This window comes from Sphaerodactylus townsendi, linkage group LG12 (genome assembly GCF_021028975.2).
Source record: "Sphaerodactylus townsendi isolate TG3544 linkage group LG12, MPM_Stown_v2.3, whole genome shotgun sequence".
In the NCBI taxonomy this organism is placed as follows: domain Eukaryota; kingdom Metazoa; phylum Chordata; class Lepidosauria; order Squamata; family Sphaerodactylidae; genus Sphaerodactylus; species Sphaerodactylus townsendi.
In genome coordinates this window covers 41,742,403-41,886,581 of record NC_059436.1, presented here as the reverse complement: position 1 = coordinate 41,886,581, position 144,179 = coordinate 41,742,403, and the positions used below count along the sequence as shown (strand labels likewise).

Genomic DNA, 144,179 nt, shown 5'->3' with positions numbered 1-144,179 from the left:
ACAATGATGTCCAATTTTTATTTTTTTTTCAGGGAAGGTAAATCTACAAGTGCTAGTAAATCACTAGAACTTGCAGACTCGAAAATATGAAGCAAAATGGGCAGGTAGCCTCCCGCCCAATCAATTTTAAGAAACAAGCTTGCTCCTGCCTTCCACTGCTATAGCCAATGAGGGAAGCCACAACTATAATTGATACATTTCTACATTTCTCCCCAACATGCATTGCTATGGTTTGAGAAGAAAATGTGAGCCAATCGTGGTATGAGCCAGGTCAAAAGATCCTTCCTCTTATTCTTCCCACATCTTTGGTTGTAGTTACCAGTAGTGGTCAAGAGCAGACACAAAGTGACTGGGAGACAATGCGACAATCAGTGAATTTCATTTACATAATCAGCTCACGATTTGTATAATATTCAAATTAGCCTGTCTGGTTTTGGCGAATTAGAATATATTAGCACACCATGAAGTCTATGCCTTGGCATCTCCATGGTACATTTTAACTGCATCATAAAGTGGACAATTTCATCGCTGTCATGCTCAAGATAATACACACAGATGGAAGTCTGTTAACACACTTCATAAATGTGCGTCAAAGGGAAATGCGCAACAGTGAGGAATGATTGGGGCCCACACACAACTGGCCAACTTTCAGGCTATACAGGCAAAAGTTTTACCTCTCTCTGGGGACCAATTTTGCCTCCTGAACTGGGACAGGTCTTTTTTCTAGCAGAAAATGCTGTAATGAAAGAAAATGTCTTGGAAGGATTAGGTGTGTTTCCTTGCAAAGCAAACAAATTTCCATGATGTGGGCAGAGGAATGGTTCAGTATAATTAGACCAGAAATCTTGTTTTATAACACAGATCCAGTTAAAAAACATGTCCCAGTTACCACTTAAAAACCATCTTCTAACCTAATTTAACCAGCGTCCCTGTTTAGCCTCCAATTTTCTTTTGGGGACGACCTGGTACTTTAGTTAGAAGAAGAAGAAATAGTTTTTATACCGTTTTTCTCTATGTTTAAGGAGTCTCAAAGTGTTTTACAATCACTGTCCCTTTCCCTCAAAAGACATCTTGCGTATGGTGACCAGACGTCCCGCTTTTGGCAGGACAGTCCCATCTTAAAACAATTTGTCCCGCGTCCCGCGGGTTTTTTGAACAGTCCCGATTTTTGCACTGCCTTCTGGGGCGCGCCCCAGAAGACAGTGTGGAAGCCTCCTGGTTCCGCAGGGAAGTGTCACTGCCGGCTTGGGCCCGCTTTCCTGCCCTGTCACAGGGTGGGAAACGGGAAGCGCTGGTAGAAGGCAGTGCACTCCTCTATGACTTCAGCTGCATGCGCCTCTCCTTGCTTGACCAGCTGGGTCCCGGTTTACAAAGGTGACAATCTGGTCACCTTAATCTTGTGAGGTCAGTGGGGCTGAGAAAGTTCAGAGAGAACTGTGACTGACCCAAGGCCATCCATCAGACTTCACGTGGAAGAGCAGAGAAACACACCAGGGGAGGAAAGGAAGTTTTTATTTATTGAAAACGTTTAAAGGCTACAATCTCAATATCAGACTATCTAAACCTGTATCTCAGAAGGATCAAGTTGAGTAAAATAAAAGCAGAGGGATGAAAAAACAATTTCGGTGCTGAATGACTTTAAAAAATTCGACGTTTATCAACAGGACAAAACCAAACAGGAGTGCAGCAAAAAGATTTTGGCCCTTGAGTTTTGCAGCCTGGGTTTCTCTTGCGGACTCTTGGTCTCATTGGGCTATTGGCCTTCTTAGCATTGACATATGGCTGCGGATCGCGCTGTTTGACTGGAAGAAGGTCAGGGGTCAAACCTGGAAACAGTTGAGGTTCCTAATGAATCACTTGTACTTGAGATCCAAGAACAGAACCAGTGTGGTGTAGTGGTAAAGAGCAGGTGGACTCTAATCTGGAGAACCGGTTTGATTTCCCACTCCTCCACATGAGAAACAGACTCTTATCTGATGAACTGGATTTGTCTTCCTTCTCATACACATGAAGCCTGCTGGGTGACCTTGGGCTAGTCACAGTTCTTCAGAACACTCTCAGCAGCACTTACCTCACAAGGTGTTTGTTGTGAGGGGGAAAGGGAAGGGTGTTTGCAAGCCACCTTAAGACTCCTTACAGGAGAGAAAGGCAGGTATAAATCCAAACTCTTCTGCTTATTAACAGCAAGGGAAAGACAGGAAGGAATACCTTTTGCCAGCTTTAATGTGATCATCGTCACCGAGAGTCTGTTTTTCCTCTCCCTGTGGTAGAGATGAAGCTTGGGCCCAGCCCTCAGTGACAAACAAAGGACACTCAGCCCTTTGGTTCTTTGCCTTTGGCTCTTTGCCAGTTTCTTTGTATGAGCCAGCCACCAAATCCGGAATAGTCTGAAGATGTACTTTATCATTTTGTTTGTCAAACTGCAGAAGCTAAGCAGGGTCACTCCTGGTTAGTACTTCAATGGAGACCACCAAGAAATACTGAAGTCTGTATGCAGAGGAAGGCAAAGATATACACACAAGCCACTTGAGGAGGAAAAGCAGAGCACAAACATTTAAACCAGAAAACAAAACAGATAATGGGGACCTCCAAAATCCAGGGAGAAATTTGAATGCGGAGAATTTTGAAAATGTACTTATTTGGCGTCACATCAGGTCTGTAAGTTCTGTAGCCTTCATCAACTTCCTACCAATCAGAATGTTAGAATGGCTTCAAGGGCAGGTGACCCAGGTGCCCCCTGAAATGTTCGCAGGGCCACAGGGCCCACTCACCTCAGTCCAGGGTTGAAAGAATGATGGGGATGCAAGCAGACTTGCCTTGCAAGATTGCACCCCTTGTCATTTTGTCCTTCCTTGTGTCTGAGCCACGAGACCCCTGAAGATCTACCAGAACCACAGGGACCGCCTTGCTCTGTTTGCTGTGGTCTGCTGGAAGTCCTCTAGGTGGGATTGCCAGACCTAGTGATTGACCCAGGGCAGTGGTGGGATCCAAAAAATTTAGTAACAGGTTCCCATGGTGGTGGTATTCAAACTGTGCCGTAGCGCCAATGGGGCTGGGCTGGGCATGATGGGGGTGTGGCCGGGCATTCCAGGGGCAGGGCATTCTGGGCGGGGCTGTGGCAAGGACGCAGCCACGGCGCCGGTTCTTGGGTGCAGGCTGCCACGCACGCCGGTGTACCTCCTGCTAGACTGCTTCAAGTTCTGTGCGCTACTGCTGAGAGGAGGGGCGTAAATCAAAGGCAAAAATCACGTGGCAAAATCACCAATTAGTAACCCCCTCTCGGCACACACAAATAATTAGTAACCTACTCTCGGGAACCTTTGAGAACCTGCTGGATCCCACCTCTGACCCAAGGGCAGGAACATAGAGTAGGAATCAGCTCCATTTCATCACTTTGGGAAGAAATGTTGAAGTGACATCATGCCTCTGTAGGGTCCTTTCCGCACAGCAAATTTAAAGTGGTTGCAGGCAGGATAAATGAACCCTGTAGATAGCCAGTACGTCAGCCAGGCCACCAATTCAGAGCTTTGCAAGCAGGCACGAATGAACCCGCACAGCCATATTACACCCCCTTGTGCCTGCATGACTCCGCAGATGTGAGCTATCCGTGCGAAGTCCCCCCCCCCCCACCCGGGTTTTGTCCCATCCTTAATCCGTGTTTATTGGCCCATGTGAGCCAATAAATAAAGGGCTTAGGAATCACTAGAAAATCTATTTCTTAGTGGTTTCCTACAGCCGACTGGTGTCACTTCCATGGTTTCCCTGGAAGTGAAGTCAGTCCTCTCTAGGAATTGTTGGAAACTCTAGAGAGGTATGATTTCATTTCTGTTTTCTCTCCCCAGATCCCCGATCAATCTGGTAACAATTCTTTTAAAAACATTTTTTGGCAACTCTACCTCAAGAGTAATGGATCCTCTGGAACTTTCCCATTAAGTCCTAGGATCAGTCTGCTTCCGTTTACTCAGACCAGTAGTCCTCTCCCAGCTCCATTTGCACACAACAGTAGCCTTACCATGTTCCTGGTCTTGGTAGGCAAACCCCACCAGCCTTCCATTTCCCTACACTTGCTCAGTGGAGCAGCAGGAGTATAATGGGAGGAAACAACATCACAAGATGCTGTGATTGCTGGGCAGTGATGTCACTGTGTCAAGCCACTTTCAAGGAATTCCACCAACCTCTCTTAGCAGGGGTGTTGAACTCATTTGTTATGAGGGCCAAATAGGACATAAATGTAACTTGTTTGGGCTGGGCCCAGGGGGAGATGAGGCTGCCTTGGCTAGTGAGCTCCCAGTAGGCTCAATTACATAGATTAGCTAGGGTGGGGGAAGTTTGCTGCCTCAGGGGGCGGGGGGGGGGCAGCAGGCTCACCCACCCAGTTCAGCACTGGAGGCCAGGTGGTGGCTGGCTCAGCTGGCAAGCCTGCAGTGGGCTCGTCAGCCTGGGACAGTATTTCGGGAGGTGGTTGGCACTGCTGGGGGTGATGGCTGTTGTAGTTGGTGAGTCTGCAGCAACCTCACCAGCTCAGATCAGTCAGATGGGAGGTGTTGGCTGCCTAAACAGTGAACCTGCAGCAGCCTCACCAGGCCAGATAGGGAGCAAAAGGGTGTGGATGTTGCAGGGCTACCTCCTTTGGCTCACAGACCTGATCAGCCCTCTCAAGAGGCCTGATCTGGCCCCTGGGCTGCATATTTGACACCCCTGTTCTCTAGTGCTGCTTGACTTGGTGATGTCATCTCTAGGTCTTCAAGCAGAAGTGATATCATCACACTGAGCATCGTTTCCCCTCCCTGTTCCCCACTCCCAAAGATCCCAGGATTTCCAGGCAGATAATAATGTGGATAAAAACTAATAATGTGGATAAAATGTCAAATAATAACGTGGACAAAACTTACAAGCCGCACACTCAGTTTCGTAGTTTCTTCCAGCAAATTTCAGATTTTTGCAACTTTTTTTCCTTTAATTTGAAGCAAAACAATAACCGAACACACTGGATGACACGGAGTTCACAGACTTGACCAATAGCTGTGATGGGATAACCACACACCGCTGAGGCATGGATGTTATTAGCAGCTGCTGAGATTGTGTGGCAATCCCCCTATTCCTTCTTCTCACTGCTGCTTGGGCAAACATCTTCCTATATAAGGGTGTATTTAATAGCGGGGATAAAGCAAAACATGTTTGCTAGAATCCAGAGTTGACTTCATTTGCAGTTTACACAATGGCTTTAGTGCCTTTGTGTTTCATCAGTCATTTTGGCTCAGTTCTCTTGGACAGCCCTCCCAAATCATCACAATGCATTACGCCACTTAATATTTTGAAGATGATTGGCATACAACCCAACCCAGGGAGACCAATCCACACAGTGATATTTTCATTTTTTTCCAAATTATGTTGCCTTGTTTCTGAAACTGAGCCAGTGATATCAACAATTCTCCAATTATTTAGTTAAAGTTTCAAGATTTTATATAGGGCAGGACAAGTGTGTTGTTTGCAGCCACCTTTAATTATAAATGACATGCACTAGCCCTCTTTGCAAATAGTACTATCCCAATCAAGCCATTCATAACTAACAAGCTACAGCAGGGGCGGAGCAAGGGGGAACTGCATCCAGGGCACGCACACGCCCTGCGCCCCTGCCACGGTGCCCCACCCCACCCTGCCCCGGAATGCCCCCAGAACACCCCAGAATGTCTCTGCCCTGCTCCCTCCACACACCAGGCACACCCCCACTCTGGGAGGCACACGGGGCATCACACCCACCCCTATCCCATGGGTGCTACGCCACTAGGCTAAAGCATTACTGGCAAACAGTTCCATGGACTGGGGAGTGCTTCAGTCTTCCGTTTAAGTTGTTTTGTTTTAAAAATGATAAATTTCAGGTCAGTCATGGGGCTCCATGGGAAACTGAAATACTTCTCTCCTATTGTCTCCTGATGATATGTTTTTTTAATGTCAGAATTGTGTCCATTTCTTCTTTGGTTTGGATGTTTCCATTTTTTGCTCTATGCATATGTGTGTCTGTTTGCTAGCTGAGAATAGAGTTCGTGTATTTGGTGAAGTGGACACAATCCCACAAGAACCTCTGACGATGATCCTTGGAGGGTAGAAAGGTGGGATATAAATGTTGTAAACAACAACAACAAGCTATTAGTCTTTATGGTGCCATAGACACTTTGTTTGTTCTGCTACAAGAGATCAACAAGAGATTCGAAATCTCTACCGTGCTAATATGAAAGGGCCTGCTCATGTGATAAGTACCTTTGGGCACAAAGGAAATGTGAAACAGCAGTGGATTCCAGCCTATATATAACGTCTTAAGGTCATTATGAAAAAACACTTTGGGGGAGAACTTCATGCAGGTCTCTTCCCCAAAATAATTTCAGCCTGTTTTATTCCTTTCAATCCAGGTTTATCAAAAAATCTCAAAACTGGCGATCTTCCCCCCTCACAACCCGGGTTGAGGACAATTCCGGCCTGCTGAAGGAACAGGAGCAAGAAGGAAATAGTTTTATTTCTCCCACCTAAACCTTCTACTAAAGTCTACTTTGCCTAGTGATCCCATGCACGTGTTGTTTTTCCTTTTTTGTTGTTTTGAGGGGGGTGTCTGTAAAACTACGGTGACACAAATATGGGCATACTTCAGCTTCTCTAATCATGTCACCATAGCTTTGCAGATATCCTCCTCAAAACAAAACAAAAAAGGAAAAAAATGACACATGTGCAGGATCACTAGGCTGAACAAACTCTGTTCATCTATTTTTTGCAACAAAATCACACACTGATGAGCTGCGAGCAGAAGAAACTTCTGTGGGGAATCGTCATGGAGAATCTCCTACTGCACACAAAATGGGGGAGCACAACTGTGAAATTGACAAGATCTCCATGCAACAGGCAGGAAAAAGCTCTGGCCGTTTCCACACGGCCTCCCTGTCGCCTCCACGCCGGCGAGAATTCCGCCGGCGTGGAGGCGAAGGCCGTTCACATGCACGCATGCGGACGGCCTCAGCAGAGGCCGGCAAACGGCAGGCGGCCCCGCACGGAGCCGCCTCTTCCCCCTGCCCCGTCCCACTCACCTTGTCCCCGTCGTCGCCTGCTGGCCGTCGAAGCCCCACCCACGCTGCCCTCCGACCTCCAGGGGTCGGAGGACAGCGTGGGCGGGGCTTCGACGGCCAGCAGGCGACGACGGGGACTAGGACGGGGCAGGGAGACAGCGTGTTCCCGGCGGCGCGGTTCGCACCGCGCTGCCGGGAAGATGCTTTCCCCCCAACAACGACCCTTTAAGGGTTGTTGTTTAGGGCGGCCTGACGCCGCCCTGGGGGAGGGGGAGGGCAGTCAGGTCGGCGCTGCTGCGTTGCAGCAGCGCCGCCTGCGTAACAGCCGACCTGGGGAGGCGGTGTTTTACCGCCTCAGGCCGTCGTTTTTGGCCCATGCGGAAAGGGCCTCTGTTTTGGCTGACAACGTTTGTGAACACAAAATGCCAAAATGGATCTTTTCCTGATATCCTAAAGATGTTATGTTGTGTGGAATCCACCAGTGTCAGAGGAGACCAACCAAATGGTGGGGGTGTGTGTGATATATTTTAATGTGCTACATCCAAGAATCTCTGTACCTGAGCTAAAGTGAATTACACTGCTGCTCCTACTGTTAGGCCATAAAAAGGCATGCAGTTCAGTATGAGGATCTTACACAATTTTTATAATCTACTGACTGACATCCCTAAAGCATTAGTCATTTGGGTAGGTGATGAGGAGTGGGGATTACATGCCGTACATGCCGTAGTACCGGAATGATACCGAGTCAGAGGTTTGGATGTTGGCTAAAGAAGCTTTTCCATATGACAACTCTTCAATATAATTCACTGACTAATGCTTTGAGAAACAACAGTAGCCTCAACTGACCTGGCTAACAGACTCATGTGCTCATCTGGCATAATGTAAGATCCCACAATAAAAATGCCTAGTTTGACACTCTGACCATTCTGCCACACAGCCTCTCTGGCCATTCCTTTCCATGCTAGCTTGGAATTTAGTACAGCTAAATTGGTGCATGGCTATGATGCCTTCTAGCCTTCAGTAATGCACTTTATAAGCACATGGTCTTGTAGATGATTTAGAAACCATCTGGTAGAAACTCTCTGCTTGTTATTAATGGGCATACATTTCCACAAACTTAACACTCTTGTCCTAAAACTATCATGTTGGTTAACCCTCTGTTTCTGGACTCAATTCGAGATGATGGTATTGATTTCCAAAGGCTTCTTTGTCTATATCAGGGGTAGGGAACCTGCGGCTCTCCAGATGTTCAGGAACTGCAATTCCCATCAGCCTCTGTCAGCATGGCCAATTGGCCATGCTGGTAGGGGCTGATGGGAATTGTAGTTCCTGAACATCTGGAGAGCCGCAGGTTCCCTACCCCTGGTCTATATGAATGTCCCGGGGAGCATCTTCACCAACAAGAAGGGGAAAGGGGGGGGGGGATCCAGATAACTACCAATGCATCAGCTTGACATCCATATACCTAGAAAGGTTTTAGAACAAAACATCAAACAGTCCTTGAGCATTTAGAAAAGGACCAAAAAAAAGCCTGATGGTAACCCCTCCCCCCCCCACGTTCAGGTTTATTAAGCCCAAAAATGCTTGATATGACATATTGCTGGGGGGGGGGGGGTTGTATCTGAATGTTTTGATGTTATTAAACCCTAAACTGAAAAATAGGCCCGCCTATTTGTCAGGATCCTATCGTATTTTTCAGGATCCAATCTTTTGACTCACGTTTATTGACACCACTTGAAAAAGATGGATGCAATTACTATGAGCCAGTGCAGGTTCTTCTAGAACAGGTCATGTCAGTGGCCTCAGGAAAAAAAACTCCCCAACAACATTTTTCTTCCCTGAGTGGCAGTGACCAGCAGCCCACTGGGGGCAGCGGCCTCATCCCCTCCCCCAATGTGTTGCTAGCTGGTGCTGCTTCGAGGAAGAAAAGGTTTGTGGGGGTTTTGTTGTTGTTGTTGCGGGGGCAGCAAGGGGACTTCAGCAGGGGTAGTTTTGTGGGGGATGGGGAATTCAGCCCAGGCCTGGCAGAGAGAAGGGGAGGAGGGAATCCAAATGCACCCTGCATGGCGTGTCTCTATTTGTTAAAATCTGATTGCTTTGCTGTCTCATTGATTAAATTAATGGCAACTAGAGTCTATCTGGTGGGTTTTACCAGTAGTGATTTGCAGATATTGAAGTAATTACTTGGACTTCACCAACACCAAGAAGAGAATTCATAGGGTATGCTCCCCATTATACTTAGGATTGTCTTATCCAAAGACACCCTCACTGTATTTAAATTTTTAAAAAAACTGTTCCTCAATGCTGAAGAACATTTCTGTTTGCAAGGTGATACTCTCTTGCCTCTCAAGTAGTGCAAGTTTGAATGCAAAGGACTGCACATTCCAACAGACCTTATGACTGTGCCTCTGGGCAAATAGAAACTTTGCTTACTGGGATGCGGTACCTTTTGCAAAGTTAGGGATTTGGGGATTACTCCTCTTTTCGACAGTAATGAGGGGCTGTCAACACTAGATAAGGCTAAGAAACTCTTGGCAGGCATGGATGTGCTAGATACATAGGCTGAAGCTTTTTTTCCCCCCCATTTTTTTTCTTTTTGCTCACATAATCAAATTTAAAGAACCTCAAGTGTGGTAATTGGTTGGCTATTTAAATTATTTGTTTTCATTGTATCTAATGTGACATTGCTCCTCAAGGTTAAAGAAAGAAAGAAAGAAAGAAAGAAAGAAAGAAAGAAAGAAAGAAAGAAAGAAAGAAAGAAAGAAAGAAAGAAAGAAAGAAAGAAAGAAAGAAAGATAGATAGATAGATAGATAGATAGATAGATAGATAGATAGATAGATAGATAGATAGATAGATAGATAGATAGATAGATAGATAGATAGATAGATAGATAGATAGATAGATAGATAGATAGATAGATAGATAGATAGATAGATAGATAGATAGATAGATAGATAGATAGATAGGTAGGTAGGTAGGTAGGTAGGTAGGTAGGTAGGTAGGTAGATTGATTTGATGGTAGAAAGTACTATCAAACCCAGCTGACCTCTGGAGACTCCATAGGCTTTTTAAAGAAAGGGGTATTTACGCAGCTTCAGTTGGTGCAATAATTCTTTTCCTTGGGGTGTGTCCATATTGGTCTATCCAGCCCCGCCCCACCAGCCCCAGCCCACTCTCTGAGGCTGCAGAAGACTGCTGATTGTAGCTTGGCTAGGGCTGTGCTGTCTTCTCCACCCTTTCCTCTGGCACTGCTGAGGCTTGTTCTTGCTACTCAGGCCTTTCTGCCATTACTTTGCATTTTCTTCCAGCTTCTGGCATACTGGAGGTCCCTGCTCCTGCTGATAAGTCTGCTGGCAGGACTTCTGATTAAGGGGTGCTCCAGGATCCCTGGGTGGATTTCTTCAACAAGGAGAGGGGTGGACCAGGTTGTTGGATGCTGAGAGGCAGCCCTGTCCTTCGACAAGTATCCTCTCCATCTGAGTCCAGGTTTTCCACTCATGGTTGTTTCTCTATAGATACAGCAAAGTTGCTGAAACTGGCAATTTCTATCAATTTCATTTTCCCACTGCAGATCCCCCTCAGGTAGTTGCTCAAAGTTCCTAACCCCAGAAACAGGATTTCATTGAGATCAGTGGGGTACAGTGGGAATAGAGAAGGAAGAGAACTCCATTTGGCTGGTAGAAAATTTAGTCTGGATCCAAGATCAGAATGGATAGGACAGTAGGGTATATCAGGGGTGTCTAACTCTGGTTTTCCAGATGTTCATGCATAATTTCCATGCTGGCAGGCATTGATGGGACTCATAATCCATGAACATCTGGAGGACCAGAACATCTAGCGTGACCAAGAAACGGAAGTCTAGGTTGGGCTAGCCAATGACAAGGAGAGACAATGAAGAAAGAGGATGATTCTGTTATCAGATTTCTGCTGGGTTTCATGGAATAAAACACAAGTATTCAAATGTGAGGCACAGAAGCACATGGGAGATCCTGCTTCTTCTATAGAACAACAGGGTTTCCAGCAGGATTTGGTACTCTTTTGTTAGGATGATCCTGGGATAGTGATGGTGAACCTATGGCACGGGTGCCAGAGGTGGTACGCAGAGCCCTCTCTGTGGGCACGCACACACAGAGTTCGTCATGTGGGGGGCGGAAAATCACCCCCCCCACACACACACATCTAGGCTGGCCTAGGCCACAGAGCACGATGCTCGCACATGGTGAGCAGGGAGGATTGGCTTACGGGTCTGGTGCCTGTGCTCCAGGTTCCTGAGGGGGGCACGCAGAGGAGGCAGAGATGCTAGAGAGGCACAGAGTGGTGCGCGCGGGACTTGCTGGAGGCTACAGCAGGCCAGCCCCTGCTCGAGTGGGTGTGGCGGAGGAAGAGGGAACCAACCATTTTTTTTTCTAAACTAAAACCTCAGCATTCAGGTTAAATTGCCGGGTTGGCACTTAGTGATAAATAAGTGGGGTTTGGGTTGCAATTTGGGCACTCGGTCTCAAAAAGGTTCGCCATCACTAGGATGATCCTAACATGTCCAAGTTAAAGAAATGTCTGCTGGTATGAGTTTTAGTTACATCATTGATTAACTAATTAAATCTGCATACATTTGCATATGCTAAAAACCATCCTTTTTTCAAAGAGAGAGCAGAACATCTTTGTTTTTAGATAATACATACATCTATCTTAGGTGCCGTTGTCTAAGGGGCACATCCTTCATCTCTAGCACAGGAGGGAATGCCCCTTCCAATTCCATCACAAAAAAAGCTTTTCCCCTTCTCTTTGCTACAGGAAGGATGAATCCTCCAGTACCAATTTAGGAGAGATATGGCCTCTTCCTTTTGGTACAAGAAGGAATACCTTTGCCCAAGATGATGCTTACCATTTGCAGCCTGTGAGATGCATCTATGAAATACATCTACCAATAAATAAATAAATAAATGAATAAATTCTGGTACTTTTTTAGTTGACGGAAATATTTTTCATCCATTCACCATCTGATTAATTGACTAAGCACTACAGCTCTGGTTACCGTTTCAGATGGCTGGCTTTTGTGTTTGGGATTGGCCAGGGAAGCAAGAAAGGAACAGACCTTTCTCTTCCCCATCTCTACTTATTGATGGATACCAAGCTCAGAACATAGCAAAAAAATAATCTCAGTCTACCTTTCATCAACAATCTACCACAACAACTTGTTGTTTATGCCAGTCAATTTCCAGAACCCCTGAGGGTTATGGGTACGAGATTGGGTCACCTTTTTCATTAAATGGGTGACCATATTCCTCTGAGAGAACAATCACAGGCAACAAGGAAATTTTACCTTTGTAGCTTCTGGCAAGTAAAATATATGTTGCTTTCAGAAGAACTAGACAGACAGAGAGAACTGGAGAAGTGGGTATCTTAAAGCACAAAAATGCTTGAATTTCACACCACACAGCCTTTTGGATATGGGAGTTCTTATGTGGTAGGTTCATCAGTCCAGCCAAGAAGTAAGCGAAGTGAGAGCTGTGTGACATATCGCAGCAGCTATGTGAGACCTGGCCAGAACTACACTGCAACTTTTCTCCCTTGATCGTGTTGCGTTTAATGAAATGTTACCTGACTTTGAAGTTCTCCATATGGCTTCGGCATTTGGTCCTGTTTATATGTCCCGACAAGGAGGGAACAGATTTGTTTAATGTCCCCCATGTTTCTCTTTGGACACTTTGCGAGACTGTGTTGCTTAATATAGCATTTGTTGTTGGGCCGGTGGCTACTGAGTTTGGCCAGCTGGCACAGCTTTGCCTGCAGACAGGGTTGCTTGTGTAGCAAGGAGGTTCACAGATTTCACTACCTCTGAATTTCCTCATCAAATGTTATCTAGCCATAGGTATGACATAGTCAGTGTTTGCACACATTTGGTCTCTTTGGGCCAAGCAGACATTTCTTTTGGGTCAGATTCTCAATTGCACAGGTTTCACCACCACCACCCACACATCTTTTTAGACCTCACCGCAGCACAGATCTGAGAAGCCCCATGGATTCCAGGAACAGGGAAAGTGCAATCTTTTCCATACCTGTGCAGAGAAAGCGGAGCTCAACAGTGTGTGTTTTGCTCTGCTCAGATTCTGTGCTCCAACATGCCATTCCCTGCCCACACAGGAGAACTTTCCCAGGATTTCTGGGGGGTCAGTGATGGGGCCAGACTTTTGATCTGTTTCCAGGGAAAACGGAGGTTCAGCTTGGAAGAAACATTGGAGCACCTTCTCGCATGTAAACAAGGTAACATAAGGAGACCCCACTGTGAAGCAGTGAGCCACCGTGAGCCACACAGCAGACGGTGAGTGAACAAAGGACCACTGATAAGGCCTCCACTATACTTCCCCTGCCTATCATCATTTTTTCCACTTTTGAAATTATTCATTTATATTATGTTAAATAAGCTGTCTTACTGAGTTAGACCATAGATCTATCAAGGTCAATAATATCTACTCTAGTTGGTAGCAACAGGGGTTGGAACTGCTACCTTCTGTAGGCAAAACCAATGTTCTACTACTAAGCCACGGCCTCTCCCCAAAAGGTGTAGCATGCACAGAGGACAGTGGACTGTTTAGCATAGACAACAGCAGTCGATCTCAGTATTTCATTTACTCCCATCTCCTTCACCCCAAACAAGCTGAATTAAAGATCTTATTATTGTTTCCTGATTATTCAAAGTTTTAAGTATATTAAACATATTTAATTCCGAGGGCATCCAAATGGTATTTATTTGCTTTGTTGATACCCTGTCTATCAGAGGCGTAGCTGGGCCAGAGTGCGCCCAGTGTGCACTCTGGCTTTTTCGCACCCCCCCACTCCTACTCCCACTCCCACTCCCGCTTACTTTAGAAAACCGAGCAGGCTGGAGAACCTGGGACATGTAGTTCCCACCAGAACAGGAAGACCTGTTCTCCAGCCTGCTCGGTTTTCTAAAGTAAGTGTAGGGGGGGCTGTGAGGGGGAAAGGGGGAGGGGCCAGGGGGATTTTGCACCCCTCCACGTGACCCAAATTCATGCACCCGGTGCATCACTCACCCCCTGTCCCCTGGGAGCTTTGCCGTTGCTGTCTATCACCCTAATAGGAGCCTAAACTGACTGTCATTCCGCTGTCTTCCATTTTATTTATTTATTTATTTATTTATTATTCAGCTTATATACCGCCCTCCCCAGAAGGGCTCAGGGCGGTTCACAACAGACAAACAACAACATCAAGTAAATAATAAACAAACACCATACATTCAGTACTGGTGTACATTAAAACAGCGTTCCATCCTAATATGAGGATGTCAAACACATGCACGGGGCCTCAAGGAACAGTGTATAAGTGCTGATTTCCCTTGGACAAGAGGGGCATAGGTACGCTCTTCAGACTCAAAGGTGGTATATCCTGGGCTCAGCTAAATAATTTCCTATCCCAGTCAGGACCATATTAACTCATGGCTGGGTCCCTAGGCTTCTAGGTCCTTTGGACCCCCTCTAGCACTTCAGTCTTTCACCTTGCTACAGCTGACAGCCTGACCCTGGTATGGTAGGTACTAGGCTGCAGAACATAGCCCTATATCCATTGGAGGGTCTCCTAAAGAATTCTACTCACAGTTTTACTCATTCACATACCATCCAGATCAAGAGTAGACTGTATTGCTCATGGAGGTGTAATAACTGAGGAGGCGGTATGACTTCACAATGATGATGATGTGGTGCCCCCTCTCTGCACTCTGTGCTGTTTTACATCAGTGTAACCCTCATATTGAGGGGCCCGCCATTCCTCCTTTTTAGGGAAGGTTTTAAATGTGGGTTTTTCTGGACGCCTCTTATTTAATCATTTAATTATATTAACCACTGTTTTATACGGAGTTTTAATAAGTTTTATTATTAACTGGATGGAGCTTATGTTATTTGTTTACTGTGTTTTGTATGATTTGCTCCTTTATTCAATATTGTATGAATTTTATGCTGTACACTGCCTGGAGCCCTTCGGGGATGGGGCGGTATAGAAATCCAATAGATAGATAGATAGATAGATAGATAGATAGATAGATAGATAGATAGATAGAGAGAGAGAGAGAGAGAGAGAGAGAGAGAGAGAGAGAGAGAGAGAGAGAGAAACCCTGATATTAGCACGCTATTGGCCCGTTGTCTCTTCCTCTTCCTTGTCCTCGTTGACTCAAAATAAAACCGCTGACAACAAGTTTGCCTTGCAACTTGCTCTCAACTGCCCCTCATGCTCACTCAGTCAATACTGGTCAGAAAGGCCAAAGCCCTAGGACACAAGAAGAAGAGTCCCTAGTCTCTGTGGAGCCTCTAGGTTTCAGCCTAGTCAGCCTTATAGATGTTACAGCCTCGATTCCAGTGAGATGGAACCAAGCCAGGATCGGCTCTCTGCTTTGGGGAATGAGCAGTTGGATGCCATGAAATACTTCTGTGGACACTGTGGCACCCATCAGCTACATTGACCAATATACCCGATATAAGGCAGCTTTGTATGTTCAAAAGCTGCAGCAGCTGCTTGCCCTGATAGCTGTTCCTTTGTCTCTCTGATGACCATTTTCTTTCTCTGCTCCTGAATACTCAGTCATAATGTTAAGCCAACACTCTTTGTGGTCTGTTCCAGAGTTGCACAGATGGTTGTCTGGAACCCTGGACAAACACCCCCGGAAGCCCCATATATCTTAAGCCTCTTGACTGCCTCCTGATGCAAACTCTGAAGCATTAGCTGGGGGAAAGCAAGCCTTTTCCACTCATCCCATTTGTCTGCTGCCGGCATTCCCCACAGCAAACGTGTGATTCTTGGAAAACCCTCTTCATCCATTATCCTCCACAATGACGGTGAAGGCAGAAGATGAAGCCTCACGTATGGAATTCATCTGCAAGGCTCCTCACAGCTGAGCCCCTTCTACCGGTATGCCTACAGTCCAAAAATACACTTGGAGAATGAACTCAGATTCTTGGAGCATGAGAGCGCCTGTCTTCCAAGGTTGAAACGGTGCTTAGGAAACTTCTCATGCTTCTGGGCATGTTGAGTGAGTCACAGCAGTCGCTCCAGAAGTCAAGGGCACCTCTCCAGTGAGCATCCCCCAAGAGCGACCCTGTGGACGGTGTTGGGTGGAAACCAAATCTGACTCGTTTATCTGAGAATGCAACGTTTGAGGGGTCGAGTTTCACAATGATTCAGCTGTGGTTGCTTCAAAGACTATTTGCAGCACATGTTGACCAGACTGCAGAGATGTAAACCAGACCATGCACTTGAGAATCATGCCAGAATGCCATTACCAAGTCAGCATTACTCACAACTTCAGAGAGTATAGGCAGCCTAGAGCCTTCTCTTATTGATGTGCCATTGAACACAATGGTCTATTTTTCCCTTATCACTTGGAAGCAGCACAGGATTAAATATTATTAAAACAGCAGAAAATTTGGGATATGCAAAATCACCTTTTCTCTTTTGTATCATTTATATGCTTAATATATTTCAATGAGTAGTGGAAGCCAAAAGAAGATAGACTTATTAGGATGAACCCAGTTCAACACACTTCCATCGGCTTTCCTGGAAGGAAGAAACGCCTACATTCCTTATGACCTGAATCACTGGCCATTTCCACACGGCCACGATTGGGGTTGGGTCGGCGTACATGACGCCGATCCAACCCCCCTGGGACTGTTCGCACAAACGATCCCAGAAACAACCGGGAAAACGGCGCTGCAGAGCACCGTCACCTGGTCAACCTACCGTAGCCGCGGCCGTCCGGTGCGTCTCCGAGGCCTGGGGACACGCCCCCTCTGCCCTGCGTGACCGCTCTGGCGTCGCAGGGCAGGGGGGCGTGTCCCCAGGCCTCGGCGATGCGTTGGATGGCCGCAGCGATGGTAGATCGACAGTTAAAAGGGGGAGGGAGGGCGCCTTCGAGCCGCTGCCATTCGCACGGCAGCGGCTTGAAGCCGCCATTTTCCATAAACCTCGCTGGGGAAGCGAGGTCAGAAAACGGCGGCTTCGCGCCACTCAGCAGCAGCTGCACCCCCTGTGCAAACAGCTCCCTGTGGACGGCGTTTTTGCCATCCCCAGGGCGCAGTTAATGGCCAGTGCAGAAAGGGCCACTGTATGCACCAGTCAAGAATGATAGAAACCATTGAACATGTGTTATTATATTGTATTATATCAGGAAATTCAGACTTGGTACATCTCTACAATTTTGTCTAAATAGCCAGAGAGAACAAACCACTTTTACATCTCCTAGCTCCAATGAAACTACCTTAAAGGTAGTAAGATTCTGGACATTAGGATGAGCTGAAATGTTATGGATGAATGTTTTCAGTACAAAAAAAGTTAGGCACTTTCAAATGTTTTCCAAAAGATCCTCCCAAACCTGGCGTGCTGGCGTGGTGCAGTGGGGACAGTGTTAAACGAGGGCTCAGGGCAACCATGTTCAAATACTTTGCTCATTCACGTAACCCCCTCCAGGTGATTTTGGACCCATCACAATCTCTCCACCTAACCTACTCTCACAAGGTTATAGTAGTGGGGATTAAGTGGAGGAAGAGAGAATGGTGTGAAAAGATGCTTTGGGCCTCCTACTGGTAAAAACAGCAGGCTATAAATAAATGATATACTTTTCCAGCAAGTTTCAGTTTTTTCTTTAGTTTGTGCTGCTCACAGCACCAGCCTTACAGTGTGATCTGACCTAGAGAGAGTTGCACACTTTTAAGTTCATTGACTTCAGTGGACTTAAAAGAGTGGAACTCCGCTTAAGAGAGCTCTGTTAGTGTGTTAAAAAGTCAGTTCTTCTAGGCTACGGGTCAGGTGGGAAAACCTTTTATTCTGCTGTTTTCCCCAAGAGAAAAAAACTGTTGTGATAACTTTGAAAGGAAGACTTGAAGTGATTACCAACAGAAGTGAAGGAGGAGTGGTGATCTACTTTTAATTGCTTAGACTTGGAGAATGACTTTTTGCCCACTCCTGAATGCACAGAAGGGAAGACATATATTAACTGAAGGATGCCAGCATGGCGTATGGTTAAAAGCAGCAAATCTGGAGAACTGGGTTTGATTCCCCACTCCTCCACATGAATGGTAAACTCTAACCTGGTGGACTAGTTTAATTTCCCCAGTCCTCCACATGAAACCTTGTGGGATAACTTGGGCTAGTCACAGTTCTCTGTCAAAACTCTCTCAGCCCCACCTACCTTTCAAGGTGCCTGTTGGGATTGGGAGAAGGGAAGGTGATTATAAATCAATTTGAAACTCCTAAAAGGAACTCTTGGTATAAAAGTCAACTCCTCTTCTAAAGAGGCAAACAGTGCATGTGTAACCCCCATGCTCAGAATGGGTTGACCCAGAAAGGGGTGGAGACTCAAAGCAGCAGAAGGCTGTAAAGCTCATGTAGTTTGGAGGAGACAAGGCTATCAGACTCGGACCTTGATTTGCATAAGCCCTTAACACCTTGTTAAGGTAACTGCAATGTTGTTGGGAACTACTGGGAAGGTAGTTGTTTATTTTTGCTATGTTGTAAATGTTGGAGTTTATTGTTTCAGGGTTTTGTATGTTTGTAATGGGTGAGAGTTCTCCTGGAAACCTTCATCATGTTGAATCAAGCCCTTGGAGTCTTCAGAAGCCAACCCACTTGCAAAGAAGAGTTGGATTTGGCAGTATCAGTAGACTGTAAATATAAGGACTTGAAAATGCAACCTGGACAGGACCTTGAAGTGTGATGTTAAATGTTGATGTTATATGTTATATTCAGAAAGTAAACCATTTTGTTTTTTTAATTTGTTGTTGCAAACTCATTCCAAGTTCTGCCCCACAGAACCCACAGATAGAGGTTACACATGCATGCTGTTCTACAATGGCATAGTGCCAAGGGGTTGGAGGTTGGCATGGGCATGGCTGGGGCATTCCAGGAGCATTCCAGGGCATGGCAGGGGTGGGCAGGGGTGTGGCAGGGGCGCAGGACGCATGCGTGCCCCGGGTGCCATTCCCCCTCACTCCAGCCCTGCTGTTCTACCAAATTTGTAGATAAGAAAAAAGAGAGATAGTCGAAGATCCTTAACACACTGGCTTCTCCTTGGAAGCAACAGAACTTCAAAAGCTAGAGAGATATTTGGTTGAGGAGAACATCCCTAGAAAATTGTTGCCCTTTGGAACGTCCCTTTTGGGAAACTGTGAAGCGGCATGATCTCCTAAACCACCCAGGGGCAATAAAGGGAAGCCAAAAAAAATCAGATCCTGAAAAAATACTGTAATTTTTGGCACTTTTTGGCAATGTTCAGCCTGCTGCCTTTAAATAAGAAATCCCTCCCTCTCCCCCTCCCCACCTGCAGCTTCCCTGGGCCCAGCATTCAACTGCAGGTTGCTCCTCTGAAGTCGCAATGTACTTTAGAGGCAGTGCACACAGTTTAACACTGGACTTGGACAGACCAAGCCTGTCATTCTATGCTGGGCTTGGCCTGACAAGGTCCAACTTTGCTGGTTTTGCCTCTGAAGGTCACATGCACTTTGGGGGCAGAGCCAGCAGTATAAAGTTGGATCTGGCCAGGCAGAGCCCATAGTTGAATGCTGAGCCTGTCCCTGAAATTCACCTAAGTCTCTGTGTCTGTCCCTGAAATTCACATGGGTTTCAGAGGCAGTAAGTGGGATGGGTTCAGCTATGCATTGCCTGCTGCCCTCCAGACCCACATGGAGTCTGGAGACAGGCATATTTTTCAAGTCAAGTTTAATTACCTGAATTTTGGAAAACCTAAATACCCCCCCCCCCCCCCCCCGATATATAGTAATGCCTTTTTCCAGGTTTTTCAAACATTTACAGGTCTAATCAACCTGGACTCTAAAAATATTATTTGTTTTCTTGCCTAATCCCTAGTCTTGCAGAAGTGACTTGGGTTTCGTGATCCACGGGGGCATTCCTGCCAAGCCATCCTTCACTGCTACAGTCACCAACAAATGTTCTGCCGTTAGTCTTTCAGGGGCCCTTTCCTCATGGGCCAAAAGTGACGCTGTTGGACCAGTCAAACACCGTTTTGGTGGGGACCCTTCGCACAGGCGCCGCTGCCAAATCGCTGCAGCAGCGCTCGGTTCCCGCCAAAACAGTGTTTTCAAACCTCGCTTGGGGAGTGAGGTTTTTTTTGCAAACGGCGGCTTCCATTCGGTGCCATGCGAACGGCACCGGGTGGAAGCCGGCATTTCTCCCCCGGCCCTCCCAAATACTGCTTACCTCCCGTCTCCTTCCATTGTGTTGTGGAGGCCAGGAGACACGCCTCCTGGCCTCCGACTCCAGGGTCATCACTCTGGTGGGGGGCGTGTCTCCTGACCTCCACAACACGATGGAAGGAGACGGGAGGTAAGCAGCGTTTTGGAGCGGTGCAGCCTGTGTGAGGGCTGCGCCGCAGGAGGCACGCCCAGCGGGACCGTCCGTGCGAACAGTCCCACGGGGGTGCAGCAGCATAAACTATGTCGCTGCATCCTCACAAGCTGGCTGTGCGGAAAGGGCCAGGGATAGCAAAAAGAAACAGTTACTTAGAAGAAAAAGCTACGTTCCAAAGTATTGCACATCTGGCTTCCATCTTGGGACCTCATTCACATTGCCAAGGGATTTGTTCAGCTCTTTACATGAAAGTTTGAAGAAGTCATTTTAGTCATCATGATGACTAACAGATTACCATTTTGGGACGGTCCTTTTTTTTTTTTTTTTGATATGTTTCTTTTTTCCTGCTGTGTTATAGATCTGGGAAACACCAGGGCTTGGAAAGGGACATGCTTTGAAATTTGGGAATTGACACCACTGGCATTCCAAGACGCACGATCATGCCTCTCTAATGAGGCAATCTGCAATGTTTTGTGGTCTCCATCCGAACAAACATATCTGGAACTGCCTCTAACTAGCGCCGGTGGATCTGGTTCAGTGCTGCAAAGGAAAAAAGTAATGAGAGTCCCCACCCCCATTCTATAGCCCAAGGCCCATCTTACGGGAAATTCAAGTCAGTAAAAGCAAAAAGTTACTGGAATCTTGCCTTTTCTGGCCCTGCACTGGGTCGTTTGACTATTCTTATTAAACTTGGAGAACGCAGGTGTGAAGAATTCATCGCTTCTCCTCTGGGGCTTGTTCAGACACTCTGGATTACTTGGCTTGAGTAAGATACGAAAGGGCTTCTGTCTGGCAATGTGGCTTGCATCTGTTTCTAATTAATTGTACGCAATCCTTTCCTGCCCTCTTCCCTCCCAAGCAATGAATTAGTGGCTTATTCAGAAGGTAATCGATGATGAGGAAAGTATCCATTGCAAAGAATGGCCACACTAGGTCACCCACTTTCTAACTAGAATTGTTGCATAGATTTATGAAGAACACCTGGAGCATGGGTGGAAAATTGGAGTTCCAACCCATGAAAGACCTGTTCCAAAAGCACTGGACACAACTCTGAAACCTGCTGTGCTCCCAGAACACCTGCTGCTGAGTTTTAGACAAATGAACAAGCTGCTGCTGCTGCTGCTGCTGCTGCTGCTGCTGCTGCTGCTGCTGCTGCTGCTTCTTCTTCTTCTTCTTCTTCTTCTTCTTCTTCTTCTTCTTCTTCTTCTTCTTCTTCTTCTTCTTCTTCTTCTTCTTCTTCTTCTTCTTCTTGAAATGATTTCAGATCTCTCAGTCCTGCTGCTTTCAGCCCAATTCCCTGTATTGATTTTGTTTCTCCCTCATGTGAATTAAGCCCATGATTCTGTATTTTCCTACCCTTCTGAATATCCACACAGTATACTTTTCAAATGTTGTTTGTGTGTCAATATTTAAACATTACAAATTATATGTATAGTCTCTAGACTACTGCCATATGTTCCATACCTACTATCATGCATACCCCATTTCCCCAAGAGGCAGGAAATTTCAAGGGCTGGTGCATATTCAAATTGGTTCCCTTGGAAGGAGGGAGGGTACTGGAGGCTTAAGAAATTTCTGTTGTATTTCTTTTATTTGCAAATGTGTGACCAAAGTGGAGGCAAATAAACCTTCCTACAAATTCTCCCCCACATCAGATCCCTCTAGCTGGAAAGAAGATATTCCATTCCCTTGACCAGAGCCTTCAAAACTCATTGAGGGTATGTCCACAGTCATTAAGAAATATTACCATTCCTTTTGTCATGTAGGATAGACTGATAGGAACTGAAGTTTGTTACACCACCATATAAACTTCGTCACTGCTACGCACTACAAACAAATTTACAAAACCACCATTAAAAATAGACAACAGAAATGGCTCACAAAAATGAGTAGCTGAAGTTCATTCCTACTGCCTTCTTGTTGACTGTGGATGTAGAGTCTGAAGAACTGAAGAGACTGAAGAACTAAGAAGAAAGTCTGGGAGCAGTGGCATAGCTGCACTGGGGACATCCGGGGTGACTCGCCCCGGGCATCGCCATTGCAGTCACATGGGGTGGGGCTGGGGGCATGTTAGGGGCATATCAGGGGTGTTTCAGGGGTGGGGCATGTCACGGGTGGGCAGTTCATGCCCCAAATGCAGTTTCCCCTCCCTTTGTCACTGGCTGGGAGGCATTAGAGGGCATTGAGACCCAGGGCAAGACAGCATACCAGAATGCCATGGCAAGCCACAGATTTGGAAAGTCCTTTGTGGAGGAAAGGATTACAGGGAAGGATTGAATTCAGTCAAGAGGAGAGTCAAAGATAAGTAATTAGGTTCTATTGAATTTTTATACATCCCGGTTGCCGTTGGTTGCAGTGAACACATCATTTTGTGAATTGCTTGGATGCAATTTGGATTACTCCATTTGCATGATTATGCTACTTTCTTGCATGTCTAGATTACTTTCTCATGGTACCCTTCCTCTCAGTCACTTGTCTGCCACCACTGCCTCCAATTTTAAGAAGTATCGGGTCCTCCACCATTTCTGTTGCATTGCCCATGGTCACAAAAGCTTTCTGTCAAACTTTTACTACTTACTCAAGAAGTAAGTAGTAAAAACAGTTTTTGAGATTTTTGAACCACGATTTACTACTTAAGTGTCCCATGTCTGCCTCAGAACTTGTCACAAACCCAGCTATTCTTGGGGTTAGTTCTTCCAAGTTCTTGGCTCTGGAATAGGCAAATACTTCCACCCATTTTTGCTAGAATCCTCACAAAACATCGAAAGTGCAGTGGCACCTTTCCTTGCTGAGGAAAACATTGAGTTTTCATTTTCCCTTGGCTTAGACCTAGTCTGGATAAGCTATAAAGATATACTATAGACAAAGCTTTGTATTTTTGCTGGTGGAAATAAAATCAGAACCTCTCGCTGTTGGGTTGAAAGTTTGGCAATTTAGCATGGAAAGAGAGGAAATGGTTGCCATCTTATCCCTCTCACCCATCCCATGAAAGCCAACTGTGTCAACAAAATATAATCCACTTAGAAGAAAAGAGCTTTCACGTGTGGCTGGAACTGACCTTAGAGGACATAGGTCAAATACTTAAAGGAACTCAGGGACAAACTGTAATGTATCATCAGAATATTTTTTTAAAAATAAGTAACTGGATGATAGAAACTGTTAGAGGTATTTGAAACCAGAGGCTAGCCACGAGGGGATGGATCTGGAGTTACATGAAATTCAGTGGCTAAAGAGGAAAGCATTCTGTAGTCCACTAAATGATAAATATGTGGATAAGACAGGAATGAAAGTAAGGACAAGGGGACTTCCCCAGTTCCAATCGTTAGTTGCTCAGCAAGTGTATTTGGTTGTGCATTCCACTCCTTAATTCTGGCTTATCTAGAATTTGTAAAAGTAATTCCAGAATTGTGATCGATTGCCATTGTCAGGAAGGTGAGGAATGACGTGGGTGGTTTCCATACGTTTACCTATGCTCTTCTGAATTACATATGCTTTTGAATGCTGGGAATGTAAAGGAAAAAGTTGATTCAGCTAGAGCTGATTTCAGATTTCTCATCCCTGCTGTTTTGATTTGAAGCTCTCTGCTTCAAATGTGCCTCTCCCTTGCACAAACTGTAGCCACACATCTTTGTTTTCATGCCGTTTTCTGTTCCCCTGCACTCTATTCCCATAAAATATATGAATTATTCACTGTAGTTTGTGCATTAATAAATCAGCTTGATACAATTTATATATTATTCATTATAAAGGATGTGCATTGTCCATATCAATACCATATACATGGCCATACAACATGGGCATGTAATAAAATGAACTTTGGAATCCAGCAGTGATAAGCAGATGACCAAAGTCACTGGTGAAAGTATAATTAGGAAATGAAAACAAAAATGAAGGAAATCGGCTTATTCCAACTGTACATTCAGAGGGGTCTACCTACAGAGGGGTCACTTAGAGGACTGGAAATGAGTTCCCTACAAAGAAAAAAATGGGCAGCGAGTCAGGGCTGTACAAGATGCAGTGTATGATTTAGCTCTGCTTCCGGTTTGATCTTTGCAATGGGTCCTTCTATACCTCAAACATCCTCAACAGATTCATGACTGGTGTGTGCTGGAACACCTCAATTGATAAAGACTCCACATCTTCCCTGGGGAATTTAGGGAGAACTGACTAATATTTAATCTACACCCAGTCCCTCTGTAATCTCAATCCATTTCTTCTTGGGCTATACTCATAGCTGAAGGTAGAAGAAGGAGGAGGAGGAGGAGGAGGAGGAGGAAGGAGAAGGAGGAGGAGAAGAAGAAGAAGAAGAAGAAGAAGAAGAAGAAGAAGAAGAAGAAGAAGAAGAAGAAGAAGAAGAAGAAGAAGAAGAAGAAGAAGAAGAAGAAGAAGAAGAAGAAGAAGAAGAAGAAGAAGAAGAAGAAGAAGAAGAAGAGAGAAGAAGAAAGAAAGAGAAGAGAAAGAAGAAGAAGAAGAAGAGAGAGAAGAGTTTGGATTTATATCCCCCCTTTCTCTCCTGCAGGAGACTCAAAGGGGCTTACAATCTCCTTGCTCTTCCCCCCTCACAACAAACACCGTGTGAGGTAGGTGGGGCTCAGAGAGCTCTGAGGAGCTGTGACTAGCCCAAGGTCACCCAGCTGGCGTGTGTGGGAGTGCACAGGCTAATCTGAATTCCCCAGATAAGCCTCTACAGCTCAGGCGGTACAGTGGGGAACAAACCCGGTTCCTCCAGATTAGATACACGAGCTCTTAACCTCCTACGCCACTGCTGCTCCTCAAGGGCTCCTCAAGATAATGCTTGATGTGTGTGGTTAAATGTGTCCGTAGACTATTTCAAGCTCTTTGGGACTTTTGTGAGATGGGGCCATTATCCACTTGAAGGAAATGCACAGGAAAAAGCTAAATTAAGGGGCTTTAGCTGAGAACAGGAAAGATGCTTCCAAAAAGCTGTGTCAGATTTTTCATCCTGCCCTTCAAATACTTGATTCTCTGTCTTTGCTCCATTTTCTGCTGGCTTCCACCACATTTTGCCTGGAAATATATACATTTTCAACATTATTTGGGTACCAAAAATAGCATTAAACATGATGTATATAAAGGACAAGAACTGTAGCTTAGATCTTGCCACAATTTCCATGAGTACAAGGAAGAGTTTTCCAGCTTCACTTTTCTGCAGAACCCCAAAATACACACCTTCAACATGCTGCTTCCAGAAAACAGGGGACCCCTCCCCCCAGACTGGTTTAGGGTGCAGTCAATGGTCTCCCATGAGACTGGGGGATTGGAAAAAATGGCCCCCTCTTGGTGCCCATAGCACCCAAGCCTGTATGTATACCATACGTATTGCATATAAAACAATACAGCATTCACACAACATACAAACAAATCTATAAAATGGACAGTGAAAAGTAAGGATCCAAATTTGTTGACCCATAACTGACAATAAAAATGAATGGAACAAAGTACAGCAAGCTGAAATAACAAATCTCAGGCCCACAAAACGTGAACTATGAATGGGAACCAACTAAGAGAATTCTGGTTGGGCCTGCAGACAGACAGTAGGAATTTTTCCAAAGTTTTTTAATCCAAGAAGAAGAGGAGGAGGAGGAGGGGGAGGAGGAGGAGGAGGAGTTTGGATTCGTACCCTTGCTTTCTCTCCTATAAGGAAACAGAAAGGGCTCTGATGGTCTCTGCGAATAGCAGAGTGCTCTGGTCTGATGCCAACATTGAGTTGAAATGGTTGAAACAACAAAAGAGGGAAACTTGGGCTCATTCCGCACATGCAGAATAATGCACTTTCAAACTGCTTTCAGTCCTCTTTGAAGCTGTGCGGAATAGCAAAATCCACTTGCAAACAGTTGTGAAAGTGGATTGAAAACACATTATTTTGTGTGTGCGGAAGGGGCCTTGGGAGAGAAAAGATGTGGAATCTAATGCCCACAATGAAGGTATTTTTTTTGTTTTTTTTAAAAAAATAATCAGGACATTGGTACTCCCAAGGTTACCCCCTGCAGAATCTTACCAGTTTCTTACCTTGCTTTAATGCACTTTAGACCAGTGGTGGCGAACCTGTGGCACGGGTGCCAGAGGTGGCACTCAGAGTCCTCTCTGTGGGCACACGCAAACAGAGTCACCCTCCCCCTGTACACACACATTTAGGCTGGCCTGGGCTGCTGGGCTCGACTATTAGCATTAAACCTAAGACCTAGTTTGGGGAAGCAGTGTAGGTAACCCTGTTAAGCACTGTTAAACCTCACTGATTTTCATGCGAAGAACTGAAGTGCGATCCTTCACCTGGGAGTAAGCTCAGTTGCTGGCAATGGGGCTTGCTTCTGAGTAAACCCTCCTAGGCTTGTGATTCACCTGTTGGAAGAGTTGCACAGATGCTTCAAAGCAAAGCCACCGACTACCACCAAGCTTACTCCCGAGTAACGCACACCTCTGAGCCAACCGTTTTTTCTAAACTAAAACCTCAGTATTCAGGTTAAATTGCCGTGTTGGCACTTTGTGATAAATAAGTGGATTTTGGGTTGCAATTTGGGCACTCGGCCTCAAAAAGGTTCGCCACCACTGCTTTAGACCATGCTTATAACCGGGGGGGGGGGGGGGGGGGATTCTCAGCGATTCCAAGTTTCCTCAGGATTTCAGTATAATCATATTCATAACCAAAAAAAATGGCAGAGAGTTGTGAGCAAAAAACGAGGGTTTTAATTTTCTGCCTGCATATGCCCCTAACATGATGACAACTCAGTCATTAATAAGAAGTGGCAAACACTCCTCTTTCTCTTCCCTTCTCTCTTTGTGGTCTTGGAGGAGCACGGAAATAAAATCTCTGAGGATGTGCTGGCAAAGGAAAAGCCAAGTCTACTGGAAGGGATTTCGGGTTACAGCTGTCTTTAATAAAAAAACCAAGTTAGCCGCAGAGAATGTTAGTAAGTTAAATCCCATCTGCTTGGAGGTTTCCCTTTGGTCCCTGAAGAAGATGGAGCAGGATATGAGCAGAGGTGTACAGGCCTTTGCCGGAAATGCTGAGAAACCTGAGCCCAGATGCCTCCCTCTGCTCTCTTTGTCTACCTTTCAGGAGTGACTTCATCAGTTCTGACCTCCCACCATGACAGGAACTGGGTAGTGATGCAGAAAAATACAAGGGCCAAGGAGATTACGTGTTCTGTATTCTTGAATCAGTGATTTTTCAGTTGCCTTTTGGCCATGGTTGAAGGATTCCATGTTCAGGCCCGGCCATCCTCAGTTAGGGCCTTTTTGGCATTTGGAAAACCACAACCATATCAAACTATACTGGGCAAAGCACCAGTCTAAAGCAGTTACCCGTATATGCCCCATGCTACTCTCCATTCATGCCTATGGTTGCCATGTCTTCTGATACTCAGATCTATGATGAATGGGCAAAGAGGTGTGGCTAGATCAGGGGTCTGCAACCTGTGACTCTCCAGATGTTCATGGACTCCAGATGTTCATGGACTACAATTCCCATCAGCCCATGCCACCAAGTGGCAGGAGCTGATGGGAATTGTAGTCCATGAACATCTGGAGAGCCGCAGGTTGCAGACCCCTGGGCTAGATGAAAGGGTGGATCTTGATGGAAAGATTGAATCTGATGAGGAAAGTGGCCATTGCAGCTTGATGGAGACTTCTAGTGAGTTTGACAGCTCACATGTTTTGGGTCAACTTGGTTGGTCCCAGTAGGTCCCCTGACAAATGCTGAGATCAGCAAATAGCAATGTACTGGTGGTCCCCGACCTGAAAGATGTCCAGCTGGCCTTGACTATGGCCAGGGCATTGCTGAATCTGGACCCTGCCTGGTGAAATGCTACGTCTAGTGAGACCAGGGCCCTGTGGGACCTGATGAAATTCCTCAGGGCCCATTGGACAGAGCTGTTCCACCAGGCTTATGGCTGAGGCAGCTATAGTTGCATCATCTGAATGGTCTCCCTCTTGTCCTCCCCTCTACTGTTCAGATTGGTGGGGTTATTTAATTGTGTTATTGTAATGGAATCCAATTTTATTCGTCATCTGAGTTTTCGTTATTGTTATTCATGGTTTGTGTTTTAGTTGTATTTTAAATGTGGGAAGCTGCCCCGAGTCCACAATGGGAAGGTGCATAAAATAGATATAGTTAATTAATTAGAAAGTTGTGGGTTTTCCGAGTTGTGTGGCCATGTTCCAACAGTATTTTCTCCTGTCATTTCACCTGCATCTGTGGCTGGCATCTTCATTCTACTGATTCCAGTCATGAAAGCCTTCAACAGTGACTGAATGAATTAAAGGTATGAACAGAGGCTCTGCTCTTGATGGGAGAATAGACTGAGTGATCTGAGCGGACAGTACTGGCTTTGATGGACTGATGATGTAACTCAGTATGAGGAGCTTCCAAGTCAGTCACAGAATTTGGGCAGCCCTATGCACATAAAACCCAAAACTGACTTTTGGTTCCTTTAACAAGAAAATTGGAGGAAGGACACATTCTAGATCAGTGGTTCTCAACTTTCCTAATGCCACAAGCCTTTAATACAGTTCCTCGTGTTGTGGTGACCACCAACCCTAACATTTATCCATTTTACAGATGGAGAACACTGATGCAGAGATTCTTAGATGACCCTTGTGACCCCCAAAGGGGTCGTGACCCACAGGTTGAGAACTGCTGTTCTAGATGGCAGAGAAATGTTCTAGATGTTGACAGAGAGAAATTTTTCTCTCTTTCTCACAATACTAGAACCAGGGAGCATACATTGAAAATGCTGGGGGGAAGAATTAGGACTAATAAAAGGAAACACTTCTTCACGCAACATGTGATTGGTGTTTGGAATATGCTGCCACAGGAGGTGGTGATGGCCACTAACCTGGATAGCTTTAAAAGGGGCTTGGACAGATTTATGGAGGAGAAGTCAATCTCTGGCTACCAATCTTGATCCTCCTTGATCTCAGATTGCAAATGCCTTAGCAGACCAGGTGCTTGGGAACAGCAGCAGTAGAAGGCCATTGCTTTCATCTCCTGCATGTGAGCTCCCAAAGGCACCTGGTGGGCCACTGCGAGTAGCAGAGTGCTGGACTAGATGGACTCTGGTCTGATCCAGCAGGCTCTTTCTTAAGTTCTTATGGTTACCAAGGAAACTCTCCCTTTTGACTCTGAGTCTTATCTAGTATGTTTGAAGGAGAGTCCTTGCATTATTCTGTTTGATCACCTTGCTGTGTTTCTAGCACCAGGACCAAATCTATTGGCTGCAGTAGTGGGAGGAAAAATGGGTACCTATCTTTTTCCTTACTACAGCAAACAGGGGCTGTTATTTAGGAGCCCTGACCTGGATGGCCCAGGTTAGCACAATCTGCTTGGTATTTAAATGGAAGATCATCAAGGAAGTTCAGGGTTGCCACACAGGATTAGGCCATGACAAACCCCTTCTGATCATCTCTTGCCTTAAAAACCTGATGAGGTCACCACAAACCAGCTGTGACTTGACAACACTTTTTACCACCATTATTTAGGAAATTTATTTATCGGAGTTAAACGCCACCTCTCCAGAGATCTGCACAAAAAGAAAGAGATCCTCCCTACTTGTTCCCTCAATCTGAATCCTCATCCAAATCATCCCCAGCTCATGTCTGCTTAGTGATGTAAAAGAAAATATATGATGGTTTAAAATATGTCGAACTTGATTATTATATGCAATCCTTTACAAGGCTTATAATAATCAGTTAAAACAATGCAAAAGCAATTAAACAAAATGTGTGTGTGTGTGTGTGTGTGTGTGTGTGTGTGTGTGTGTGTGTGTGTGACAGAGAGAGAGAGAGAGAGAGAGAGATCTGCAGACTGAAGTCAATTAAAAGCATAGCATTTTTTAAAAAATGGAAGCAAGATCCACAAGTCAAAATCTGACGAGACCATAGGAATAGCATCAAAAGCCAGTAGCAATAAAACTCATGATTTTCATAAATGAGCTAAGAGATAATAGACTGCAGTTAAAATAAATTTAGCACAGTAAAATACTTTAAAGAGGCATGTGAGATGTTGTTGCTGGGTGCCTAAAACCTGTAAGCTGAAACAATATGCCGAATGCAGGGGTGGTCTTAAACACCAGCAGACACAGCAGACATTTGCTTTCACGTCCTGCATGTGAGCTCCCAAAGGCACCTGGTGGGCTACTGCGAGTAGCAGAATGCTGGACAAGATGGACTCTGGTCTGATCCAGCCGGCTCTTCCTTATGTTCTTCTTAGGTTCTTTCTTATGTCATGGGGTCTGCCAGCAATTTTCCTGTTAGCCACCAAATATTTTTAGAAAGTGGGTTGGGCCATGTGGGGCTTTTATCCATCTGTACTTCTGACTGGCCATTGGAGATTTGATTTTTTAAATTGTTTTTAAAAGAACATTGTTTTGGCAGCAGTTCCCACTATAGCCCCAGGGTCTGCACTGTGTGACTGAGAGTAAACTGAGGCAATCATTTTGTGACTGCCTCCTGTGGCAGCCATTTTGTAGCTGCAACTACCACCCTGTATTGGAATTCCAAAGGTGCATGCATGATCAGAAAGGTTGGAGACATCTATATAATATAAAGGATCATTTGCTTGTTCCGTTAGTAATTATCCCAAGCCTGCCAAAGCCCAGTCCAAGGGAGAATATTCTATATATCATGATGCTTAATGTAAATTTGTGTTTGATCTTTGTACTTCTGATATGGGGAGTCGGGTGGGAACTCAGGCTGTTCAAGAGAGGAACCTTAAAGTACCCCCCAAGGTGCTTTCATTCTCCATACAGCAGTCTGGCCAGCATTACTAGAGTGCATGCCACTAACATCTTGGTCTCTGCCCCTTTAAATTCCTAACAGCTCTTTATTGAGAGGTGGTGCTCACATGGAGCAATCCAGCATGACTATTTAAGAGCTCACTTGGGTTCTGACCAGTACTGAAGCAATGTCTCCTCTATGGGAGCTCTCCCAGGTACTGAAAAGTTTTGACACGAGTTGACAGCGTAGGCGCAACTGAGCATATACAGAGTGCGGCAATAACCACTGGAGCCAGGGAGTTCACGCAAAGAAAGAATGTATTGGCATTGATACAATATATACAGTTTAAACGGACAGAGCCTTCGGCTTAGGTCCTGTCCCCAGCAAGGAACATGCTTAACTGAGTTAGCTTACTTATATACACTATGATACATTAATTAGCCTATGGCTAGTACAGTCAAAGGTCACATGACTCTTATATATAGCTGATGCAATCATGCTTAGTCATTCCCTTTGGCTGACTGCTAACAGGTGACTGTAGTTAGTCCTTCAGCAGTCCATTAAGGCAATCAAGGGTTTTGCCATGCAGCTGTTATACCTTCAGCTCCTGACAAGTTTAACTTGCCAGCTACATCAATTCAGCATTATGTGCTTATTTGCTTTATTTACATACCACGTTTCAACCCAATGGAGACCCAAAGTGACTTACATCATTCTCATCTCCTTTGTTTTTTTCCTCACAACAATCCTGAGAGCTAGGTTAGTCTGGTGTGACTGGCCCAAGGTCACCCAGCAAGCTTCCATGGCATCAATGGGGATTTGAATGCAGATTTCCCAGATCCTAGTCTGACTCCTTAACCATTACACCATACTGACTCTCTATTTCCTAGTACCAAATTCCTATGTTCCATCTATTAATGTATTGCAAACAACCTTTACTTTTAGTTTAAAACTGCACCCTTATGGTAGAGCAAATGCTTTACCTGTAGAACATCCCAAGTTCTTCCCTGGCATCTCCACTGAAAGTTCTCTAGTCTGGAGAAAGACCTTTCTCTGCTAGAAAGCTGTTATCAATTTGTACAGGCAGTACTGAGTCCAATGGGGTCAATTGTTTGAGTAAAATAGAAGGCACCTTTATGCTTTGGAACAGTGAAGCTTTGGAAAGCAGAGAGGCAGTTGATTTGGGGCAGAGTTGTACATGCAGGTGGTCTCAGGTTCAATCCCTGGTACCTCTAGGTAAATCACACCAGCTGTGATAACAACTACTGGGCCCTGGAGGGCTGTTACCAGTCAGAATACAATGTACTGACTTAGGGGGACCAATGTGCTGATGGTATGTAAGCAGTGGTGGGATCCAAATTTTTTAGTAACAGGTTCCCAAGTGGTGGGATTCAAACAGTGGCATAGCACCAATGGGGCTGGGCGGGGCATGACGGGGGCATGGCCGGGCATTTGGGGGCTGGGCATTGCTGGGCAGGGCTGTGGCAAAGATGCAGCCGCTGCGCCGGTCCTTGGGTGGAAAACGAATGCATGCAGGTGCAGGCTGTCACCCGCCTCCTGCTAGACTGCTTCAAGTTCTGTGCACTACTGCTGAGGAGCGGAGGAGGGACGTAACTAAGGCAAAAATCATGTGGCAAAATCACCAATTAGTAACCCCCTCTCAGCACACACAAATAATTAGTAACCTACTCTCGGGAACCTGTGAGAACCTGCTGGATCCCACCTCTGTATGTAAGGGAGTTGCATTACAAGAAGGGCTGTAGCTCAGTGATAGAGCCCATGATTTTCAGGCAGAAGGTGACTAGACATATTGAGAACTTCATGATGACCATGTTCACCAGGAGGACATACCTTTCTTGATTGCAACAGCTTGCTTGTGAGCTGAGGCTCAGACTGTTTTATCTTACCTGTATTGTTTTCCACCTGATTCAAGGTCTGGGCTGAACAACTTCAAAGCAGCCACCACATAAAGTCTAGAATGTTTGTTCTTCTGGGGGGGAAGGTGTGATTTGGCAATGAGATCATGAGACATTTATTTTCTTTCCTTGCAGATTTTGTTTTAAGATGGAATGAGACTTCCTGCCATTGGTGTTCAGTAACTAGGACCATGCTGATCTTGTAATTATTGGTGTTCTTGTGTGGTTGGAGAATTTTTGTTGTTCATTCTACCCCACTCTCTTATTACTAAAACAACATGTATTATATGGTCAGTAATACAATGACTGCCCTGACCTGGATGGACCAGGCTAGCCTGCTCTCCTCAGGGTTTGCCCCAGTTAGTAATTAAATGGGAGACCCCCAACGACTCCTAGCTTTGCTATTAAAAGAAAGGCCATGGCCAAACATTTTGGTTAGTCTCTTGCCTTGAAAATCCTTTGGCGTCACCATAAGTCATCTGCGAGTTGACAGTACTTTGCACACACAGTACAATCGTTAAAACAAAGTACGTGTCGGCATGAAGAGCACAATCTTCCAGAAGTCTTTTTGCCTCTGGCAGATGACAGGTTCTTCCTCTTGCCTCTGCAGCCACAGTTCAACCAAACCGTAATTAGAGACATGCACTCAAAAATCTTGATAAATTTAGTAATCAAAATCCAACCCAAATAACACCCGTTCTTAAATGCTATAAATACTTTCAATATGAAAAGAATGGTTTCCAACAATTGGAAGCTTTCTGATCTGACATGAATTTGAGCAACTTGGTAACTGGTTTCATCATTTTCCTCACTCCCATGATGAAAAGCCATCCTTTGCATGTTGCAAAGTTACAAAGACTTTGATGATATATTCTGACAAGTAAGCAGGGAACAGTGGCGGAGGACCGGGCTTTGACTGTGGTTTCAGATAGCCCACCACCAGACATTGTGGTGGGATAGGAGCTTAAGATCTATCTGTCCATCTGTCATTCAGTCTGCCTGTTTCTCTTTCTCTCTCTCTCTTACATACACACACATGTGCACAGAGAGGGAGGGAGGGAGGGAGGGAAGGGGTTGGCAGCTATGTGTTCTTCACAGGGAGCAGTAGAAATCAATATCCAATTGATTTTTTAGCACAGTCAGCCTTATTTCCAGTATTTAAAACAATCCGATTCCATTTCCAATCTGATTTTTAATAATGGTAACGCAAAGCCCAACATCTCTCTACAATGCTGCAGAACTCAAAGGATTTTAGATTAATTCAAGACTGGCTCCTCCATCTGGATTGATTTCACTGGCACACTTGCAGTTCACAAAGAGGAGGGAACAAACTGACAACAGAGATGTCACAAAACCCAGGTTGCTGCCTGTCGTGTCCGTTGCTCCTCACTACATTATCAATCAGCATCCAAGCTTGCCATTGGTTCCATCCCAATGTGCTACTCTCCTGCTATTTACAAGAGCTCCCTTGGTAATAGAGCACATCAAATTCTGGCAGTGAGCTATCTCTGGACAGATGTCTCTGAAGTTGATTGACCTGGCCCTGTGAACAGAGAGCTGGCTTCCTTGCCTTATTTAAAAGGCTGCTTTCAGTTCTGTACAACTTGGTACATGTCAAGCCCTGTGACTGAATCCAGACATAAGGTTACAGGAAAAGAACACATATACACAAACTGAGCACCTGTTAATTATCAGTGGGGCACAAGCAATAAGCTACCTGCAGTTTAATTACAATTTACAGGACTTTATCAGAGAGGCAGAAAAGAGTCAGAGGTGTGCCAGCAAGGTGTGCAGTGCTTTATGGAGGAACCTCACAGGTTGAATTTATACCTGACCTCCCACAGCGTCATGGCAATCAATGTCTTCTGCACTCTCACAATGGTAAGGATGGAAGCTGCAACACTCCATGTTGGAGTGCACAGGATAATCTGAATTTCCCAGAAAAGCCTCCACAGTTCAAGCGACAGAGCGGGGAATCAAACCCGATTCCTCCAGATTAGAATACACCTGCTCTTAACCACTATGCCACTGGGGAGGGGGGCATTCTCAAAACATCGAGCACACAAGGAGTATAGAATGCAGCATGAAGCTGTGAAGCATTGGAGCATCAATTCAACACAGAATGAAAGATAGAGATAGATAGAGATAGAGATAGATTAGACATAGATTAGATATAGATATATAATGCCAGGAATTGTTTCAAGGGGGCGAGGGCTAACAAAAGTGACATGGGGTGGGGGGTGGGGGTGGGGAGGGGGGCTGAAAATGTTTTACCAACATTTTAGGACATTTGTGTGGAAAGGGCCATGGAGGTGATACATGCCCAGAAGCAGAGAGCACATCACTGGAGCATGAAACGCGTCGGGACACAGCTTCTGATAACAAGCCACGTCAAAGCTCTCTCCTCTGTCTGATCCACTCTCAGCTCAGTTTGCACACTATTCGCTCGGCTGCAGGTAAATTGGCCACTCAGGAGAAACATTCAATACCATTAAGAGCCATGAGGTTCTTTTGTAAAACTCCTGGATAGTCATTTTCAGGAATCAAACTGGGCCAGGTAACAGCAATGCATTCAGTACTGATTTTCCACCCAGTTGACACCCAGCATGTTCCTGCCTAATATCCTGAGGACTCTGGTTATAATAGGAAGAAGCATGGTATAGGCACCCACCTGTGGCATCATTTCCTGATCACCAGGTGAACAAACAGGAAACTGTATCGTCGAAGGCTTTCACAGCCGGATTCAACTAGTTCTGGTTGGTTTTCGGGGCTGTGTGGCCGTGATCTGGTAAATCTTGTTCCTAACATTTCGCCTGCATCTGTGGCTGGCATCTTCAGAAATGTATCACAAAGAAACGTTTTCTCTGTGATACACCTCTGAAGATGCCAGCCACATATACAGGCAAAATGTTAGGAACAAGATCTACCAGACCACAGCCACACAGCCCTGAAAACCAACCAGAACCAAATAGGAAACTGAATGGGGACCCTTATGTAAATGAGATTAGCACATTTCAACCTGCATATCCCCAATCTCTCTCTCTCTCTCTCTCTCTCTCTCTGGCCATTTCCGCACGGGCAGAAAATGACGGCCTGGAGACGGTAAAAACACCGTCTCCAGGCCGCCATTCGCACGAGGGGTGCAGCTGCAGCGCAGCCGCGCCGGCCTCGCGCCGCCCGCCCGGCCTGGAGCCGGCGTTTCCCCAGAGCGCTTCCTAGCGCTCTTTTGAAAGCCGCAGTAACGCTGCCTGGCGAGCGGCAGCGGCTTCACCCGACTCCACCGGCACTCACCTTGTCCCTGGGCCTCCCGGCGTCAGCGGAGGCCTGGGGACCCTTACCCTGCGCCGCTCGAGCAGGCGCGCGGGGCCAGGGGGCGTGTCCCCAGGCCTCGGCGACTCGCCGCTAAGGCTGGCAAAATCTTCTGGGCGCCGGCGCTCCGCGGCGCAGGCTGCCCGCCTCTTCCCGGGACCGTCCGTGCAGACCGTCCCAGCGTCTTCGGGTCGGCGCGAGAAGCGCCGACCCAGCCGTTTCCGCTGCCATGCTGAAACGGCCTCTCTCTCTCTCTCAGAGGCTGATTCCGCATGGGCCAAAAACAGCAGTGTGAAAACAGTGTGAAAATGGTGCAAAAGGGTTTAAAACAGTGTAAAAGGGTTTATACTGTTTTCACACTGTTTTCACACCGCTGTTTTTGGCCCGTGCAGAATCAGCCTAATATTTAGTAAATTAATACCCCACCTATATTCCAGATCGCTAGGCAGCACATTACAGCATCTCCATTAAAACACCCTCCATTAAAACATCACAGCATACAAAAGTTGAAGTTATTTTCACATGTTGAGAGGCTTATTAAGGGCACATGGGTTAGTTAAACAAACCTGCTGCAGAGTGTAGAGAGAGGGGTTCATTCAATGGGGTGGGATCACTCTGCGAGGTGTCAGTTTTAAGCACTGAAGATCAACACAGTTCTAGCCAGGTCCAGTCATCAGGGTGCCTTCTTGCACACAGTTGAAATGCAGTTTTAAAAACTCCCTCACCCTGGGAGAGATTGTGGCTCAGTGGTAGAGTGTAGGTTCCCCATGCAGAAAGTCGGTCCAAGCCAGAGCACACCTGACAAGGGAGATGAGAGAGTGGCAGCTATATAAGCTGATATGGCCACTCTAGCCTCCTTTTAGACCTTGCTTAAAAGCTGATTTAAAATGCAGTTACAAGCAAGGAATACCCATTCATCAAGCCTGTTGTCTGGACATTGCAAGAGAGAAGAGGATTTCCACTGTTCCTGTCCTGTTCTGAATTCCAGTTGTACAAGAGAAATCCCAAAACTGAGAAATGCTCAATTCCCCCCACACTTTTGAATCCAAACATTCTTGTATAATCCTTCCTCTGTGTTGCTCATCCCCTTAACCACACAGCTATTTCGTTGCAGTGTTTTTTTCAGTCTTGATGCTATCATCAGTACAATTACATCAAGCTGTTGTAAGGTGGTGTTTTACTGTTGCGTGCATTGGTATAACATCACACACAAAAAAGAGACCTGATTCCACAGCGCATTTGTGCGTTGGTGTTTTGTTTGCTTGTTGCAGTTTATATCACAATTCCTTTTTTTGGTGAGTTGTGTCCCGCTGATCCACAGGAGCAAACTTTGACATTTCACGGATGCGCTCAGCAAAAATGCTACACAAAAAGAATCTGGGCACATTTGCACACATGATCACATTGCAGGTTTCTCAAGGCACATGTGTACATTCGCCATCCGAAGGAAGGCAGTTCAGATAAGGAATGGAAGCAGCAGGATACTGGAAAGCCAATTCGTGAATTAACTTTGGAAAGTTTCCCTTGTTAGCCCGGAATTAAGAAGAAATAAAATGCAGGGTTGTACAAACCCAGAGAACAACAAAGGAAAGGGAAATGGGAAACCTGACTCATTATGTGTGCGTGTTTGTGTGTGTGTATTAAGTAAAAGAGAGGAGGGGTGTTTTTTGGCTCCCGCTAAGGCAAACATGAGCCCTTACAAAAGGAAACAGGCTATCTTTTCTTGCACACATGGCTCCCAGGAATATAATCCCTTCCTATCAGATCTTTGGAAGAAAGAGGAGATCTCCCTTTGTGTCCACCTGTATCTCATCTTTGCAAGAGGTCTGGCCTTCATCTTCTGCTCTCCTCATCCCAGGCGAGCAAACGCAAAGGAGAGGAACGTTTAATTCATATCCCCTTTTGAGATACAGCAACTACCCACTAAGTCTTTAATTCGTGCTGGGAAACCAGTTCTCGCCAAGACGTGACACAGTTTAAGGAATCAAGACAGTTCAGTGGGGTTCTTGGTCTGGAGTACTTTTTAGGGGGGGTTAGGGTTTTTAACGTAACGTAATCCGAATTTACCATCTCCCCCTGGATTACCACTCTGTTGTCAGGAAAATATTCTCCCTTTCTGAGTCATTTGCTGCTTTGAGCTGACTTTCCTTAAACCACCCCCCCCCTTTAGTAGGGAGGGAAAGGGGGGGAGGCTATTTCCTCCTCCAGCCATAAATTACATGCAAATGTCTTTTGTGTCTCTGCCTCCTATATATATGTGCATGGGAGCGCGTGTGCCTTTCACAAGCGCGCACGGGATCCGGAGGGAAGCTGTGCCTTTAATTTGCCAACTGAACGCTGCTGAGCGCTTTGCCCGCAGGCATCCTATTACAGGAGACTGAGCTCTGGAGCCAAGCGCAACTATATAAACCAAGAGAAACAGCCTACTCTGACCGCCCTTTGCCTTACCGGCCAGCATCTCTCATTCTTTCCCCCTGAAGCCCACCTATACCCTAGCAGAGGGAACTTTTCCAAGTTTCTTGCAGGGCAGAGAGGCGCGCGGGCTTTGGAGCATCCCATTTATCTTATGGAAACCTGGCAAAGCAGGACCTAATTCATATCAAAGGTGAGCAGGTAAGGCACAGAGAATGAGCCCCCCTTCCCCAGAAAGGCGATGATTCAAAGAACAGATCCCATCTCTCAAAGCTCTGTCTTTTCCTTCTGGAGATGTTTCAGGGTTTGGGATGTGTTTTCCCCCCTCTTTACACTGTCAGAGGGGATCGAATCTGGATTTCCATGGTGCCGCTGGGATGCATGAGTGAGCCAATGAATGAACGAATGAATGAAAGGAAGGCTGAAAGCTATCATCAAAGATGCAGAGGGCCAAAAATGACAGCAGCTTAAGGAAAAAAACACAGGTGACAATGGTTTTGTGGGAGTCTGTTCCAGGGTCCCAAAGTCTGAGCTATTTTTGGAGATCTCAAGGAACTGAGAAATCTATGGAATTTCTGCCTGGGGGGCGGGGGGGGGGGAAATGCATTAGTTAATGCAAAAAGCCATTTCTGTTCCTTTGGTTAGAGCGGGGTTCCCCCTTCCAAAAAGTACAGTTACGTGTGTATGTGCTGTCCAGGGCAAAAGATTAGAAGCAGAGTTTTGGCACAGATCTTTTCATGTCTAGGACTGGAAGCAGGAAAATGTCTGAGGGTTGAATGAAAAGCATTTCTTTCTATAGTTCAAGGAATGAGCTGCTTTTTCCACATTTGGTTGTGTTCCTTGCTTATTTAATTCCGCTACAACTTTTGTACTTATTGACTGGCTGAATAGAACATCTGTGCTGGTTTGGATCCGAGGAACTGAATAATAATAACAATAAAAGAATAAGGGTTTTGTAGCATTTGGCTTAGTTTAACAGCTGGATCTGACTTGGAAATGTGCAGACTTTTTCCTGTGTTTTTCATGGCAATCTGTAGAATTTATGATATGGAACATTTGTATTGCTCTCTTTTACAGAACATGTTAAGCCTTGCATTACATACAGCAAATATAAGTCTCCAGACTCTATCCTGTACATGTTGACTAAGAAGTAACCATCACTGAATTCAGTATTGCTTGCTCCTATGGAAAAGTGCTTAGATACACAGCTTTAAGTAAGAACTATTATACACCACTTACAAACCACAAGCACAGTTTGGTTAAGAGAGGCTGAATTCTGCCTGAAGCTAAATTTAAACTGGATTTTAAGGTCCTGGCCTGGGTGGAGGCAGTTTGCCTGGTGTAATGGTTTGCATGTTAGGGAAGACCCAGGTTCGAAAACCTGCTCAGACCTGAAGTTCCTTAGAGTGACACCAAAGATCACTCTTCTCAACTTGGGTTATCTCACAGGTTGTCGTGGTGATAAATTAAAGGAGGGATTGCCATCATAATTTATGCTATCCTGAATTCCCTGATAAAAAGGTAAAGGTAGTCTCTTGTCCAATCACTGGGTCATCACATCACAACGTTTATGAGGCAGACTTTGTTTATGGGGTAGTTTGCCATTGCCTTCCCCAGTTGTCTACACTTTACCCCCAGCAAGCTGGGTGCTCATTTTACCAACCTCGGAAGAATGGGAGGCTGAGTCAACCTTGAGCCAGCTACCTGAAACTGACTTCCGTCGGGATCAAACTCAGGTCGTGAACAGAGCTTTGACCTCAGTACTGCAGCTTACCACTCCGAGCTACAGGGCTTGGAGAAAGGACAGAACAAAAAAAAAATCTGAAGTCCCTGCTCCAGAAAACTGTGCAAGGAATCTCAAGGGGAACTTTTGTTGTAAGTTTTAGTAGGTGAAATGGGAAGAACATTGAAAATCCCAATATGCAATCATAGCTAAGCCCTTTCAGTGGGGAAAGTGTGTAGCCTGATCCTACGCACATTTGCTTGGAAGGAAGCCCCCACCCACAATTTGCTCAAAAGGGTTACTCCTGAGTAACTGCGCATAGGGAAACAAGCCTCAATTGGAACTAACACACATCAAATCTTGAAAGTATTGGTGTGTAGGGTACTTTTAACCGCAGGGGATTAGGACTTCCAAATGCTTACATTGTCTGGTTTTTGCCCTATACTTCTGTATGGATATAAACAGACTATATCTGTTTGTTGGAAAACTGCACCCACCCATGTGGAAATCTAAGCAAAACCTATTAGGTATTGCATTAACAGTGCAACCCTGTGCAGAGTTACTTTGATCTAAGCCAGTTGAAATCAATGGGTGTAGACTGGAGTAACTCTGCAAAGGATTGTAGTGTAAATGCCACAAGAGAATGGATCAGTTTGTAACTTTCTTGATACCTGCAGGCTTTTGCTACTTTATTTTACTTCCCCCCCCCAAAAAAAAATACCCAGCATGGAATGAGCATAGCTCTTCCAGAAATAACTTATTTTTGCAATGTTCTTGGATTCGTTGGAAGTGTTGAGAAGAAAATGGGCAGGATTCTAAGCCAGTCATTTTTTGCTGGCAGAAAACGTTGTCTGGATATGCTGCATGGTAGCCAGGGAATCCACAGGAAATCTGCAATAGTTCATTGACAGATTAATGGCTATGGAGATAAGAATGGGGAATTGAAAGAACTAGGAGTGTAATGGGATAATTCTGATCCTTTTTACTGGGGCAAGTGGGAAGAGGTATCCTGTCGGGGATCCCACTGCTCAGAACAAAACCAAGCTTGGATGGAAGAAAATGTTGAAAGTGGTTGTCTTGGATGGGATCCCACAATGTGAAAATGGGGTGGGGGAGTCAGTTTATATATTCAGCAAAATAATGCACTGAAGTTGTTGTTGCACTAAAATCAAACAGGAATCCAGTGGCAACTTAAAGACTAACAACATTCCTTCCAGCATGAGCTTTCATGAGTCATTGCTTACTTCATCAGATGCAATGGACCATCAAGACTCATGTAGAATACATTTTGTTAGCCTTTGAGATGTTACCAGACTACTGTTTAATTTTCCTGTGTCAGACTCGCACAGCCACCCTTCTGGATTTATTAATTTCTGGGCTTCAGCCTGGGGGCGTGTTTGCAAGGAGGGGGTTGCATATTGGCTACATCTCTATAAGAAGAACAGCAGGTCAGAGAAAAGACTGGATGGAGTTCCTGTCTTTGGCATGCTATGTGTCTTAGTGCAAGGAATAATGTTCCCCATTTGCTCCTCTGTAGGTCGGTTGGAATGTTGGATTATGTGTTTCCATAAATCAAGATGCTCCTTTGGGAGATATGTGGGGAAAGGAAATTATTGGGGGTCAGGGGGGGGGGGCAGAAAAAAGGTGAAATGGAATATACTAGTGTACTTATGGGGAGCTTCTCTGCTTGAAATGTATCCCTGTTCAGCAGAAGGCATCTGTTTAAAGGGTGTGGTGGAACAATGGCTTCTTTGAGCTAAAGAACAAAATAATAATGGATTTTCCTGTCTTACCCTCAAGAACTAGATGGTTACCATATTTGGGAAAGATTGACTCTTCTGGGAACATCACAAAAGTCCTGCTGGATCAGACCAAAGATCTATCTAGTCTTGCATCAAAGTGGCTAACTAGCGGGGATGCCAACTCTGGCTTGGGAAATTCCTTGGTGTTTGGGGGTGGAGCCTGGTGTTTGGAGAGGGAAGAGACCACCTCAGGGTATAATGACATACAGCCCACCTTCCAAAACAACCAGATTCTCCAGGAAAACTGATCTCTGTAGCCAGGAGATCACTTGTCATTCTGGGAGATCTCCAGGCCCTACCTGAAGGTTAGTAACCTTACTAACCGGATCCCATTTGGAGGGCTTACAAGCAGGGACACAGATGATAATGCCTCCATCCTGAGCAGCTGACTCTCTCTGAAGATGGAGAAGATGGTTCACAGGCATACTGCCTCTGCACACATACCTATCATGACTAATAGCCATTGATAACCTATATCCCACTAATTTATTGAATATATATTAAAGTCATCTAAATTAATAAATTACTAACGCAGTGACTTCCATAAGTGAGTTCTTTGGGAAGTGAAGACATTTGTCTTTTCTGTGTTGTTGACTAACTCCAGATTCTAACACAATCGGAGATGAAGAAAAAAGTTCTCTATGAACTTCTTCTAAACTGTGTATAGTTTTATGAGAATATATCCAATTCAGGATGTGGTCACTGAGACGCTACTGAACTGGAAATCCAGTAACAGTTGGAATGCCCAAAATCATCGGCTGAAGGGTTCCAGATGCACCTTAAGGGAAAGCAAAACAGCTTTTCAAAGGATAGGAACATTTGGTTTTAGAATTCTGACAGATTGTGAAACTTCCATTATAAAAAACTGATATCTGATTTTACTGTGGGGCTGCTTCTTTTAATCTTTAGCTTCAGCTCTGATGCAGTTTTTTTAAAAAAAATCCACTATACATCCTCAAAAATATTGTAAAACACTAGTTATCTGGAAATTTTCCAAGGAATCCCCAGGTTATTGTAATTTGTTTATTTAAAAGCAGATACCAATTTTCTGCCTTCCAAAGAGGTTCTCAGAGAGTCTCCTAACAATTTGAGTCAGATTTTCAAACAACCTAAAACACAAAGATACACAGCCTGAAAGATAATTATGTTTTAACGGGCCTTTTAATCCCATTATGTAAGTTGCCCTGGGACTTCAGTGTAGGGTGGGGTATAAATGGAATGAATAACTAAAATGCATCAATGAAATCAATGAAATGCCAACATAAGAGTGGAGCAAAGAGCTTCACACAATCCAAGCAGAACCATAAACAGTTGGCTAGCCAAGGTTTTTGACAAATTCTTGATCAATTCATGATCTCAAGGGGGAGAAATTTTGATAGCCCTCTATCAGACTTCTGTGGGAAGGGGCTGTTACCAAAAGGGCCCTGCATCTTATATCTATGGCTCATTCCGTACATGCAGAATAATGCACTTTCAAACTGCTTTCAGTGCTCTTTGAAGCTGTGCAGAATGGCATAATCCACTTGCAAAAAGTTGTGAAAGTGGTTTGAAAACGCATTATTTTGCGTGTGCGGAAGGGGCCTATCAGTCTGCTAAGTCAATCATAATAAAGCTCTTGCAGGTGGTCCCTTAAATAAACAAGCTGACTCATTCAATCCTCTGTCCACTTCAGGCAAAGTTTAATTTTGTTTAAAGTTACATCATGGTAAAGATAAACATAATTTCTATTCTTGCTATGAATTTGACCTCTGGCTTGGGAAATTCCTGAAGATTTGTGAGAAATATGTGGCGAAGGACTTCCAGTTCCACTCTGTGCATACCTGTAATGCTTCCATTTTCTCTCAGTGAACCGAGCTCTATCATCTGGAGATCAATGGTAGTTCTGGGAGAACACCAGCCTCAATCTAGAACAGGGGTAGGGAACCTGTGGCTCTCCAGATGTTCAGGAACTACAATTGGCCATGCTGACAGAGGCTGATGGGAATTGTAGTTCCTGAACATCTGGAGAGCCGCAGGTTCCCTACCCCTGATCTAGAAGTTTGCAACTCTAGCTGTTGTAAATAGAAGAAAAAGAAGCTGGTTTTTATATCCTAGTTTTCTCTACCTTTAAGGAGTCTCAAAGCAGCTTCCAATTCCACACCACAGACATGTGTCCCACTGGAGAAATGGCTGCAATTGGAGGGTGGACACTATGTCATCACATCCCTGCCGAGATCCCTTTTCTCCACAAGATCTACCCTTCTCAAACTCAACCCTCAAATCTACAAAATTTCCCAACCCAGAGTTGTCAACTCTAGTCTGCTGTTAAATTACATTCAGAATGCCCTAGATCCGTGGTGGCGAACCTTTGGCATTCCAGATGTTATGGACTACAATTCCCATCAGCCCCTCCCAGCATGGCCAATTGGCAGGGGCTGATGGGAATTGTAGTCCATAACATCTGGAGTGCCAAAGGTTCACCACCACTGCCCTAGATCATTATACTGAGAGCCAGCATAGTGTAGTGGGAGGGGAAGGGAAGGTTATAATAAACCACTTTGAGGCTCCTTATGGTTCAGAAAAGCAGGATATAAAACCAATTCTTCTCCTCCACCCCCCCCCCATGAGAACCCAAAGAAATACACAGCCCAAACAAGAAAACGAGGGAATAGCTTCTGATTACTGAGCAGTAAGGTTGTCAGACTCCAGGTGCGTCTGGAGATCTCTTGGAATTACAACTGATTTCCTGATGATAGAAATCAGTTTCCCTGGAGACAAAGAGCAGCTGCAATTCAGCGCGGCTTGCCATTGCTGCCCAGGAAAGGGCGCTGGGAAGAGGCTCCGCTGTGCCCACCCTTAGTAGGGCAGAAGGCAGGCGGCAGCCATGCCCACTGTGGGCAATTACATCAGCAAAAGGGGAGGCCAGGAGCCTTTATAAGGCTTTGCCCGGCCCTTTGGCCCCTCCTGCTAGAGAAGAATGGAGGGTCAACTGGATACTAGCATTATATTTTACTGAGATCCTCCTTCTTCCCAAACACATAGGCAGTACCCCAAATCTCTAGTATCCCCCAAGCAAAAATTGGCAACGCTACCAAGCAGGTCTTATCTCTCCACCAGCTGACCTTCTTTCCAGTTCTGGTTGCCAATTCTCAGACTAAGGAATGAAAGTCAAAATGAAGATAGACTGATGACTGTATCCTCATTCTTAAATGCTAAATTGTCTACATTATTTATTTATTTATTTATCCCAACCGAAGGGCTCTGGGCGGGTTACAACAAGCTTATCACATTGAAATATGGCTCTCAGCTCAAACTGGCTGAACACATCATTAACAACCAGAGACCCATGCTGGAAAATGATACTCTTCTCACAGTCAATGGGAAGCAAACCTTTTCTTGCCCAAAGACAGTCTCCAACTGGGGCCTGCAACAAACCAAGATCTGTCCTCATAGCCTCTCATTCACTTGTTCATTTGCCAATGTTATACATGCCCTCCAACGTCAGCAGTGCCCTTCCACACGAACATTGCACTAGATTTTTGTTGTTGTCTGCTGTTTTCTTGTTTGTGTAGCCTGTGTTGCGCAGTTGTGAGAAACCATCTCTATATATATTTTTTTAAAAAATGGGGAAACACGCTATATTAGGGCAGGATTCACTGAACAAGAACACTTGAGGAGGGCAACTCGAAGAGAGCAACCATGCAAATCTGAGCAGATTCCCCCGGCTCCTTGGTACTTTCATTGTTCCAGATATTTGCTGCATTTAACTCTGGTATAACCAACAGAATTTCTAAAATTAATCCCACAATTGGCCACAGGTGCCTGTTCCTTCAGATCATCTGCATCTCTTCACCCTTCTGTTACTAATGTACATCTGTGCTCTGATAACACACTGCAAAGCAAGCAGTTTTGCCTTCATGTGTGATTGCTTTTTTGCACAAGTCTTAACGCCGTGAATCAATTCATGGCTGATGCATGCCGAAACCAAAAGCTGCGGCTTGCGGTGCATGCACAAAATCTCAGCATGACTTTTGGAAAGGAAAAAGGAACCGATGGAAAAATTCCTAGTGTATAAATGTTGCTTTTGAAACAGGACCAGAAAATGTGTAGCTCGTACATCCAAGGAGAAAGTTGGATAAGGAAAATGTAAGAAATTCCCAGTTGTCTGTTTACCAGCGAGCTCTGGAAAATGATGTGTATCTTATTCCACATTCAAGGGTGCTGTCGGTAGAGCTGCCGTATTCTCTGCTTGGACACGTTCCGAGTCAGTGGCATATGTGTCTCACATGTGGGAAAAGTTAAAAACCAGGCACACGTCCAGCAAATCATGAAATCCCCCTCCCCTCACAGTCTTGCAAGTGAGATGTAAATAACCAGCAGAATGGGCCGCTGCTCCACCTGACAAGGGGGTGTCTGTCTGGCCTGCAGGATGTGTGGGGAGGATGCAGGAGGAGGACAGCTTAACGGTTGTTTTGCTAGGTTGTAAAAGAAGACTTGACGTGTTCTGAGTCGTATTGCCTGGGGAAACCCGATCCATGCACACCTACCGGTGAACACATACATTTAATTATGTGGAAACTTGATCTTCCTTTCCTGAGCCAGTTTCTCATTTAATTAGAAAATGTCAGGGAGCTTTCTGAACTTCCAACCAGGAAAGCCTTGAGTGGCTATAGCTGCACATAAGATTTCAAAAGCAATGGATAGGAATTTGAAGAAGAAGAAGAGTTTGGATTCATATCCCCCCTTTCTCTCCTGCAGGAGACTCAAAGGGGCTTACAATCTCCTTGCCCTTCCCCCCTCACAACAAACACCCTGTGAGGTGGGTGGGGCTGAGAGAGCTCCAAGAAGAACTGTGGCTAGCCCAAGGTCACCCAGCTGGTGTATGTGGGAGTGTACAGGCTAATCTGAATTCCCCTGATAAACCTCCACAACTCTGGCGGCAGAGCTGGGAATCAAACCCGGTTCCTCCAGATTAGATACACGAGCTCTTAACCTCCTACGCCACTGCTGCTCCTTATATTAGAACTCTTAACAAAGGCCTGGGACTGGTTATTCCATTTGCAAGTGGTGGCAAATACCAATTTGTTACTGTGTGGTGACTGGAATGCCCTTTGATCATCAATATTCTTGGAAATAAGGGTGAATTACATTCCCTCGTTGGTCATCATGCATCATAACACTGCTTGAGCACCTAAAGGGATCCATGTGTTGCATGGATCTCTTTGGAAGAGAATGAGTATCAGGCCTCTTCCGCGCATGCAGAATAATGCCCTTTCAATCCACTCTCACAATTGTTTGCAAGTGGATTTTGCTATTTCGTACAGTAAAATCCAGCTGCAAAGAGCACTGAAAGTGGATTGAAAGGGCATTATTCTGCATGTGCGGAAGGGACCTCAGAATCAGAATCCTGGTTACCTAGGAAGTGAAAACAAAGGGGGACAATATCAAATAAACCCATATTCTTTCTTTATTCATTACTACAATCGTTGTGGGCACCTCTGTGGCAGAAAGATGGCATATTTGGTGCCTCCTACTTCCTCCAAGCAGAAGGAGGTGGGAGAGGATCAGGGGTACTCAGTTGCTAAATTATGATTGGTCCAGGCATAGACTAGCCCACATGAGGAATCACAAAACCATTCAGCAGCCAAATGCTACCACAACAGAAATCCTGATGCTTCTGCCACTTCCATCTTTTTTTCTAATCTGGATGTTTGGTACATTGCAAGGTTCTCTCAATCAAAGATTGCTGCTGCTGCTGTTGTTGTTGTTGTTGTTGTTGTTGCTGCTGCTGTTGTTTGGTTTGTTTATAGCATATCTTTCCCCCCAAGATGCTTGAGGTAGCATATATAGTTTGTGAGAGTCAGTACTGGGTAGTGATTAAGTGGTTCCTAATCTGGATAATTGGGTTGGATTTCACACTTTTCCACATGATGCCTTCTGGGCAACATTGGGCCAGTCACAGTTCTTCCAGAACTCTCTCAGCTCACCACCTCTGAATATCTCCTGACTTGAAAACCCTATGGCAGGGGTGTCAAACTGATTTGCTTCAAGGAGCAGATATGACATAAATATGACTTGGTCAAACTGGGTCATTGGTCAGGCAGCAGGCTCATCAAGCCAGATTGGGAGTGAGGGGGAGGGTGTTACCTCAGCTTGCTCACAGGCCTGGTAAGCCCTCCCAGACCCCCAGACTGTATGTTTGACACCCCTACCCTATGGGGTTACCATAAGTCAACTGTGAATCAGTGGTGCACACACACACCCACACACACACCCACATCCCCCACACACACACAAACGGTTTTACAACAAACGTGAGAATCAGACTAAGTTGAAAGAAAGAGATACTGTGATGGTCCAATGGTCACTCCATGACAGAGTGGAGGTGTAAACTTAGATCCTCACAATCTGACATTAATATTAAATCCCACAGGTGCTAGAGGATCAGTTAATCCAAATATCACTTTTATTTCTGGGTGCCTGTGTATGTTTCCTCCCCTCCTTTATCTCAATGAAATGGCCAGCCAAGGAACTGAAATCCCATCCACTTCTGTTGCCAGAGAAGGCAAATTCTTGATTTCACAGTATCTGACAGAACTAGGCCAAGCAACCATCAAACTAGAGAGGGAGGGTAGGCATGAGAGTCTTCTAGGAACTACTTTTGTGGGGAGTGCTAGAAAGAAAGATCTTTTTTTTTTGCTCCTGTAAATTTAAATATGCTAGTACCAAGGACAGAGGAGTTCTGCCCGGGAAAGAAATACTAGCAGAGTAATCCATGGATTATTATTTTTTAAGTAAGTGAAATTCCCTCAAGAAGTCAGTACCATAGAGCGGAACCATTTAATGACATTCAAGGTTGCTTTTCCTCCTTGTTCAGGTCATTAGGGAAGGTGATTCTCGAAATGTTTCTTGCAGAGTTAGATTATACATATAGCTAAAGGAAAGCTCCTTTCCCAAAGCTTTTGACAGCTGACTCTTGAAAATCCCACTCTTGAGTATGGCTGAGGCAGCGCTTTTACTTAGGCAAGGACTTTCAGTTCAATGAACAAGTGTGTTAATTGTGTTTTTGAGATATAGTTAAGTCCAGAAGAAGACTTAAGCACAGTGATCCAGCGCTGGAGTGAATTTCAGGACACGTGAAAGTAGAATGTTTCTGGCAGTGCATGGAATCAACCTGCAAAGCAAATGGGTGGGGCCTGCTAAGTGTGTGGCAATGGGATGGATTGATGTGGTTGTGTAGGTTGAGGTGTCTTGAGGAGGAGGAGGAGGAGGAGGAGAAGAAGAGTTGGATTTATATCCCCCCTTTCTCTCCTTTAGGAGACTCAAAGGGGCTTACAAACTCCTTTCCCTCCCCCCCTCACAACAAACACCTTGTGAGGTAGGTGGGGCTGAGAGAGCTCAGAAGAACTGTGACTAGCCCAAGGTCACCCAGCTGGCATGTGTGGGAGTGCACAGGCTAATCTGAATTCCCCAGATAAGCCTCCACAGCTAAAGCAGGCTAATCTGAATTCCCCAGATAAGCCTCCACAGCTAAAGCAGGAAATCAAGCTCGGTTCCTGCAGAGTAGAGTACACCTGCTCTTAACCACTACACTACTGCTGTTCCTAAGGCTTCCCTGTTGAAGTGTAGAAAACTTTAACAGCCATAAGTTCAATAGCTTCACCACACTTTACACACTCATATGCCAGAGAGCCCAACCTTATCAGCTCTTGGAAGCTAGGCAAGGTTGACTATGGCCAGTACTTGAATGGGAGACCACCAAGGAAAACTGCTGGTCTCTTGCCTTGAAAACCATATGGGGTTGCCATAAGTCAGCTGTGATGTGGTGGCACTTTCCACCACACCACAAAAATGGGGGAGGGGGAAGCCATGTTTGTTGCTCTCCATTCGCTGCAAGAAGTTCAGGATGAAAGTGTGAGGAAGGATTGCGACAAGGGAATTTACCTCAGAAGGTTGTCGAGGGGATAAACTAGAGAGTGGAGTGCCGCGTATGCTGCCTTAAACTTACTGGAGGGAGGGTGGGAAGAAGGAGACAGGAATGAACAAATAGTAAAAGAATTAGTGGTTCAACATCAGCTTCTCCAGAAGATTATCTATGGTGGTGTGTTTTTGAAAGGAAATGCTGACAGTCCTGGAAACGAAACAGCAGCCTTATGTTTCAGATTCACATTAGTTGCTGTGATTGATTCCGGGGGTTGGGGGAGAAGAAGAGTTACAAGGCCTGTAAGTATAAGCTGAGCCTGTAAAAGGACTTGGCATAATTCAGCGTGAAGTCATTGAAAGAAAAAAAATGAGCTCCCAACCGAGGGTAACTTGGCAAAGGAACTTTCCAAAGATGAGCTTGGAAAAGCTGAAGATTTTTGCCAGCTGGGCATATTCTTGCCTGAAGGAGAGGAGGGAAAAGGAATGGTGGGAAATGCAAAGATCGTGCAACTTGAGGGATGAGGAGAGCTTCTTTGAAGCTGGAATGCAGGCTGGAAAGCAGTTATTTTCAATGCCCGGGCCATCAAAATGAGAATCACACTTTCTGTTGGCTTGCTGTGATTTATGAGGGGCCGTGAACATATATGAAACTGACTTATAAATAACCTTTGAACATCAGGATTGTCTGCTCAGATTGGTACCAGCTGTCTGGAATCTTAAGGACAGGTCTTTCATGTCACTTACTGCTGGATCCTTTTCATTGAAGAAGAAGAGTTTGAATTTATATCCCAATTGGCTTACAAAGTCCTGCCCTTCCTCTCCCCACAACAGACACTTTGTAAGGTAGGTCGGGCTGAGAGAGTTCTCAGAGAACAGTGACTAGCCCAAGGTCACCCAGCAGGCTTCCTATGTTGGAAATAATTCCAGTTCACCAGGTAAGAGTCCACCACTCATGTGGAGGAGTGGGGAATCAAACCCGGTTCTCCAGATTAGAGTCCACCAGTGTTAACCACTGCACCACACTGGTGTAGATGCTAGGGGCTTACCCTAGGACCTGTTGCATGCAAAGCAGAGTGTGACAAGCCTTTTTCCCCCTCACTAAGGTTGCTATGATTTTGGGGATTGAGGTTCATTTTGAATGATAAATCTTCCCCTCAGTTTCTAGATGTTCTACAGGTAGTGAGTGAATAGGCTTTGGGTTTGCTGATGTGAGGTAAATGTTGTGGTGCACAAGGAGATATATTGAGATCTCTGAGGCTAGATTAATATGTAAACAATTAAGAAGATTTATTCATTTGCAGGTTGGTTTTAAAGGAACAAACCAGAAGCACAGGTCTCCGGGTAGACAAAGTCGAAACCTGGTGGAGGCACAAAAATGTCAACTGGTTATGATTTCAGAGACTAGTTAGACTTTCCTACAAGCTTTCAGGTACAAATAGACTTTTGTTGACTGCTGGGTTGGATCCTCTCTCAAACACAGGATTTCACCCACACAAGCCTGTTCGTTCCCCAGAGTCCAACTGAACTGTACAAGATCTGCTGTTCACCAGAGACAGACCTAACAATCGAGTACTCTCATCTCTCTCGGAGATGGTGTTAAACTGCTCAGCCCCACTACAAAGCAGATCTGCCCTTCACTATCTGCTCTTTTTCCTGAGCTAGACCTAAGCTGTCACTGCTCTCTCCCTGAGGCAGAACTCCCTTCTCCCTTCTCTGGTATTCCCTCCAATTTCTCCTCCCCCTTCTTGAAGGTGATAGCAGCACTCTTATGGACTCATCGGAGTATCTCATTTTCCCTTTGGGGGCAGGACAGCCTCCTGTCCACCACACAGAGGTTCTTGCACTGATCCTGGTGAGCCACAGCCCAAGTGACCTGAGAAAATCTATATTTCCAAGGATCCTGGGTTCTTGGGACACAGTCATTTCATTATCCTGGGTGCCAGAGAGGAAAAGATACCTGGTGGGTCATTTCCCTAGAGGGCTACTGCGGGGGGTAGGGGTGGGGGGGCAGCAATAAGGTGACCAGAGTGGCCCTTTCCAGTGGTTGCTAATGCTGCAGGATCTGTAGGGCTTGCCCCCAGGACTCAGCAATGATGGTAACATACTCCCATTCTATCTTTGTCTACACTTGGATCTAAGCCATACCCTGCAGGGACCACTTTGCTCAGCTTCCTCCAGTCTGCTTCTGGAGTGAAATAAGGTTTTCTGAGAGGAATGGCGGTCTGTCTGGATTACAGCCCAGATGGAGCAAGTTCATATTCCAAATCAGGTTAGAGAGAATTCCAGGGACATCACTAGAATTGCTCCAGTTTGACTTCTCGGTTATAGACCCATCTCTCCACTCAAGTTAAGCATTTTGTTCTGGGTCTCTTAGTTTTAAAAAAAAAACATCGACCCAGACAGCAGAGGCCTGATCTCCCAGTAGCTTTGATCTTGGGCCTTCCAGAACATGACATCACCCCTTGGAGGAGTGCTAGACATTATAATGAAGTGCAAATGACACTTTGGATTTTATTGGGTGGGGGGAGTCTCAAAGAGGAGGAGGGCGGGCCAGTGTTTAGAACCGGTCATGGAGCAATCTTCCCTGGGCCAGCGAAACACTGAGAGAGAATTTCCGATGCGACTGGAAAGAAAAGCCAACTGGGGGGACGGGGGGGGGGGGGAAGAGAGAAAAGCAGTGGCTCTCTTTTGCTTTCCAGGGAGTCATTTCGTGTGGCCTATTTCTGCAGCACAGTTTCCATTTTTAGAACAGAGCAGGCTTCTCCGCCTTCAGCCTGATTGTGGCTGCTCACTGTGACCCACTGTTTTCAATCTATGGCTTCTGTCTAAACTGGATTTGCCTGAGGTGGGATTTTGTTTTGTTTGTTTTTTGGTCAAGCCCTGGAAATGACAGTAAAAGGAAGGGCTGCATTGCCCCTCAGGGTAGAATTTCCCAGGGAGCAATGCATCCTACCTGCTTCTATCATTGGATTGGATTTCCACTCACAAATCACACACATAACTGTTTGGCCAATTGCTTTGCACCCTGCTGGGCTGTTGAATGCAAAACCGAGAGCACCCTGCTGACCCCCTTGGCTTTGTTTATTCGTTTTCTCATCGGCAACTTGCCATAAACTTGATGGCAGGCTGTGGACGAAGCCTCCGGTTTCCAGCCCGAGTGAATTTTCCAGTTTTTGGTGGTCTGATTAGTTGTGCTGGCTTGATTCTACTAAAGTGAGCACCTAACTAGGTCCGGGGTGCTTCTGAATTCTTCCCCAGTAGGAGTTCTCCCCAGAATATGACATCTGACTTGTCCGTATCACACATAGGAGTTCATTTCTATTTCTTTTAATAATGCATTTGGCATTTTTTCCCTTCCTTTTTAGCAGTCAGCGATGATGCTAATTAAAAGGAATATGGCTGAACCGAACTGTTTGCTTCGATGTCAGAGTCTGTCCCCTCTTTTGGTGATCTTTGAAGAGGATATTAGAAGGGGTGGTGATGTCCTTGTTCTGCAACACTGCAACTGCCAGGTTATTTCTGGCATGCATGCTGGATGGACAATTCTCCTCTTGTGAACAAAAGAGGGAAAAGATCACACAACGCAACATGATTGCATCCTTCTGCTTTAAGTGAAGCAAGGCATGGTGGACTGCATTGTGTGAGCTTTCCTCTTTTCTTGTCAAGTGTTTTGCCAAGGAGAGGGGGAGAGATTGTGACGTCATAGTGAAAAGTCAGGATTTTCTCCCCTCAAGAAGTAGATTTCTTTTTATTTAAGGAGCAGCAGTGGCGTAGGAGGTTAAGTGCTCGTGTATTTAATCTGGAGGAACAGGGTTTGATTCCCAGCTGCCGCCTGAGCTGTGGAGGCTTATCTGGGGAATTCAGATTAGCTTGTACACTCCCACACATGCCAGCTGGGTGACCTTGGGCTAGTCACAGCTTTTTGGAGCTCTCTCAGCCCCACCTACCCCACAGGCTATTTGTTGTGATTGGGGAAGGGCAAGGAGATTGTAAGCCCCTTTGAGTCTCCTACAAGGAGAGAAAGGGGGGATATAAATCCAAACTCGTCCTCGTCCTCCTCCTCCTCGTCCTCCTCGTCCTCCTCGTCCTCCTCCTCCTCCTCCTCCTCCTCCTCCTCCTCCTCCTTCTTCTTCTATTTTGTTAATGGGGGGAATTGCATCCTAGGGATGCTTTTGAAATTCTCTTCCAAGTTTCTCCCTGGGTTTTGAAGTACAGAATCACCTGATCTGGTTTCCAAAGTGGAACGAACCACACTAATTCAGTGCAGCCCTAAAATCAAATCTTGGGAGAACTTCACAAATGGAGATTGCCTGAAATGGATTCTCCAATAGGAAATGTAGGATGATGAACTGTGTTTCTTTCTGTCGGCGTGTTTGACGCCAACCCAACTTGGCTAGCATCCCAAGAAGTTACGTGGGGTCTTTGACAGCCGAAGGCCATCAGCCGTGACCATGAATCTTTCTACTGGTCTGGGTTATGTCAGATAAACTCCGAGTTCTTTATAAACACAGTTGCTTTGAGTCTAATGTTTAGGTAAGTAGCACCAAGCACTGCATTAAGTAATGGTTATATTTAGCCTGCCAAATTTTTGGAAAAGCCATGTTTCTAAACATAAGAATCAACGTGCTCCTAATAACTCACCTCTGGCAATGAGACCATCAGTTTAGTTCCACATGAATAAGCGGCTAGCTTCCATAATTCAGAATTAGTCACTCCGTGCTCATGTCTCAATGCTTAATCTCATGTAATTCCTATTAATTGTGTATAATTAGAGCCAGATTCATGATCTTTCTCTGTTGGAGATACCCCATTAACAGGAGATGGCAGATGTAGTTAAGTTCTCTATCCCCCCAGGTTGCTTTTCAGGAATAAAAGTGGCTTTCACAAAGAAAGCATTCATCTTCTTCTAGCAAAAAGAGATGTTGACTTTCTGCCTGCCCCACTTAAGGGTGATTTTGAATTACTTTTCCCTGCTGTTCCAACCACAAAATCTTCTTGACTTTGCTTCTTTCTTGCTTTAGCTAAACTCAGATTCCTTTATTTTCATACTGGTTCCCCTTTCGGCGCACTGATCTTTTTTTTTTCCTGGAAAAGGTACACAACATGAATTGTGCATGAATACATCAACATTTTATATATTACACCAGGAACCACCAATGTGGTACCCTGGAGCACTAGAAAGTCTGCTGATGAATTTCTGGACCGCACCCACTTTCTCCTTCCCCATCGCATAGTCTCATAGCATCTCTTTCCCAAAGTAAAGAGACAATTCTGGCTTTTCTCCACTTCACGAGAGAAGGAGGTGCTTCAAACCTGACCAGGAGACATCATCTTTGGGTCTGCAGAGAACCCCCATTTGTAAAGAGGGGTTCCCTCCATCACAGAAAGAGCCTTGACTTGGAAGCGCTTAACATTTTTGTTGACCCTTCCATTGTTTTATGATTGGATCCAGTCCCCAAGGGCGTGCATTTTGTGATTGGTCCGGTCCTGTCCTGTGCTATGGCACCCCTTAAGTGCAGTGGTTCTCGACCTTCCTAATGCCGCGACCCTTTAATACAGTTCCTCATGTTGTGGTGTCCCCCAACCCTAATATTTATCCATTTTACAAATGGAGAACACTGATAATCCATTTTACAGATGGAGAACACTGATGCAGAGAGTCTTAGGCGACCCCTGTGAAAGGGTCATTCGACCCCCAAAGGGGTCGCGACCCACAGGTTGAGAACCGCTGCCTTAGTGTATGCCAACCTCAAGTTAGTGGCTGGAGATCTCCTGGGGTTACAGCTGATCTCCAGGTGACAGAGATCAGTTCACCTGGAGAAAATGGGCACTTGGGAAGGTGGACTCTATGGGTTTATACCTCACTGAAGTCCCTTTTTCCCCAAATCCCACCCTCTTCAGTCTCTATCACCAAAACTTCCAAGTATTTCCCAATCCAAAGCTGGCAACCCTGCACCCACTGCCTGTTCTCAAAATCCCAGAAGCTGCCACTATTTAAATATGGTTAAGGATTCCTGCTTTGTAAGTGTAAATATTATAAGTGGCATGCATGAAAACCACATAAGATGTGTACCGCAGACACACATTATAAAACCTCTGTGTCCGTAGGAAGCAGAGAACCAACACTGTTGATAATTACAAATCAATTAAAAATAATCAAAATAAGAAATCTGTTGGATCCAGACTAAATTTTCCATCAACGGATGGAAATTTCCTGTTTCCTCCCTCTCGCTGTAACCCTCTGATCTCCACAAAACCCCGAAGGAGAAAATGGTAAAAATGGTCCATTTAAGTCTGCTGACTCCTCCCCACCGAGATCCTTTTATTGGAAAGGAGCCTTGCAGGATTGTGGAGAGGGGCCCAAATTCTCCAAAGATTGCAGGTGACAAGATTGCTTACACAGCTGGAATTCCTCAGTTCCTACTCACAACCAGGATCTTCTGGAGCAGAAGGCTTTTCTATCATGCTGTTGCTACGCAGGGGTGACTCGGTGAGAAATATCGAATGATGCACACATTAATCAGGCCTTAGTTTTCAAACAGTGCATGCGGCTGAGGCGTCAGGATCAAAATGGCTTTGATTTTGCTATGACTGACCCTCATACTTTTGTATTTCGATATGACTATCCCTCATACTTTGGATGAATGATGGCCAAGCAATATATGAGGCTGTGAGAAACCCGTGAAAGATCTTGCCAGTCTTATCCTTCTAATTCTGCTCGTCTTGTTCAAAATGGAAGGACATCCTTTTCCATCTGCCTCTCCCATCTTCTAAAGAGTCACTAATTCCTGACGGATGATAGCAAGAGTTGCCAACCTCCAGGGAGTTGCTGGAGACCTCCTGGGATTACAATAGACCACCAAGCGATAGAGATCAATCCATCTAGAGAAAATGGCTGCTTTGGAATGTCGACTTTATGGCATTAGACCCCAAACCCAGAGCGGTAGTGAGGGGGAACTGCACCCGGGGCACGTGCATGCCCTGCACCCCCGCCACGCCCCCACACCCAGTGCAAGACACCCCCCATCCCCTGGGCGCTACGCCACTGCCCAACCCCCCTCCTCACCCTCCCAATCTTCAGGTATTTGCCCTCCCAGAGCTAGCAACTGCAATGGTTAGGCCTGCCGAGCCAATGGAAAAGTCAGTCTTTCTGTCTTCCCCTCTTTCTCTCTCTCTGCCTTTCCAGTTGATAACCCTGGAAGGGAAAATGGATGCGCAAAGAGAGGGTGCCTGCTTCCTTCCTCTTCTAGGGCTAAGGGGATTGTGGGACAATTGTGGTTCCAATCAACAACATTTAAGCCAGAGGGCCTTCCTTTTAAATTTTATCCCAGTATTACTTTAAAAAGTTTTTTTTTCTTTACCGTTTGCCCCAATTTGAAAATGGTTTAGGGAAAATCAGTGAAATGACCCATTAAAAACAAGCAAGCAAGCTATGAACCAAAGCACAAAATTGGTACAGGATGACTCCTCAAACTTCTTCTTCCAATTAAATGTCAGAAAAAAATTCCATGAGGAAAATGCCAGGAGAAATCGGAACTGGCCTACTATAGGGCTAGATAAGGAGCTGGAAATCTGTTCATGGAGCTCCAGTGTGGTTAAGACCAGTGGCATCTAATTTGGAGAACCTGTTTTGATTCCCCACTCCCCCTTAACCTTTGGCCAGTCACAGATCTCTCAGAACTCTCTCAGCCCACACGGAGACAGGTAATGGTAAACCACCTTCAAACGTCTCTTGCCTTGAAAACCCTAAGGTGTTGCCAGGAGTCATCTGTGACTTGACAAAGTATACACATGCATAGGAAGGGTGTTTTTTTTAAAAAAAATGTGACTGTGGTTCTCCGAAAGGGGATTTCTCCTTTTCTCCCTTGCCCCTATGCTAAAGTGCCAGCAAGGCAATGCCCCTGCTTCCAGAATATCCACATTGTGTATTCCTCAGGGATAGGTGGAGGATGTTACTTTTCTCATTCCAATTCTTTTCCCACTTGTTTAGGGACACTGAGCAGAATCTCATCTCCCCCCCCCCTCCTTTTTTTGTGATGGTTTCATGCCGTGAATGCCTTTTGAAATCTGATCCAAGCCAGGGCATCATTATGCCTTGTAAACAAAATGTCTTGCTTCATTCCCCAGGCAAATTCAGCAAAGCATTTTGCTAGATAGAGTTTTTTTCCCCTCTCTGATGTGATAATCAGAAGCTGTTATTAATCTAAGAAAACACACAGAGGTACAAACCAAGAAGCATGCAGAATAGGTAAAGCTGCCAGGTAGTGATCTCGGGCTCACACTTTAATTGTGTGTGTGTGTGTTTATTTATTTATGATAGTTTCATGCCACCCTTCCCTTTCAAACTCAGGCTTTCATGTTACTGGGTCAGTACAGTTGCTGTGTTTCCACCCAACCTTTAATGTGCCTCCAGCCAGCCCCTCCTACTCCCCTGATAATTGCAATAAGGGGACATTTGTTTTGGCCCATAGCAGTTAAAGTAAGGCCCCTTCCGTACACACAAAATAATGCGTTTTCAAACCACTTTCACAACTGTTTGCAAGTGGATTTTGCTATTCCGCACAGCTTCAAAGAGCACTGAAAGCAGTTTGAAAGTGCATTATTCTGCATGTACGGAATGAGCCTAAGTAAATCGATCCTGGGATGAAATAATGCTCAATTTTAAATCCCCCCACCCAAAGAAATCAGAATTGAATTCATCATGATTCTCACCTCCATTGTACATTTGGTCATTCTTCTTCTTCTTCTTCTTCTTCTTCTTCTTCTTCTTCTTCTTCTTCTTCTTCTTCTTCTTCTTCTTCTTCTTCTTCTTCTTCTTCTTCACCTCCATTGTATATCACAGCCCCAAAAGTGAGGTTATACTGAGAGCACAGCTGACCCAAGAACATTTAAGGTGACTGGGGATTTGAAACAGAACCTCCTTAGTCCTAGTCCAACAATTCCCAGACTGTACCACAATGGCTCCCAAACTGTAATAGCTGGATTGTAAACTTGCCTTCAACAATTTCAGCTTGTTTTTCTCTGGCTCATTCCGCACATGCAGAATAATGCACTTTCAAACTGCTTTCAGTGCTCTTTGAAGCTGTGCGGAATGGCAAAATCCACTTGCAAACAGTTGTGAAAGTGGTTTGAAAATGCATTATTTTGCGTGTGCGGAAGGGGCCTCTGTGTATGTAAAGTGCCATTGTTATAACCTCATAGACGTTTCAAGGTGAGAAACATTCAGAGGTGGTTTGCTATTTCCTGCCTCAACAGAACAATCATAGATTTCCTCGGGTGTCCTATCCAAATACTAACCAGGGCCAACCCTGCTTAGCTTCAGAGATCTGATGAGAGTCCTAGCAAGGTTTTAAAAGGGTAGTTAATGCCTGTCCCACACACAAAGAGGCGCTCAATCTTGTCTCAGTTTCCATTCTAGCGGATTGTTTATTAGTGCTCCGATAACCCTGAAAAACTCATACTGTTTCTGAGAAAGCTCTGTTGCGAGGAAAAAGGAAATGGTGTGACAATAAAGATTTGCAGGTTCAATTTGCACAGGAGAGCCATGAAAATGAAAGGGATTTGAGGGAGGGTGATGAAAACCACAGGAAAAAGCAATTGGAAATCATCCCGGCAAAGCTATTCAAAAGGTGCTAAGTTCCAGCCCAGCAGGTGTGGCAGAAACTTCTACAAAGAGATGGAATCAGCTTCCACTCCTGCTATGTTGGAAGCCCCGGTCCAGTCTGCCCAAACTTTTGCTCTCTCAAACCATTTCAAGATGCTCAGCTTTTTCTAAGTGCCAGAGGATGGCTCAGAGCCCGCAGGCTTTTGGCAGAAAACTGAAGTGTTGGCAGGGTCTCTTTGAGCGGGAGCGAGCCATTTCAAGCTGTTCTTCATTAAAAAAAACCCACTCCGGCCGCCACTGTTCATTTGATTAATCTGCCCTAATGAGGTCCCTTGTATCTTGTGACTGGAAAAAGCACAAGTTAGCTGACCTCACCAGTTCCTTTGGGCTCTTCGACCGTGCCAAAGTTGTCGGCCATTTTAAGCACCTAAAGCAGGGGTCTTCAAACTGTGGCTCCCCCAGATGTTCATGAACTATAATTCCCTTCAACCCTGCCACTTGGCCATGCTGGCAGGGGCTGATGGGAATTGTAGTCCATGAACATTTGGAGGGCCATAGTTTGAAGTCCCCTGACCTAAAGGAAGAGAACCCAATGGAAGCCAGAACTCATCCAGTGAACGCTCTGGCTAGCTGTGTCGGGGCCTTTGGTTCAATTTTTTTCAACTAGAAGAAGAGTTTGGATTTATATCCCCCCTTTCTCTCCTGCAGGAGACTCAAAGGGGCTTACAATCTCCTTGCCCTTCCCCCCTCTCAACAAACACCCTGTGAGGTTGGTGGGGCTGAGAGAGCTCCGAGAAGCTGTGACTAGCCCAAGGTCACCCAGCTGGCATGTGTGGGAATGTACAGGCTAATCTGAATTCCCCAGATAAGCCTCCACAGCTCAGGCGGCAGAGCGGGGAATCAAACCTAGTTCCTCCAGATTAGATACATGAGCTCTTAACTTCCTACGCCACTGCTGCTCCTAGCTGGATGGTGTCAAGAAATCAACAGTTCAATTGGTATTATGCCTACAGGACAGGCCTTTGCACATCCTATGGTGGTGGACGGTACCCTCAAGTCACAGCTGACTGATGGTGATCCCATAGGGTTTTTAAGGCAAGAGATGTTCAGAGGTAGTTGGCCATTGCCTGCCTCCACATGGCAACTCTGGTATTCCTTGGAGGTTTCTCATCCAAATCCTAGCGAGGGCTGACCCACTTGTTATTTTTATTTGTTTATAATTTGATTTATAGGTAACCTTCCACATGACTGGCTCAGTTTGGCTTATAACAAAAAAAATCACAGTTAAAATTCACTATCAGTTCTCACCAAATTTCCCAGTGGTGGATAAATCAATGGAGGAGGAGTAGTTTGGATTGATACCCCACCTTTCTCTCCTGTAAGGAGACTCAAGGTGGCTTACAAGCTCCTTTCCCTTCCTCTCCAGAAGGGATACAGCCTAGCAGCGGCGATGGAGACAGCGCCCCTCCTGGAAAGTCAGGCCCGGCTGGAGGGGGCAGATGTGCCGGCTGCCACATGTTCTGCAGCCCTGTGACCAACCACAAAACCCAGAAGTTCAGGCTGTGGTGGGACTGTGCTAGGATTTTACTCGGACACCAGCGTGGGAGGGGGCAGACAGGGGCATTCCTGGAAGCAAAACCAACATTAATTGGCTTCATTCCAGGATTTAGGGCTGGGTGAATGGTGCATGTACTCTTGGACATATGCCACCCTTTTGGCAGTGTATGTCCCTTAAACCCTATGGAGTTTTTCGGTGGCAGGGGAGTTTCAGAACTTTCCTGAGCTTCCTGTGCCACCAGAAAGCCTTACTGGAGGTGGCAGAATGGCTGCACACTGGCATTGCATCTGGCTGCCTTTGGGTTTGAATGGGGCTGTAAGGTAAATTCTCTGTGATGTCTAAGGTATTCCGGAGTATACAACTCGCATGGCCAGCCATGGATTGAAACTGGGATATTTTGCATGCAAAGCCTGTTCTCTCTCACTTAGTCCCAGCTTCAGCCTTTCTACTTTTAATTATGGGAACTCTCCCACAAATACATCGCAGGTCAAGAACAACTGCTGAATTATGTGATGTTTCAGCATTAGATAATCCTGACAGGTAATACCATCATCTGTGGTGCCCTGCCACTGCAACTTTTAAAAGATGACTGAATAGATATGGCCCGGAGGAGATTTCTGTGTGTGAATGTTTTGTCTGCTGTTTCTCAAGGCTGGTGTGAATGGGCGGGAAGCCTCAAGAAACACAGAGGAGGCCTCAATAGCCGCTGACCGCTTATCTCTCTGTGGGTGGTCTAGATAGTCTGCTGAATGGCTGGAGATGCATTTTGGAAGGAAGAAGATGAGAGTGGAATGCTGAATTTCTTCCATAGTCACAATCTGACTAATTTGTAATGTATTGTGTGTTTCTGAGGCTTGAACTGGGAACCTCTGGCATGCAGTCAAGCAAATGAGCTGGGACAATCTCAGCTTAAGCATCAGTGCTTTTTAAAGACTCAGAATAGGGGTGTGCAACATCAGCATTCCGAGATTTCAGCTGTACCTAGTTATTAAGTAAATCATTGTTCCCAAGTGTCCCTTTTTGTGGGGGTGGGGAAGGAAGCCTGGTAAGCAATCATTCAATTTGCAGCATTTTCATTCTTCAGGGGCTTAGCTCCTCTGCCAACTTGAAGTGAAATCTCTGTGTAGAATTGATCCATTTTGTCTGCTGTGCATGAATGTCAATTCCTATACATGAATGTCAAGGCCCAAACAATGGATAAGCTTGGCAGTGTCATCTCTTGGTGATTCATCTATCTATCTATCGATCTATCGGTCTATCGGTCTATCGGTCTATCGGTCTGTCGGTCTGTCGGTCTGTCGGTCTGTCGGTCTGTCGGTCTGTCGGTCTGTCGGTCTGTCGGTCTGTCGGTCTATCGGTCTATCGGTCTATCGGTCTATCGGTCTATCGGTCTATCGTCTATCGTCTATCGTCTATCGTCTATCGTCTATCGTCTATCGTCTATCGTCTATCATCTATCATCTATCATCTATCGATCTACCATCTACCTTGTCCTGTTTTTGCCCCCATTTTTAGTGGAATGGCATGGCAGAGCAAATGCACAGAGAACTTCTTCTGGCAAGGCATAGGAAGTGTCATAAGATGATATTATTCCTGCATTTCTTTGAAAACTGAAACTGAGTGATTGTGTTCTGGACTGGCTATTCTGCAAAAAGTGAGGCATTCTCCCTCTGAACCTGGCAATCCCATTCTGATACCATGGTTACTATTCAGTTAATGTCCTTGCTTTTTATACCTCTGTCCAACTTCTTTTAAGTCCATCTACAGTAACTGCAAGGTATAACAAGCACTGAAAGATGACACAGGTTCAGCACACCTTGGAAACTGAGTGGTTGTATTCCACCCAGGGGCGTTCTCCCTCTCAACTTGAAGATCCCATCTAGATACCATGGTTACTATCCATTCTAGACCTTGAAAAGTAGACTTTGCTCTTCATACATCTGTCCAACCCTCTTTAAAGTCTATCTATGCTCATTCCCAGCATCACATTTGTGGTCAGTGAATACCACAGATCAAACTGCACACTGTGTGAAGACTTCTTTTTTGACTTCCTTAAATCTATGGCCAACCAGTTTCATAGATGACCCCAAATCCTAGTGTTAAACTGTACGCCGATTATATTTTTTCAAATAGAGCTAAAGCACCATTCTTTGTCAAATAAACCTGTTCAGCAGGTGGCGAGGAAGCATCTTCAGTAATATGTAACAGTGGAAGGGGAGCATCCTTGCAGATACTGTACTAAGTATATGGAAATGCATCACATGGGCTTCAGGTAGGGTGTCCATCTACAGAGGATCCAAGACAAGAGCCCTCAAACAAGATGGAAAAAGAGGGGGAGGGACAAACTTGGCATATGCTAATTTACATTCATAGTCGCTATTTTATTTTGATGAATCCATATGGGAGAGGTGCTTACACAGAACATTATGTACCTACATGCTGTCAGCATTCTCACACCAAGCCATCTGCTGTCTCTGCTGTCTGTGCGGTCATACGCTTCTTATGCTAACATCTGTATTTGTACGATATGTTAACCCTTTCATTTATTCACGAGAGCAAATCACACACATATGAAAAGCCCAGCCTCTGATGTGCTTAATTTTGGTTGAATTTTTTTAAAAAGTGGGCTGAGGCTGCAGTTCTAAACACACTTAATTTAGAATTAATCTGATGGTGTCCAGTGAGACTGGCTGGTAAATTAACCCGTAGCTCCTCCCTTTCTTTTAAGAAAAAGACTTCAAATATTCTTGAAGAAACACATGTGCAGAACAATCATTTTCCAGACATCAAGTGTACCTCCCAATCCTACCCATTTGGTTCTCATTTCTCTTTACAATAAATATTAAAATTCAGTGTCATCTGGTGCTGGTGAAAAAAAATAACCTTGGAATAGAAGAGGCTGGACTTTTATTGCAACTGCTGGAAAATAAATTCTGCGTTTGATCTCAAAGGGGAGAAACCAAGAAAGCAAGAGAAAGAAAGAAAATCCCAAATGACTCTGCTAATACCTTTTAATCCAGCTGCATTAGGAGAGTCTCGCTGATGAACAGTGTTTCAGATAAAAAGTTTTTTTTCCATTTGTTACCCAGTCTTTTTGCAGTGTTGTTGTTTAAGAGCTTCCTCTTGTCTGTTTGCCAAAGTGCTTTCTCGCCTTCCCGTTTTAAGAGTTGCTTTTTAAACAGTGCTCCGCTCTGGAAGGGCATGATGCTTTCTTTCAAGATCAGGAGCTCTGACAGTATGAAGGCAGACATGGGTCTTTCCCATGAGATGGGTGAGATAGGCCAAAGTAACTGTTGGCCCATCTGGTGGTGGTGGAACACACCATCAAATCTCAGCCAGCTTATAGTGACCCCCCTAGAGTTTTTAAGGCAAGAGATACTCAGAGGTGGTTTGCCATTTCCTGCCTCTGCATCATGACCCTGAACTTCCTTGGACATCTCCCATCCCAATAATAACCAGTGCCGACCATGCTTGGCTTTCAAGAACTGACAAGATTGGGCTAGCCTGGGCTAATCAGATCATCTAGTTCAGTTGGTCCATCTAGCTAAGTATTTTCTACTCTCTAAGGTCTCAGGTGCAGGAAAGCACTTCCTACCACCTGTTCCTTGATATCTTTGAACTGGAGATTTTGGGAGTCCAATCCTGAACCTTATGCATGCCAAGTCAAAGCCCTGACCCTCAAACGTTGATGATAGGTGCATAGGGTAAACTCTGTCCTGCCATGTCTAATTCTAATTGAATAAAGGGACAGGATGGAGGCATTATCAGAAGGCAAAGCTAAGGGAAATTCCAAGGAAGATACCAGGATAAAGATACAAGGAAGAGATCGATCAGGATGCAGGATATGACAAGAGGTTGCGTTTGGGGACTGGGTGTTTTTATGATACTTCTAAAAAAAACCCTGGCTATGAAATTTACACAATCCATGAAATGAGAAACACTTTGTACATGTGCATTGTCCTTTCTTGAAACACATCTGTGATCTCGGTCTACAAAATCAGCTTGCATCAAACAGCTGTTTTATCTATACTCTGTACTTAGCAGTCCCAGCTGGTCTTTCTTATCTTTTCAGTAAATCCACCATGTCCAACTTATCTGTTCTATATATCTGGCCAACCTATCTTAAGCAACTCCTTTTATAACTCCTCAGCAATGTCTGGAGTGTAAACAAGATAGAACAGCGATGAAAAGCTGAGTTATCTTTGACAAAATAATGGGGATTTTCAGATTTTGCTTGGCTTGGAGTAAATTGGAAGCACAACATAAATTTCGCCATGTCCATCTGAGCAGATAGGTTGTTGAAAAAGGAGTTGAAAAAGAACAGCTGTTTTTGTCCATTCTGAGGCTGTGTTTAAGAGAAGGCCTTTGTGTAGCTGGTAAAAGATTAGACCTTGGGTAGTAGTAATCCTCCAAAGGGATTCACTTGATTTAAAAATAAATAAATCAGACACTTGGTATTTGTATTGATGCAAAACCTTCCAGCGTGGTGTAGTGGTTAAGAGGGGTGGACTCTAATCTGGAGAACCGGGATTGATTTAGACACTCCTCCTCATGAGCTGCAGATTTTAATCTGGTAAACCAGGTTTGTTTATCCACTCCTACACATGAAGCCTGCTGGGTGACCTTGGACTAGTCACAGTTCCATCAGAACTCTCTCAGACCCACCTACCTCACAAGGTGTCTGATGTTGAGAGAGGAAAGGAAAGAGTTTGTAAGCTGATATGAGATTCCTTACGGATGAGAAAAGTGGTGTATACATCACAACTCTTCTTCTTGCCCTCTTGAAGAAGCTAAGCATACCACTAGCTCACCTATTTAACAAAACTGGTCTCTATCAACAAGCTCAAGTAATTATGGGGCCTCCTGTTCCCTCTCATTCCAACAGAATTAGTCCTCTGTCCCTCAGAGCTCCACGCTTTAAAATGAAAAGGTCACCTGAACTAGCAAGAAATAACAGTTAGAATACCAAGTCAGACCAAACAAACCCCCCAAACCACCCAACCCTGTTTTGTTGTTTTCATCACTTGCTAAAGTAATTGGCTGTGTACTGGCTCAGGTTGCTAGGAAATTCCTTGGGTTTGGTTGGTGCAGCCTGGGGAGGAGGGCCTCAGTAGGGTACCGATCTTTACAGTCAGCCTTCCATGGGAGCCATTTTCTTAAGAGGAACTTATCTGAACAGATGTAATTCCAGTAGATCTTCAGGTGCCACCTGGATAATGGCAACCCAACAGATTCACTTGGGCAAAAAAATGCTCCAGAAATCTGAATTACTCAGTATTGTTTCCAAAACAGAGTCAACAAATTGCTCCATTGTTTATTTCCAGATCATGTATACAATAGAAGGTTGCCAAACGCCTGGAAAAAAAACAAATGCCCCGTCCCTTTGACAGAGCTTTGATGCGATGCACGTTGTTTACCTCCGTGCTGTGAATTGAATGAAAAGTTGGCGGGATCCAACCCTATGTTTACTGTCATCCTTTAACATCTTATTATCCAGCTGCAAACTGATCGTCTCCTGATTCCACTGCTGCCCTCTTTCTGGAGGTCACAAGATTAGTTTCACAGAGAAGTAACTCAAGTCTGTTTCGTTTTAACTGTTGCAGGGGCAGCAAAACCAAGCAGCACCATTTTCATCCAAGCTGGCTCGTCTCATTTGTCCTTGAAGGCACCCCGTTGAATCCGCAAGAACATCCTAAAAGAACTGAACCTCAGCATGGGTCTTACCACGTGGGTTGTGACGTTGGCCGTCCTCTCTTTGTCCCATCAACAAGTCAGCGGTGGACTCATCAAGCGAATTATTCGACAGAAGAGAGAGGCAGGGATCAATGTCACTTTGCCGGAGGACAGCCAGCCCGTTGTCTTTAACCACGTCTACAACATTAAAGTCCCAGTTGGGTCCCTTTGTGCTGTGGACTTGGAGTCGGCAAGCGGGGACTCGGACCTCAAACCTCACGCCGAGCTCAGCAAAAATTATCAGGAGCACACACTGAACGAAGAAAACCAGATTGTCTTCACGCACAAGATCAACATCCCGCGGCGTGCCTGTGGTTGTGCAGCAGCCCCCGATATCAAGGACCTCTTAAGCAGACTCGAGGAACTGGAGGGGCTGGTCTCCTCTCTGCAAGACCAATGTGCCAGTGGTGTCGGCTGCTGCTCCAGCGGGCAAACTGTCAAAGGTAAGGTCCAGAGGTGGGATCCAGCAGGTTCTCACAGGTTCCCGAGAGTAGGTGACTAATTATTTGTGTGTGCCAAGAGGGGGTTACGAATTGGTGATTTTGCCACGTGATTTTTGCCTTAGTTATGCCCCTCCTCCGCTCCTCAGCAGTAGTGTGCAGAACTTGAAGCAGTCTAGCAGGAGGTGCACCAGCATGCTTGGCAGCCTGCACCTGCATGCATTTGTTTCCCGCCCAAGGACTGGCGCAGCAGCCGCGTCCTTGCCACAGCCCCGCCCAGCAATGCCCCGCCCCTGGAATGCCCGGCCATGCCCCCATTGTGCCCCACCCAGCCCCATTGGCGCTACGCCACAATTTGAATCCCACCACCATGGGAACCTGTTACTAAAATTTTTGGATCCCACCACTGGTAAGGTCACCTTGGCCAAATCACTCTCTTGCTCAGCTAGAGCTACAACAGGCCTGCGGGGGAAATGCCCTGGCTCTTGAACAGAGGGTTAAGGTGTGAAAATGGACAGAAGAAGGTTTTCATGGCATGCAGGTAAATAACATCACTTGATTTACTCCATCCCATTAGCCCTTTGGTTGAGACAGGACATTTTCCTCCAGGCCTGTTGGCTTTGCTGCTATCAGTTGAATTTAAGTTGGGGAGGGGGGGCTGAGAGCATCAAAGGTGGATTCCGCACAGGGCAAATATAACAGGTATAGAGCGCAATACAAACTTTCGGGGGGGGGGGGGCTTTGCACAGGTCCCATAACCAAAATTAGTTTGCCCTGTTTTATTTCCCTCAACCCGGGATTTTCAAAAAATGCTAAACCAGCTCTCCTTTTGCAAAATCTCAGGTTGGAGCTGCTCCCATGCGAACGGCCAGGGCAGGAGGTGCTTCATTTCCCTCCCTCCCACCTGTCTACCACAGCAAGACATTTATTATTGCCCTGCCATTGCAGAGAGGTCCCTTTTTCTTTTAAGAAATGTTTGTGTGTTGCGCATGCGCAGCTTTGCAGGTGCAGCTGATCGTATTCCGGCATGATTGGCCTGGCCGAAGGGTTCATTTCTGTATGCCTGTGCAGCTACGTATGTGTTGCAGGAAATCAAGAGAAGCGTCTAAAAGCAACCCAGGTTGTTTCCATGGGCTCCAATCGCTGCCTGTACCAAATGCATGGGAACGGGGAAATGGAAAATGGGTTCCTTTATAATGGCTGCAACCTGTTACACATTTGCTGTACAGAATCCACCAAACAGTGGAAGGGAGAATTAGTGTATGCCACACTGAGCTCATTGGAGGAAGGGCAGGTGAAAATTGTTTTCAGTACAGAACTACAGTGGATAGAGGTCCCTTCCACACATGCAGAATAATGCACTTTCAATCCACTTTCACAATTGTTTGCAAGTGGATTTTGCTATTCCGCACAGTCAAATCCAGCTGCAAAGTGCACTGAAAGTGGATTGAAAGTACATTATTCTGCATGTGCGGAAGGGACCAGATGCAGACAAAAGCTTTGGATCATGATGTGGCAAAACTAAATGGTACGAAGGAGGAGGTATTTTATTTATCCTGTTTAATAATATATACTACAGAGTCAGAAAACTTGTTCAAAGAGGCCAACAACCAATTCTGAATGCAAAAGACATAAAACATTAAACATTTTTAAAAAATCAATGTGGAATATCCTGACCATCTAAATCATATTAGCAATCACGAAAGTTCCAAGGTGACTGGTATTTTTCTAGGCCTCAAATGGAGCTTGGTCTGTCAGATCTGCTGGTCGTGTTGCCAAGTCCAGGTTGGAAAATTCCTGGAGATTTGGAGATGGAGGCAGAGTTTGTGGAGGGGCTTCCGTGGGGTATAATATTGTAAAATCCATTCTTCAAAGCAGTCATTTCCCCCATGGAAACTAACCTGGAGTTGGTAACATCCAAAGTATGTGGTCCTTCCCTTCCAAGTCATATGACTGAACTATTCTGAGACACCATAGGGTGTCAGAGATGCCAGTGTCCAGTGTAAGCATTTGAACCCTTCATGCCACTAAGGGGTGCCATAAAGATATGGGGTCCAAAGACTAGCGTAAGAAGAGCAAGACACTGCTCCACACAAAATTTCGACACTGCTCCACTATGGTCGAATCCCCACTACTGTCTTAGCCAGGTTTCAGAACACAAACTAACCAGGTTTGAGGGACGACCTCCCCGGTCGAATCCCCACTACGGTCTTAGCCAGGTTTCAGAACACAAACTAACCAGGTTTGAGGTCGTTTGTGTTCTGAAACCTGGCTAAGACGGTAGTGGGGATTCGACCGGGGAGGTCGTTCCTCAAACCTGGTTAGTTTGTGTTCTGAAACCTGGCTAAGACCGTAGTGGGGATTCGACCTATGGTTGGAAGGTGGTTGGAAGGTGAACTTTCCCCCTGGTCTGTAGGTGTGCCTGGCTGAACAGTGGAGCTAGCTTATCTTCATTGTGTCACCCTAAGGTGATTCAGTCAGCACTCTGAGCAACAGACCATTACTTATCCTATCTGCATTCATCCCAGCAATCAATCAATATTCAGGAAAATAGCCCAGCCAACACATCAAGCCTCTCCTCAGGATCTATTTTGGAGTATAAATGTAGGCCATTTAGCCATTCATAGTTTGTCTGTTCTGGATCCATGCATGCATCCCCTCTTGGGTGTGGGCTCTTTCCTTAGCTTCTGGAAAAGCTGGTCATTTTCCTCTTCAGCACTGTTTTCACTGGACATCTCCTTCAAGACTGGTAACTATCCCAGGCCCTGGAACAACTTCCAACTTCCAACCTTTTTCACTTAGTCAGCCCTTGTATTCTTTGAGTGCGCATTCACTGCCTAAATATATATTCCTTGCTTTCAATCATTATTGTTAACAAAATGCAATGTGTTAATCGGGCAGCTGCCTGTTCGTTTGAGAGTTTCTCCTCTCAAATGAGGAGCAGCAGTGGCACAGTGGTTAAGAGCAGGTGTACTCTAATCTGGAGGAACCGGGTTTGATTGCCGCTCTGCCGCCTGAGCTGTGGTGGCTCATCTGGGAAATTCAGATTAGCCTGTGCACTCCAACACATGCCAGCTGGGTGACCTTGGGCTAGTCACAGAACTTCTGAGCTCTCTCAGCCCCACCCATTTCACAGGGTGTTTGCTGTGAGGGGGGATGGGAAAGGAGTTTGTAAGCCCCTTTGAGTCTTCTCCTTCTCCTTCTCCTTCTCCTTCTCCTTCTTCTTCTCCTTTTCCTCCTCCTCCTCCTCCTTCTCCTCCTCCTCCTGGTATACACATATTATTGATACAGCTAATTCCCCCCAATTAAAATGGAGATTTCCTACCTCGGGTAACACCAGGTAGGACCTGAGGATCCCCCATAATTACAGCTCATCTCCAAACTGCAGAGATCAGTTCATCAGGAGAAAATGGTGGCTTTGGAGGATAGACTTTATGGCATTGTACCCCACTGAGCTCCCTGTTCACCACAGGTTCCATCCCCAAATCTCCAGGAGTTTCCCGTCCTGGATCTGGCAACCCTACGCCTCTTCTCTTGCTGTTAGCCAGGTGGGACCTGGCAACCTTATACTCAGAGGTGGGATCCAGCAGGTTCTCACAGGTTCCTGAGAGTAGGTTACTAATTATTTGTGTGTCCCCCTGTGCTGACAGTGTATCATTCACTACGCAGTGGTGTAGTGGCTAAGAGCAGGTGTACTCCAATCTGGAGGAACCAGATTTGATTCCTGCTGCCTGAGCTGTGGAGGCTTATCTGGGGAATTCAGATTAGCCTGTACATTCCCACACATGCCAGCTGGGTGACCTTGGGCTAGTCACAGCACTACTGAGCTCTTCAAGCCCCACCCACCTCACAAGGTGAGCAGGGAAGGGAAAGGAGTTTGTAAGCCCCTTTGAGTTTCCTACAGGAGAGAAGGGGGGATATAAATCCTCCTCCTCCTCTTCCTCTTCCTCTTCCTCCTCCTCCTCCTCCTCCTCCTCCTCCTCCTCTTCTTCTTCTTCTTCTTCTTGTTCTTTAATTCTTACTTCGCCACAAAGCTTGGGCTAGTCAACTCAAAGGACTGCTTGCCTTGACTGCTAGCCTTGCTTTCTCTTGCTCTGCCCTGATCTTCTGCTCACTCAGTTCCAAAGCTGGCTTGATAGACCTGTCCTCCTCCATGAATTTGCTGACCCCTTTAAAAGCTAGTAGCCACCACCACATTTGTGATGGTAAATTCTATGTTAATTCCATGTCACATGACTAAATATGGTCTTTAGCTCATGTTAAGTCTGTCACCAATGGATTTCATTAGTTGACTCTGAATATTAGTGATGGGCAGAATATCATTATCTACTTTTTCCATGCCACGTTCAACTTTGTGAACAGCAACCACGCAAATGTTCTTTTGAACTTTTATTTTTAAATTGCTGATCTAGCTCTGGGGATAACCTGGCTTCTCGTTTTCCTGGCCTAGGTCGCATCGATGCCACGCCCTACTGCAGTGGCCGGGGGAACTACAGCAATGACATCTGTGGCTGCATTTGTGAGCCTGGCTGGAAAGGCCCCAACTGCTCTGAACCAGAATGCCCCCAGAACTGCAACAACAGGGGGCGCTGTGTTAACGGCAAGTGTATCTGCGACGAAGGCTTTGCAGGGGAAGACTGTGGGCAACTGACATGTCCCGGGGACTGTAACGACCAAGGCAAATGTGTGGATGGCCAATGCGTATGCTTCGAGGGTTTTGCCGGAGAGGACTGTAGCCTCGAAGTGTGCTTGGTGCCATGCAGTGAACATGGGAAGTGTCTGAATGGGCAGTGCATTTGCAAGGAAGGCTTCACTGGGGCAGACTGCAGTGAGCCATTGTGCCTGAACAATTGCAATAACCGGGGTCGTTGTGTTGAAGAGGAGTGTGTGTGTGATGAAGGCTATACTGGGGAGGACTGCAGTGAGCTCATCTGCCCGAATGACTGTTATGACCGTGGCCGTTGTATCAACGGCACTTGCTACTGCGATGTAGGCTTCACCGGCGAAGATTGTGGAGACCTGGCTTGTCCCAACAATTGCCACAATCAGGGCCGCTGTGACAATGGTGTGTGTGTCTGCTACGAAGGGTTCGCAGGGGATGACTGTGGTGAGCGGAGGTGTCCCAAAGACTGCAACCACCGGGGCCGTTGTATTAACGGGCAGTGTGTCTGCAGCGAGGGTTTCTTGGGCTTTGACTGTGGGGAAGTGCGGTGCCCCAATGACTGCAACAACCAGGGGCGCTGTGTTGATGGACAGTGTGTGTGTGAGGAAAGGTTCATGGGAGAGGACTGCAGTGAGCTGCGGTGTCCCGGCGATTGTAGCAACAGGGGGCGTTGTGTCAACGGGCAGTGCGAGTGTGACGAAGGGTTCATGGGTGAAGACTGTCGGGAGCTGAAGTGCCCCAATGACTGTCACCATCGTGGGCGATGTCTCAATGGCCTGTGCCTCTGTGATGAGGGGTACACCGGGGAGGACTGTGCTGAACGGAGGTGCCCCAATGACTGCAACCATCGGGGACGGTGTATTAATGGCCTGTGTGTGTGTGATGAGGCCTTCATGGGCGTTGACTGTGGGGAACTGAGGTGCCCCAATGACTGCAACAATCATGGCCGCTGCTTCAACGGGCAGTGTGTGTGTGATGAGGGGTACACGGGCGAGGACTGCGCAGAACGTAGGTGCCCAAATGACTGCAATAACCGCGGGCGTTGCATCAACGGGGTATGCACATGCAACAAAGGCTTTGTCGGGGACGACTGCGGAGAATTGGCCTGCGCGAACAACTGCCATGGCCGAGGCCGCTGTGTCAATGGGCAGTGTGTGTGTGATGAGGGCTTCACCGGGGTGGACTGTGGCCAACGGCGGTGCCCCAAGGACTGCAACAACCGGGGGCGATGCATCAATGGAAAGTGCGTGTGCGATGAGGGATATCATGGGAGAGATTGCGGTGAACGATCTTGCCCGAACAACTGCAACGATCTCGGACGCTGTGTGGATGGACAGTGCATCTGTGATGAAGGCTATGTAGGTGACGACTGTTCTGATGGTGAGTTCCACTGAGGATGCTCTCAGGATGATTATCACTCTCTGTCATTTACAGGGAATGATTTTGGACCCTCTTCCAATCTCCCGGTTCACTATCCCGCCTCTTTAAGCTCTTGTGTTTCCCATGCTTTACAACCTGCAAGAACCTCTCCTGAGCTAAAACTCAGGGGCCAGCCTGCAATCTTAAATTGTCATTCTCACCCCTATAGCCAAAGCGTTTTATTATCTGGGGGGATAAATATGTGGTTCAGAACTGAGCTATGGGTTTCACAAAATCAAAGTCTTTCCTGAACTGTACTCTGTTGGATTGCACTGAAGGAGTCAAAATTCTTTGCTGTGCCAGGTGTACTTTTTATGTATGGCAACTAGTTATAGAATCATAGAGCTGAAAGAGACCACAACGGCCATTCAGTCCAACCCCCATGCCATGCAGGAATATACAATCAGAGCACTCCTGACAGATGGCCATCTGTTTAAAAGCCTCTAAAGAAGGAAACTCCACCACAATTTGAGGCAGCGCATTCCACTGTCAAACAGCCCTTACCATTAGAGAGTTCTTCCTAAAGTTTAGGTGACATCTCTTTTCCTGTACTTTGAACCCATTACTCCTTGTCCTAGTCTCTGGAGCAGCAGAAAACAAGCTTGTTCCATCTCCAATATGACTTCCCTTCAAATGTCATCCCTTAACCTTCTTTTCTCCCGACTAAACATACCATCCCTTAATGTATGAAGTTTCTAGCCTAACTCTTGTTTTACAGTTTTTATTTAACTGGAATATTTCGAGGACATGAACAAGCCAAGGCCAGGCACCTGTCTAGACTCATTGCTCAGGGAAAGGCACCAACAGTTGGTACTTCTCCTGGTGGTAGGAGTGCCGAACAATAGTGAAGGAAACACAGCGAGGCGAGGCTCTGCTCTACTGCCTTCACCTGATGCCCCTCCAGTTGGGGTGTTCCCTATCTGGTGGAGCTGCAATGGGTTAGGGCAGTGTTTCCCAACCTTTTCGAGGTCAGGGTACTCTTGACCTCACTCTTCATATCTCACGGTACCCCTGCCGCCACCCTCCACCTTCCCCTCCCATTGCCCCTGCTTGCCACACACCCCACCTTCCCCTCCCAGGGTGAAGGGTAGCACTGGGGTTGGGGGTGGCTGCTGACCTTGTGGCAGGCCCTGCCCCATGGGCCAGCTCCATGTCCTTGCTGGCGCCGGTGGGAGACACCACAAAAATTAGGGGGGGGAGGGCGGTAGTGTTGCTGCAGTACCCCTGGGACATGCTCATGGCACCCCAGGGTACCAGGGAACCCTGGTTGAGAATGGCTGGGTTAGGAACATGAAAAAAGTTATGAAATAGCATAAAATCAAGGAAGACCCGAAATGTAGTACAGAGAACAAGAGACCCCTGAAACTGGGTGGGGAAGATTTCAAAAATAGAATTCCCAATGTACAGTCTGAAATGGTACAGCTCAGGAAGGAATCTATCCTATGATATTGCTCAGCACGCATCCCAGCTATTATAATGCCATAGCTTCTTCCAATTTTCAAAGCACATCTTTTGTTTCTCAGACATTTGATGGTGACTTCACCTTTTTTTTAAAAAAAATATTTTGACAGTGTCTCCTCCAAGAGAACTGACCGTGACAGATGTGACAGACAAAACTGTCAACCTGGAATGGAAGAATGAAAATATAGTATCCGAATACCTCATCACCTACATTCCCACTGGCCCTGGTGGTTTAGAGATGCAGTTTCGAGTCCCTGGAAACCACACGGCTGCTACCATTCGGGAACTGGAACCTGGCGTAGAATATTTTATCCGTGTTTTTGCCATCCTAAAGAACAAGAAAAGCATCCCAGTTAGTGCCCGTGTGGCCACATGTGAGTATATTAAATTTTACTACTCCTAATGATCACATTAATCTAGAATTAAAGCGTTTCAGTTCATGAATTCCTCACATTTAGGTGGATTCCACATGGGCCAAAAACAGTGGTGTGAAACTATTTTAAACCATTTTAAACCATTTTATACTGTTTTCACACTGCTGTTTTTGGTCCATGCAAAATACGCCTTCGACGGCCTTGCTCTGTTTAAAAATTAGATTCAGACACTTCTAAATTTTGGCATGTCTTATAATAGGTGCTGCTCCTGCAGTTAACCAGTAGTCTTTGCTAGTATACCCTTTTTCTAGATCATTTTAAAGCAACAATCCTTGTTGCGAAGGGTAAACAGTGAAAATGAGAGCTTGGTAGAGACAGGTAAGGCCTTGCCAAGGCTCTTGTTAATTGGAAATGATTCAATAGCATTATTGCCGAAGTTGGTGTGATTGTGTTATCATGAGTAGAGGTGTGCAAAAAAAAATTTCAGATTTGGGTCTTTGACCCTTTTTTGGGAGAGGGAAACCCAGATATTTCATCATTATTGAAGATCTGCTTTTTAGCTCCCTTTAAATGACTGCCATTTTTCTGGTTCAAATTTTCTGCTCACCCCCAGGTTGAGAACCACTGATATAGATGAACATTATATCTCTCATGTGAAATTTCCTGTTCGTCTCTATGATTTTTTTCCTTGGTGGTCTGCGTACAATGTTCTTATTTATGACTGTGGTTTTATTTCTTTCCTCTTCTCCTTGGTGTTGTTAGAGTGCAGCGTATGTATACACATACACGTATGTATGTCTTCTTTTACAGCATCGCAGGACTGCCTGTAACGGAAATCTAATTAATTCAAGTCTGTGTAGAAATCTGCATCACCTTGTTTTTCTTTTTGCTTTCCAGATTTGCCTGCCCCAGATGGCTTGAAGTTTAAGTCAGTTAAAGACACTTCCGTGGAGGTGGAGTGGGACCCCCTGGACATTCCATTCAGTGGGTGGGAAATAGTCTTTGAAAGTCCGGTAAGGAAGAATTCATCTTCACATGTAGGGTAGCCAGCTATAAGTTGGGAAATACCTGGAGATTTTTGGGTGAGTGGGGCTTGAGGAAAGATGAACTTCAACGGAGTATAATGCCATGTAGTCCATCTTCCAAAGCAACATTTTCTCCCAAGGAACTGATCTCTGTCACCTGGAGATCATTATAATCCCAGGAGGTCATCAGCCACCACTTGAAGGTTGGTAGCCCTGTTCATATGACTGCCCTCTGACTCCAAGAATCCTGTTTCTTCCCCTTGTTTCCCCCCGCCCCCTCAAAATCCCTATTGTTTGATTCTTTCATTGCAGAAAAAGGAAGACAACGGAGGAATCAGAAGCAGCTTGGAGAGGCCACAAACATCATATGTGCAACGAGGCCTGGCCCCAGGACACCAATATAATGTGTCCCTTTACGTGGTGAAGAATCAAACCAGAGGACCTGGTCTCTCTAGGGTGATTACTACAAGTAAGTGACTCCCTTGCTGTGTTAATAGGGAACCAAGAAAAACAGCGACTGTATGTTTATAGAAACCATAAATAAAACTCCTTTGTGATGAAAAGCATATGGGTGACCTTAGTAACTTTTTGTTCTGACAGTCACATGAGCAAAACCTCATAGCCAGTTTTTTGTCAATGCCACCAGCTACCCACAAACCTTGGGTGGCATCTAGCTTCATCTAGCAGCGGCAGGGAAGGCTGAGGGAGTTGCAGCACAAAAGAAAAAAATGTGTCAACTTCCTTCTTCCCCTTTGATGCTTACACACTCAGAAATTCTCATTTGACTACAATGGAGCCCAGACACTGCAAAATCTGGTAAAATTTCCTGGGGTGCCTGTCAGAGGTGCAATTTTAAAGCTAGCAGCACCAAAATTTCAGGATATCATCCAGAGACTGTCCTGATGATACCACCCAAGTTTGGTGACGTTTTGTTCAGGGGATCCAAAATTATGGACCTCAAAGTGGTAAACCCATCTCCTGTTAGGTCCCGTTGGAAACAATGGGGGAATGGGTCACCCACTTTGGGGGTCCATAACTTTGGACCCCCTGAACCACACTTAACCAACTCAGGTGGTATCATTAGGACTGGATGATACCCTGAATGTTTGGTGCTTCTACTTTTAAAATGCGCCCTCACAGGCCGAAATGTGAAAAATCACCAAAAATACCACCGCCCCCCAAGCCTAGGGCTGAATTCCCCCCCCCCCCCCCGCTACATCTTTAAACCCTTGGCTTAAGTCTGTCCCTTTCTGACATTTTCCTGAGCTGAAATGCTCTCACAAAACTTTTGTTTGTCCTGTTGTCATCTCAACAATGCATGAATATCACCCAATGAAGCAAACAAAGTTCTAAGCAACATCAAAATCTATTTTAATTGCGGTGGATGAGAAGTCTTTCATTCATCTGCTTTTTTTAAAAAAAACTCCTGTTTGTCCCTTCCATGCTTTCCCAGAACTTGATGCCCCAAGCCAAATCGAGGTGAAGGATGTTACCGACACCACAGCGCTGATCACCTGGTTTAAACCCTTTGCTGAAATTGATGGTGTTGAGCTCACTTTTGGGCCCACGGAGGTCCCTGGGGACCGCACATCCGTCGACCTCTCTGAGGATGAAAGCCAATACTCCATTGGCAATCTGAAACCGTACACTGAGTATGAGGTCACACTTGTGTCCCAGCGTGGGGATATGAAGAGCGACCCCGTGACAGAGATCTTCACCACAGGTAAGAGAGCGGCTTGCTGTTTCATTCTTCTTTTGGGGGTAACGCAGGAAGCTGCCTTATACTGAATCAGACCATTGGCTCATCTAGCTCAGTACTATGGCCAACAGCAGCTGTCGGAGGTCTCATATGGGAAAAAAAATCATCTCTAACATTTACTTCCTAAAATGCTTTAACAGAGGATGCCAGGGTTGGGATCTGGGACCTGTGACAAGTAAAGCATGCACTGTATCTCCAAGTGATTCCCCTCCTCCCCCAAGGCATGAAACTGTTCCTCATCAACTTTTCCACCAGCTTTTCCCTGCAAATCTATCACAGCCATTCAGTGCATTCCAGGAGATTCTGGAACAAGCTCTCTGGTGCATGTTAAATTCCTATTGGCAATCCCCATTACTTTTCATGAATCAATAATGTATCACAGTGTGTATCCAACAAGTTTTCATGGCTGTGCAATGCACGAGAATATCAGCAATGATGGGCAAGTTGAAGTTAAGGATATTTATTAATACAGTCTTTGGCCAGACATGCAAATAAAATAATAACATTTAAAAGCTCAAACGCTCTGAATAAGAGTTCTTCTCTGTATAAAAATAATTCATAATACTAAACATGGCATATGAAGAAAAGTCTGTAGGAAAGGTAGGAAATTTCTGAGGTACCATTAGTGTGCTTGGCACTTCTCTTTGGCCACCTAATGGCACCCATTACATATATATGTGCAAATTTTTGCAACTTCCATAAAGACTTATGGACTTCCATAAACACTTATCATTGAACAAGAGCAATTTGCGGATGGATGAGCTTGAACTGAACAGTTTCAGAGAATGGACAGGGGGGAAAGACAAGTTCCATTGATTCTACTTGGTTCAGTTTGCATGGGCATGATCTCTCTGATCTAGGTATTTTTCTATACACACCCTCCAGTACTGATGTTGGTATTTCCGGTGTTTCATTAAGGGAACCCGGATGCATTTATAAGGAATACCAAGGTTCTCTACATTACAGCCTGAAAAAAAATGTTTCTCTTATAGAAAAGAATTGTATCATGGTGATGTCAAGAACTTCAAAAGTCATTTACAGTGCAATCCTATGCAGAATTGCATGCTTCTAATTCTGCTGAAGTGAATGGGCTTAGAAGGTTGTAAATCTGTTTAGGATTGCACAGATAACCAGATTGCCTGCCTATGTGAGGGGTGAAAACTCAGTGGTACATTATATTCTTGGCATGCAGGGCGTTCAAGGTTCAGTCCTTGGCATCTCTAACTGAAGGTGCTCACAGAGAAGGTGTGGGAATGGCCTTTCTCTGCAAAGGTGCTGCTAGTCAGATTAGACAGTGAGCAAAAAAATAAAACACCAAGTGTGGCTCAACTTGAAGCAGTTTTATAGGTCTGCAAAACTTGGGTTCAGGGAAAGAAAAATCCTTTTCTATCTCCCCAGATCTGGATGCTCCCAGAAATCTGAAACGCCTCTCTCAGACCGACAGTACCATCGTCCTGGAGTGGAAAAACAGCCAAGCCACCCCTGAAGCTTACAGGATCAAGTATGCACCCATTTCTGGTGGAGATCACACTGAAGTCACCGTGCCCAGAAGCAACCAAGGCACAACTAAAGCTACTCTCACTGGTAGGACTCCTAAAAGCTCCAAAAAACTAACGTTAAAGTCATACATCAGAGGCGTAGCAAGGGGGGAAAGCACCTGGTGCACTGGTGTGTCCTCCACCCCTGTCCCGCCCCGGAAAACCCCTGTCCTGCCCCTCCCTCGGAACCCCCCTGGAACACCCTCACTGCACACCCACAGGGGCGTGCATCCGGTGTGGCGCCCCCACCCCAGTCCCCTTGGAGCTATGCCTCTGTCACCCATTGCTTGATCTATGCAGTAAGCTGAGTGAAACTGACTTAGGCTGATTCCGCATGGGCCAAAAACAGCAGTGTGAAAATGGTGTGAAAATGGTGTAAAAGGGTTTAAAATGGTGTAAAAGGGTTTATACTGTTTTCACACTGTTTTCACACCTCTGTTTTTGGCCTATGCGGAATCAGCCTTAGTTCTTTTTAGGAAGACATATTACACGAGAAATTTGTTTCTCTGTTCCAAGTAAAGACAAGCAGAGATACATGACTAAAATTCCATACAGATTGTAGCTGTTGTTGATGTCATTTTCTTTTTATTTAGGATTGCGGCCAGGAACAGAATATGGCATTGGCGTGACAGCACTGAAGCAGGATCGAGAGAGTGCACCTGCCACAATTAATGCCGCAACTGGTAGGGAAAAAAACCCCACCTTCATTAGAACAATGTTCATTAGAGCATTAAGCACAACCGCTGTTGTGAACATAGCAAAAACTGCTGCAAACTGCGACTAAAAATATGATTTGGAAATTCCCCACCCCACCAAGAAGAAAGGACTGAGCATGCTACCAGAGGCATACAATGCAGATAGGATCCAAGGAAACTGAAACAGAGGGAGAGGGGGGAATTAGAAGAGGATTCCAAATCATTGCCCTCTCTCTGCTCCCCACTGCACCCCAGCAATTCCTCACATGTCCCCTGTTGGTGTAATTTCTAATAATAAAATGGGCAAGTCATTCCAATCATGACAGCACCTAAAAAACAGTTTCCCCAATACAAGGGAGGGGTTTTTACATACTGTGACTCCACTGGTACACAGAAAAATACTGTTCGTAAATAACTAAACAGCTTGATCTAGGATTGCCAGGTGTGGGTTGGGAAATTCCTGTGTGGGGGTAGAGCCAGGGAGGGTGGGATTTGGGCAGTGTGTGATCTCAGTGGGACAGAATGCCACAGATTCCACCCTCCAAGGCAGCCATTTGCACCAGGCAAACTGATCTCTATAACGTGGAGACCAGTTGTAATTCCAGATCTCCAGCCAGCACTTGGAGCCAGGTATCCCTCTTGATGAGCTGCTGAAGGCACGGAACCAGAGGTGGAATCCAGCAGGTTCTCACAGGTTCCCGAGAGTAGGTTACTAATTATTTGTGTGTGCCAAGAGGGGGCTACTAATTGGTGATTTTGCCACATGATTTTTGCCTTAGTTGAGCCCCTCCTCTCAGCAGTAGCGTGCAGAACTTGAAGTAGTCTAGCAGGAGGTGCACTGGCGTGCGTGGCAGCCTGCGCCTGCGTTCATTCGTTTCCCGCCCAAGGACTGGCGCAGCGGCTGCGTCCTTGCCACATCCCCGCCCATGAATGCCCCGCCCCTGGAATGCCTGGCCACGCCCTCGTCATGCCCCACCCAGCCCCATTGGCGCTACGCCACAGTTTGAATTCCACCACCATGGGAACCTGTTACTAAAATTTTTGGATCCCACCACTGCACGGAACATTAATAATCAATCAATTAAAGAAGGGCAGGATGGGATAAATGAGGACATTGATCTGCTTTACCCCCGATAAATAATAGTGTCTTGGGAATGTGCCTGGAAGGAAGTCCTAAAAAACATTAGAAGAGGGGTATTTGGGATTTTAAATCTGTCATGTTTTAATACTATTAATAAGCTGCCTTGAGCCAAGAAAAAAGTTGGGGTAGAAATGTTTTAATAGATGAAAATTAATAAATTATTTAGCCCAAATCTATGCTTATAATTCCTTCCAGTTCCTCCATATATGCTTCTAACTGGCATTCTGTTTACCCTGGAAGGAACGTTTGGAAACTGGTAGGTGGAAAGGGTATACGTTGTGATGCTGGCAGTATTCTTGAATGCAGCTATGAAGAGGAGATGGCTGAGGCTAAATGATTCCTGTTTCCCTGGTAACTAGTGCTACCTGGTGATTCTCAGTGGGCCAGATCTAAATCTCAGGTGCCAGCTACCCATCATGGGCTTCTACAGTGTTGCACATGACAGATCCAAAAGGAGCCAAATGGTGCTAGCTTTTCTTTTGTAACAGGTGTTTGTCTGAGATTAGCCAAGAGAACTTTTGTTCCATCTTTCCATTTGGAATCACAAATCATTTTGACCTTTATTTCCTCTTGTGTGTTGTGGTGTATAGATTTGGATAGTCCCAAAGACTTGGAGGTCAGCAATCCTACTGAAACCACTCTCCTTGTGCGATGGAAAAGACCCTTGGCCAAATTTGATCGCTATCGGCTTACTTACATGACCCCCATGGGGAGGAAGAATGAAATAGAGATTCCAGCAGATAGCACATCTCACCTCATAAGGTCGCTAGATGCTGGTGTAGAGTATACCATCAGCCTTGTGGCAGAGAAAGGAAGACACAAGAGCAAGCCTTCCACTGTGACAGGTTCCACTGGTATGTGCCATGGTTTGACTTGAATTGTGCTAGCTTGTTCCTCCCTTGAACAGCCTCAACTATTCCTCCTCCCCAATCCCACAGAGATGGTGATGCTTTCAGACAGAGTGAGACCACTGGTCCATTTAGCCAGTTGCAGACATAGCAGTTTTAGTGCGGTGTAACTAAGGCCGTTTCCGCATGGCCTCTTTGCGCCCCCACGCCGGCAAGAATTCTGCCGGTGGGGAGGTCTGGAAGACGCAAGCTGCGAAGGGCCCAGCAGAGGTCCGCCGCAGGAGAGGCGACTCAAGACGGAGTCAGCTTCTCTTCCCTCTCCCACTTACCTTGTCCCTGTCATCATCCTGCTGGCCTCCTAAGCCCCGCCCACGCTGCCCTCCGACCTCCAGGGGTCGGAAGACAGCGAGGGAGGGGCTTAGGAGGCCAGCAGGATGATGACTGCGAGAGGGAAGTGGGAGAGGGAAGGGGAAACAGCGTGTTCCCGGCGGTGCTGTTCGCACCGCGCCGCCGGGAAGACGCTGTCCCCCCAAAAACAACCCTTTAAAGGGAGGGGAAGGGCAGCCAGGAAGCCAGGAAGGGCAAAAACAACCCTGAGGGAGGGGAAGGGCAGCCAGGTCGGCGCTGCTGCGTTTCAGCAGCGCCGCCTGTGCGAACGGCGGCCTGGGGGAGGCGTTTTTACCGCCCCCAGGCCGCCGTTTTTGGCCCATGCGGAAACGGCCTAAGTAAAGGTAAAGTCAATTGGCCCATGTGAAGGCCAACAACATCTATTTCATCATAAGCTTTCATGAGTTACAACTCACTTTTTCAGATGACCCAGTCTTTTAAATTAAGCACATAGCAGCTGCCCTGAAGATGATGGGGGTGGGTGGGTGGGGAGGCTTAAAGGAGTCTCAGCACTGGAAGATCCACCAGAAAGCATTTTGAGGTCCTCCAAAACTTAGAACCAGAAGTCTTACCAGAAATACTGAACAAGGGAGAGAGGGAAATGTGGCTCATTCTTAGGAGTTTGTTCCTAAGGAGCCAATGGAAGCCATAGGAGCCATGAAACCAATTGAATGTTCTGTGGCACAAGTTTTATGAGCCAAATTTTTCTTTATCTGATGCAAGCTGTGAACCCCAGGTGATGGTTGTAGAGTCGAGTTGGATGAATTTTCAATTGGAGGTGCCTGTTGAGAAAAGGAGTGGTCATGGCTCAGTGGAAGTTCACCTGCTTTGCATGCAGAAAGTCCCAGATTCAGTTCCCAGCATCTCTGCTTGGATTGGTTCAGGCACCTGATACTGGGGAAAGTTTCTCCTGGAGAGCCATTTGCCATCAGAGTAAACAATACTGAGCTAGATGGACCAAAGGTCTAATTCTGTATAAGGTGGATTCAAATAACCCGTGTCTCTTGTTTGCCTTTATGCTTCTGGGAATGGGATTTTCTTCCATTTTGGAGACTAACGTACCAGATTTGAATCAGGAGCTGTCCCTGTGGACAGAGGTCATAACATTTGTGATTTTCACTGTCCTTCTTTCACAGCAGTCTTTCTTTTCAGCCTACCTTTGCTCAAGCCAAAGAATGCATTCAGTCAAATGTATTGAGCAAATATGAATGAGGATTTTTCTTGAGTACCCTCTACCTCCTTCATTTTATCATCTTTCATTTGTTTCTGTCTAATTACTTGTTTTGTCTTTCTCCTGCAGTGACAACCATAGAGGACAATCATGGGGCAAACTTGGGCTTTACTTTGATCTTTCTCTCTTAGCCTCTGGTCAACGTGTCTTGCAACTTTGCTTCTGGCCTCTTATGGGCTCAATATAGAACAGGGATGTTTTTGCTTTCACTATTTGCACTGGCAGTAATAGAGTTCCCCACATTTATATATCCTGCACTTACTTTACTAATAGAGCTTACTGTTTGGATCTTAGAGAAACCTCTAAGACTCATTTTGTTATGTTTCAGCATTGAAAGATGGGATCTTTAATGAGGGAGGGGAAGTAGCACAAGGAATTGATAGGTACCATCTGTTTTTTTGGATCCCAGCATTTTCATCTTGTTTCTCAAGCCCAGACACAAAAATTCACCAAATAAGCCCACCTTGCACAACTACCCCACTGTCAGATATAGAATAGAATAGAATAGAATAGAATAGAATAGAATAGAATAGAATAGAATAGAATAGAATAGAATACTTTATTTTCGGTCAATGACCAAATATCACTGTCAGATATAGAGAAACCTCAAGAAAGGCGTGGAACTTTGGCTCATTCCGCACATGCAGAATAATGAACTTTCAAACTGCTTTCAGTGTTTTTTGAAGCTGTGTGGAATGGCAAAATCCACTTGCAAACAGTTGTGAAAGTGGTTTGAAAACGCATTATTTTGCGTGTGCGGAAGGGGCCTTTGAGAGTTTAGGAAAGGCAAAACATTTGATACCACCTGAATCCTCAAGGCAACTGGTCTTTTATATTTAAATTATCTATTGCATCACAATACCAAATCCATATGCTATAAATCCAGGGAGACTATCCACATGAAGGAAGCGCTTAGGCACATAGGAAGAACCAAGGAAAAGAGAGAACGTGGGAGCCATTAGAGCCACTCATGGGCTTGGAAGGATTGCAGAAAGCTACCATCTTCCACATTTTTTCCTATCCTACTCATAGATCAAGAAGGTCCAAAGAAATATACAAAGGGGGTGACATAAATGAAATCATCCTCAAAGATCATGCTGCATGTTTTTAGCAGCTGGATGTCTGGGGCCGCAGCCAAAATCCCCTATGGCTTCTTTTCCATTTTGTTGCTTCTTTCTCAGCCTCTGTCCATCCAGAGTGATCCTTTTGTTGCCATTGCTCCTTAGAAGTGCCAATAAACACGGGAACCCTGGCTACGAAGTCTGGTTAGCTGTTGTTCTATCTGGAGGCCTCCTTTCTCAGCCACAGAAATTGTTCTTATCCTAACATGTGACCATCAGACCTATTCAAACACAGGCCTGGAAATACTCTGGGATTTAACTCAAAGAGTTGGACCTTCCCTTGTGACTCCTCTGTTGCCTCCTTCACAGGGGACAGAACTTTTCATCGTGAGCCAAATCAACCTCTGACTTTCCATGACATCAAGTTCTTTCTAGTCCTTGAGGGAGGACCTCAAAGCCTGAGCTCCAGGCAGCAAGGAGGAACTGAGTAACCCAAATGGGACCTCAACTGGCGCCTTTGATTCTGAGGAGAAATCCTCCCCAGGGGCATCCCAAAAGGAGGAGGGATTCGACAGCAGTTTTTCAAAGAGAAACATGTTTTATTTTGTTTGGGTTTTTTGTCCTGGAAAAAAGTCAGGCAATTGTATGAATAAGTTAAGCTTCCCGGTCTTGATTCGGAGAAGGTTTGGGATGTATGAAAATGCTGGAGATCTCCCACTAATACAATTGCTGTCCAGATTGGTTATCCTGGAGAAGATAGCTGTTTTGAAGGGAATTATGCCTTCTCTTTCCCCAAACCCCATCCTTCCCAGAATCCACCCCAAAATCTCCAGGTATTTCTCAACTCAAAGCTGGTGACCCTACCCAACCTGAATCAGAGAAAATTTCTGTTCTCATCTGCCCTATCATATAGTGATGCTGGTTAAGTGAATTTTGGGGGAATGCAAAGCAGTCAATTAAAGTGGGCTTATGCTTCTAAAAAAAATCTACTTTTTCAGAGGGATGAGAGGTTAATGCTGAAAATAAAACCAAGTTCCCCCCAGAGCCAGCATGACTCCCCCCTCTGCAATAAAAAATAGCAGCTAGGAATTATTTGGGGAATTCGAAGCCTCGACTCTCGATATGGATGACATATGCGACATGCCGAGCCAGCGTAAGCGAAGGGGGTTTACTTAGACTAGAAGATAATAAATATGGGAATTTCTCCTTTGGAAGGAATGTTCATGGCTTTGTATCTGTTGTTCATCCAAAGAACGTTTAACTTCAGCTTACATTTGCTCTTTATTAATCTACCTGCTGTGTCTGGCCACCATCCACTCCTCTAGACCTGGGCCTTTCTCATATTTATTGTACTTGTATGGTGTTCTTTGGAAAGCTGGGAGAAGCTCACATGTGGTTCCCATCTAGGCACATCCAAACAATCTTCTGAACCATTTAGTGCTCCATTTTTCTCCATTTTCTTCCCCAAATCTTAACTGGAAGCCGGGGTGGGGGGAGCTCTCTGAAAGCCCCTACCTTGCATTAGCTTGTTCTTCTTCAAGAGTCATCTTACACAACTTTATTCCCATGTTGTGAGCGATGGTTGTGAATGGATCAATTTTGTGCATGCTAAATGGATCCATTCAATGTATCCGTCCACCTTGCAAGTCAGTCTGCATGTGCAACATCAATCCCTTTCTGCTGGCATGGAAAATGTGTCTGTGAAGACATTTGTTTGCAAATCCAGATGATCCACAAAGAAAAAGGTTGACATTTCTTTTGGGGACCCCCCCACCCCCACCCCGCTTCTGTGCTGTATATTTGCATGCCTTCGGTATATACAGCTCCATGGGAAGGATGTGTTAAAGATTAGCAGATATGCAGAAGGCTTAGTTAAGCATCAACATTTGGCTTGGAGTCGTCTTGCATGTCTGAGATGCCACCGTTCTGCTGCATTGGCAAGGACCTTGTGCCATCTCCTGCCACAATGTCAGCCTGCACATAGGCTCTTGGGAGATTAATCAAAGTCAAACTAAGCACGATATTTGGCTTCTTTTCTCCAGTAAATTTGGCATGGAAAATAATTCTGGGCAGAATGAGGGGCAACATCCAGTTTGATTCCTTTACCCATTTTGCCACAAGTCTGGCAGTAGTCCTTAATAGTGTAATCCAAAGTGTGTGTGTGTGTGTGTGTGTGTGTGTGTGTGTGTGTGTGTGTGTGTGTGTGTGTGTGAAACCACTGAGGAGATGGCATAATGCCTATGCCAACACAAATGCCCCTCAGCAGTGGCGTAGGAGGTTAAGAGCTTGTGAATCTAACCTGGAGGAACCAAGTTTGATTCCCAGCTCTGCCACCTGAGCTGTGGAGGCTTATCTGGGGAATTCAGATTAGCCTGTACACTCCCACACATGCCAGCTGGGTGACCTTGGGCTAGCCACAGCTTCTCGGAGCTCTCTCAGCCCCACCTACCTCACAGGGTGTTTGTTGTGAGGGGGGAAGGGCAAGGAGATTGTAAGCCCCTTTGAGTCTCCAGCAGGAGAGAAAGGGGGGATATAAATCCAAACTCTTCTTCTTCTTTTCTAACCTGCATGACTTTGTCTGGCATTGTAACAATTTGTAGAAGAGTATTCCGTAAGTCAACTAAGGATTTCTCTTCTTGAATTTCCTGCCCATCAATTCCATTGGGTATCCCTGAATTCTAGTATAAGGGAGAATTGGTGTGATTCAAAACTGGATTAGCTAGCAGTCTTCTTTCACTCGCTCATTAAAATGCTCTCTGCTGTGACTGTACATTACAGCAAGGGAGATTTTTTTAAGGAAACCAGTCATTACTCACTGAAGAAACCTTGGCCCCTTCTGCACATGCAAAATAATGCATTTTCAAACCACTTTCACAACTGTTTGCAAGTGGATTTTGCTATTCCGCACAACTTCAAAGAGCACTGAAAGCAGTTTGAAAGTGCATTATTCTGCATGTGCGGAAGGAACCCTTGAAAAGTTTTTATGGTTCTTGGCGACATAATTAGTTATTTACTGTATTTCTATCCTACTGTTCTTCCTTTATGGAACTTAAAAGCACTGGATTTCCTGGGAGTCTTCATGCCAGGTATTGGCCCATGCTAGACCACTTTAGCACCAGTAAAGTTCCTACATCATGAATCTCTGTGAATGTCCTTGGAAGTCCCATGAAAACGTTGCCCCATATCGCCTGTTTTCATGATGTGGTTTAATCTGATCTTTCAAACTGAGTTTTGCTAATCTTCAAAGCTCTTATACGAGATTCGAGCCCCCTAAAATCATTGCCACTAGAATGAACCATTTGGAATTGTGATGATGCATGGATTGCTACACAGGCATGCTCTGGAGGCCAAGCATTGATCTTCTCTTTGCCTCAGTGGATGGAGAGACAATGCGACCGCTATTTATAACATGCATGCAAATAGCAGGTCCCTGCCCCCCCCAAACCCTGAATATTTATAGCATTTGCATGGAAGTAATGTCTTATGGGAAAAGAATATTCCCAGGGATTATTTCAGATTTCTCCTCCCTGCTTTTTTCGATCCCCACAAGGCAAGTTCCAATAGAGCTTCTCTCTTGTACAAGCAATAGCCATGAGTCTTTGTTTTCACACCATTTCTAGGTTCCTTGCACTATATATATATCTCTTTTCTGTAGTAGGTATGATTAATTTTCAGCACGGGTAAAGAAGCATCATACCTTATGCATTTTATGCATATATATGGCATGATTGCGCACATAAATGCTGTACAACATGCGTACGCAGTACAAATCCAAAGCCAACAGCAAAAGGCAGACGACTGGAATGGTTGACTGTGTAAAAAAGGAAACTCTATGGGACTTGCATTTGTTTGTCATTCAAAATGAGCAGGTCTGACCTGCATGACCCAGGCTAGCCTGATCTCATCGGATCTTGGAAACTAACCAAGGTCAGTCCTGGTTAGTACTTGGATGGGAGACCACTAAAGAGCTAATGAAGGGGTGCCAGGAGGGTAAAATTCCCTCAGCCAAGATGAGCCATAAGGATCCCAGATATTGCATAATATCCTGATGAATTTATATGGAGGAGGGGGAGGAGAAGTTTTGCAGGCTTACTTCAAAGCAAGCCCATTTCACTCTATGGGACTTGCATTTGCATGCATAGGATTGGGCTCAGAGGGAGCAATTGCAGAGAGGTAGCTGTGTCTTATGATCATCCTGTGCAGGTTTACTTAGAGGTAAGCTCCCCTGTATTCAGTGCGGTTTACACCTAGGTAAGTGGATGCAGTCCTCACCTGGCTGGCCCAGGCTTGTCCAGTCTCATTAGATCTCTCTCTAGGAGTTCTAGGGTTGCTACAGAGAGGTGGACAATGGCAAGCCATCCCTGTCCATGTAAGTGAAAAGGAGCCAAACTCAAAAATACGTGATGGATCACGAGTGAAACTCATTAACATCATGTGGTTCCTTGTCTCTCCTTCGCTCTGATTAACCAGTTGGCTCTCTGTCCTTATCCAGAGGAGGAACCTGAGCTGGGGAATTTGTCAGTCTCAGACGTTCACTGGGATGGATTCCAGGTCAGCTGGACAACAGCAGAAGGGGCCTATGAGAACTTTATCATACAGGTGCATGAATCAAACCACTCCAAAGCCATGCAGAATCTCACAGTTCCGGGCAGTTTACGGTCTGTGGACATCGCTGGCCTCCAGCCAAATGTTTTGTACATTATCACCCTCTATGGTGTAACTCAGGGCTACAGGACAAAACCCATCAGGGTTCAATCCCTCACAGGTACACTTTTCCTTCATTTGTCCAGTTCAAGCTCCTTCCTTCTTTGTTGGTTTTCTTCCCATTCTTTCCTTTACAGAAAAGAGAGACATACACTTACCATTTTCTCCTCTTTTCTAACAATCAGCAAATTTAATATAACTGGAACAGCACATCTCATGAAAACCTGCCTTATGCTTTAGGACTGTGTTCTAGAAAGACTCTCAGGGAAACCAATTAACATGTTATTTCCTCTCCCTTTCTTAAGCTTAGTAAGACTTTTCCTTATTAGATCTTGAAAAAATATTCTTAGCTGTGTTCAGTTTCTAAAATAAAAATAATTGAGACTTGACACTATGGAAGTCACCTTTTGCAGCCTAGCATCCTTAATTTTGAATCTCTGGGCTGGTTTGAGTTGGGTGAAGGGCACTCTGCTCATGGTTATAAGCATCCCCTTTTTATTACTACTGTGCATGTCCCCTAGTTGGGCACTGGCTGGGGTTACCTCTCAGATAGTTTCTATGTCTCAGTTCTTGGTCTGTGAAGTAGACTACCTTAATTTCCATTATTGCATCTGATTATTTTTCATTTCCTGCAGTTCCCTTTATTGTTTGGTTGTTACATGAAAATTCTCTTGCATCTCTCACGCATGCAAATGCCTTCATTTGAACGAAATGCCAAGATTCAAGCTAGTTACAAAGTGGAGATCTAGGAATTCAACTTTTCCCTGCATGGGGACATCTCTTCTGGAAACTTGCTGTAACATTTCATTACCATTTCCACTGAAAAAGCCTACCTGAGACACAGTTTCCCCCGGAGATATAAAGGGATGTCATCTCTGGCAAGAGCTTTATAACTTCTAATTGGTGCGCGCTCTCTCTCTCTTGCCATCTCTCTCTCTCACTCTCCTTTTGCTTGTGGCAAAACTCCATCCAGCTTTGACTACCGCACAGAGTCACTTATCTCTGTAGGCCTGCTCTAACCTGAATAAAGATCCAGGTCTGGTTAACACATTCATGAGCTTGAGGTGGCAGTGGTGTGGAAAGGGCTTGAGCCCCAAGTGCTCCTTTGGTAGGGGTGCATGCAGAGCCTCCCCCCCCCCTGCAGAATCTGCTCCCCCTAGTGCAGCCTCCACAGCCCTTCCTCAGGCTACTGTTGATACCTCGCTGGGTGCTGGATTCCCCCACCAGGAATCTGGCACCCAGAATCTGGCACCCCAGTGCAGTCTCTGCAGACATTCCTCCTTGATTGGATCAAACTATGTTTTAACTCTGATGAGCGCAGTTTAACATATATTGTGCGCCCAGACCTATTTGCCTCCGAATGGTATCAACTTCTTAAATCAAAAATCTACTCTCTAGGTTTAATACTTGAAGATCTCTGTATGCTGTCACCCAGAGAGATTCTGCAAACCTTAAAAAGTAGACCAAGTGGAGACTCTTGCTCACATTATACTTGACTATCCGAGATATGTGGGTATTAGGAATTTCTCTCCTGGGTTGGTCTTAGACAAATCTGAAAGAGACTCTGACAACTCTGTTGTGGAGCTTTTGTTAAATAACACAGAGGCCATGCTCTTGGAAAAAGTAGCAAAATTTCTTTTACAAGCAACAGAATTTTCTAAGTAACGTCCAATGCTAGATACAGTTTATCTGTGTTTTGAATGTACTTTTGATTTGTACTTCAGAAATGTCTGTAATGCTCTGGAGCCTATTTTAATATGCCCAATAAAGGTTGTTGTGTTGTATTGTATTCCTCCTTGAGGAAGAACTGTGAAGGCTGCACTGGGGCAGCACAATTCGAGTGGGGGAATATACCACCCCACCTCAGTTTCCACAGTCCTTTCTGAGCTCAGTGCCCCCAAACTCCAGCACCTCAGCACAGCCTTCAACAGCCCTTGTGAAGGCTGTACTGGGGTAACTGAGTCTGGGCAGAGGAATCCTCTGCCTGGAATCTGCCACCCCAGCATGAGGAAGGGCTAGGGAGGCTATGCTGAGGTGACAGAGCATTGTTTGGCTCAGTGCTCCCCCAAGATTCCACCGCTCCACCCCAGTGAGGTGTTACAATTTAGAGATGGCAGAATGGGTCCTCTCAGCTGTATCCTGAAGTAGTGTAAGTCACTCTACCACTTCACTACTGTACCATTTCCTTCTTGATGCATTCATCAGTCGGTCCACAGGAAAGGAAAATTCTCATTCTGATGGATTCGTAGTGAAGCTGTAGAATCCTAGCTTGCCACATGGGATTACACTGGATTAATTGCTAGTGACAAAATCTTCCAGCCTTGAGCTATGTCCTGCTCTTTGAGACTCCTTACGGTTGAGAAAAGTAGGGTGTAAATCCAAGCTCCTCTTCCTCTTCTTCTAGAAGACCAACAAAACGATAGCTGTTCTTCCTTGACAAATGAGCTAGAGAGTCATTTCCATTTGTTGATACACTGAGGAAATGGATCACCTCTGCATAGCTTTATGGGAGAGCAGCAGTGGTGGGATTCAGCAGGTTCACACCACTTCGGCAGAACCGGTTGTTAAAATGGTGCTTGTAAACAACCCATTGTTAAATTATTTCAATCCCACCACCGGAACCGGTTGTTAAATTATTTGAATCCCACCACTGGAGAGCAGGCATTCGGAGTGTTCCAGTAATCCCCGGGATATCCAAATCAGCTCAGGTATCAGTGTAATCTCTCTCCTAGTCAGAGTTAATTCAGTTTAGGATATCCATCTATAGCAGTGGTGGCAAACCTTTGGCACTCCAGATGTTATGGACTACAATTCCCATCAGTCCCTGCCAGCATGGCCAATTGGCAGGGGCTGATGGGAATTGTAGTCCATAACATCTGGAGTGCCAAAGGTTTGCCACCATGGATCTATAGTATCAAAAACAAAGTACTGAGGCATATGTTTCATGAGGTAGAGGCCACTGCATTATGCAGTCATATGCTTTTAGTCATCAAGGTACCATGATTCTTGTTATTTTTGCAACAACAGTCTAATTCCACTACATCGCTGGAATTTATGAGAGGTGTGTGTGTGGGTTGGGGGGACACAATGAAGCCTTCACAAACTTGAAAAACAGTTCAGTTCAAGTCACCAATCTAAGAGCAAAGCATATAGCTAAAAAGTTTCCAACTGATGCTGATTCAATATTTTCAGCCTTACCTACAAACTGAGCCCCTGGCCATGGCACCACAGCTGTGCCCAGTTGTTGCCCCTAAAGAGGCTTCCCAATGGTGTGGGGAGGCTGGAAAAGTCAAACAGCCTCCCCACCATTGAGGAGCTTCTATGGGTCCCAATGGACTAACACCACCTGAAAGGACAGCTTAAGTTTGAAGCACAGGATGCCAGCATAATGCTAGCAAAGGCCAGGAGGGAGCTCCTCCACTGGTCATGCCCCCAATTCAGCAGGGGCCCTGGGACACCGGCACAGTATCCAGTGCTGCATTCCAGCACCGAGGGGCAGCGGCCACAAGCCAGTGGGATCGCCCCTCCAAGAACAGATTCTTCCCCCCTTTGGATGGGGCTCAAGGTCTTTCTATGCTGCTTTACTTCATTCTGCTTTCATGCATGGTGACCATATGGATGATATTATCATTTTTTTCCAACTTTCTACTCTGGCTGTTTTTTCCTCTCTATAGCTGCTTGACTCTTTCTTGGCAAACCAGTAACTTGAAGTTCCACAGAAAGTTGACAGGTCTTGAACTCTCACTTTAAAAAAAAACATTAAATGTTGTTTTCCCTCCTTAGCAACACAACCGGAAGTCAGCAATCTAACTGTTTCCGGCCTTACCCCCAAGAGCTTCAACCTTTCCTGGACAGCCACTGAAGGAGCCTTCGAGGAGTTTACCATTGAACTGATTGATTCCAACAGGTTGCTGGAACCCATGGAATACAATATCTCAGGTCGTTTAAGGACAACTCACATCTCAGGGCTATCCCCCAACACTGATTTTATTGTCTACCTCTATGGTGTCACACGGGGCTTCCGTACTCAGGCAATAAGCATTTCAGCGACTACAGGTACAGGATCATATCTTGGTCATTAACAGTTCTTCTTTTCAGGGTTTTGCTTATCCTCATTCATTGCTTTATCCTTTGCCCCCTCCCTTGCCATCTGATGAAGACCATCCCTAGAAGAGAAAAATGTTGAAAGAATAGGCTGATTTCTTCATCAGCTGGAATATTTTTGCCTAGATGGAGACTGGAAGTTTGAAAACCCTCATTTTCCTGTGATAGTCATCTTACATCTGGGCTGTATGTTTTAGACTGTGGGGAAGGATTCGCTTTTTGGAATATTTATACTCGCAAAAGTTTGTCTGCACATGTCAAGGAAGAATGATCTAGATCTCTCCTTCCCCATGGCATAGCACCAATGGGGCAGGGGCGCGACGCCCTGGGCGCGTGCCTGGCAGGGGCGTGGCTGGGACATGGTGGCATTCCTGGGCATTCTGGGGGCATTGTTGGGCGGGGGTGCGCAAGGGCGTGGCAGGGGCACAGGGTGCACACGTGCCCAGGGGCAGTTCCCCCTCGCTCTGCCTCTGCTCCTTCCTGACATGTTGCTTTGCTGTGTGCAGGGAATATTTTCCACAAAGGAGGAAGATTCCTTCCCCTACAGGAAGAGTCTTTGCTTAGTGAAAAGAGGTTATTAGATCCAGCGCAAGATTTCTATACTATTTTGCAACAGCAGTTCACAAAAACAAAGCAGAAAAACTATAGCAATCAATCAAAATGTTAATCAAAATTAACAAAACCCTATCAAAAACTATTCAGAACTATAGTACTGATATGGGGGAAGATACTGTACTGGAGGGGGACAACTGAATAGGGTGGAGAAAAGGACCTTGTACAGGAGATGTTAATTGGTGGGTGGATCCTTTAAGGAAGGATTTAAACACTATAACTAGATTGGTTGAAATGAACAAGCAAGAGACATTGCTTGGTGGACAGGTCATCAAGGGAATATCCTGCAAGTGCCAAAAATGAATGTATGAAGTTATTGGAACATCACCTGGTATTTCTGCCATTTTGGCTAGACACAGGGAAAGCACTTGGACACACATAGGCAACTAACAGGCGGGTAGCTATGTTTGTTTGCAGCAGAAGAGCGGACTAACAAGATTTCTAAGAAATAAGCTTTCAAGAGTTGAAGTTCCCTTCACCAAATAAAAGTAGAAATGGAGATCCCTGAGCCTTTACAACCCAGTCAGAAGGTGGGAGGGGTGTGGCAAAGAAAGGAGTCAAAGATTTCCAAGGTATAACATGTTTCCCCTTGTTTTTCTCCTTGTAGTAGCTGCACCTCTCCTTAGCAAACTCACAGTGTCAAATACTACATCTGACAGCGTGTCTCTCACATGGGAAGCACAGGATATGGCCTTTGACCATTTTCTCTTAGATGTTAGCAACACCAAACACCAGCCTCTGGACTCCCAGCGGCACACAATACCGGGCAGCCAACGAAGCTTTGTTCTCACCAATCTAAGGTCGAATTCTAGTTATACCCTCTGTCTTCACGGCCTAGTTGATGGGCAAAGTAGCCAGGCCTTGACAACTCTGGCTACCACAGGTACATCATCTCTAATGCTTACTTTTTATTCTGTGATGCCTTTAGTTCTGAGCAAAATCCCACAGAAAAATTTCTTCCTGTCTTCTTTTGGAAAGTTGAGAGAGATCATTTCTTGGAATTTCAGTGAACTTTTGAGGGAGGGCCATGAACATGTCCCCAAATTAAGGGTGTTGAGTGACCAGAACCTTGATTGGTTCTTTTATATATACACACACCCTTTTATCTCCATCACATTCTTTTCATTCTTTGTGTGTATATATAGACATGTGCTTGGGTACATGCTTATATGTGTGTACATGTATATGTACTTTGACTGCCATCTTTCTGGAATATCACTTGCATTTGATCTTCAGTGTCCATCATTCCACCCCTCTTCAACTTTCATTGCCTGATTTTTTTTTCATTGTGAGATCAGGTGACTCCATGACTTGGCTTTCCAGAAAAAGGTCTCGCATGCTATCTTGCTTTCTCTCTAGTGGCAAAGATCCCATCATCTGCCATAGGGTCTAGATCCTTCACTACCTTCTGTTTTAATACAGTGAGATATCAAACAAACAGAGGACACGCTGCATGGATGGCAACTTTCAATGATGTCAAAAGCCTTTTCCTCTTGGCCTCTCAGCATATATGATGATTCATTATGATGCTGAATTCGTAGCTGAAACAAAACAAAGCCCATCTCTTTCTTGAGGTTCAGTTTCTCTTCTGCCGTGGCTGGTAGTGTTTGCTGCGATTGTTGATATACGTTCTGTTGGATGTCAGAGCATTTTTTGCCAGCAGCTGGCATCTCTGAGAAACTGAGATCCAACTTATTTTGGCATGGTTCGGTATTCTCAATTTGCGTTGCATGCAGGAGCCTTTGAGCTCCAAAGACTATGCCTGACCTGAATGCAAAAGCATGCTTTGACAATGGTCAAATGAAGCCCAAGCACAAAGAAAACTTTCCTTTCATCTCCTGCAGTGTTCTGGTGACACCATATCTATCCCCTTTCTACTGTGAATTCCATTATCTTCAGAGGCTTTGGAGTTCTTGTTCCATTTCACAAGGGTCTTCAGCATTGTGAAACCATGCTAGTACTGCCTGTCATTTGCTGACAGCATGCAGACAGTGCCAGCATGGATCCTTAATTGGGGGCACTCAGGGTTACTTCACACACCCATGCATCATGCATGAGAATTGCATCCATCCACCAAGCACCCTGTCTTGTGGATGCTAGAATGCGGTGCATGGGTCTATGTATAAAAACACATCTTGAAGATAAAGATGAATTGATTTATGATGATCATCATGTGATTGGCAGCAGCAGGCCAATGTGTGGCCGGCAGGGTTGTTTTTGCTTCATGTTTCAGAGATCTCCCTTATTCTCTGGCGTACGGTACACCGCAAGTAACGTTTGTCTTTCCACTTGTGTTCCCTTTCCTTCAGAGGCCGAGTCACAGCTGCGCATGCTCACACTCACAAATGCTAACTCCAACAGCTTCAACCTCTCCTGGACCACGAGAGATGAACCTTTTGTCAGGTTGGCGGTAAATGATAGAGATTCCGATTCAGACCGCAAACCGCAGAAGCTCACAGTATCAGAGGAGGCTGGCGACACTGGTGTTTCAGGCTTGCTAGATTATCCTGGCTATGACATTAACATTCAGGGCACAACCATGGGAGAGGGCCCGTCTGAGCCCCTCATCTCTTTGGTGATCGCAGGTATCCATTTAAAAGTCTTCGCGGCTTTTAAATCTTGTTTCTGAGCGCTGTTTGAAAGAACATGCCAAACGATCCCTGAACATTTGCCAGCACATTTGCTGTCCAAAGCCAGCAAAGCTGAGAGCTATCATATAAAAGTCGTTAGGCATGTCACTATTTTTTTAACAGTTCAACTCCAGTTGGACAATAGGTCGTCTGTAATTACAGCATCCAAAATGCTCATTTTAATCCAACATGAGAGGTATGGCAAGATGGTTGCCATATCTATCATAACTCAATGAAGGCACCTAATTTTGAGCAAGGCCTGTTGTGAAGAAGAGTAAAAGAGTTGGATTTATATCCCACTTTCTCTCCTGCAGGAGACTCAAAGGGGCTTACAAACTCCCTTCCCCCCTCACAACAAACACCCTGTGAGGTAGGTGGGGCTGAGAGAGCTCTGAGAAGCTGTGACTAGCCCAGGGTTACCCAGCTGGCATGTGTTGGGAATGTACAGGCTAATCTTAATTCCCCAGATAAGCCTCCATAGCTCAAGCGGCAGAGCAGGGGATCAAACCCGTTTCGTATAGATTAGAGTACACCTGCTCTTAACCATTATGCCACTGCTGCTAACTCCCATTCATTTTATCGGGGCTTCTGCAAACATTCCTGATAGGGGTTCTTGCTGGATTTGGCTAAGACATATTTCAGAAAGACTGCAATATACAGGAAGGCAACAGCAAGCCACCGCTTTGGTCTCTTGTCTATCAATGGCATTAAAAAGCTGCATTGTATTGCAATCAGCAGCCAGCTGTATAAACTCATTATAAACTAGCTTCTCTGACAATTACATTGTATTGACACATTCTGCTGTTTCTGCAGACTACAATAGCCATGATGCAGTGTAATTGTGAGTGAAGCATGTACATGTGAAAACATCAAGGAAAGTTAGTATTGTTCAAATCATTGTTTACTCAGCTGTTGTAAACTAAACCACATGGTACAGCTGTGAGCAACTTGAGCAGTTAACACATTGTAGATGCCAATGAGATTTAAGTGATATACATTTGTGAACGTACAAAGTTGTCTTCTAGTGCAGTGGTTCTCAACCTTTCTAATGCCGCGACCCTTTAATACAGTTTCTCATGTTGTGGTGACCCCCAACCATAAAATTATTTGTGTCTTGGTTCCTAAGACCATAGGAAATATGTGTTTTCTGATGATCTTAGATGACCTCTGTGAAGGGTCGTTGGACCCCCAAAGGGGTCGCGACCCACAGGTTGAGAACCGCTGTTCTAGTAAGTCAGTTCTAGGCCGCCTGGCTCAGTATTGCCTCTCCCAAGTAGCAGCAGCAATCTAGGGTCTCCAACAGACTTTGCAAGAATGGAACTCAGGACCATTTGCATGCAAAGCAAGTGCCCATCCTCTAAGCTAAATCCACCATATATAAATCAGTCCCAAACTTTATGCATGATATCTGGAAGACTCACCGGTGCCCTTAGTCGTATAAAAATTGCTGGTGCTTTTCTGGAGACCTATGATTTATAATGGGTTGAGCATGCAGCCGTGTCTAACTCAGAATGTTATGTTTCTCGAACCTTTCCCTTCTTTTAGAGGCCCTTCCGCCACTGGAAAACCTCACTGTCTCAGGAATTAATCCATATGGGTTTACAGTGTCCTGGACGGCCTCAGAGAATGCCTTTGACAGCTTTCTAGTAATCGTGGTGGATTCTGGCAAACTGCTGGACCCCCAGGAATTCCTCCTTTCAGGAACTCAGCACCAACTGACCCTTAGAGGCCTTATTACCGGCATTGGCTATGAGGTTGTCCTTTATGGCTTTGCCTTTGGTCGCCAAACTCAGCCGTTGAGTGTTGTTGTTCTAACAGGTATTTTGAATGCAACTAGGAAGTCCTTTCTCCTCCTTCTCTTCTCTCCTCTGGAAAAAACTTTCATGTCCTTCCTTTGCCAAACAACCATGGCTTCCATCATCACTGGCTCCTGATGCATCAACTAACGTGATTCCATCCTACCATTTCCTTGATGTTTATTTCCTGTCTCTCAGAGGACCAAAACGAGAGAAGTGGCAGATCATCATGAATTCAAATGCCTTTATTATTTTGTCTCAAAGGTTAGGCACCAATATATATCTTGGTTTTCTTAGTCCTCATTTATTACACCTAGGAAGGCTTCCAAAATTCTCCCTGGATTCGGGAGCTTCAAATTATATGATTTTCTATGCCGCTTTCTGCATCGCTCTCAGGCGGCTTCCACGCCGGGCAAGAATTCTGCCGCGGGATATGCGGAGGCCGTCAGATCGCAAGTTACGCGGATGGCCTCTGGTCAGCAGGCCGCAGGCAGCAGGCGGCCCGCGATGGAGCAGCTCCTCCCATCTCTCGGGATTTCACCTTACCCTGTTGCCGTCGCCTGTTATCGCCGAGCCTCGGCCACACGCTGCCCCTCCCACCTCCAGGGTCGGAGGACTGGCGTGGGCTGGAATTCTTCACGGCCAGCAGGCCGTATCGCATGGGGACAAGGTGAGTTGGATCGGGAAATGAGCTGCACCCCGGGCGGTGCTGTTCGCGATCATAAGGCCGGGCCGGAACACGCTGTTGAGGGAAAACAACCTTTAAAGGGGTTATTTTTTCAGCGTGCTTTGATCACTCTGGGGGAGGGGAGCCTCGGCTTGCAGTAAATGGCTCCCTGGGAACGGCGTTTTTACCATTCCCAGGGCGCCATAAACAGGCCGTGCGGAAACGGCCAAAGTGAAAATGAGCCATTGTTCCATTTTAAAAACAATTCAAAATGTTACACAGATCCCTACGTATGGATTTTAATTCCTTCCATTCATTTGGGTCTCCTCCTAGCTTCCTTATCAATGTATACATTGACCTTGATAAAACACTGCAGAAAGGGAATTTTGATGTTACTGTGCATATAGCTGCATCAGGTTTCTTGGGTGTGGTGTTTTTCCAGTGCTCTGAAGGGTGTATGATCATTAGTAAATTACTGTATACCCCAAAATCTCAATCCAGTCATGTACAAGTGTGCTTTGGTGTGGTGTTTTATCAGTGTACACATATGGGTCAGTAGACCAGTGGGGAAATACAGATGAATTGAAGGAATGATTAGCTTTGGGAAATGGAACAAAATCTAATGCCAGAATTAATGTTTAGAAATTCACCTAGTTAAACTAGAATTAAATACAAGTCAAACACAAAAGTGTCTGAAATTAAATTGGTTAAATTTGTGTATTCCTATTTGTTTCCCTATTAGCCTTTTCAAAGTAGAAGAAGAAGAGTTTGGATTTATATCCCCCCTTTCTCTCCTGCAGGAGACTCAAAGGGGCTTACAATCTCCTTGCCCTTCCCCCCTCACAACAAGCACCCTGTTAGGTAGGTGGGGCTGAGAGAGCTCTGAGAAGCTGTGACTAGCCCAAGGTCACCCAGCTGGCGTGTGTGGGAGTGTACAGGCTAATTTGAATTCCCCAGATAAGCCTCCACAGCTCAGGCGGCAGAGCTGGGAATCAAACCCGGTTCCTCCAGATTAGATACACGAGCTCTTAACCTCCTACGCCACTGCTGCTCCTGTAGTATCTAGTTTAAAAATGGGCCAGGCCCAGAACTGTTTAGCCTCAATAATGCTTGAGCGATAGATGCAACCAGACTACTCAATGACACAAAACATCTCTAATTACTTTCTCAAGTAGATTAAGCTGAGAACAACGGGAAGAGATAACGCCACCTGGGTTTCATGTTTGAGCAAGGACTTGAGCTGAGGTAGCCAACATCCCAAATCCAACATTTGATCCACCGAACCACACTGACATCCATTTTTCTCAATTTGAGGGACTTATTGGTGATTCTTAGAAAGGAATCAGGTCAGTCACAAAGCTTAGTCCATAGAGGAGGAATCATCAAAGACTTCAGAGTACTTTTTAATAATCGCCCCTCCAATAGACTCTCACCTTTATCCAACTCATCTTCTCTTCACAAGAGTTGAACCTTCATTTCTGTTTTTGGATTTCACACACACACACCCCAGCAAAGCTATCTTGCATTGTCACAAATCTTTACAAAGTGGGGTTCATGTTCAGCCAGGTTCTTGTCTTCCTTGTCTATCAACAACTGCAACAACATTGGACCTTTCTGCAACCTTAAACTAAAATAAATATTGTCTAGTATGGAGTAGTGATGCATTGAACCAAATGATCAGAACCAGACCTGGTCACTATTGGGGGAAAAGGAGTGCCAAATGAAGAATGGAGGACAATTAAAGTTTCCATGTTGTTCATTTCTAACACTGTTACATAATTCTATAAAACGTCACTAATCTGAGGTTCAGAATCTTCTAACGGAAAAGAATATCTGGTCAGACCATATTGGCTGATATGGCAATCCAAGCATGGTTGTCCACCATGATTTTAATTAGTCCTTTATGGGCCCATGATATCAGGTTCAGTTTTCAGTGTAAGTTCTTCAGTCTATTACTGTATATTTGTCAGTCCATCCACACACAACTATAGGGTTTACTTTCTTCTGTGCGTTCTAGTCTTGGTGAATAAATGCAACAGTTTAACTGGGTAAAATGAAAGTCCATCTTATCAAATCTTCATGCAGAAATACTGATGCAAGATTAAGAAGGTCCTTCTATCTATAAGAACTCAAGGATGACCTTGCTGGATCCAAGCTAAGGGTGAATTTGGGTATTTCATCTTTGTGAATCCACATAAAAATCCTCATTCAATTTTGATTCCACACTGATCAAATCGGCTATACTTTCATGCCATTTTCTTTTTCCTCATACCAAAGTTTTCCTCCAAAGTGTACCCAGTTTCTCAGTCCTGGTTGTCAGTTCCTGAACTTCCATATTATCCAGCAAAGGAATGGCCTGGTGGACAGAATCTTTCATGCAGTTTTGAGTGAGTTGGCTACCACGCCGTCCTTTGAATCACAGTGGGGTTGCCCATGAGTTGGCAAAGCTGTTGGGTAGCTCTGTGAGTGCCTGCCTTAATTTGGGTTTTAGAGATTTTACCATTTGCTGTTCAGCTGTTTAGGGGGTGAGGGAAAAAGTGCATACAGTTGTCATCGATTTTTCAGTGTTAGGAAAAGCCAACATGTGGATTATGCACTGTAGGGGGTGTTTTTTTTATGGTTGACTGAAAGGCCAGGCAAAAGGAGAGGTGATTCCGATGGAAGGCAGAGAACCAATGAACATCAGGGTTACTACCAGCATGTTTCATATTGCATGACAGGGGCAAAAGTGGTGTATTATTCATCAGCACTGTTTTGGGGTCCTTGAACAACGATTACACCCACATCTATGGTCGGGAATGCATCTTGCTCTTAATCTCTGAAAGCATTTCTCCCCCTCTTTTGGATCACAGGCCGACTGTCTCCTCCTCTCTGAACTTGTGGCTGGAAATTCACACCATACTCTAACCTGATTTGCGACAGACTCCTGGGAGTTTTGTTTCTTCTTTTTAAAAGGGGAAATTAAAAGCTTTCCTTTTTTTCCCTCCTGCTTTTTTCCCCTCCAATTTCAGAAGCAGAACCCGAAGTTGACAACCTTCTGGTTTCGGATGCGACCCCAGATGGTTTCCGTCTGTCTTGGACAGCTGATGAAGGCGCATTTGACAGTTTTGTTCTTAAAATCAGGGATGCCAATAGGCGTGTAAACCCTCTGGAACTAATTATCCCAGGTCATGAACGCACCCAAGATATAACAGGGCTGAAGGAAGGCACCGAATATGACATAGAACTCTATGGAGTTACCAGTGGACAGCGTTCCCAGCCCATAAATGCAATGGCTACAACAGGTATTTTCTCAAAAACAAACACAAAAGCATGAGTCACCCACATGCATGCAAACATCTGTGTGTTTGTGTGTGCTGTCTTTCACATTTCCATCCACTGGAACGTTTGGAGCACAACCCACAAAGAGACGCCATCTTGCAAGAGCTACATGTGTATGTTTGTAAATGCCTTTCATTTTTTCTGTTCACTGAAAAATCTGGAGCTCAATTCATGGGTAGAATTTCTCCTGCACAGGCTGCCTTGAAAGGAATGAATTCTCATGCACAGTTGCATGCATATGTGTACATTTGTCTTTCTCGTGTCTCTCCACATAATCTGGAGCAAAGCCTGCTGGGAAATGTTCTGGTGTGCAGGTTCTACCAAAAGGAGCAAGTGCTCATGCACAGCTCTTTATGAGATTTGTGCAACAGATTATCCCAGTGGGTGGTGTTCTAGTTACTACTAACAATTCATGTACAACCCTAACAATTTGTACTACCCCAAAGATCCTTCATTGGCTCTCAGATTTCTTTCAACCATGTCAAGGAATGGAGCGTGCTTACGTTCCTGTCCTTGAATTCCTCATTCTTCACTTGAGGCAGACTGTTGGTGTTTGGATTTTTTAAAAGTGGACTCCCTATCTATACTCTGTTTCAATTAAAGATGTTAGTAGGTTGTATACAAAGCAAGCCAGAACTTCTTTGTTGTAAAATGCTCCGCCTAGATCAGTGGTTCTCAACCTGTGGGTCGCGACCCCTTTGGGAGTCGAACGACCCTTTCACAGGGGTCGCCTAAGACTCTCTGCATCAGTTTTCTCCATCTGTAAAATGGACAAATGTTAGGGTTGGGGGTCACCACAACATGAGGAACTGTATTAAAGGGTCACGGCACTAGGAAGGTTGAGAACCACTGGCCTAGATCCTAGTGCCTACCTAGACTTGCTCTCCCCTCCCCCCCCACATTTGAAAGTTTAATTAAATTTTGGGATAAATATCAAAGTATCATGTTCAATAATACACAAAATAATGGTTTTGACCAAGACAGTGTATAAAAATGAATGATAATTCTCATATTTGTTTGGGACTATATTCTAAAGAGGAAGCATACAATTTTCTCAACAACTGCACCTCAACTGACCAAATTAATATCTTTATGTGAAACAGAGTATTAAACAGATTTTAATATCCATGTTGTGTTTGAAGGCTGATCTGTAGCATAGCGTGCCTGAAAGCCAAGCTAGGGAATAGAGTGATGGAGCTATCACCCCACTTAATGACATTAAATATGGCTTACTGGCTCAGTTTACAATCCTGATGGGCAATAGTGTTGTCGTTTTTAAGGAATCACATTAAACCGATGTCCAAAAAATGGACAAAATAACTCCATTATCAGGTGGTCATATCCTTTTGCTTCGAATTAATTCCTTTAAAGTAATCCAGGGAGTACAAGTTGTAAATGTTGGTTGGCATATCACCCATAGTCCCTGGGACTCATAAAGGTAGATAGTGGGATTATATATTTCTTCTCCAACCTGTTCTTTGCTGAGGTGGTAAACTTGCCTCAAGGGCATATTATGCAGGTCATCACCAACAGGGGCTGGATGAACATATGTCAGGAGTGCTTTGATTGTGTGTTCCTGCATTGCAGGAAGTTGGACTTGATGGCCCTTATGGTCTCTTCCAACTCTATGGCCCTTTCCGCACGGGCCTCCGGGCGCCCTCACACCAGCAGGAATTCTGCTGGTGGAAGGGTGGGGGCCGTTCGCACGCAAGCGTGCGAGCGGCCCCCGCAGAGGCCGGCGCAGGAGAGCGGAGCTGCCTCTTCCCCGTCCCTCTCCCACTTACCGCGTCGCCGTCGTCGCCCTGCTGGCCTCCTAAGCCCCACCCACGCTGCCCTCCAATCTCCAGGGGTCGGAGGACAGCGAGGGAGGGTCTTAGGAGGCCAGCAGGGCGACGACAGCGACGAGGTAAGTGGGAGAGGGACGGGGTAAACAGCGTGTTCCTGGCGGTGCCATTCGCACCGCACCGCCGGGAACATGCTGTTTACTCAAAAACCTGCAGTTCAAAGGGGTGTTTTTGAGGGTGGCCTGATGCCGCCCTGGGGGAAGGGAAGGGGAGCCAGATCGGCGCTGCTGCATTTCAGCAGCGCCGCCTGTGCGAACGGCTCCCTGGAGACGGCGTTTTTGGCCCGTGCGGAAAGGGCCTATGATTCTATGATTCTAACTGAAAATAAGCTGAAAGGGAACAATAGCACTTTGCAGAGTTAATATTTATATGCACACCTGAGCCAAATATTTCCACAAAACATAGATCAGGTATTTTTTTAAAGCATGTTCATTTGAAGTTGGAATCCAGATGGAGGACCTGGGGGAAAATCTGGCTCCTGAAAGGTACCATTTGGCCTTCCACGAAATGCCTTCAAACTGCTCACCTGGTCAAATGCTCCTCTTTTTTTATCATATAGAGATGATTTTGATAGCGTAATTGGCAATCTTAAGTTGGAGGTCAAGTTATTGGGCTGGAAGAAATCCTCAGACTTTGCTCAGACAAGTGGTAGAATGTTTTCACCAGAAGATCCCTGTTTTAATTTAATGGTGCTAACTAAATACACGATTCTCACTTTTGCACCTTTTAAAGCTTCCAGTTAACCAAATGTCACAAAGCCGTGGTGAACTCCTCAGTGCCTCAGAATTCTTTACCAGCCTGATAAAAAAAGGTCTGAAGGATTCAAAAGCTTGTTAATTACTCAGCGGCAATGTGGTTCAGCCTGATGGAAAAGTATTTGTCGACTTCTGTTGTTTGGATATAGGCCCCTTCCGCACACGCAAAATAACGCATTTTCAAACCACTTTCACAACTGTTTGCAAGTGGATTTTGCTATTCCGCACAGCTTCAAAAAGCACTGAAAGCAGTTTGAAAGTGCATTATTCTGCATGTGCGGAAGGAGCCTTAGAAACAATTTAGCAGATAGATTAACTTTTTATTTTTTAAAAAAGTAGCCCATTAAAAAGCAGCCAGCTTTAAAAAAAATAGTCCAATCTGAATTTGAAATTTTGCAAGGCATCTGAAGCCAGCCAGTCAGCCAACACCCCCCCGCCCCCGCCCCCGCTCAGTTTGCTTGAAGTTGCAACTGGCACATCTCCATAGAAGCTTTTAATGTGGTTTGCTTCTGGTCCTTTGCTAATGGACCTCCCGTGTGCGGGCTGTTTATTTTTGTAGCATTTTAAAATCAGAGTTGTTTTGATTGTAACTGTTTAAAGAAAGGCCATTTAGGATTGCGACACTGAATATAAACTTCGAAGTGCCAGGCTTATCTCTGGGTGTTGGAAATCTCTTCTGTTTTTCCTAACCGTTCAATGTGCCAAATTGAGCTTCAGACGATGTCAAAAAGGTAGCTTAAAAGAAATACTAGACATGGGTTGGCTTCGACTTGCCTGTGGTTTGAGCACCTCTGTTAGGTATGCAAGGAGGCCTGGGCAAGAATACGAAGGCGGCTTGTATAATGTAGAAACAGCCACACACATATTTATTTGAAGTGGATGATAATCTCGCTGCTTGTTATACGACTCCTTAAATAAATACAAGACCAGAAACAATGAACAAGGGAGGTGGCAGACAGAAGCATTTTGAATTGCTTTCAAAGAGCTCTCTGTCTGTGGCTGCTTCCACATGGGAACGTTTCCCTTTGCAGAAAGCAGGAAGCTTCTGTGTTAAAGGCCACAGGTTATTGGTCTCATCCTGGGCGTGGCACTGCTGGGGCGCTTCCCTTTCTACAAGATCAAAAGCCCACCTGTTTGAATCCTGCTCAAAGTGTTGTCCTCAGAGTGGCTGTGAATAAAGTGTCCACATGGACACTCCCTCTGTTACAATTACAGGAAGGTATGCAGAGCTTAAAAATGGTGCCTGGTAGCCTGCTGCCATATGCAATTCCACCTTTTGTAGGTCTGATCTTGGCTGAGCTGTGCTGTAACTGTAGAAGTGTAACTACAGAAGATGACCCCCAGGCCAACCACTGAAATTGCCTCTCTCCCAAAAAATCTGATAGGTTTTCCCCACTTCGGCAGACCAGCTCTCCATCCGCAAGGTCTATCCATTGCTTTCCATTGCAAAGAGCTGGTCTAGCCATGGTTGAAAGCAATGGGGGTAGACCTGGTTGCCACAGACCAGGTCGACCAGTTCTTCTTAACAGCAGGTAGACTAGCTGTCTGAGTGGCAATGGGAGGCAGAGGCTGGTGAGGCACAGCCTGGAGGAAGAGGCACAGCAGCATCCCCAGGCAGTAATGCCCGGAGCACTCACCCTGGCTTTTCCCACCCTAGATACACCACTGTGTATCTGCCATGTGGCTCTCTGCTGAAAGGGAAAGTGAGAGGAAATAGAGGGTTCTAGGTCATGTGAAAAAGCAGTGTTGTGTCTGCTGTTTGTGTAGGCATGATGGGGAAAAGGGAGTTCAGAGGGCTGGGCTGGGAGCCAGTAGCAGCAACCAATACTAGAGTGGAGGCATGCAAATATCATCCCCAACCATTAATGGAGTTTCTGCTGCTGTTGATATGACAGGAGGACATTTTTGCATCCCTTGGTCTAAATTCCATTTCCTCTTGGATCTCAGAGGCTCATTCCGCACATGCAGAATAATGCACTTTCAAACTGCTTTCAGTGCTCTTTGAAGCTGTGCGGAATAGCAAAATCCACTTGAAAACAGTTGTGAAAGTGGTTTGAAAACACATCATTTTGCGTGTGTGGAAGGGGCCAAAGACTTTTTTTGAGGGGGAGTTAATTGAAAGCCCATGAAATGTTATATTGTATTGGATCTAGTTAGTTATAGATACATGGTTTCAAGCATTTTAGAATGTTTCCACAGTGCTCTACTCTACTCCAAAATGAACCCTGCAAATTGCGAAAGTTGCAGGATTGCAGATGGATTTATTTCAGACATTTTGATGCCACTTCTCCAGAGTCCTGCTGGTTCTTGACCCTGTGAGTGTAGTAGAGTTGCCAACATGATGTTGGTAACCAGTGGGAGACTCGTGCACACAGGCGGTGCCTTTAACCGAAGAGTTTTGTCTGAATACTATGGCATCTGTGGTGTCACAAACACAACACTCCTGGTCACCCCAGAAGTAATCACTGCCCAATGATGCCAATGGTTGCATTTCCTCATCCCTCCATTTTTCTCCTGCTTAGTAGTGGCAGGAAGGGGCAGTGAGGGATGGAAGGTCTCTTGCTGAAGATATATGAACTGCCATGTTTCAAAAGGAGAACGTGCCATGGAAATTTGGAAGAATCATCTAGGGTTCCCCAATAGTGTAGCATAAATATGCACATTTTGATCCAATGAGGGGCTCCAGAACTCCAGCGAATGGAAGGAGCTCTTCCAACAGGAACTGCTTCCTCATTCATTTCAATGGAGGATACTTCTCCACTTGTGCATTCCTTTATTTGAAAATTGGTGCCCTCTTCAGAAACAGACAAGATCTCATCAGCTGCACTAGTGCATCTGCACCCGGTAACTCTCTGAAATGAGGAGATGTAGTGTAACATATGAATACTACATTTTGGCATTTGCAGTGTTTATGCTCTGGTGGGAGAGGATATCTTAGGATGCAAACAATAGAATTCTTTTGAGCTGCTTTTGTTTGTGTGCGGAGTTGGATGTGACTACAAGATTGTTGACACAATCTAATCCTCAGCCCTACAGGGAATTGTTCTGAGCTTGCCACAAAAGCCTTTAAAGTATCAAACTTTCCATTTCAGTCGTAACACTGGACTAAATATTTATTGTAGTTTCAGCTCATGCACTGGAAATCTGAGTCTTTTCTCTCCCCCCACCCCCAACCAAGCGTGGATGATGAAACAGTGGCATCTTAACGCCTTCTCCTTGTCTGTGTCCATGTGCTTCTCTTTTGGCTAGCGATGGGAGCTCCCAGAGACATCACTTTCTCAGATATCACTGAAAACTCCACTGTCGTCAGCTGGACTGCCCCAAGAACACGTGTGGATAGCTTCCGGATTTCCTACGTCCCAATTACAGGAGGTGAGAGAGAGGGGCAGGGGGGAAATAAGTCAGAATGGGTAGTTATGAGAAAGGCATCTATCCATGCATCCATCCATGCATCCATGCATCCATCCATGCATCCATCCATGCATCCATCCACCCACCTACCTACCTACCTACCTAGACCTACCTACCTACCTAGCTGTTCATTTATTTGAAAAAAACACCTATGCTGGCCTCTCCAGGGAATCTACCTGAGGTGACATTCAAAGCAAAACACAATAAAATCATAAAATGCTTTAAAAATTATACAAAACTCAGTAGAGCATAAAACAATATAAAACAGTTTAAAATTGGTCTTAGACAATTTTGAAGACTAAAACCAAAAACATGCAAAGGGATAATTACCAGTGTGGTGTAGTTAAGGGCAGGTGGACTCTAATTTGGAGAACCAGATTTGTTCCTCGCTCCTGCATTCCTGCTGGATGACCTTGTGCTAGTCACAGTTCCTTCAGAACTCTCTGTTGTGGGGAAAGGAAGGGAAGGAGTTTGTAAGCTGGCTTAAGTCTCCTTACAGGAGAGAAAAGTGGGGTTTAAATCAAAACTTTTATTATTATTGTGTTGGTGCTGCTTCTTACAAAGATTAGCCCTTTAGTTAAAACCCTGGGTATACAGAAATATTTTGCCCTGATGCCTGAAAGAAAGCAGTGCAGGCTCCAGGCAGGCCTGAAGAGAAAAGGCATTCTACAGGTGAACTGCCACAAGTGGGGGGGGGGGGGGGAACCTGTCTCTGGTTGCCGCACTTCTCACCTCTGAATGTGGGAGACACAGAGGGGAGGGGCTGAGAAGAAGCTTTTAGGTGGTGACCTGGATAATAGAAAGGAAAATGGACTTTCAAGTACCTGAACAGCAAGCCATTTAGGGCTTTAAGGGTTAAAAAAACCAGCACTTTTAACTTTGCTCAGACTCAAATGGGCAGCATATGCACATTTTTCAGCACTGGTGTGATGCAATTCCTGAGCCCTTCGGGGATAGGGCGGTATACTAAATTTAATTAACAACAACAACAACAACAACAACAACAACAACAACAACAACAACAACAACAACAGTATCCTGGCAGCCACATATCAAATGAGCGGAAGTCTCCAATGATGATAGTTGTGTCTTCTATTTCACTTCATATTCCTGAACCTAGTATATCTGATAGTGTCAGTCATTTTGCTTTCACATAAAAAGTTATACCACAGATTGCCGTCCAACCTGGAACAGGGGTTTTTTGGGGGGGGAGAGGAGCATCCATACAATGTTGCCCTCTAATTATTCACTTTCTGGGCTCTTTCATGCTTTGCTCTGATCCTTCCCAAACCTTGATATGATCTTTGGGGGAAAGAGTGCAGTCAAAGTGCCGTTACACACCATGAGAAAAAGAATGTGTATTTGTAAATGTCCCGCCCATATCAGGTCAATTTTTCTTCCTTACCCCCATGCCAAAAACTGCAGTTTTCTCCCTATGCCACTAGAGGGCTTAGATTTTTTTTTAATAAGAATCAGCAATTCCTAGCTTTCAGTGGTGTTATAACATTGTAACTCTTGATTGCCATGATCTACTTAGTTCCTCTGAATTGCAAGCTTTCATTTCATTTTATTTTTTAGCACATCTCTAGCCCTTTTTGTTGTGGAAATGGGACAGGGTTAGAGACTTACATTTTTAAAGCGAAGTGGGAACTGAAATACTAGAAGATCCTGGCAACATAATGCTATAGCGCTTTAAGAAGTGCTACTTTTTTTAAAAAAAAAAAGACTGAAAAAGCCATCCGGTGATGTGGCAGGGGAAAAAAAATGTAGGGAAAATGGTGATTGGTGGAGGAAAGCATGCACAAAACTCCTGTGTAGAAGTTCCATTGCTAGCGCGAATGCCTTAGCATCCATGCAACATCCACAGGGAAACAAAGAATCCTTTTTGAGTGGATGTAGCCTCATCAGAGTTCTGTCTATTTCTAGCAAAAGGCAAATCCACTTCCACTTAAATTGTATTTTGACCAGTAATTCCAGCTTCCATAAACAATGGCACTTCCCCCCACCCCCCCACCCCCACCCCCAGATCTCTATATTGCTGCATAATATTTTAGCAGGCATACATTTCCACACTATTACTTTGGAACTACCATGCAAGGGTTGACAACATGTCGCCTTAGCTACTGCAGAACAGTGGCCCATTCCACACAACACAAATAAAACGTTTTGAGGCTGAAATATAAAATGTTTCACGCTGGAATTCTGCACAGCTTTTTCCTCAAAATGTTTGGAAGAAGTTTTATTTTCCCTCAAACTGTTTTAATTTGGAAACACTGAATAGTGTTTGTTTTTCCCTAAGACATTTTCTGCAGAAACACATCTTGAGACTGAAAACTGAGTAAGAGTGTCATAGCAAAGTTTCTTGACGGAGTGAGAGCAGGGGGAAATGTACAGTAAAAGGGGTGTTATCTGGCACTCAGTGAACTGTCATGCCGTCAATCGATGTGCTGGCATGTTGGACACCACTATCTGCTGTCAGAGAAGAGCAGGAAGTGGAGGAGCCAGCCCTGAGTCCCAGCTATGACTGCTGCCAGCTTGCAGGCAGAGCTAATGGTCAGGATACCACTGCAAGGATTTCTTGTTTCCTGCCCCATTGCCATCAGTTGACAGTGAGGTGAGCTGGGATTTTAAGAGATAGGACATTAAATTACCTCCCTGCTGCAGAGCAAGGGATGGTGGAATGATACATTCTGATCAGCAGATGGTACCCATGGTCAGGTACTCAGTAGACTACCAGCCTTCTGTTCTCCACTTGCTCTCAGAATGTAGATGAGTGGGCAGTGGGCCTCCAGTTGATTAACCAGGACATTTAGTTAACTTACAACCCTAGTTCCTCAAGGATGCCAGGTAACATTTTTTACTGCACTTGGAACACCATATTTGCAAACTTCATCTCTGTTGAAAAAATCTGCAGCTGTTTTGTAGAGACTTCAGCCAAGAATGTTGATTTCATCAGCCCATTAGTTTTGAGCTTTCTCCACAGTGACAAATCCTCTTTTATGGTGTGAGCATTGACAAAACCTCATCAAAATCATTATTGATTCCAGGAACCCCCAGTGTTGTAACTGTCGATGGAAGCAAGAGTAGAACCAAGCTGGTGAAACTGACTCCGGGCGTCGAGTACACGGTCAGCATCATCTCTGTCAAAGGATTTGAAGAAAGCGAACCTGCTTCTGGATCTCTGACCACAGGTATGTGTAAAGTCAGACTGTCCCTTCCCCTCCCCACCCCTCAGGACCTTTTCAATAAGCAGTTGAGCCAGGAAAGAGTTGAAGGTGGATAGCTTGTCTTGGGCTCCTTCCGCACATGCAGAATAATGCACTTTCAAACTGCTTTCAGTGCTCTTTGAAGCTGTGCGGAATAGCAAAATCCACTTGCAAACAGTTGTGAAAGTGGTTTGAAAACGCATTATTTTGCATGTGAGGAAGGGGCCTTGGATTGCTTGCTTGAGGCCTTAGAAGGGAACTTACTACTGTGTAGCCTATCTGTGCTTGTAAAATATTGCAGCCTGTCATCCAAATTCCATAAGAGACTGGTGGATTAAAACCATGACTTTAACAAGTTTTACTACCAATCCTGTCCTTCCTATGTGTGAATCAGACTTTGCTGAATCCATGCTTCATTGCTTCACATCCTTGTGCTGCCTTCCATACTCCTTGTGAACTCAATGCTTCGAAGAGTGCCCCCTCACGCATAAAAGCGCAAACAAAGAAGTGCTGGAAATGAACAGGCAAAGGGGAGCTGAGTGAGCTCAGGTAATAGCACTGAGGAAGAAGTTCAGGAAAGCAGAGAAGCGTGGGAAACCCAGTCAATAGATCGCACAGCAACTGAAGACATTTTGGCTCATTCCGCACATGCAGAATAATGCACTTTCAAACTGCTTTCAGTGCTCTTTGAAGCTGTGCGGAATAGCAAAATCCACTTGCAAACAGTTGTGAAAGTGGTTTGAAAACGCATTATTCTGTGTGTGCGGAAGGGGCCATTTTCAAAACTGTTCAACCAGATAATCATTTGAAAAGGGGGTTCATTTAAAATGTTTCGAACATAAAATGTTTTGGGGTACAAACAGCATGGAACTCCATGGAGGAAACCTTTTTTATTTCTTGCCTCAAAACATTTTTAAAGGTTTGTGAGGAAAGGGCCATTTGTGTTGCTGTCATCACTTGTGGGCACGTTTAGAATGATGTCAGCCCATTGTAAATACTGCTGATGTTTCCTTCATTTTCTGCAAACCCGCCCCCCCCCCCCCCTGCAACTGACTAGTTGAACAGCAGCAGGGAAGTAGCCAAGGGGGGAAAGGGGACCAGAGGGGAAAACTGGCAAGCCTGAACCCTCTGAAACCTCTGCATGCCAAGCAGATGCTCTACCCAGGTCCCACACTGAGTAACTCAGAGGCCCCTTCCGCACACGCAAAATAATGCATTTTCAAACCACTGTCACAACTGTTTGCAAGTGGAAATTGCTATTCCGCACAGCTTCAAAGGGCACTGAAATCAGTTTGAAAGTGCATTATTCTGCATGTGCGGAATGAGCCAGAGTCATATACATGGTTGTTGTTTCCCTATTTATCTACACGATCACTGTGTGAAGTAGGCAAGCTGAGTGAGAATAAATAGCTGAAGGTTACCCAGTGGGTATCCACAGTTGACTTGGAATTAGAACGTTAGTCCCCTGGGCTCTGACATTAACATTCTGCACACTGTTAATCAACATACAAGAATGCAAAAGGGGGAAAAAAACTCTAAAAACAAATATAGCCAATCTAGGTTCATTTTAGCACAGCTAAGGCTGTTTGAAATGTGCCACAGCCAAAGATCAAAATTTTTCTAATTGCTGGTATCTCATAGGAGCTCCCTAGAGAGTTGTCAGCTTCACAACCAGTGACAAATCCTTTTTGATGATTCCTCTTTGTCTGGGCTGAGTTGCACTTTCCAATATTTGGCAAAAAAAAGAAGCTGTGTTTATCTTCTTCCCTGGCCTCGTCTCTGAAACATATTCCACTAGACTTTTGGAAACAAACAATTGTATTATTTATTTTTTGGTCAATTCTCCTACTTTTATGGACTTTACAGCTGTTAACCCTGGGTTAGATCCAAAATTCTGCAAGTGGAGCAGAGATCATGGATTGGGATTTCCTGCGTTCCCCATCCCTCATTTGCTCAGAGTCCTTTGAACCACCCACAGTTCTGCTCCTGGGATGTTAGGGGAGTGCCAGGGTGTAACAGCAATCTACAGTGGCTTAGGAAATTGGCAAAAATAGGCCTCCTGCCAACAGAACTTCCATTCCTCTTGAAACAGTGCTTGTTTGGTTCAAACTTCTGGTTTGAATTGTTTGTGTGTGACTTACTATATGTGATTACTATGTGGTTACTATTTTGTAAGTAGAGGATTGCCCTCATCTCATGTCTTTATAATTCAGAAAGATCAGTCTGCATTGCTTTGCACTCCTCCCAAATTATCGTTTAACTAGTAGAACTTCTAAAATGAATTCTGGAATTGGAGAATGCCCAGATTACTGTAGAGTTTAGTTCTTCTAGTTCGTTTGCATCCCTCCAGCTATATTATTAATGCAGAACATGAAGAAGAGTTTGGATTTATTCCCTTCTTTTCTCTCTTGTAAGGAGTCTCAAATAGGCTTACAGCTCCTTCCCTTCCTCTCCCCACAACAGACAATTTGTGAGGTAGGTGAGGCTGAGAGAGTTCCAAAGAACTGTGACTAGCCCAAGGGCACCTAGCAGGAATGTAAGAATGGGGAAATAAGTCTAGTTCACCAGATAAGAGTCTACTGCTCATATATAGGAGTGCGGAATTAAACCTGGTTCTCCAGATTAGAGTCTACCTGCTCTTAACCACCACACCATGCTGACTCTCCCATGCACAGGACAAAACACTGCAAAAAATCCTATAATGGTCCCTATATGTATCCATATGACTGCATCAAGAGGCTTTCTAAGTGCATGGCCCTGTGCATTGATGAAACAGTACTCAAAAAGAAGTGTTGATGCAACCATACGTAGATTGCCTTACAGAATTTTCAAGGAAGAGAAGACCATGGTGCCATAGCATAATGGAACAAGGGATATTTGCTTAGCCTTACCAGAGGTGGGATCCAGCAGGTTCTCACCAGTTCCCGAGAGTGGGTTACTAATTATTTGTGTGTGCCGAGAGGGGGTTACTAATTGGGTCCGCTTTTCCATCTCCATGCCCTCGCCTCCTCGAGAAGCATACTGCCTTTGAACATGAAGGTTCCATATAGAAATTGTGACTAATAATGTAACTCCCTGAACTGGGTTAATCCCTTTCAGGTACTGCAATTCATTGATTTTTAGCCTTTCGTACCTTTTATCTCACCAGTCTCTATCAAAGAACCTGTGTGTTTCACCATTGCTGTGTTCAGATTTGTGAGTTGGGGCATTTTCTATAATGTGATGATGATTTAGAAATGACCTGGTGCAAAAAATTGGGGGGGGGGGGGCGTAATGGGGTGGCTGCCCATGAGGGGGGGCATCCAACTCAGGTTTTGCCCAGGGCTCAGGTTTGCCTAGGTATGCCTCTGCCCCCTTTGCTGAGGAGAGGGGGGCTGGTGAGGGAACCTGTTACTAAAATTTTTGGATCCCACCACTGAGCCTTACCCATAGTGATAATAAAAACAAAACAAAATGGAGGCTGGAAATATGTTTCTGGCATGGGAGCATCAGATCCTCACAATGCAACATCTCCAATGAGAGAGGTGGGGAAAAAAAGAACTTCACAAGATAGAATGGAAAATCAGCACCCAATCTGATAAACTGTGAGCAGCAGCCTCTAGAGAACTTTGCGCTGACAGGAGATCATCCCTGACATGTTCTTTGCCTTCTGTTCAACTGATTTCCCAACTCAGCTCTGGATTTCCTCCCTAAGAAACTTCTGGAACTCAGAAGGAGAGAAATACGTCAGCTGAGAAAGACGAATGATACCAAGACTAGACGTTACAGCCAATGTGCCCTTCGCAACTGGACTATAATCCATTTTGCTTAGTCTCGACATCTTTGAAAGTCCTCATCCATTATGGCCTTCCTTTCCTGTGAGGATAATAATTTGTTCCTGTGTCTACTACAAGGAGGCCGTCCGTTATATGTCTCTTATTGACTTCAGCACATTTTAGACAGCCAGAAATAAGAAATGATGCAGCTTGCATAGCTCTGTTTATTTTCTTCATGTGGAGCTGGGATGTGGGTCACTTAAGGGTCACATATTGTCAGCTCGCTGCCAAATACTTGACCAAGGTCAAATGGGATCATATATTCTGCAAAGCCTGCCTTTTATTCGTAGCATCGCAAGGCCTTCCATCCATTCAGAATCCGGGATGACTCACTTAGCTTATAGAAGGTGTGGGGTGACAGAAATAGAGTCACTCTCCTGCAACCTCTGCCCCCAAATTTTAGAAGTTAATTGGACTGTTTCAATATTCCAATTCTTCAAATCTCCAGAGAGGCCAGGTCTATCCGTTACGTTCAATTGCTGGTAGACCAGCCCTCCAGCTCCTGGGTTGGGGAAGGGAGGGTGAGTGGAGGGCTGGCTGGGCTGCTGGCTGGGCAGGCAAGAGAGTGCCTTGCTGCCTCTACCCCACTGGATCCTGCTTCCTCCTGGGTTTGGGGGAGGGTGGCTGATGTATTGGCCAGGTGTGAAACTAGACTGACTGCTTTCAGGGTAGGCAGGAGGGCCCCTTGCCACCACTGCCCCACTGATCCCTGGTTGGTTGTGGGGGGAGGATTGGGGTACTGGCTGGATTGGTGCTGGGCCAGGTGGGGGGCTGGTGCAGGGGCCTTGCTGCTGCTTTGCTGGGCCCTGCTTGTCCTTTCTTGAAGGGCTGAGAGCTGGCTGGGTACTGGGATCTCGGGCCCTGATGGAACATGTGGTGATTGGTTGGAAGTGAGTTGTCGCCACGTGTTCCATCCTTTGTGAATTATTCCTTAGGATGGTAGTCATGAAAGTCTTTCTTTACTGAATTTTTGTGGCTAGAGTCCTGGAAAACACTTGTGATGTGTCACAGTTTTTTATTCTGTTTGGAGCAGTTTAGCAGTCTTGCAATCCTTTAATCTCATCCAAAGCAGTTCATGAAGTAATTCTTGCAGGCTGCCAGTTCAGTCCTGTTTTGATAAATTTCATTAGTTGTTGATAAATTTCATTAGTTGTTCACATTGGACCACACAAGCTTTTCAGCAATCTCAGTGTACAACGAGAAGCTGCAGGTGTGGCCATTACTTCTAAGAGTGATGGTGAGGTCCCAAGGAACTAGGAATCAAGATCACCAGAGAGTGTATTGTACTTGCAAATGAGTTCTGGTGTGATGTTCAACAAAGGTTCAGAGGAGAAAATAGACTTTGGGGCTTTCCCCACTACAGAAGGGAGCTAAGGTCGACTCGGTTCTCTTCAGTGGAGGGCGATTCCAGGCTGTCCCCACAGCAACTGAGTTGGCCCCCTGGAACCGAGCTAAGTGGGCGGGATCATCTTGGTGCCTGTTTCACTCCTCGATCGTGATTGGTGCTTGTGTTACGACAGGAAACGGAGCTGCCTTCTTTTTTTTTTACAGTTTTTTTACAGTTTAGTTAGCATGCACTTTCTGGCTCCACCACGTACTTCCTCCCATTCTATGCGCATGCCAGCAAAAAAGTGGCCTTCGTGATTGGATTGGATGAGATGAGGGTGGTCATTTCGATGCTTCCCCCCTTCGAAGCTTTGAAGGGGTATCGACTTTGTTCCGGTAGAAAAGTGTAGTTCCTATAATCATGGGGCGGTAATAAGGATGTTGCAGTTCTAAGGGGGGGGGGGGGAACTGAGACAAAACCATGTTGAGCTCGGTGGCAGTGGGGATTCACTGAGGCGAACCTAGGTAGAAACCAGTTCAACTGTCAGTGGGGAAAGCCCCTTTATTTCCTTGAAACATTTATATCCTGCTTTTCCACCATTATGCATTTTCCACCATTATGCATTTTCCACCATTATGCATACCATTATGCCCGCGTTAATGAACCTGAATATAAATCCAGAATGCTAACAGATTATTTATTTGGTGCCTGGTGAGTTGCAGAGTACCAGATGAAAGGTCTGAGGAGATCACAGTATAACATTTGAGATGTGGAGAAAAACAGGGAGAATGTGCATTCATTTTAGCCTGGCATGTCTGAGCATAGTTTCAATTGGGGAGAAGTTGGGCCGAATGTGGACTGGAGTTTGAGGAGAGATTCGAGCAAGTCTTCGAAAGAAACAAGAGAGGTGTTTTTGGAGACACTTTCATGAATAAGGGGCAGAAAGTAAGAAAATGGTGGAGCTGGACTCACACCCAAATACTGGAGGCGGGGGGGGGGGGGGGGGGGGGGGGGCACTATTGACACTGAAGAGAGAAATAGCAAACAAAAAAGGAATTAATGCTTTTAAACAAAAGAAACACAGGAAGAAAGTCTGCACTAAAGAATGTGGAAACTGGAGGGAAGTTATTGCAAAATCATGATACCCCACTTAGGCTTTCTCTCTCTTGAAAGGATCCTCACTGTTCACTGCTCTTGTGACTTAAAAAATGCTTTAAATACTTGACTCCTTACTTCGTGACAAGAACTACCAGTCAGTTGACTAAAGCTGGTTTTTGATTATTTACCAGCGCAAATCCAGCCCAACCTCACTGGGATATTCTCTGACATTTTTCTTAGTGTTGGACGCTCCATCAGGACTGGTGGCTGTGAACATCACAGACTCCGAGGCACTGGCTGTCTGGCAGCCAGCAATAGCTGCAGTGGATAACTACGTAATTTCTTATGCTGCTGAAGGTGGTAAGTCAAAAGCTCTGTGTGCATGACACTGACCTGCAGTCATACCGTAGAAAAAGCATCCAAAATGTAATCTATATTTATTTACTTCATTCATCTGCTGTCTTTCTTCCCAATAGGGATCCAAAATGGCTGACCTCATTCTCCTCCATTTTTCATTCTCACAGCTCTGTGAGGTAAATTAGGCCCTGTGAGGTAAATTAGGCCAAGTGTGTGTGACTGACTCAAGGTCACCCAGCAAGCTTCCATGGTTCAGAGGGGATTCCAAAAATTGGTCTCCCAAATCCAGCCTTATCATTACACCACAATGGATTTTGGTAGGGGCTACAAAATATGATATTCAGAGAATCTCAAAATTTCATATTTGTTTTCCTTTTTAAAAACCAAGTTTATAATCAGGCCCAAATGAAGCTCAAAAGCATTCAGGAAGGCAGCTAGAGTAGGCTTTCCACCAACAGCCACGTAGTATATTGCATCCCTGCTTTCTCAACCTGAACATTCGTTTTTCAGTTTTGCGTTTCCCTTGTATGATCTTCTGTTTCTTCTCACATCATTTTTCTGTTTTCAGATACTGTACACATGCACACACACACATATATGTGTATGCATACATACATACATACATATACATACACACACACACATACATACATACATACATACACACACACACACACACACACATACATACATACATACATACATACACACACACACACACATACATACATACATACATACACACACATACATACATACATACATACATACATACACACACATACATACATACATACATACATACATACACACACATACATACACACACACATACATATTCATACATATTCATACATATACATACATATACATATATATACATATATACATACATGTGTGTGTGCGTGTGTGTGTGTGTGTGTATATATGTGTGTATATGTATATGTATATGTATATATATATATATATATATATATTGTTTTTCAGTTTTGCGTTTCCCTTGTATGAACTTCTGTTTCTTCTCACATCATTTTTCTATTTGGCCATGCTGGCAGGGGCTGATGGAAATTGTAGTCTATGAACATCTGGAGAGCCGCAAGAGGTTGTAGACGATTCTTCATCTTAGACTGAGACCAGAATCGTGATAGAACCTGCGGCTCTCAGGCAGCCTGTTCAGGGAATGTTCAATAACTTCCCATCAGCCCCTTTCAGCATGGCCAATTGGCCATGCTGAAAGGGGCTGATGGGAATTGTAGTTCCTGAACATCTGGAGAGCCGCAGGTTCCCTACCCCTGTTCTAGACCCATCAGTATATCTTGTTATAAGCAAATAGATGTTGCACATGGAACAATTACATAGGTCAATTAACAATGTGTCTGGCAACTGCCAATTCTGTATTGTTCTTTTGCTGTTCAGAGCCAGAAGTGACTCAGAGGGTCTCGGGGAACACTGTGGAATACGATCTTACTAGCCTTCGTCCTGCTGCTGAATATACACTCAGGATCTATGCTGTTAAAGGGCCTCAGAGAAGCACTACTGTCTTCACCAGATTTACTACAGGTACCCTGGAAGGTTCTGTTCATGACAGGTTCCAAATGAAGCTACAGCATGTAGAATCAGGATCCCCAGAAGTTGGTATAAATCTGTGTAAGGGGGGAAAAGCACAGATCAACGTTTCTAAAAGGTCCTTTCCACACAAAGCCCCGAAAACATTTGTAAAATGTTCTCAATCCCACCCTTTACCACAACATAAGAACATAAGAAAGAGCCTGCTAGATCAGACCAGAGACCATCTAGTCCAGCACTCTGCTACTCGCAGTGGCCCACCAGATGCCTTTGGGATGTATATCAGCACTCATCCCCTCTAAATGATTCCTGGCCACCATTTTGTGATTTCTCCCTTTTTTCCCTCCCTTTTTGTTTGAGAATTTTGTTTCTATGCTTCACAGCTTCATGCTGTGACTCAGCACCTTCTATAGTCCATCCTTCAATCATTTATCCTCCCCCCCCCACAAAAAAATAAAGAAACCTAAAAAAACAGGAAAAATCTGCAGGAAAAATCAGGTGAGGGGCAAAGAGTGAGCTGTGAAAATGACACCAATGAAAAAGTGCAGGGAAGGCAGAGAGGCATGGGAAACGTCTTAACAGGACTGCACAGGCAAATGAAGCCATTTTGGAAACATTTCAACTATAGAATCATGTTTTGAGGATGCAAATAAAACATTTCGCGGAAAAATTAATGTGGAACTCCATGGAGGAAACGTTTTATTTCCTGCCTCAAAAAAAGTGTCTGTGCGGAAAAGGCCAAAGACTACAGAGATCTACATACAAACCTTGTATTCTTGTAGGTGGAACACTAGTGTGGTAAATTCCTGAGCTGGTGGGGCTGGTACTGAGAAGATTCTGCTTTATTTCCTCCCAACAATCCTTTATTGCATATAAGATTGTTTGCGGAGGTCTTCTTTCTGTTCTTGTTTATTGGCTCATATTTCAAGAGAGAAATTCTGTGTTTAGATTATAGCATGTGGGAAGACAAGAAATAAATGATTGTGGAATTGGGACATTTCATCAAGGATATAGCAAACAGCAAAGTATGTGCTTTGCAGAAGGTCCCATGCTCAGTGTCTGACAACTCTACATAAAGGATCTCAGGTAGCAGGAGTGGGGAAAGATGCTTTGTTTAAGACCATAGAAAGCTGTTCTGATCTGAGCAGATGACAGAGAGCTTGACAGATCAGTAGTCTGACTTGATATAAGGCAGCTTCTTACGTCCATACTTCCGTACTTCCATTGGACAAGTTCTCTTGTACAACACATTCTTTGTATACAGGAAGTCCCAAGTTTGATTTGCAGTTAAAGGGATCTCAAGTAGCAGGTGCTTGAAAATGTCAACACCTGTTGAGTTCTCAGGGTTCTTGTCATGTCTCCAGGTAGGGCCAGGAGATTGTGGCATCTGATAGATTTTTGCCTGTAACATATTAAATTGCTGATGCTTAGATAATTACTGTTTTGCTAGCTGCTGAAATGCACAGGCTTGGATGTAATGACATTACCAGGGTGGACATCTGGACTGTTATCAAGAGGCCTTGGAATGGTGTAGGCTTGAGAAAGCACGAAGAGTGACTGCTTAGCAACGGGAAATTGGAAGGACGGACTGTTGCTTTTTCCACTGGGGGTTTTGGGTACAAAAGTCAGACTTGACAAACATTTCCATAGTGTAACCTGCATGATACTTCTGTCAAGAAATGGAATTCATTTTCAACTGAGTCTGTTTATTGGAAGATCTAAGAAACAACAGAAAAGACTTCAAAGAACTGTCGCAGTCAGTATACATCATACTGAGCTAGATAAATGAAAGGTCTAATTGAGTCTAAGACAGTTTCCAACCTTCATCTAACGATTCTGAAGTGAATACCAAGTGGGTGTATCAAGTAAATGATGGACTTTGTTCTGAATGTATGGCAATTTGTACCAATTTGGCTCCGTCCTCTCTGGTTAATGATGCACCCACAACTTGCTGATTGTTTTTGCTAGGCCTTGATGCTCCAAGGGATCTGACAGCTACTGAGGTTCAGTTTGAAACAGCTTTACTGACCTGGAGGCCTCCCCGTGCTTCTGTTACTGGTTATCTCCTCATTTATGAGTCCATTGATGGCAAAGTGAAGGTAAGTACCCTTGCTCTTATAGCAATGTGCATCATTTGACACAGACATCATTAATTTAGGGACACTTCTGAATTGGACAGTTCTACTTGTTCAATTCAGAATCCCTACTACTTTTTTGCTTCTTTTTTTATTACTTTTGCACTGTTCCCCCTTATTAAATGTTTGAAAACTGAACATTATTTTTGTTTACAAAGCTTGTTTGCAAATTGAACATTATTTTTGAGTCAGTTGCATATAATTGGCAAGTAACATATTAATGCTGTTAAGATGTCATAAAAAATGCCATAAAAACACATTAAGAATGCCAGCAATTCAAAAGCACTTTTCTCAACCGTAAGGAGTTTCAAATGGCTTACAAATGCCTTCTCTTCCTCTCCCTACAACAGACACCTTGTGAGGTAGATGGGTCTGAGAGAGTACTGAGAGAACTGTTGTTTCCCGAAATGGTGGGCATCTGTCCCTTCAAAAGAATGGGGAATTAGCAAGACAGATTCTTGGCTTAGCAAAGGTCAGGCAAGCTCAAGATCTTTATTGCCTATGTATATCAAGGCCAGCTTTTGCAAGAAATCTGCAGGACTGCAAAATAAAGTTTAACAATTTTATTAAGGGATAATAGGGGCACACAATCACACAATAATAAAAGCAGCAGAATCCATACACAGTCCTAGGATGTAAGCAGTGCTGAGAGGAAAGATTTGGAACAGATGAAATAAGGTGGTCATTGGAGAGATTAGTCAGAGGAAGAGGTTTTTGGGTCAATCCCATACTGTCAGGAACACTTGGGACAACTACATTAACAAATCCTTTGTCTTCACAAGGGTGGATCGTCCAGGGCTGGAGGAGGAGAACACTTTCTAATGCAGGGGTAATGTGTTCCCTTAATCCCTTTAGGAAGGATGCAAGGAAGGTATTCTGCAAGACAGATATGGACGAGGGCAAGTCCAGACAAGTTTTTACTTTGTCCTTGTGGGTATACTAGCTGATGCAGAGAATAGGATCCCCATTTTGGCACGGCACTGGTAGGCATCTGTAGGGTTGGCAGGATGAGTAGAGACACTGTTTCTAAAACAGAACACCCCCCTTACACACACATGCACTTACTATGGGGTGGTCTGGTAACATTGTGACTAGCCCAAGGTCACCCAGCAGGCTTTATGTGGAAGAGCAAAGAATCAAACCCAGTTTGCCAGATTAGAGTCCACCACTTGGGTAAAACCAAAAGGCTTACAAGAACAGCACGGAAAAACAAAATAAACAGAAAGGACATATTTGTACACCCTCAAAACGGAAAATGTGAATGCCTATGCACACTGGGTTCAGCCCTCTTTAAATCCTACACCCCATTACTGCTGTTCATGGTTATTTTTTAAAAAGCACCTTTGGAATTTTAACCAGGATGAAAGTGTGAGATATAACTGCTTCAATCAAATAAATAACGTATTTTGCCTTTATGTCTGAACCAAAAAATAATTCTTTCTTTCTTTCTTTCTTTCTTTCTTTCTTTCTTTCTTTCTTTCTTTCTTTCTTTCTTTCTTTCTTTCTTTCTTTCTTTCTTTCTTTCTTTCTTTCTTTCTTTCTTTCTTTCTTTCTTTCTTTCTTTCTTTCCCATATTTCCAATCACTGTACTTAAAGTGGTTAACAGCAAAGCTATTAAACCTTAATGTAGATTTTAAAACTGGGGCATTAAAAGAAAATAGATCTGGGATCTTGCAGACAAATCATCATGCCAAATGGACAGGCTTTGAATGCTATTTTGGATGGACTTCTAAGAAGTGAAATGATTTCTTTCAGGAATGGGCTGACTCTCACCATCTATACCAGTCATGTTCCTAAGAATGCCAGTGGTGGAGAAATGATACCGTGCTTTAATATTTGATGTGCTACAGGCATGCAACTGCATTTAGTGCATGTATGGGCCATATTAACTCCTGCCCACCCTATCTCTTAAGCAGCAGCCCTTGAACATTATCACATGAAACATTCATCATTAGACATCCCTTCTCATAATTCTGATGAGAGATAGTGTGGGAAAGATACAGCAGTAACAGCAAGGACCTCATTAATCAATCATTGAAACTGTTTTCTTAAAGTTGCATGAATGATTCATCGGAGAGTATCAGAATGTGTTAAAAATGTATGAGGGGTTTTTTTCTGTCTGTATGGTTCTTTGACAAAAAAAAGCAGTCCTCCATAATTGATTCTCCCTTCAGGAAGTCATACTGGGACCCGAATCGACTTCCTACAGCTTGTCGGATCTCAGTCCATCCACCCAATACACGGCAAAATTGCAAGCGCTCAACCGAAACCTGAAGAGCAAGATAATCCAGGCCATTTTCACTACAAGTATGATATATAAGCTGAGGGTCCATGGGGAATAGTGGGAGGGGAGAAATCATGTGTAAACCCTTCCCCATTCCTTACAATCTCTATGTTCACTATTTGCTCAGCGGCTTGATCACACCAATTCCCCCTTTCCTTTTGGATTGGTGCTCAGCTGCACTCATTGGGTTACCAACCTCCAGGTGGGGCCTGAACAGTGTCAGAGTTAGATGATGAGAGGCCCCCAGCTATTCCAGTTGTGAGGCCCCTGCCAGTCACCATTAGGCTAAAACTGACCTATGAGGTAGATAAAGCTGGGGGCAAGTAACTACCCTGAAGCCAACTGGAACATTTGCAGCCAAATGGGGACTCAAATATAGCCCTCCCTGTATGTGGTTAGAGTTGCCAGCCTCCAGGTGGCGGCAGGAGATGTCCTGGGATTGCTCCAGATGACACAAAAAAAGACAATGACAGCTGGAGAAATAGGGGGAAATGGCCACTGCAGAAGTAGCAACCCCAAATGCAAGAGGGGTTCAGGGGTGGTTTGCCAGCCCATGTAAGCTGAGAGTTTTGAGCAGTGGTGGGATCCAAAAATTTTATTTATTTATTTATTTATTCAATTTTTATACCGCCCCATCCCCGAAGGGCTCTGGGCGGTGCACAGTACAATAACCACCATGTATAAAGTAAAACAGCTAAAACCATTAAAAGCAGCGATAAAAATGAAAACAGGTTCCCTTGGTGGTGGGATTCAAACTGTGACGTAGCACCAATGGGGCTGGGCGGGGCACAATGAAGGCGTGGCCAGGCATTCCGGGGGTGGGGCATTCCTGGGCGGGGCTGTGGCAAGGACACAGCCGATGCACCGGTCCTTGGGCGGGAAACAAATGCACGCAGGCGCAGGCTGCCATGCACACCGGTGCACCTCCTGCTAGACTGCTTCAAGTTCTGCGCACTACTGCTGAGAGGAGGGGCGTAACTAAATCACGTGGCAAAATCACCAATTAGTAACCCCCTCTCAGCACACACAAATAATTAGTAACCTACTCTCGGGAACCTGCGAGAACCTGCTGGATCCCACCTCTGGTTTTGAGATAACCATCCCAAAGTCATCCTGCAGGCTTTGTATGTTGAAGTGGGGAATCAAACCCAGTTCTGCAAATCAGAGCTCTGCCTCGCAACCATTGGGCACAAGAGAATTTCTGAAGCCTCTCTCTGTCTCAGGGCCTGATTCTTGCCCCACTCTGTTGCAGCTGGCCTTCTTTACCCTCACCCCCGAGACTGCTCCCAAGCTCTTCTGAATGGAGAAGCAACATCTGGCCTCTATACCATATATGTGAATGGGAACAAGTCCCAGCCTCTAGAGGTTTACTGTGACATGACGTCTGATGGAGGTGGATGGATTGTGAGTATGAACTGACAAAGGAACTGAAAACATCCCTATAGAATATAAAAAAACTGGGGCAGACCAGGATATCGCCTCTGGCCGGCAGCGGCTCCACAGCACAATGGTCTTTCCCATCCTTTAAATGGGAGTTTCTTGGGCTTAAACCTGCTCTCCCACTGAGCCACAGCCTCATGCCCACTGGTAAGTGCTGCTTGCCACAGGTCAATGATCCCAACCAATTGTTAAGCAGCTGTAAGGCTGGAAGAGGAGTTGCCAGGGTCTGGAATTGCCAACCTCCTGGTGGTGGCTGGAGATCTCCTGGGATTGCAACTGATCTCCAGGTGACAGAGATCAGTTTACCTGGGGAAAATGGCTGCTTTGGAACATAGGCTATATGTAAGGTGACCAGACGGTCACCTTTGTAAACCGTGACGGGCGGTTAGGTGGCCGGCCATGTGCGCATGCGCACGCAGCTGCAAGAGCGCATTGCCTTCTGGGGCGCCCCCGTTTCCTGCCCAAAATGGGAGCGCCCCAGTAGGCCATGCTCCTGCGGCTGCATGCGTGGGAGGCTGCCGCACTGCCTTGCGCCCAGAAGGCAGTGCGGCAGCCTTCCAAAAATTGGGACACTTCAAAAAAACCCGTGGGACGCGGGACAAATTGTTTTAAGGCGGGACTGTCCCACCAAAAGCAGGACATCTGGTCAGCCTAGCTATATGGCATTGTACCTACTGAAGTCCCTCCCCTCTCCAAACCTTACTTTCCTCTGGGTCCACCCCAGACTCTCCAGGTATTTCCCAACCTGGAGCTGACAATCCTGCCTGAACCAGATGCATGCACTGGGCCATAATTTTCCCTCCTCTGTTGTAATGTAACATTGTTTGTTTGGGTACCAGGTCTTTTTAAGAAGGCTGAATGGAGAACAGGATTTCTACCAGAACTGGAGAACTTATGAATCTGGCTTTGGAGATCCCAGGAAGGAATTCTGGATAGGTGGGTCAACACCAAATGTTCCTTCTCGTGCCATGAAGAGATGTCTGCTTGGGGCCTTTTCCTCAAAACCTCTCCCAGGCTGGAGATTTGTACCTGTGAGATGGCAATGGATATTATCACTATGGATTTCCCCCCATGATCAGAGTCTCTAGCAAACGGTTATGTCATCACTGCTGCAACAGAAAGTTATGCATTCAGGCAGTTTCAATCTGACTGCTCTCCATTTGTCAGTGTGATTCTTTCTCCACCAGAGCTTGTGTCATGAAAAGTGTGATCATGCCAAATAGTGCAGGAAAGTACTGTATGTTCATTTTCCGTGTATTCATTTTCTGTATATTCATTTTCCAAAGGTCTAGACAAGCTTCACAAGATCACTTCCGGCGGCCAGTACGAGTTGCGGGTGGATTTGCGTGACCACAACGAGACTGCTTATGCCCTTTACAATAAGTTTACGGTGGGAGAAGCCAGAACTCGCTACCGGCTGGCAGTGAATGGATACAGTGGCACGGCAGGTGTGTTTTCAGCCTACACCAAGAAGGATCCACAGCTAATTCCCTCTCATGGTGTATTACCAAAGAGCCAGGTCTTGAAATGCAGTGACTCTGTATGCTTTGGACACGTAACACATACAGAATGCCAAACTGAAGCCCCTCAGCCATTATCCACCTCACAGCATTGTTAGGAGGATAAACCAGAGGGTAGGAGAAACATGGAGGCTTCCTTGAGCTTGGAAGGGAGGGTGGGATAAATAGCTCTTCCTTCTTGCATTTTGCCTCTACAGCAACCTTGTGAGAAAGATTAGATTCAAGAAAGTGGCTGACTGAAAGTTATCTAAGGACTTTCCTAGCTGAGTGGTGATTTGAACTTGTGTTTCTCTAGTCCATACGTGTCAAACTCACGGCCCTCCAGATGTTATGGACTACAGTTCCCATCATCCCCTGCCAGCATCATGCTGGCAGGGGGTTATGGGAACTGTAGTCCATAACATCTGGAGGGCCGCGAGTTTGACACTTGTGCTCTAGTCCAACCCTCTGACCCCTACATTGACTTTCTAGACATGCACCATTCAGAAACATGCGACACTTGCAATCCTCCTATATCCCCAATTCTCCTATGTTCAATTGTCCCAGTGAGACTCACAGCTATTCATACATACACCACCCAATGGCTAGTATAGTACTTTTGCAATAGGGCCTTGGCCCTTGCTCATCTGTATATGATGTGGCCGTTCACCAAGTGACGCTGGTCCGGTACTTCTTCTGGAAGACCCTTTTGTGTCATAATGTTTTTGGTATGTATTGTCAAAGGCTTTCACGGCCAGATTCAACTGGTTGTTGTGGGGTTTCCAGGCTGTGTGGCCGTGGTCTGGTGGTTCTTGTTCCTAATGTTTCACCTGCATCTGTGGCTGGCAACTTCAGAGGTGTATCGCAGAGGAGTCTGTTACACACTGTGTCCAGTGTGAAGGGAATGTCTAGTGGGGTATATATTATCCATGTCCCAGGGTGGAGAACCAATCAGTAAGTATTTGGGTGGAACTTGCTATGCAAAGATGTGGTTGACTGCGTTGTATTGTGGGTGGGGGGTTTTCAGTTCAGGGAGTGATTCACATTTGCATTCCCTGCAGCAACAACAGTCTTAGCGAATGCAAACCCTGTGTCTGGGTGGCGTCCATTGTCCATGACCCTAGCATGCCCTTGGCCTTTGATTCTGGTGTTTTTAATTGCTGGTAGCCAAGTTTTGTCAATTCTCAGAGTCTCTTCCTTCTTGTTGAAGTTTCCTTGGTGTTTGTGGATTTATGTATTTTCCATTTTAAATCCTCCCCACGCCAAACAACATGCCACTTTTTTTATGGCAGGCTTCTCCTGGAATGTAAACATACCTGCTGAGCAGAGCCATGTCTCACGGGAAGCTCTAACCACCTGTCACCAAGATAGTTTACAATAGTGAGCGCCGTGGCCCGGGATGCCAAGAATGTGCTTGGCAACTTGCACGTGGAACAAACTGTGGACTGTTCTGCAAAGCCTAGAAAATGTTGTCAAAGGCTGAGTCTGCTTTGTTTCAAATGCAGCAGGCTAAACCTTGCCATCTCTCTTTGATTGTTTTTTCTCTTTTCACAAACACACACACGCACACACACACAGAGAGAGAGAGAGAGAGAGAGAGAGAGAGAAATCGCTGCTAGTCTAATGACATGGAGGTGATTTGTCAGACCACAGTTGATTTATGCACTGGTAAAATGTTCAGAATACCCGGGCTCAGTGCTACTTTAGAGCATTGCATAGCCTTGCTAGTACTATGCCATTTTAGAATACAGGTTTGTCTCTGTTGCAAGCAAGATGCAAGACTGCGTGGGATTTTGGTCTAGTCGCTTCCTTCACATCCCACGAAGTGAGCGTTGTTGTGGGTACTGTGCCTACACTATGGACTCAATTCCTCATATCCTGCTTTACTGCTCAAGGTATAATGATATTAGAACCGATCTGGGAGCTTTATTACCTCCAGAATTTATGTTTTTTTCTCAGACAAACTAAAAATGTCTAAGCTATTGAACAGCTCTAATGTAGAAATTACGGAAGCAGTTGCTACATTTTTAATCCGTGTTCTACATGATGTGTAACAATGATCCTGCTATTGTACATGGAATGTTCGGTGCTTCTGGTTTGCCTAATAAAGGTTTTTTGATTGGATTGGATTGGATTTTGGTCTAATCCAGCAATGTCCTTCATATGATTTTCTAAGAAAAAAAATAGGCTAGTAGTATTTACCCCAAGCAGAAAGCATTGAAATATTTATGGATTATTCACTTGTTTGCTTAAAACATTTATACCCCACATTTCAACATGAAGTCCTCCAAATACTTAAAGAAAAAATGCATTTGTTTATCTAATTCTCAGCTTAGCCTCAGATTGAGGATCAAAAAAACCTGCACTATGGGGCCAGATACAGAAGGAGGAATTCTACAAATCTGTAGAAACCCTCAAGTTTGCAGAAATTTTTTTAAAAAAACTTTTAAAAAGAGTTTACAAAACAAAAACCCAAGTCAGGGAAATCATGTCTGCGCAAGCAGAAGCATCCAAAATCAAACACGGAAATGAGTAACAAGAAGTGTGAGATCTCCGTGGCAATGTTTACCACGGCAAATCTGGATCCATGATCAGCTGGGCTGGAGGTGGCTATGGATGGAGACACAGAGCACGCACCATGCTTTCTGCTTCAAGGCCAGACACTCTAGCCGGTCAATCCCATCTCTAGCAGTTGTGTGAGCAAATTTTGTAGCATAAAGTGCACAGATTTCCCCTCCAAGCATCCCTCCACCAGCTGCCGCTGGTCAGGTGATGGGGACATTGTGCTTGGTGTGGAAAGCATGCCCAGTACACTTTCGGCTGCAAACCCTCCCATCATCTCCTGGCTGGCAGGAACCATGTGGACTTAGAAAGGGAGGGGAGGGAGGGGAGGGAGGGAGGAGGAGGTGGCGGACAGAGGATTGTAGTGGCAAAAGAGTGCAAAGCAGTAGCAGGGCAAAGAATAGGGCAGAAGGTAAAAACCAGTGAGATGGGAGTATCTTCTCCTGTGAGTTCCGTGCTCGTGTAAAACATCTAAACAAGTGCACAAAATTAGGCTACAGCAGATTAAAAGTATAAGCAGAAACATGCAAAGCAGAGCAAAATTATGCAGTGGTGGAGGAATACAACCGGGGAAATTCTCCATCATCAAAATGCATACCTGTTGACTGTTTGTAACCACTCAGTAGCAGTGTACCTGCTGTTCTTCGGAAGGACTTCACTTATCAGGAAATTGAATCCATGTCTCCTTCCCTCCAACCCCGACAGGTGATTCCATGACCTACCACAACGGACGGGCCTTTTCCACCTTTGATAAAGACCACGACTCAGCCATCACTAACTGCGCTCTGTCATACAAAGGAGCCTTCTGGTACAAGAACTGCCACCGAGTCAACCTGATGGGCAGATACGGGGACAACAACCACAGCCAGGTAAGTGTGTCGGTTCAAGGCTCTTCCAATTAGCTCTGGAGGGCTGGCTGGCTTTTCAAGGGGTTGGTCTATTTACCACCCAGCCTGTTGGGTAAGATGCTTCTCTTAAAATCACCTGGGAAGCGAACTGCTCAAACCACGGGGAGATTTTGAATTAATTGCTGTGTCAAGTACATAACTCTTTGAAATGAGTTCAAGCAAGCCCAGCTCTCCTGGTCTCAAGTGCATTTTCAAACTGTTCTGCTGTGCTTTGTTAATGTTTGTTTCAACCTTTCCAAATAACATTGTTCCAAATATCAGGTAAATTGAGCTATGCGACAAAAAAAAATAGAATACAACTTGCTTTATCTCTAGCCTGATTGCTGGCTTTAAACTAGTGATGCTGGAATCCACACCCAAACAGCATCATTTTCAATGGTGTTTAAACTAGGGAGCCCAGATTCTCCTTTTAAATCTACCTTAAAGGGAGAATCTGGGGTCCCCAGTTAAAACAACACTGAAAGTGATGCTGTTTGGGGGTGGTTTATACCCTACTCTGAAACAGCATCACATTCAATGTTTAAACTGGGGACCTCAGGTTCTCCCTTTAAATCCATGCCGAAGGAGGTGGATTTAAAAGGAGAATCTGGGGAAATTTATGGGGTGCCTGCTGTCAGGGGTGCAATTGTTAAGCTAGCAGCACCAAACTTTCAGGGTATCTTTAGGAGTCTCTCCTGATGATACCACCCAGGCTTGGTGAAGTTTGGTTCAGGGGGTCCAAAGTTATCGACCCCATCTTCTATTAGCTCCCATTGAAAACAATGGGGGATGGGGCACCCCCTTTGGGAGTCCATAACTTTGGACTCCCTAAACCAAGCCTCACCAATCCTGGGTAGAACAATCAGGAGCATCTCCCGAAACATCCCTGAAATTTTGGTGCTGCTAGCGCTAGCCTAAAAACAGCACCCTCTGCAGGGCAAAAACGGAAAAACACTGAAAATACAAAAAAATCCCACAAATGAACCTGAAGTATTTGCCACTCCCACAAGGGGGGCCCTGGGCAACTGCCCACATTGCCCAATGGGAGGAACATCTCTGTGACCTGGTACCCTGACTGTTCTTCATACTGGAAAGTATATACTGGAAAGTGTAGCTCCCAGGACATTTGGTAGCTTAATCACGGCATGGGACCAGCCTGAGCTTTGAGCCATTAGAATGATAGAATTGCTATAAAAGGGGATTCATTTAAGATGCTTTGAGGTTGGAAATAAAACATTTGGGGGGTAATAACAACGCAGAACTCCCTGGGGGAAACATTTCGCTTCCTGCCTCAAAATGTTTTAAATGACATGTGTGGAAAAGCTCTGTGTCTTTTATCTGTGGCTTTTATCTCTTCCAGGGTGTCAATTGGTTCCATTGGAAGGGCCACGAATACTCCATCCAATTTGCAGAGATGAAAATAAGACCCTACAGTTTCCGGAATCTAGAAGGGAGGCGGAAGAGAGCCTGAATGTCCATGGCGGGTGGCAAGAAAGAGAGAGGAGGTTCAAGAGGAGGGGGTGTTTTTTTCCAGAAAATTGGGGAAGGGAAATCAGCAACCAAGGTGGAAACCTTACCAAAGTGTCAGCGTTGCTTGACCTGACATTGGCTCCTTCAACAATATCAGGGGGTGGGCCAGGGTAGGAAAGCCATATTCAAACATAGCACACTCGTCCATAGCTGGCTTTCTTTGCACCAAAGACAACAATTTCCAGGGGTGTTGGGGAGGGGGGGGGGAGGGTTCCTACACAGTCCTGTTTCTCAGCGGGTTCTCGTTGACTTTGAGGATGTCTCTGGAGGGCAGCGAGGGAACAACTTGGTAGTCTGCAAACCAGCCTTTCCCTGCAGCAATCTGCAAGTCATTTTCATGACTGTTACGAGTCACCGCAGAGGTTTCGCAGGTCACCGAGAAGCTTTCTTTATATATGTGTGTGTATGTGAGTGTGTGTATATATATGTGTGTGTGTATATATATATATATATGGCACCACAGAGGAAAGAGAATGGAAACGAGCTGTCCAGTTTGAAATTTTCAGCCTAAAATTAATATTATTAATATAATGGGGGATAAAAGGTAAAATAATAATGATGATAATAATAAGTTTTTGTTGTCTTTTTTATTTTAAAAGATATCCATGCTTTCCAAAACACAGCAGGACAGTGTCTGATTGTACATTTCCTTTTTTTAATAAATAAAAGCACAATTTTACTTTTACAGAAATCTCCAGTTTTCTTCATGCGTTACATTGTTCAGCACGTAGTTGGGTGGGAGGCAAAGGACTCAGCGTATCAAGGGAGGCAGATAATTCACTGGCAGATTTCCTGCTCTTTCAGTTCAGAAGCTTTCTTGGTTCAAGACCCCGACTCCTCAATTAAAGGATCTCTAGTAACTGGTGCCAGGGAAGGCTGTTCTCTTCCAAGGACTCTGAAATTGCTGCAGCCAGTTAGAGTATGCAATGCTGCTGAGCTTGTATAAGAACAGAGGAAGAGGAGTTTGGATTTATACCCCACTTTTCTCAACCATAAGTAGTCTCAAAGCAGCTTACAACTCGTTTCCTTCCTCTCCCCATATCTTGTGAGGTAGGTGGGGCTGAAAGAGTTTGAAGAGAATTGTGACTATCCCAAGGTCACCCAGCAGGCTTCATGTATAGGAGTGGGGAAGCAAACCTGGTTCACCAGATAAGACTTTGCTTCTCATGTGAAAGAGTGGGGGATCAAACCCGGTTCTCCAGGTTAGAGTCCACTTGCTGTTAACCGCTACACCATGCTGCTGCCAGTCAAATCCAACTAGGTTATGTTGGCCAGTGCTGTGACTTGGCATGAACACGCACAGGAGCATGTTCAGACTTTGGTATTCAGACGGGTTCTAAATCTGCAGGTTCCATCCTTGTGGCTAATACCTGCTGATAGACTTGAATCTTTTAAGCCCTCTTCTTGTAGTCCTCTGAGCCACAGCTTGGATTTAACAAATTAATTCCCCCCAGAAAAAAAAAGTAGGGCTTCGACACTTGGTTCTCCACAATAGTGCCTTGTGATTTCAGAATTCAGAGACCTTTATTAAGCATATGCAACAAAGAAACAGAATAGAAAAGTAAATCCAGTAAAAAAAAGTAAAGGTAATGAGAGCGGAAGTCAAGGATACCTAGTTCAAAACAACACAGTAAAAATTTGGCTACAGTTTCAGTTATTTCAGCCTCAGGATTGTTGAGCAAAAGAGTCATCTTTGCATTGATGGAAAGATCCGAGAGCCCAACCGAGGCTAAGGCAGAGAAGTCATGCCTAAAGCTGTTATATTTCGGGCCAAAGAGCAAGATGTGATGAAGGGAGTCGATATAAGGAGGACAGAAAAAGCAGCATCTTAGTCTTGTGATACTCCTTTCTACCAGCAGAGGGCAGATTGGCTCCATCTTTGTAAGATCGAAACAAATGAGTTTTTTTTTCTTTTTAAATAAAGGTTTGCTTCATTCTGATAGGAATGCATCTGAATGACTTAACTTTTTAATTACCAGCTCTAAATACAGTAGAAACCCCTGGGGGTCAATTAGAAGTGTCATGCTAATCTTTAAATTTCATTGTGGACTAAAGGTTCTCTCTGGGCCCTTTGTCAATCTAAACCACCATATGGAGGTTAATTTAGTATTTTGCTTGGCTCCATGACCACCTCCGGATCAGATCAGGAACTCCAGATTTTGTTTATGGAATCTCCCCACCACCACCCCTCCAAGAACCTCATGGAAAAGTCAAGTGTTCATTTCACTTCTATATCTGGCTTTACACACCATATCTTGGTTATGGGGTAGAACTGCTCGATTATTTATTTATTTATTTATTTATTTATTTATTTATTTATTTATTTATTTATTTATTTATTTATTTATTTATTTTAAAATCTGCTTTTCAGGCAAATGTTTCTCACTGCAATTTAAAATTCAGCACCTTTGGCACCTTAGCACGGCTACCAAGTTCATTTGTCTCTTGTTGTTCTGACCCTACAGAGAGGCTGGCTGAGAACCACCACGGACTCCTGGTGAAAGATTCCTTTTGCCCCCCCCCCCCCCCCCAAGACCAAAGCCAGCCTCACATGTCAACCAATTAACAGAGCTGTCTGGCTTCATGGATCCTTCATGGGTGATCTGGGCCCTCACAGTCTGGCTCCTCCTCACCTCAGGCCCTCAGCAGCTCTGCACATGAACACATGCCCCAAGTCCATCTGCCAACTTCCTGGTCATTCCAGCACAAAGTTGCCCCTCTTGCCTTCAATCCTCTTCCTTTTTCTCTTTCCACTCTCTTATTTGGATGCTTCCTTGCCTTTGTGTGTGGAATTCCTTCTCAGAAAACCTGCCAGATATCACCTCTTTCACTTCCTGAAAACCTCTATTCAAAGCCTAACTGTCTTTTGAAACCTTCAGCCCCACACTGTTGTCAGCCCCACATTGGTCTCGATATATATTACTCCTCTTGAGTTTCCCTCTGCCCCTCTCTTGGGCCATCTCCCTTCTTTCCTATTTTTGATTGGAAGGTCTTTGGGGCAGAGACCTTTCTTCTTGTACTCTGCACAGCCAGCGCTTCGTCTGGAAACACCCAGATGCACTCGTCTCCTGCCCAACGACCTGGCAGTCCCATGACCTGAGCCGTTACAGGGGTGACATCACAACAGCGACGTCAAAGCAGAGGGCCCGTCCCCAGCAGCACAGGATGGGTTGTGATTAACCAAAGCTTTGTGAGCGTCTTGCTGCTGCCTGCCTTCCAGACCACATCAAACTAACATGCGCTCTGGTTTCTGAGCCTGCAGCTGGCTGTGGCAGAATCTCTTGAGGGTTGCTGTTTTTCATCTGGGTTCTTTCCTCGGAAATTAGCAAAAAAAAAAAAAATCACACAGTTTCCTGTGCTTTTACTGTAACTCCAGTGCGTTAGTTAGAAAAGAGGACAGACGAGAGGCGCTGCGGCATTTTCGGTCAAACTTTTCGTCACTGAGCCAAGGGTTGGATTAATCACTTGGCTCAGCCGGAATGGAGGCCCTCCTTTGAGACATAATCATCTTTGGCTTTTGCAGCCCCCCCCCCCCCCCAGCCCCTTCCTGCAAAGAATTTCCTTACTTGTACTGGAGTGTTTCTTTCTCTCCTTGTAAACCAGTGGGCAGCAGGTACGTCCCCAGCTTCCGAGAAATCTGGCGGGCATGTTAGAAGCTCGAGGCTGGTGTTCAGGCAAGCCCAGGTCTGTCCAAAGTCTCTCCAGCGGCAGGTGCTTGGAAAGACCCTGGAGAGCATCTGGCACTTAGAGAGGGTGATACCGAGACAGTGGTGCCAGTTTTTCAGCTGAACAAAGAGGATACGTCTGCATCTATTCCTGTCAGATTGGGCACACACAGCATTGACGGGTATGCAAATAAAGAGGACTATAAAACTTTTCACATGGAAGGCGGGCTCCCTATTTTGGTCTCATTGCCCAAGTTAGTGCAAAAGGAGGAGGAGGAGGAGGAGGAGGAGGAGGAGGAGGAGGAGGAGGAGGAGGAGGAGGAGGAGGAATAACAACAACAATAATAACAACAAAAACAACAACAACACTCCCTGGCATGATTCCATCTCCCCAGCCTCCAATGGGCTCGGGAGGGGGGGAGGGAATGGTTTTTTTTTAATCACCATCTGAGTTTTAATTTCTGAGACACTGGTTTTATTAGAATGTAGTTGGTGGTGGTTTTGATGTTATATAATTTATTTATTTGTATATTGGATTTTAGAACCTATTTAGATTTTAGACAACCAAATTTTAGATTTGTTATATGTGTTCATCGTTGTACTCCACCCTGAGCCCTCCGGGGAAGGGTGGCTAATAAATCTGAATGAATGAATGAATGAATGAATGAATGAATGAATGAATGAATGAATGAATGTAAATAAACATCAACAGACTTTTTTACTGCAGAAAAAGCAGTCTTGGTGTGACTGTATGTGTGATTTCCTAGTAATTCAAGGGAGCACAGATGAACACGCAGTTCTTGAAGTGATCATACTGCTATTGTATCCATGTTGGTTGCTCGCAGAATTTTGTCATAGTGCCTGTGTGGGAGGAATGCAACAGAACTGAAGATACTAAAAACTGTGCCTGGATCCTTCTGAAGACTTCAGGCAATAAACTGAAGGCTTTTGCGGATTGTGTTTGGGTATATATGGAGTGTTCCCTGCTGGGAACGCCATTCCCACAAACCCTAAATCCCAATCCAAACGAGGCTCATGTTAGGGCCGTGGTGGCGAACCTTTGGTGCTCCAAATGTTATGGCCAATTGGCCATGCTGGAAGGGGCTGATGGGAATTGTAGTCCACAACATCTGGAGTGCCAAAGGTTTGCCACCACGGCCCTAACATGAGCCTCATTTGGATTGGGATTTAGGGTTTGTGGGAAGAAAGGGCCTCTGCCTTCTCATCAGTAGTTCACTGTTACACCTCCAGCCCCAAATAAGGTGAATAGTGTGGCCCAAGACCACTTCGAAGAAGAGCTGGCTTTTTAAATCCCACATTTATCAACCACACATCTCAAAGCAGCTTACAGTCGCCTCTCCTTCCCTTCCCCACAACAGATATCTTGTGAGGCAGGTGGGGCAGAGAGAGTTCTGAGAAAACTGTGACTGGCCCAAGGTCAGCCTTCGTGTGCAGAAGCAGGGAAACAAAACCGGGTTCACCCAATTAGATTCTGCAGGAGGAGTGGGGAATCAAACCCAGTTCTCCAGATTAGAGTCCACCACTCTATGATTACACCATGCTGGCTCTTCACAAAGGTACAGTGACTCGACACCGTGTAATTCCCGATTTGTTCCCTTCCTGTTTGCCACCTCTCCCCCCACCAATTGCTTCTGCAGATTTTGTGTGTGTGTTTAATTTGTAGTTTGTCTACTATGGAGGAAAGGCAGCATGGTAAAGCTGGCTCTCGTCATGTCCTGAAAGCTAAGAAGGGTTCCTATTTGGAAGGGAGATCACCAAGGAAGACTCTGCAGAGGAAGGCAATGGCAGATCGCCTCTGCTTCGCACTTGCTATAGAATCATAAAATCATAGAGTTGGAAGAGACCCCAAGGGTCATCAAGTCCAACCCCCTGCAATGCAGGAAAGAGCCCCTTGCTGAGATCACCATGTTCACTGTGATGGTACTTTATACACACACGGTTTGCAAACTGGCATGGTGTTTTAAGACTGTAAGGAGGTTTATTACCAATAACCTTTTTTTTAAAGCGACAAAACAGCTGGTAGTTGTGAACGGAGGAATGACCTGCAGAAGGGGGGAAAGGAACAGATGTGGTAGCGGAAATGGTCTGAGGGGGTTTCCAAATCCACACCTTCCCCTTGAGGACGTCCGACAACATTGCCTGGATACAGTCTTTTAAGAAAGTGGGTTTGGGAAGAGTAATGGTGGAGACAGAGGGAGTGAGGTGGGCTGGATGAAGATGTCACCCAGAATTCTTCAGAAGAACTACTGGAGACAGGGAAGCAACACAGAGCAACAGCTCCATGAAAGCAACTTGAAAGTAACCAATGGATGAGTGGGGGCCCCATGGTACAGAGTGGTAAACTACAGTATTGCAGTCAATGCTCTGCTCACAATCTGAGTCCAATCTCTCTCTGAGGTCAGTAAAATGAGTAGCTAGCTTGCGGGGGGGGGGGGGGGGAAAAGAAAAAGATGAGTGCTTTTCACTTTTCTCAGTCAAAATGAGTCTCAAAGTGGCTTACAAAGTCTTTTCCCTTCCTTTCCCCACAACACCCACCTTGTGAAGTATGTTGCCCTACCCTTCACACCCCACTTTACTGAAAATATGGATTTTATATTTTCCCTGCGATATGTACTTGCAAATGCCAATTCTCCTATTTGTGTGTGTGCGTGTAGCAGTGTCCACCTAAAAACAGGCCAAAGGCAAAAGGTCTGTTTGCAAGATTAGATCAGTGAATGAGTTACTCCAGTCAATAGAATCTGGAAGCTTCACGGACCATGGACATGCATCTTGAATACCACACCCTGCCAAAGCTGCTGAAACACAATGATTCTAGGCTACTCCCTGTCACGAGGTTTTTACATTTCCTCTGCCTTTAGATACCATCTCCCTAACAAACGATCCCTTCCTGATCCACTCAAAGCCTCAACCAAATTTGAATACCTGGGCAGAGTCTTTTAGAAGACACTCTGCTCAAAGCCATTCAAGGCTTTTCTGATACAATCAAGAAACAATTGGCTCTATTATCCCAGCTCTTAGAAATAATAGATGAGCCACTGATTAGCTCAATCCAGCAATCCCAGCATGGGAAACCCCAAAAGATCCAGGAAAACGAAACTGAAACTTACTAGCTCCCACCCCTACCTGCACAAAAGGATATAAAAATACTGTGCACCCTAGACAGCACTCTTTACAGGCTAAACCTCTCTTGGTATAGTTGGTTGGAGATGCGATATATCATCCTACGCTTGGGTTCCCATGCTGGCATAGGAATCCTTGCCTTCTTTGTGACTTCTTCAGCTGAACTTAGATAATGTATAAGTCCCCCGCTCCCCCTCCTAATCTATCATCCAAACCTATCTTTTCCTCCCTGCTTATATCATCTAGGAACTGTGTGTATGCTTCTTATCGTCTCACTGTACGTTTTGCAATGAAAACTTAAAAAAATATTTTAACTACATTCTCTGTGGAATGTTTCAAAAGCCGTTTCTGGTATAGCCGTCTAAAAGATCCCACCTAGCCTGCCTCTTGCACTGCCAAGCTGAGTTATTCCCCATTGCTATTTTAAAAATATACTCCAACTGTATAACTAAGTAACAGGTAGGTGGGGTTGAGAGAGTTCTGAGAGAACTGTGACTGGCTCAAGGCCACACTGTAGGCTTCATGTGGAGGCTTCATGTGTAGGAGTGGGGAAACAAATTTGGCCCACCACATTAGGGTCTGCTCCTCATGTGGAGGAGTGGAAAATCAAACCTGGTTCTCCAGATTAGAATCCACCTGCTCTTAATCACTATCCGATGCTGACCCAGTGTTGGCAAAGGAGACTACCTTTACCTTTAGAAGAAGAAGAGTTGGATTTATATTCCACCTTTCTCTCCTGTAAGGAGACTCAAAGGGGCTGACAATCTCCTTTCCCTTCCCCCCTCACCACAACCCTGTGAGGTAAGTGGGGCTGAGAGAGCTCAGAAGAACTGTGACTAGCCCAAGGTCACCCAGCTGGCATGTGTTGGAATGCACAAGCTAATCTGAATTCCCCAGATAAGCCTCCACAGCTCAAACAGCAGAGCGGGGAATCAAACCGGGTTCCCCCAGATTAGCGTGCACCTGCTCTTAACTGCTACACCGCTGCTGCTGCTTACTTAGTGGATGTGTCACCTTGCTATCCCTCGGTGATGCTGTCCTCATATCTGTGTCTAGCAGAGATCCCTGTATTTTTCTGTCTCACACACACTGTTTTCCAATAGCATTGGGTGTAACCAGGGAATGTCTACAAAATTAATTGCAAGAGCTGACTGAGATTCCTTGGCCCACTCCAGAGCTTTGATGGAATGACCACATCCTTCTGTCTGCCTAACCTCAGCAGAGTGGAATGGGGTGGTCTCACCCATTCCTAGCATTCCCTTCTTGTATATTTCATCAATACATGGAAACAAGGATTTTTAAAAAACAATCCCTGTGAGAAGAAGTTCTGTTGCCAATGAGAACAGAGTGGAGAATCACTCCCAGGTCGAAGCATTATGGAGGAGAGGAGGAAGATGGAAGGCAGGGCACAAAATCAAATGAAGAAATACACAAGATATCTGAACAGAGGGTGAGTAACTGAAACCTTTCTAGCCAGTGGACACATCCATTTTGCACAGAGGTGTCGGTCAGTGGGTATACTCACTTACCTGAAACATCTACGACAAGGAGATTCAGAAGGTATGTCTCAGAACAGAGAAGGCAACTTTGATTCTAGGAGAAGGCTAGTATGAACAAATTTGAGGAAGTCACAATGTACTTAGTTGGATGCTATTCTCAAAAACCATTGGAACAGCATCTCTATATCTGTGCAAGTGTGGGGAAAGACCTCCCACCTCTTGGTTTAGACCAGGGGTAGGGAACCTGCGGCTCTCCAGATGTTCAGGAACTACAATTCCCATCAGCCTCTGTCAGCATGGCCAATTGGCCATGCTGGTAGGGGCTGATGGGAATTGTAGTTCCTGAACATCTGGAGAGCCGCAGGTTCCCTACCCCTGGTTTAGACTAAGGGTGTCCAAATCTGACATTCCAGATGTTTGTGGACTATGATTCCCATTAGTCCCTGCCAGCATGGCCAATTGGCCATGCTGTCACAGGCTGATGGGAATTGTAGTCCATGAACTTCTGGGGCAGCAGAGTAGGACACCCTTGGTTTAGACTGTCCTCTGCATGTACAACTGAGGACTAAATTTCTTTTCATGATTTTAACTATAATACAGTTTTATTCTCACTTGGATAAATGAAACTTTCTGCTTTCAGACTCTGGCTCTTTTGCATCCTACAGGATGGCTCTGTTCGCACTGGCAGTCAGCAAGATCAGAGTCAAGGTGTTATGGAAGAAAGCAGTGAACGCAAAATAACTTCCCATTTATCCTTAATAGGGTTTTTAATACTATCTATTAACTACTGGGAAGAACTCTGAAGTGGGAACATTGTGATTGCTTATTTTACATTTTTCTGTCATTTACATTGTGTTTTATCTACTGATTCATCTTTTTATAGAATCATAAAATCATAGAGTTGGAAGGGAGCCCAAAGGCCATCAAGTCCAACCCCCTGCAATGCAAGAACACACAATCAAAGCACTCCTGACAGATGGCCATCCAGCCCTTCTCTTTCAAAACCTCCAAAGAAGGAGACTCCACCACACTCCAAGGTAGTGTACTGTCGAATAGCCATCACTGTCAGGACGTTTTTCCTGATGTTCAGGTGGAATCTCTTTTCTTTCACCTTGAATCCATTACTCCTGGTCCCAGTCTCTGGAGCAGCAGAAAACAAGCTTGCTCCCTCACCAACATGACATCCCTTCAAATATTTAAACATGGCTATCATGTCACCTTTTAACCTTCTCTTCACCAAGCTAAACATACCCAGCTCTCTATGTCTCTTCTCGTAGGGCACGGATTCCAGACCTTTCACCATTTTGGTTGCCCTCCTCTGGACCCGTTCCAGCTTGTCAATGTCCTTCTTGAATTGCAGTGCCCAGAAGTCAGGAGTGGAGCAAGGGGGGACTGCTCCCAGGGCACGCATGCACCGTGCACCCCTGCCATGCCCCCACCCGTTCCTGCAGTGCCCCAGAACACCCCCACCATGTCCCTGCATCAGCACGCACTCGGTGCATCGCGCACCCTGCCTTGGCACTATGCCACTGCCAGAACTGAACACAATATTCCAGGCGAGGTCTAACCAATGCAGAATGGAGAGCTACAATTACATCCCTTGATCTGGACACTACAAGTGCAAAGACATTTTTTAATGTGCTTTTCAGGAATTTACAGAGTCTCATTTTTTTTGGCCAAGAAGATTTTGAGATCGAGTCTGAAACCAGATTAGTCTGAAAGATTATTGGTCTAGCATCGTTGTCTATACAAGGTTGCATAATAGCCTGTAAAGATGCTTACAAGCAGCTAGGAAAATTATAAGACACAAGGATATTGAGTTTGATGCAGTGTTGATTAAACTGTGTTTGGGTGAGATGTAGAGGGTTGAGGATTAATTGGTTTTATGTTATACAGTACTAGGGTACTGCTAACTAATAAGTACAAAGTGGGTATTTTTCTGGTCTTCTGTTGCGCTTTCCCTATTTGTTTATATTATGGTGGCCAAGTAGAACCTGGCAACCCTAAGTGGAAGAATTCTAAAAGGGATGTTTACTAATTGCAGACAAACTTACATTTTTTTGCATCTATTTTCTCCATGGAGTTAGCCATAGCAGAGCTGCTGTTTTCTGGAAGGATGTCAGAAGAACGGAGACAAACAGAGGAGATGAGAGTGGTATTATTAAGCCTGAGGAGCAAATTGAAAGTAAGCAAGTCACTGTGTCTGGCTGGCTTATATCCATGGGTGCTTAAACAAGTCAAGGGCAAAATAGTTCATCACTTAGCAAAAACATGAACTTTGTTGCTAAAAACTTGAGGAGGAGGAGGAGGAGGAGGGTTGTTGTTGTTGTTGTTGTTGTTGTTGTTGTTGTTGTTGTTGTAGATTTCGCAGCTGCCAGATCTTTAACTGGTTGTTGGCCTTCATTACAATTCGAGCCTCACCCAGAGGTCTAGGAAGTTGTAATGTATCGGCGTAGTATTTGTGCGGATCCCAGCAGGGCTGCCTTCTGAATTTGACAGATGTTAATTTTGTCAATTCAAAGATATTTCAAGTCCTGCCATAGTGTTTTTGGGATGGTGCCCAGTGTGCCAATTACCACTGGGATGACCTCAGCTGGTTTGTGCCATAGACGCTGAAGCTCGATTTTCAAATCGCTGTATCTAGTGACCTTCTCGTGTTCTTTTTCAATGACCCTGCTGTCATTATTGTTGTTGTGGTGGTGGTGGTGGTGGTTATGGTTAGGGTTATTGTTATTATTCCTGGCAGAGCCGCCGTCGGGAGATTTAACAGGCCTGTAGACCACCCTACATGGTGTGCCCAACATGGTGTTTGTGAGTGCCGTGGTGTTTTTTCTAGTTAGGGAATGTAGCTGTTGCTAAAAGGGCAGGAGATTCTTAAGGTTAGGGATCATTGCATCTATTGTCATCATCTGGCAGTATTTTCCAAGAACATTTGTTCGGCATAGCAGTTTATAGTTCATCTGTCTGCTACCTAGTGTATCCTGAGAGCCAATTTAGAACTGTATGAGAAGGTCATTCCTTAGCTGTCCATTTATTTCTTCTTTTTTACACATCCCATCCCATTTGTTGTAACTATATGTAGATCTTTGTGGCATTCATACATCTCTGCCTTTTCCCATTTCCCATTGATTCATTTTGTTTTTGAAGTGTACTATGCACAGTGCTTTCCAG

The 144,179-nt window shown here is 45.1% G+C and overlaps 1 protein-coding gene across 5 annotated transcripts; it reads left to right on the top strand.

The window, feature by feature from the left end:
* Positions 1-38,674: 38,674 nt before the first annotated feature.
* Positions 38,675-133,388, top strand: TNC (tenascin C). Of its 5 annotated transcripts, XM_048512546.1 has the most exons (27): positions 38,675-38,990; positions 66,982-67,554; positions 72,002-73,594; positions 75,205-75,468; positions 76,366-76,481; positions 76,806-76,962; positions 77,947-78,216; positions 79,651-79,836; positions 80,384-80,473; positions 82,217-82,480; positions 89,646-89,918; positions 93,641-93,913; positions 95,181-95,456; positions 96,883-97,158; positions 98,749-99,021; positions 102,678-102,950; positions 108,836-108,958; positions 112,045-112,188; positions 118,684-118,803; positions 120,217-120,360; positions 122,335-122,465; positions 124,676-124,808; positions 126,038-126,189; positions 127,065-127,161; positions 127,512-127,673; positions 130,992-131,155; positions 132,534-133,388. In XM_048512546.1, the coding sequence occupies exons 2-27, from the start codon at positions 67,092-67,094 to the stop codon at positions 132,642-132,644; spliced, it is 6,528 nt and encodes a 2,175-aa protein (XP_048368503.1). In that variant the 5' UTR covers positions 38,675-38,990; positions 66,982-67,091; the 3' UTR covers positions 132,645-133,388. The 5 variants fall into 5 exon arrangements, with proteins under 5 accessions (XP_048368503.1, XP_048368504.1, XP_048368505.1 ...); XM_048512547.1 differs by lacking the exon at positions 89,646-89,918; XM_048512548.1 differs by lacking the exons at positions 95,181-95,456; positions 96,883-97,158; positions 98,749-99,021.
* Positions 133,389-144,179: the final 10,791 nt, after the last annotated feature.

Coding starts and splice junctions, on each gene's coding strand:
- TNC (XM_048512546.1), top strand. CDS start 67,092: ATGGGTCTTACCACGTGGGTTGTGACGTTGGCCGTCCTCTCTTTGTCC. Junction 73,595..75,204: donor AGGTGACGACTGTTCTGATG/GTGAGTTCCACT, acceptor ATATTTTGACAG/TGTCTCCTCCAAGAGAACTG. Junction 95,457..96,882: donor GACAACTCTGGCTACCACAG/GTACATCATCTC, acceptor CCTTTCCTTCAG/AGGCCGAGTCACAGCTGCGC.